The 134,918-nt window shown below is 52.8% G+C and overlaps 1 protein-coding gene and 2 long non-coding RNA genes across 3 annotated transcripts; 2 read left to right on the top strand and 1 right to left on the bottom strand.

Annotated features, from left to right (window-relative positions):
• Nucleotides 1–117: 117 nt before the first annotated feature.
• On the top strand, nt 118–4,526 carry LOC114816537. The gene is made up of 3 exons (XR_003764324.2): nt 118–471; nt 2,012–2,136; nt 4,259–4,526. It is a non-coding gene; the product is annotated as an uncharacterized LOC114816537 (long non-coding RNA).
• A 9,206-nt stretch (nt 4,527–13,732) lies between these two features.
• On the bottom strand, nt 13,733–90,571 carry WNT7B (Wnt family member 7B). The gene is made up of 4 exons (XM_029079047.2): nt 90,424–90,571; nt 42,137–42,363; nt 28,251–28,522; nt 13,733–14,960 (listed from the first exon to the last, which is right to left on the bottom strand). The coding sequence occupies exons 1-4, from the start codon at nt 90,492–90,494 to the stop codon at nt 14,481–14,483; spliced, it is 1,050 nt and encodes a 349-aa protein (XP_028934880.1). The 5' UTR covers nt 90,495–90,571; the 3' UTR covers nt 13,733–14,480.
• On the top strand, nt 75,223–76,808 carry LOC114816572. Its single transcript, XR_003764359.2, has 2 exons — nt 75,223–75,281; nt 76,613–76,808. It is a non-coding gene; the product is annotated as an uncharacterized LOC114816572 (long non-coding RNA).
• Nucleotides 90,572–134,918: the final 44,347 nt, after the last annotated feature.

Here is a 134,918-nt window from a genome sequence, read left to right as displayed (position 1 = left end):
GACTTGGAAGGTGAAGCGGGGCTGGCAGGTGCCCCCTCCCCCACCCTCTATGCCGCCCCCCCCAAGCCTCCCCCCCGGCCTCAGTCCCGTTCTCCTGCCGGGCCCGCCGGCGTTATTCATTAAACCAACAGCGCCGCTGCCCACTGGGCTCCAGAGGCGACCCCTGACCCCAGGCCCTTCCCTCGCCCCCGGCGGCTCCGGGGGCTTCACGGGGAGGGCGTGAAAGAACCCTTTGTGGAGAAGACCGGCCCCGGACGGGGTTGAGACTCGGTTTCCAACCGAGAACGATCGTGCCGGTTAAACATTACTGAGGCTGAGAGTCCGCCGAGGAGGCGGCACGCCTGGGCCGGGCGCCTCTCCCGCCGAGCATCCTGGGAGCGTACGAGGCAGCCACCCAGCACATCACCGCACACCCCACTGAGCTCTGACCGTGCGCCAAGCACTGGGCTGGGCGCCGGGGTGGGTACGCAGGTATGGGTTCAGAATAATTGTCATATTTGTTAAGCTCTCAAGCACTATACTAAAAGCTGCTGTAGATACAGAATGAGCAAGTCAGACTCAGTTCCTGTCCCTCGTGGGGTTCACAGTCTAAGGCGCTGAGAGAATGGGTACTGAATCCCCACTTCACAGGTGAGGAAACCGAGTCCCAGAGAAGTGATGTGAGTTGGCCGAGGTGACCCAGTGGGCGGGCGGTGGGGCCAGAATTAGAACCCACATCCTCTGACTCCGGGCGGACACACAGACAGCAGGCGGGAGCCGCCGGTCCACCGTCAGAGGGCACTGACCGAGGACTTACCGGGCCCCTCAGGGAGCGCGGGGCCCGTCGGGGTCCACGGGAGGGCCCGGGGTGGGCACGGCTGGCACGGGGCGTGACGGGGCCCGGCTCGAACCCGGGGCACGGGACGTAGGGGCGGACGGGCCAACCGGGCCCACGGGAATGTCGACGGAGTGTCGGGGCTTGTTCCCACGTCGGCCAGGTGGCCCGCGAGCCTGCCAGCCTTGGGCGGGCCCCGTTTGCCATCTCCCAGATTCCCCCCAGATAGCAGGGCCGGGGCGGGCCCGGTTGCGCCTCGACCGTGGGAAAGGTGTCCTCCGCTCCAGGCCAGGTGGAGGCCCGGAGCCTGCCCTCCCTAAAAGTGCGGCTGAATCTGGGGAGGAGTGCCTCCGGTCGTTCCATCCATTTGGTGGGGTGAGGGGTCCCGGGCCCATCCGGCCGGAGACCCCGGGGGGGGTTAGCACCGGACAGAAGGGGAGGCCAAATTCGAGAGAGGGGGACGTTTTCCGGGAAGCAACTGACCTTTTCCTGGGATGTACAAGGTCTTCCCTCCTTGCGTCTGGAGGAGAAACTTGGGAAGGATGAGGAGATGGAGGAGGCAGAAGTGAAGAAAGTGGAGGGCACAGCAGACGGGAGGCACGGCAGGCAGGCCAGCGGGGACCGTGTGTGCGGGTGTGTGTAGTGTGTGTATGTGCTTGCTCAGCTGAAAAAGAAGCCTTGCAGAAGCTGCTGGAGGGCTTTGGAGCAATGGTACTTATGGAGACCGTACTGAGCACTCGAGAGAGTGCGGTAGAATTACTGGACATAATCCCCACCCTCAAGGATCTTGTGGTCTAGCAGGGCAGAGGCAGACAGAGAAGCAACCTGGCCTAGCGGTAAAGCCCGGGCCTGGGAGTCAGAGGACCTCTGTTCTAGTCCCGGCTTCGTCACCTGTCTCCTGTGTGACCTTGGGCGGATCCGTCCACTTCGTGCCTCAGTTCCCTCATCTTTAAGATGAGGATTAAGACAGCGAGTTCCGTGTGGAACGTGGAATGTGTTCAACCTGATTAGCTTGTATCCGTCGCAGCGCTTAGTACAGTTCCTGGCACGTGGTAAACGCTTAACCAACACCATTAGGAAAGAAGAAGAAAGCAAGCGTTCAGTCGATACCATTGACTGAAAATCCCCCTCCGGTTGAGTTGACTAGAGACAAGAGAGAGACTCCCCTCAGGGAGTTTTCCTGGTTTTCCTTACCAGCTTCCGTCGTGAGCCGCTCAGAGCCGCTGGATGTTCACTGAAGTTCCTGATCCAGACGAAGTTCCAGGAGCCGCTCAACCTCATCGGTTGGGGCGACGTGGCTTAGCCAACGATGACCCTCGCGGGTGAGGACGGCCGGGTTCCGCGTCGTCGGTCAGTCGGTCGTATTTATTGAGCACTTACCGTGTACAGACCACTGTACTAAATGGTTGGGAGAATACAATAGAACGGTGTAACCAAAACATTCCCTGCCCACAACAAACTTATAGCCTAGAGGGGGAGACGGATGTTAATATAAACGAATAAATGACAGATATGGGCATAAGTGCTGTAGGGCCGGAGGGGATGAACGAAGGGAGCAAGGCAGGGCGGTGCAGATGGGAGTTGAAGCAAAAGAAAAAAGGGCTTAGTCTGGGAAGGCCTCCTGGAGGAGATCTGCCTTCAATAAGACGTTGAAGAGGGGGAGAGTAATTGTCTGCCAAATATGAGGAGGGAGGGTGTTCCAAGCCAGAGACGGGACGTGGGCAAGACGTCAACGGCGAGATGGTAATAATAGTGATAGTAGTATTTTTTAAGCGCTTACTATGTTCCGGGCACTTACGGGATCGAGGTATCGTGACCAGGTTAGCATTAGAGAAGCGAAGTGTGCAGGCTGAGACATAGTAGGAGAGTAGCGAGTTGAGGCAAGAGGGGACAAGGTGACCGAGGGCTTTAAGGCGATGGTGAAGCGTTTCTGTATGATGCGGAGGTAGACGGACAACCACTGAGGTGGGGGAGTGGAGTAACATGGCAGGCAAAAAGCTGCGTGGTCTACAGAGCCCGGACCTGGGAGTCAGAAGGACTCGGGTTCCCATCCCAGCTCTGCCACTTGTCTTCTGTGTCACCTTGGGTAAGTCACTTCACTTCTCTGTGCCCTCACGTTCCCTCATCTGTAAAACGGGGATGAAGACTGTGAGCCCCATTCGGGACCGGGACTGTGTCCAACCCGATTTGCTTGTATCACCCCGGCACGTGGTACAATGCCTGGCACATAGTAAGCACTTCATTATTATTATTATTATTATCTTCCCCGGCGCTTAGAACAGTGCTGGACACGTAGTAAGCCTTTAACAAATACCAATATTATTATTACGATTACGGTGACAGAGCAGAATCTCCCATATGGACCCTGGCGTTCGGTACAGTACTTGGCACACCAAAGCACTGAATCACCATCCCGTGGAGCCGGGGGAGAAAGTTAGAGGGAGACGGGCAGGCCGGGGGCCGTGGGGATGGAGAAGAGGTGGGGGACGAGGGGACGACAGGGATGGGAGCGTGGGCACGGGCGCGGGGAGGCAGCAGCAGGCGCCTGGCACCGAGGCCCCTCTGGGCGCAGGGCCCAGGATGCGCCCATCGATGAGTCTACTGCCTCCGTCGGCCCCACCCGCCGGCCCGCCCGTCCGCCGGATAACATCTGGGCCCGCACCGCGTCCCCTCCGAGCCCTGCGGGCTGACCGCCCCGGTCTGGGAGTGGCTCCCTCTTACGCCTTCGGTTCGTGCCCGGGCACTGCCCGCTGCGATATCCTGGCGGGCAGGCGGGCCGCTGCGCGGTGGTCCCGGTGCCCCCGGGAGGCAGGTGGAGTGGGCAGACAGATTTCCTCCTTCTTCCCACGTGGCATAATAATAATAATAACAACTGTGGTATTTGTCAAGTGTTTACTACGTGCCAGGTACTGTACTAAGCTTTGTGGGGGGATACAAGTTTACCAGATTGGACCCAGTCCCTGTCCTATATGGGGCTCACAGTCTTAATCCCTATTTTATAGATGAGGTAACTGAGGCCCAGAGAAGTGAAGCGACTTGCCCAGGGTCACAGAGCGGACAAGTGGCGGAGCTGGGACTAGAACCCAGGTCCTTCTGACTCCCAGGGCCGTGCTCCAACCACGAGGCCATGCTGTGACATTTATGAAACACTTTCCGTGGGCTCGATGCTGCTGTACATGCAAGGTAATCAGATTCAAGCCCAGCTCTGGGGGATCGCAGTCTAGGAGAGAGGGAGGGAGAGAAGGATCCCTTTTTAGAGATGGAGACGCCGAGTCCCGGAGAGGTTCGATGATTTGCCACACGCCCGAGTCCCGGCTCAGCCCTCGGTCTGCTGTGAGTCGGGCGGGTCTCGTAAACTGTCCGGGCCGTGGTTCCCTCCTCCGTCAAACAGGGGACAACAACACCCGTCCCTCCTTCCCTAAGACCTTCCTGTCCTCCCTCCAGGGCCGGGGCTGAGGATAAAAGAAGACAATCCACGACGACGGTTTGTGGAAGCATCCGGGGACGATGAAGGAGCTGGAGAAGGCCGGATTATTCCTCTGCCACGGGGCTAGATTGGGTCCCCGGTCAGCGATCGGCGGGCCACGGGGGCGGCGGGGGCGGGCAGGCGGTCGGTCCTCCCGTCTCGGATCCCTTTCAGGCAGGGGGCTGGGCCTGGAGCCCAGGATGAGCCACATTCTGGAGGAACCGGGCCCACCCTGGGCAGCGGGAGGGAGGGAACCGGGCGCCCAGGGTGTGAGTTCCCCGGGGAGGGCCGGAGCGGGGCGGGGGGAGGCGGGTGCTTTGTGAGCCCGGGCTGCCCCCCTTCCCAGGCCGGTCTGGTTCCTCCACGGACGCAGGCGGGACAAAGCCCGGTCTCCTGTTCCGCCGTCGGACGTCTGGCGGACGCACAGGCCCCGCTCGGGAAGGTGAAGCTGCCGGTGGGGCGGGGTGGGGCCGGGGGCTGGTTGCGGGGCGGGAGAGGAGGGCAGTGGACGTCTTGGATGAAAGGGAACACCCCCCGCCCCCGGTCCACTCCCCAGTGGACGTCCGCGGCCTGCGTCAAGGGCCTCCGCTTTGACGTCAGGGCTGCGGGAACGGAGGCAGGGGACCGGTCACGCCTTCTCCGCTCCCACGGGTCTACACTCCCTCCCTCCCCCCACCCTCGAGAACCTGGTGGCAGCACTGCCCACACCCCCCGGCCCAGTGGGAAAACTAGTCCAGCCACTAGCCCCCGGGCCCACTCACCCCAATAGACTGGGCTACTACCCCCTTGTAGAAGACCTCTGCAATCAGCGATACGTATCGAGAGCTCACTGTGCGCAAAGCACTCCACTAAGCCCCCGGGAGAGTCCGACAGAACAGCGTCAGTAGACCATTCTCTGTGGGAAGCTGCCGTCGCCTACACTGGCTCTACCGCTTCCCAACCGTGTGACCTCGAGCAAGTCACTTGATTTCTATGTGTGTTTCTAGAAAGGGAGTCTCGTGCGGGCCGGGATGGTGTCTGCCAACTCTACCGTACTGTACTCGCCCAAGTACTGAATATGGTGCTCTGCACACGATAGGCCCTCGGTAAATACCACTGATGGGTGATCGATTTCCTCGTCTATAAAATGGGGATAAAAAACTAGTAGACTGCGAACCCCAAGTGGGACAGGGACTGGGTCCGAATCGATGATTCATTCATTGAGTCAAATTTACTGAGCATTTACTCTGTGCGAAGACAGTACTAACGATCTTGTATGTACCCCGGCGTTTAGTACGGTGCTAGACGCCTATTATGGTCTTAACAAATACCATCATTATTATTATCGTTAAATTTGGAACTTCCACCCGGTCAATCCACTGATCATATTTATCGAGCACTTACTCTGTGCAGAGAGGATACAAGACGGCAGAGCCAGTCGACCCATTCCCTGCCCTTAAGGAGCTCACAGTCTAAACGGGGAGACAGACATTAAAATAAAGAAGTGAATTACGGGTAAGTAAATTCCCAACTGTCAGGAAACATGCCCCAACGTCTAACCTAAATCCAGCCCGCTCCAGTTTCAAAGCCTGCCCACCCAACCTAGGGAGAGGGTAGAGGCCCGTTCCCTGTATCCTAAGGTCTTCAAACCCCCGGCCCGCCCCCGCTGACCCTTTCTGAGAAAGCTCTCGATAAATACTATGGGATGAATGACTGACTCTGGACCAGCTGGTCGAGGAACATCCAGAAGGAGAAGCCCAGAAGGATCCAGTCAAGGCCGCCCCCGCCCTCGGGGAGCCGAGCGTCGAACGTGCCGGCGGTCCGCCCCGCCCGTCCTTCCGCCTCTCGCTCTGTCAGCGGGTCCGGAGGTGGGTGACCCCCCACCCCCCGACCCGGCCCCGACAGCCCGGGGAAAGGCAGGATTTGGGCCTGGGGTAGATTTTCGGACGAGGGCCGGCAGCGGAGGCCTGAGCCCTTGAAACAGAGTGAGGACACGGGAGACGGCGTGGCCTAGAGGAAGGAGCACGGGGTTGGCTCTGCTGTGCGACCTCGGGCGGGGCACTTCACCTCTCTGGACCTCAGTGTCCTCCCCAGCAGAGTGGGGATGGGATCGCTGCTCTCCGTCCCTCTTATTGTCTTTTCTGTTCATTCTCCGTTTGTTTCCTCTTTCCCCGTGTCTCTGCGGCCAAGCCCCTCTTCCCCTCCACATTCTTCGGTCGGAGGCCCCGGGGCTGTGGCTGTTCCATTCTCCACGTGTCTATTTTTTCCCAGTCCTCCACGTGCGAGCCCCTCCCCCCCACCAACCCTCGGGAAGTGAACCCTGCCCGCTCACCCATCCCCCGGATGGGGACCCTGGGAGGGAGAGAGGGGGACAACATATCCATTCCCTCACCGCTCGCCCATCCCCCAAGAAGGGACCCCGGGGAGTCGGGGCGGGGGGGGGGGGGGCGCCAAGGAACCCCGGTGGGGTTTAGGGAGACAGCAGCAGGTCCATCCCCCCGCCGCTCGTCCATCCCTGGAGCAGGGACCCTGTCGGGGGGCGGAGGAGGCAGCAGGCTGGAGGGCGGTCCCCCCCTCTTCCCCAAGCGGGGCCCGGCGGGCGAGGCCTCCCGGGCTCGGATGGGCCGGGTCCGCCGCGCCGGTCACCCGCCGCCACTTCCTCATTCTCCGGGCCTGGAGGAGTCGCGGAGCTCGGGTGTCCGGGAGAAACTCCCAAACCGGTATTTTCTCAGAGCCCGACAGGGGACGACGGCGCGACGCCCGGCCCGCCCGGATCCCGCGCCTCGGCCAGCGCCGGGCGCTCCCCCAGAGACCGAGGGGCACGGGCGGGGGGAGAGCTCAGCTCCGAAGGGAGCGCAGATGTGCCCCTCGTACCCACCCTCCGCCACGTGCCGAGCCTGAAGGGTACCGTCAATCCACCCGTCGGTCACTGAGCCCGTCAATGGGCAGGGATTGTCTCTGTTGCCGAACTGTACATTCTAAGCGCTGAGTACAGTGCTGTGCACGTAGTAAGCGCTCAATAAATACTATTGAATGAATCAGTGGTATTCATTGAGCGCTCACTGTGAGCAGAGCACCGTACTAGTCCCTGAGAAACGGAACTGCTCCCCAAGCTCACTCCAGGCCAGACCTTCCGGCAAACATTTTCTAGTGAGGCGGCACGGCCCACTGCACAGACCATAGGAAGTCAGGAGGCCTGGGTTCTAATCCCGGGTCTGCCACCGGCCCACCGTGTGACTTCGGGCAAGTCGCTTAACTTCTCTGGGCCTCGGTTTCCTCCCCTGTCAAATGGGGATAAGATCCCTGCTCTCTCCCTCCCTCTTAGACTGGCGATTCTTCAGGATCGGAACTGGGTCCCGTCTGTGTAGATCGTGTCTACCCCAGGGCTCCGCGCGGCGCTTGGCACGAAGTGGGCATCGCCCCCTTTTCAGCTGCCATCCCGGCGGACCGGGCAGTTCGTTTTCTGGGGCGACCGGCGAGTCTCGAAGGTCTGGTGAGTGCCCCGGCGGGCCGGCGGGGTACGAGGAAGCGCAAGGAACCGGGACGGGATGGCCCGGGACGAGCCTCGGTGGGCAAACCTGTCTGGCGGCATTGTTTCGGGCCCTGCGGAAGAATGCCGTGCGCTCTCCGGCGGGTGTACTCACCCCGCTGCAGGAGCCCCGGTGCGTGGACCCCAGTGCAAGAACCCTGCCACGTCGTCCCCCACCGTACTGACCCCGCTGCAGGCCCCCCGGTACGTGGGCCAACCCATGATCAGAATAATGACGACGGTACTTGTCAAGGGCTTACTATGTGCCAAGCACCGTTCTAAGCACTGGGGTATCATCAGTTTGGACACGGTCCCCGTCCCGCGTGGGGCTCACGGTCTTAATCCCCGTTTTACAGATGAGGGAACTGAGGCGCGGAGAAGTGAAGCGACTTGCCCGAGGTCACCCAGCGGACAGGTGGCGGAGCCGGGATTGGAACCCACGTCCTCTGACTCCCAAGCCCGGACTCTCGCCACCAGGGCACGTTGCTTCCCACATGACTCCTACCATGTGGACGCCCCATGCCCCGCGTGGGCCCCAGTGCACGATCCCTACCACCCAGGCCCCACTGCAGGAGCTCCGGTGCACGGGTCTCGTTGTTTGGATCCGACTGCATTCGGGCCCCGATGCGTGGTTCTCACCACGTGGGCCCACCCCCGCTGAACGGGCCCCTTTTGCCCAGGCACCGGGATCTGGCCATCCCCCGCTGAGAATGTACCCTAAAAATCACCAATTTCAAAGGATTTGCACCAGGGACACAGGAATGCGGGCTTGGAATGCGCTCTTAAGAGGAGTTCTAATGTATTCTTTTTTTTTTTTTTTTTAATCTTCAAGGAGCTCTACCTGTTTCATTTATTCGTTCGTTTGGGAAAAGCGAGGCGTTAGAAAAGACAGAACTTTCCTTCGGTCTGAGGCGGCGGAACAGACGCCCCAGCCCGGAGGAGTCGATCCTCCTACCCGTGACTGGCCCGATGCCACTCGTGGACATCAGTCGTATTTATTGAGCGCTCACTGTGTGCAGAACCCCGTACTGAGCACTTGGGAGAGTACAACGTTAACAGGGTTGAAAGATACGTTCCCTGCCCACCACGAGCGTCCGGTCTTCCCCGCCCTGCCTGTGCTCACCGGGACACAAGTGCAACGGGCGAGTCGGCGGGCGGGAGCGCAGCACGTGGCGAAACGCGGGTGTGGTCTTTGCCCACGATAGCCAGTTTCGGGCTGAGCCGGGACGAGAAGCCGGGTTTCTGGGCTCCCGGAGCCGGGCTCTCCCCACGGGACGCACGGCGGGGCTCTGACCATTGCAGCGATGCTACCTTGGCTTTGTACCATCAATCAATCAATGGTATTTTTTGAATGCTTACTGTGTGCAGAGCACTGTACTAAGTGTTTGGGAGAGTACGATACAACGGAACTAGCAGACGGTTTCCCCGCCCATAACGAACTTAGAGTCTAGAGGGGGAGACAATCACTGATATGAATAAATAATTTTATAGTACATAATGGGGAGAGGCTGGTTTTATTCTCTCCATTTTACGGACGAGGAAACCGAAGCTCAGAGAGGTTAAGCGATTTACCTAAGGCCACGCAGCAGTCCAGAGTCACAGCTGGGAGGAGAGGCTGGGTCTCCTCACATCCGGATCCATCCTCTCTCCGCTGGACGGCACACGGGGCCGGGGCCGGGAATTGAAATTCCCGCCACGGTGGAGAGAGTCCAGGGCCCGGATCGGGTGATCTGGATTCTAGTGCCGCCTCTGCCTCTGGCCTGCTGTGTGACCTCGGGCGGGTCTCTCAACCTCTCTGAGCCTCCGTTTCCTCTTCAGTAAAATGAGGATATGGTTGTTACCCGTCCTCCCTATTTGCCCAGCCCGGGGCTCTGCATTCCGAAGGCACCCAGCTCACGCTCTGAACATAGTAGGTGTCCAGTAATAATAATGATGATGATGATGATGATGATGATGATGGCATTTGTTAAGCGCTTACTGTATGTCAGGCACTGTTCTAAGCGCCGGGGTAGATATCGGCTAATGAGGCCGGACACGGTCCCTGTCCCGCATGGGGCTCACAGTCTTCATCCCCCATTTGACAGATGAGGGAACTGAGGCCCAGAGAAACGAAGGGACTGGCTCAAGGTCCCACAGCGGACAAGTGGTGGAGCCGGGATTAGAACCCAGGTCCTTCTGACTCCCGGGCCCGGGCTCTATCCATTAGGTCCTGCTGCTTCTCAGTAAAGCGCTGAACCGAGTAGGTGCCCAGTACGGTGCTCTGCAGTGAGAAGGTTAGTGGTAGGGGGCAGCGCGCCCAGGGAGCGCCCAGTACAGCTCCCTGTGCCCAGAAGCCATCCGGTCCGCCTCGCGGACGGCGACGGGCGGGAGAGTGGGCTGGCCCGCGTCGGTCACCTTGCCCTCGCCGGACTGGCGGCGGCCCTCGGAGGGGGCCGGGGTCGGTGGGCTTGGTGGGTCCTTCCTCCCCGGGCGCAGGGGGCGAGCGTCGGAGCGGGAGGAGGCCAGGCCGCCGCCGGACCCCGAGTCGCCCCACCGGCCACTAATCCTCCGTGGGCCGGGGGCCCCGACTCGGCTGCCCCGCGGAGCCCTCCGCCCCCACCCCTCCGCAGGACGGGGACGGCTACATCCGAGCCCGCCCCGCAGCCCCTCGCCGGCAAGGTGCGGTGGATAGAGCCCGGGCCCGGGTGGCAGGAGGTCGTGGGTTCTAAACCCAGCTCCGCCACTCGTCCGCTGCGCGACCTTAGGCAAGTCACTTCACTTCTCTGGGCCTCATTTCCCACCTCTGTAAAATGGGGATCGAGACCGGAAGCCCCATGTGGCACAGGGACTGTGTCCAACCTGTTCGGCTTCTATCTTCCCCAGCGTTCAGTACGGCGCCTGGGGCACAGTAAGCGCTTAACAGATACCACCATTTTTTTTCTCTCCCTGGGCTCCCCTGACCCTCCCCTTCCCTCCAAGATGGAGGTGATTTTCTCCCCCCCACAGCCCACCCCCCATCCCCAGGGCCCCCTCTCCCTCTGCGCGGGGTTGGCGACCCCCACCCTCACCCCCACCCCAGCCTCCGCAACCCCCTGTTCGGGGTGGCGGGGGCGGCCTCGTGGTGGTCACGTCGGCACTGTTCTCCAGCCGGGGCGCGGTCTTTCGCGGGGGTCTCTGACCGGTCCTCTGGGGGGCGGGGTCATTCCCGGGGGCCGCGGGGCTCCTTCTGGGCACGGCCCGGTGCGCAAACAGAGGCGACACGTGTTCCGTCGGTTCGAAGTTCTTTAATAACGTACAGCATTTGGGGCGACCCTGCAGGTCGGGGGTCCCGGGGGGGATGGGGAACTGGGGGCGGGGGGCCGGGGGGCGGTCGCATGTCGTTTCGGAGCCGGCTGACAGGGGCGCTGGATCCGGCCCCCCCCCGCAATCCTCTACCCCCAACGCCGCACTCCGGGCGCTCGTTTGGCGACGCTGCTCTCCGGGCGCTGTCTCCGAAACCCGGAATCACCCTTTCCGGACACCCGTTCGACATTCTCGTTCGCGAGGAAGGACAGGACGTGGAGGATCGCCGTCCCCCTTTTCCCAGGGAGACGGCGTCGGCGTCTTCTAGGTCCTTCCGACTCAGTGTTCTTCACAATAATTTAAAATAGTCTCTAGACATTTAAATGATATACAATAATATAACTTAATGGGATTCCTTAACAAACGCTAGCCTAGGTATTTACAGAGTCTGGTACCTTAGGATTGGGCATCGAGCGCTGGTTGCCCAAAAACTGAGCAGGAAATTCAGTGTATCGGATCATCGGAGCAGGACGGGGGTGCTCACTAGCGCCCCGGGCAGTGGCTCTGCGGGACGGAGACGTACTAGACTCCATTTCCGGTCACGCCCGCCCCATCCCCGTCCTTCCCGAAGGTCAGCATCGGGGGGATGGGAGGCTGGTCTTTCTGTCCCGTGCCTCGTCTCCCCCGCTAGACTGTAAACTCCTCAAGGGCAGAGATTGTGTCTGCTAACTCTGTTGTATTCTCCCAAGTGCTCAGTAAAGTGCTCTGCACACAGTAGGCACTCAGTAGAGTGCTCTACACACAGTGTGTGCTCAGTACAGTGCTCCGCACACAGTAGGCGCTCAATACAGTGCTCTGCCAACAGTAGACTGTACACCTCTCGAGGGTGGGGATCGTATCTACTAATTCTATTGTACTTTCTCAAGCGCTCAGGACAGTGCTCTGCACACGGGAGACTGCAAGTTCCTTGAGGGCGGGGATCGTGCCTATTAACTCTCTTATCCTCTCCCAAGCGCTCAGTACAGTGCTCTGCACAGAGTAGACTCTAAGCTTCTAGAAGGCAGGGAGCACTGTCTACTAACTCCACCGTATCCTCCCAAGAGCTGAGTACAGTGCGCACGGTAGGTGCTCGATAAATACTTGTCCCTGATGGACTGACTCGCTCTCAAATGTCACTGGCTCTTCCTTGTGAAATGCTGCGTCGTAACAATAATAGTTATTATTATGGTACTTGTTAAGCACTTCCTACGTGCCAAGCACTGTTCTAAGCGCTGGAGTGGATACAAGTTAAGTTGGACACAGTCCCCGTCTCCCATGGGGCTCACACTCTTAATCCCCATTTTACAGATGAGGGAACTGAGGGCCAGAGAAGTAAAGTGACTTGTCCGAGGTCACACGGCAGACGAGTGGCCGAGCCGGGATTAGAACCCAGGTCCTTCTGACTCCCGGGCCCCCGCTCGACCCACTAAGCCATGCTGCTTCTCTGAGCCAGCCTGCATCAGGACACACGGTTCCCAGCAGAATGTTATCGGTTTTCCTCCCTCGGGAGAAAGGCCAGGAGTGGCAGGGGGAAGGGGAAGGGGTCGGAGAACAGGGTAGCGGTTTGACGTCGTCCTCGGGGGTGGGAATTCTGATGGGGGCCGAGGGGAGGACGGGTCACGGAGGGCCTCGGCGCGACGGGAGCCATTTTCAGAAGCGGGCGGTCACGCCTCCTGTGACTCTGACTTCCCGCAGCCCGCCCGGGGGGCTGTCGAGGCCAGTGGACCGGTGCAAACGGGGCTTCCGTTCCCGGGTCTTCCTGACCGTTCTGTATGGACTCGGGATGGAGGGGCGAGGCAGGAAAGCTCATGCCGTCGGGCCGGGCTATCTGGGACTGAGAGCGAGGCTCTGGAACAGGCGGGGAGGGAGGAGCGATGCCTCTCCTGACTCCTGGGCCTACGGGAAGTCGGTCGGGACTGGGCGCCCCGGAGGAGCTGGGTGGGGGCCGGGCCTGGGGAATCGCGTACGGGTTCGATCAACCGATCGATTGTATCTATTGAGTGCATACTGCGTGGGGAGCACTGTACTAAGAGAGTACGATATAACAGAGTTGGTAGCCACATTCCTCGCCCGCAACGAGCTTACAGTCTAGAGTCCCGCAGCACCCCGGTGACTGGGAGGATCAAGGGCAGGGACGCCCCACCGTCCTCTCGCTCAAGCACCCGCTCCCAGCGGAGGGGGTCCCAGTCAGACACCTGATGAGTGGGGGCTCCGGAATCAGAGACCATATGGCTTCCTGTCTGAACGCCAAAACGGTCCCGCCGGATCCAGGAATGTGGTTTGGAAGTTGGCAGTTTCCAAGAGGGAAAAAAAATCGGGCCGTGATTAGGGGATGGGATCGGGGGCCCGGGGAAAAAAAAATAATTACGTGCCACGATCGGAGGGAGGGATCCCGGACCCAGGATAAAAACTAGCTGTGATCGGAAGCCCGGACACGTCGGGGCTGAGGGGCGGGGGAGGGGGTGGAACTGGGGTGCGGCCTCTGATCTGGCTCAGTTCGTATCACCCGTTAAGGCCTGTCAGTACTCTGTGAAAACAGACAGATCAGTAGCACTGAAAAACTCGGGGGTAATCGGAGAGAAAGATCATAAAAGTCAGTTCCGATAAGTTTACATTTAGTACGGAATGAAGACGCGGCTACCCGTTAGTGCTTAGAATTCTTTCGGATGGTATTAAACATAAATACTTCCCTTCAGTGTCCATTCGCACAGCTCCAGTGTCACCGGCAGTGACCGCTGGCCTCCTTCACGAGGCTCGCTCGGCCGACAGTGGTGTCTTTCCAAGGTTTCGCCCCTCTCTCCATCCCCCGCGCCGTCCCCGCGCCAACCGGTCTGCTCCCAAACAGTGGTCAAAACCCCCCGGTGTCGTTTTTCTAAACTTCTTCCGCCTCGCCTAGGCAAAAAAATGGCAAAGTCTCAGTTTCCTTTTCTCTCCAAAAAGGCGGTGGGGGCGAGAAGGGAAGGGGAGAGGACCGTTGGGTTTTCCAAACCAAGTACCGGATGGGACTCGTTCACGTGGACTCTCTGATATGTAGGACTTTGACCTCGGGTCAGAAGGTGGGGGCGATGCCCAGGATGCACTGAGAAGAGACAAGCGCCGGGCGGTCGGCGGGGAGGGGGGGAATCTCGGGGCCGGAACGCTCCCCGCCGCCCTCGTGTTCCCCAACGGTAGAGGGTCCCGAGGGCCTACCGGAGGGGGTGTCTCCCCGGGAGCGTGGGGAGGCCGCGGCGGGCAGAGAGAGAGAGAGATAGGGAGGGGGCCGTTCCTCGACTTCCCCCGAGAAAGCTCGTTGTGCAAAATGATGCTCTCGGCGCCGAGCGGGCCTCCCGCCGTCTTGGCCGGCGGCCGGCCGCGCCCCGTCCGACGGAATCCGCCCACGCGGGCGCCCGTCCCTATTTGCAGGTGAACACCTCTGTCCTCTCGCTGCACGTGTTGCATTTGACGAAGCAGCACCAGTGGAACTTGCAGTTGCACTGCCACACCTTGGTGTACTGGTGCGTGTTGTAGCCGCGCCCGCAGCACATCATGTCGCAGCCCTCGGCGTGGGGGGACGTGCGGTTGCAGAGGCGGCCCTGGGTGCCCACGCTCCCCGTGGCGGCGTCCTCCTCGCAGTAGTTGGGCGACTTCTCGATGTAGACCAGGTCGGTCTCCATGGGCTTCTGGTAGCTGCGGATCTGCTTGATCTTGAGGAAGGTGGGTTGCCTCAGCCGGCTGGCCCGCACCACCTCCACCTGGACGGCCGCGTTGTACTTCTCCTTCAGCGCGTAGCCGATCTCGCGGAACTTGGGGAGGGTCGTCCAGCACGTCTTGGTGGTGCAGGACCCCGACACGCCGTGGCATTTGCACTCCAGTTTCATTCGCTCTTCCAGGACCTGGGAGGGCGACAGCGACCGCGCGGGGCCGGGGGTCGGTCGATCGATCGAGCGATCGATCGACGGAGGTCAGCGGGGCTGACCCCGTCGATCCGTCCTTCCCGTAGTCCGTCCGCCCTTCCTTCTTTCCACCCGCCCCTCCTTCTTTCCACCCGCCCCTCCGTCCACGCTTCCGGTCCTCCATCCGCTCGTCTGCCATTCATCCGCCTGCCCGGCCGTCCTTACTTCTTTCCACCCACCCATCCAGCCGCCGTCCATCCACGCATCCGCTCTTCCGTCCGCTCATCCACCCATCTGCCACTCATCCATCCATCCTTCTTTCCTGCCTTCCATCCATCCACTCATCTACCCATCCGTCTGTTCTTTCTTTCTCCCTCCCTCCCTCCCTTCCTCCCTGCCTTCCTTTCTTCCATCATCCGCCTATTCACCCAACCACCCGTCCGCCTATCCGCCCACCCACCCGACCAACCGCCCAGCCATCCGTCCTCCCAAGCACCCATCCAACAATCCATCCACCCACCAGCCACTCTTCTATCCATAATAATTGATGATATTATCAGGGTTATAATAATTGCTGTATTTCTAAAGCTCTTACTGTATTCCAAGCACTGCACTAAGCTTTGGGGATATACAAAGTAATACTTACTCAGCACTTGGTACCAAACTCTGGGCTATACAACACAATCAGATTGAACACAGGGACTTATATTCTAAGAGGTAGAAAGAGCGGGCGGAGAAGCAGCGTGACCTAGTGGATAGAGTACAGGCCTGGGAGTCCGAAGGACCTGGGTTCTAATCCTGGCTCTGATACTTGTCTGCCGTTTGTCCTTGGTCGATTCACTTCACTTCACCGTGCCCCAGGCACCTCATCTGTAAAATGGGGACGATACCTGATTGAGAAGTGGCATTTCCTAGTGAATGGAGCAGGGGCCTGGGAGTCAGAAGGACCCGTATTCTCCGCCACTTGTCTGCTGTGTGACCTTGGACAAGTCACTTCACTTCTCTGTGACTCGATTACCTCATCTGTAAATTGGGCGTGGCTATAGGGGAGAGTCATTAGCTGGCCAGCGGCTGAGGTGACGGACATTCTACCGGGGCTCCCGGTGGCTGTGGAGAATCCTGACCTGCCGCGGCAACCATCACCATGGGAACAGATGGGAACATAAAATTATTACTAATAATAATAATTATGAAAATAGTAATAAGGGTAAATCACATCGCCCCCAAGAGGCCTTCTCTGAGTAAGCCCACAGTTCCCTCGACCACTCTCCCCTCAGCGTCAAACTCTGGACTTGTCAGTGAAACCCTTAAGGATTTTGATACTCACCCCAGCCCCACAGCACTTACGTCCTTACCCTTGTATTAGGTACCATTTCCCCTAGCTGTAATTCCTTTTAATGTCTGTCTCCCCCGTAGACTGTAAGCTCTTTGTGGGCAGGGGGAGTGTCGGCCAACTCACACACTGGACTTTCCCAAGCTTAGTACAGGACTGTGCTCACAGAAAACGCTCCATAAATTCTACTGACTGATTGAGGCGTCCACTGATGGATCTGGACTCTATCGGGAACAGATTGGCTGAAGAATGGAGTGGGTATAGGCAGGCCGGAGACGGGACCGGGGACAGACTGCACGGAGACTAGGCCAGGAACAGACTGGATGGAGTCCCATCCCGTGACAGACCAGATGAGAGCTCGCGACTGGCTCACCGTCAAACAGAAACTCTTCACCGTTGGCTTGAAAGCAGTCGATCCCCTTGCCCCATCCTACCTCACCTCGCTGTTCTCCTACTCCAACCCAACGCACGCACACTTTGCTCCTCTAATGCCAACTTTCTCGCTGTGCCTCAGTCTTGTCTTTTCTTGTCTCTCTGCCCACCCCTCGCCCACCTCCTGCCTCCGGCCTGGGCTGCCCTCCCTCCTCACAGCCGACCGTCTCCTTCCTCGAAGCCTTACTGAAGGCAGATCTCCTCCGAGAAGTCTTCCTTACATCCCTTTTTCCGCTTCTCCCACTCCCTTCTGTCACCCTGACTTGCTCCCTTTATTCATCCCCCCTCTCACCCCGCAGCACTTATGTCCATATCTGTCATTTATTTATTTCTCTTAACTTCCGCATTCCCCTCTAGACTGTAGGCTCATTGTGGACAGGGAATATGTCTGTTTATTTTTCTATTTTACTCTCCCAAGAGCTGAGTACAGTGGTCTACAGAAAGTAAGCTCTCAGTAAATATGTCTGATTGACTGACTGACTCACAGCAGGTGGGCCGGCACGGGGCAGAGAACGTTGCCCCGGCTCAACATCCTGGACATCTCCAAGGGGAGACCAGCCTAGTAGCAGCGTTCCGTCGACGGGCTGATGAAGCACCTGTGCTTATCTCACCGAGGGGGTCCATCGAGACCGGCACGGTCCAATGTTTCCTGTGACTTTGCCCCCACTGGGGGCCAGCCGGCCTTGACCCTGGGGTCACCGCTTCAACACCGCTCTTTTCTGGGGTAGCGAGAACCCGGATCCACACCAGTCGGGCCAGCCGCGCTACTCAGAGCTAATAATTGTGGTATTTGTTAAGCGCTTACTGTGGGCCAGGCACCGAACTAAGCGTCGAGGTGGATACGAACAATTAGGATGGACACAGTCCCTGTCCCACGTGGGGCTCAAGTAAGTGCTTAACAGATACAACAAGGATGGTGATTTTTATTCAGAGTGTTTGGCAAGCTGGTGGAATTTGGGTTGGGGGGGGCTTCTTTGCAAGGCTACAAGTAGCCAATTCGTTCGCAACCCCTACGTGGCCAGGTGGAAGAGCCCGGGCCTGGGTGCCAGAAGGACCTGGGTTCTAATCCTGGCTCCACCACTTGTCTGCACTGTGACCTTGGGCCAGTCACTTAACTTCTCTGTGCTTCAGTTATCTCACCTGTAAAACGGGGATTAAGACCGTGAGCCCCACGTGGAACGGGGACTGTCCATTCAGTCGGTTGTATTTTTACAACTTACTGTACTAAGCACTTGACTTTAACATGATTAGCATGTATCTACCCCAGTGCTTAGTACAGTGCCTGGCACATAGTAAGCTCTTAACAAGTATCACTTGCTCCCCTTATTCATTCCCCACTCCCAGCTCCACAGTACTTTTGTACATATTTGTGATTGATTTATTTATCTATCTATTCTTCATACTAATGTCCATCTCCCACTGTAGACTGTAAGCAAGTTGCGGTCAGGGAATGTGTCCGTTTATTGTTCTATTGTACTCTCCCAAGTACTTAGTACAGTGCACTGCACAAAGTAAGCACTCAGTAAATGCGATTAAATGAATGAATATTTTTTGAAAAAGAAGCTTTGGAAAATACTTCTATGGGTCTCCAAGCAGCTAGAGGTTTGAGGGGGAGTGGGAGTGTGGGTCGGGGGGGTGCTAATTTTCATCTCGATGGACTCTCTGCACAGCCCCACTCCAACTTGGAGTTCCTCAACTTTGACCCGGCATTCACAGAGCGATTCTGGTGTCACTGTCTAAATATAATTTCTCGGGGAGGAAAATAGACCTGACAATAGACAGCCCCAAATTGTGGTTGGACTCGCGCCATTTTCCTCAGCTGGGGTGGTCAGCGGTCGGTCGGCCGGCCGGGCCGCGCGGTGTTTTTCTGGGCGGCGGGCGGCAGGCGGGGGGCCTGAGCTCAGCCAACTGCGCCCCGGGCCCTCCCCGCCAACAGTAGCAGCACCTTCGGCGTCCCCGGCCTCAGGAAATGGTTCCAACGGTTAACCACGGGGTGATGTCAACCCGGACGGGACGGTGTCTTCCGCCCTGATTCATTCGCTGCCCGTCTGCTCCACAGACTCTGTCACTGATCTGTTCAGCTCAGAGCAACTTGGCTTGGGGTGCCGGGGACTGCTGCTCTCTGAGCACTGACTCGTCCCCAAGGGGAGGGCCAACTCTCCAGAGTTCCCGGGGGTGCTGCTCTCTGAGAACAGACCGGGATTCCAAGGGAAGGACGACCTTTCCAGGGTTCTGAGGGATGCTATTGTCTGAGTGCTGACCAGGACCTAGAGAGGAGAGCCACCTCCATCAAGGTTCCCGGAGAGGGCAGATTTTCCAAATGTTTGAGGGTTTCTCTCTGGAAAGCTGCAGACCAAGGTGGGACAGACTGGCTGAATGGAGAATCGAGAGGTGGCCTGGCCTGGTGGAAAGAGCAGGAGCCGGGAATCGGCACACCCGGATCGAGCCCCAGCTCTGCCCCGGCCCGCTGGCCGTGTGACCTAGGACAGGTCACTTCCCCTCTCAGCACCTCGGTTCTCCGCTCTCCCTCCCTTTTAGACTGTGAGCCCCGTTTGGGACAGGGATCGTCAGATTTGATTGTCTCGCATCTACCCCCGGGCTCACTACAGTGCTTAGCGCAGAGTAAGCAATCGGCCTAGCCCAGTGGAAAGACGGGACTGGGAGTGAGAAGACCCCCGTTCGAGGCCCGGCTCTGCCGCTGCCCCCGTACATGACCTTAGGCAAGTCTGCTTACCCTCTCTGGGTCTCGTTTTTTCATCTGTAAGATGGGAGTAAGATGGATTGTGAATCCGGTGTGGGACCAGGGCCATGTCCGATCTCATCTCTGTAGCTACCCCAGTCCTGAGCACAGAGTAAACTCTTACTAAATGCCATCTTTCTTAAGAAGGAAATCACAGGGAGCTGGTTTACAGACTGTGGCTCAGCTCTAGGCCTGAGACGAGGGGTAGCTGCAGAGGTTCGGGGGGCTGGTCTAGGGAATTTTGTGGGGATGAATGGATAGGGGAGCCTCCAGAAAGCACTGAAATGACAAGTGCCAACTTTTTATTGCGGATTGGGGGCAGGAGCGGGCAGGGACTTGGGTGGGGGGCATAACTGAGAGGCAGGGCAAGCTTCAGAGAGCCTCCACTTTGGATCTTTTCAGCCCTGACTGGAAGAGCTCAGGTCGGGTCAGAGAATCCAGCCCAGCACCTACCCTGTCAAACCCTTCCCCTCGGGGCCTGGGCTATCTCACCGTATTTAGGGATGAGAGAGGAGAGATGGGGAGAAAGAGGAGACAGAGACAGAGAGTGGGGAGAGAGAGAGAGAAGAGAGGTAGTGGGGAGAGAGGAGACAGAGAGGGAAAACAAAAGAGAGGTAGAGAAAACACAGAGAGAGAAAGGGGGGGCGGGAGAGGAGATAGGGAAGACAAAGGAGAGAGAGGTAGAGAAGACAGGGAGAAAAGGGAGAAGAGAGGTGATAGAGAGGGAAGAGAGGAAGAGGAGAGAGAGAAGACAGAAAGGGAAAGAGATAGGAGGGGGATACAGAGAGGAGATAGAGAGAGGAGAGATAAAGAAGATACAGACAGAGAGGAGAGAGAAGAGAGAGAGGGAAAGAGGGAGAGAGGAGAGAGATAGAGAGGGAGAGAAAGGAGAGAGAAGACAGAGGAAGAGGGATTGAGATAGAGAAGACAGAGAGAGAGAAAAGAGAGAGAGAGAAAGAAGGAGGGAGGAGAGAGATGGAGAGGGAGAGAAAGGAGAGAGAGAAGACAAAGAGGGATTGAGATAGCGAAGACAGAGAGAGAGGTAAAGAAGACACAAAGAGAGAAAGAAGGACAAAGAGGAGAGAAAGAGGAAGAGAGAAGAGAAAGAGGGAGAGAGGGGAGAGATAAAGGAGTAGAGAAAGGAGAAAGAAGACAGACAAAGAGGGGGAGGAGCGACAGAGAAAGCAGAGAAAGAGGGACAGACAGAGAGAGAGAAGACCGAGAGAAGAAGAGGGACAGAGAGAAGAGAGGGGAGAAGAAAGGGGGGAAGGAGAGAGAGAGGGAAGAAGAAAAGAAAGAGAGAGGAGGAAGGAGGAGACAAAGGAAAGACAGATTAAGTGGGTCTGTCTGGGAAAACTGTCATCTAGTTCCCAAAACAAAGGAAGTCAGTGTCTCATGCGCTATCAGTCACTCTCTATCTACAGAAGATCTAAATTCTCTAGCTCTGTTCACTTTGCTACCCCCAATATTTTGCTACATTTATCTCAAGGAGGCCATTTCTCCAGTGTGGCAAAGAGGAAATGCTGAGGGAGAGGGTGCTCAGAGGGGGTGGCAACTCTCAGGAGAGATAGTAGTGATAAACCCTTGCAGATAGGGCTGTGGCTCCCTCGGGCCTGAGAGGATCCCGTCGGCCCTTACACCCCTCTCTAGACCAGAAGCTCCCCTCTAGACTGTAAGCTTTTTGTGGGCAGGGAGTGTGTCTGTTAGATTGTACTCTCCCAAGGGCTTATTACAGTGCTCTGAACACAGTAAGCACTCAGTAAATACGATCGACTGACTGGAGGGCTCCTCCCTTTGGCCAGCTTCCCAGCGGTCACCGGGCAGCTGCCTGAGAGACTCTGCCGGAGCCCTACCGGCTGTGGGGAGAATACGGAGCGCGGAAGCGCCGTACGCCCTGCCTTCGGGGAGTCGCCACTCTAATGGGGCACCTTTAACCAAGGGAAGCGGTGTGGCCTTGTGAAAAGTGTTCAGGGCTGGGAGTCAGAAGACCTGGCTTCTAATCCCAGCTCCATCACTTTCCCGCTGTGTGACTATGGGCAAGTCACTTCATTTCTCTGGGCCTCGGTTCCCTCATCTGCAAAATGGGGATTCAATACCTAGTCTCCTTCCTACTTAGACTGTGAGTCCCACGTGGTACCCTGTATCTACCAAAATGCTTAGCAAGTTCCTGGCACAGAGTAAACACTTAATAAACACCACAATTATTATTATTATTATAATTGTTATTTTCATGCATTTCGATGTTGTTCACAGTCCTCCTCTCTCTCCATCCCTCTTTAGTTTTTTTTAATAGTATTTGTAAAGTGCTTCAGGGACTGAGTCCAACTTGATCATCTTGTATCTGAACGCTTAAAACAGTGCTTGGTACATAGTAAGCACTTAACAAATACCATAATTATTACCAATTATTAGTAGTAGTAGTAATACGGTGCCTGGCACATAGTAAGAGCTTAACGAACACCACACACACCGAAAAGAGAATATGGATGGACTCCCTTTTTAGCTACCGGCTTTAGATTCTGGGTTCAGAGCAGCACGAGAAACAGCATGGCATAGTGGATAGAGGCCGGGCCCAGGAGTCAGGCAGTCATGGGTTCTAATCCCAGGTCGCCAGTTGTCTGCTGTGTGACCTTGGGCAAGTCATCTTATTGCTCTGGGCCTCAGTTCCCTCATCTGCAAAATGGGGATTAAGACTGGGAGCCCCATGTGGGACAGGGACTCTGTCCAGCCGGATTTGCTAATATCCGCCCCCCCCCCCCCCCAGGACTTAATACGACGCCTGGCACATGGTAAGCGCTTAACAAGCTCTTTGCGGGTCTCGGCTAGGAGTGCGGCCCGGAGAGCACACCTGCGGAGAGAGTTCTGGGAAGGAAACGGTCCCCACGGAAATGTGTCATTCCCGTTGGCGGACCCTGGGAGCGTTGAGTCAGCGCACACACACTTGGGTTGCCCCCAGGAGCGGCACTCGGCCTCGGCTCCCATCTCACGGAGTCGACCCGTCCGTCGGCGGACGGGAACCCGACCAGAAGCTCGGGGGTTTGGCCGGGTCCGAGCCGTGGGCTGACGATGATGGAGCGACCGGGCGATGCCAACGTAAACAGAACCCGGCCCCTCCCGGCCCCTCCCGGACGGTCGGCCGTGACTCAGGGCTGCCGGTCTGAAGCGGGACTATGCCAGGAGCTCCCGGAGGCCACTGGGGGTGGGGGTGGGGCGGGCAGGCCGCTTCCGCGGGCCATGGCCAGGGCCCGGTGCCCAGTCCCCGGGGGTCCTGGTACGGATGGACACCGGAGGAGAGAAGCAGCGTGGCCTAATAGTTAGAGCCCGGGCCTGGGAGTCAGAAGGACCTGGGTTCTAATTCTGCTCTGCCACTTTTCCTGCTGTGTGACCTTGGGCAAGTCACTTCACCTCTCTGGGCCTCAGTAGCCCCACCTGTGCAATGGGGATTAAGACTGTGAGCCCCATGGGGGTCCTGGATTGTGCCCGGCCTGATTAGGTCGCATCCACCCCAGTGTTTAGGACAGTGTCTGGCACGTAGGAAGCCCTTAACAGATACCGTGTAACAAAAGGATGCCTCATCAGAGCTGTCTGGATCCCCAGAGAAGCAGCATAGCCTGATGGAAAGAGCTAGGCCTGTGACACAGGAGATCTGGGTTCTAAACCTGACTCTCCCCATTGTCTGTTGTGCGACCTTGGGCAAGTCACTTCATTTCTCTCGACCTCAGTCTCCTCATCTTGAAACAGGGGATTCAGTGCTGTCCTCTTCCCCTTTTAAACTGTAAACTCATTGTGGGCAGGGCACATGTCCACCAACTCTTCTATATAGTACTTTCCCAAGCACATAATGCAGAGCTCAGTACGCAGGAAGTGCTCAGTAAGTAGGGTCGATGGGTAGATTTATTGATTCAATGGTATCTGTGAAGCACTTACTATGTGCCAGGCACTCTACTAAGCTCTGGGGCAGTTCCAAGCTAATCAGTTGGGACCCAATCCTTGTTCTCCATCGGGCTCACGGTCTTAACCCTCATTTTCCATATGAGATCACTAAGTCCCAGAGAAGTGAAGTGACTTGGCCGAGGTCATCCGTCAGACCAGCGGCAGAGCTGTATTTGTATTTGTATTTGGTATTTGTTAAGCGCTTACTATGTGCCGAGCACTGTTCTAAGCGCTGGGCTGGGATTGGAACTCAGGTCCTTCTGACTCCGAGGCCCCGTGCTGTATCCACGGGGCCTCGCTGCTTCTCCCCAGCTTTCCGGGGCCCAATCTCAAAGGCCACAGCTCCTCCCTTCCGCAAAGCCCCTGGAATCCCACCTCCTCCAGGAAGCCCTAAGTGATAAATTCCCAGCACCCCGAGTCAGAGCAACCCAGCCTTAGTCCTTGGTTGCTCACACCCATCCTCCTCACAGATGTGGATATGTGTAATCAAACCCTGATTCCCCTACTTTGCCTCAACATGTTCACGCTACTCTCTGTCATGTCTTTGTCCTCTCTCCCGCTCCCACCGTGTGCGAATGGAAGCAACACGGCCTAATAGATAGAGCCCTGGCCTGGAAGTCAGAAAGACCTGGGTTCTAATCCCGACTCCACCATTCATCTGCTGCTTGACCTTGAGCAAGTCACTTCACTTCTCTGTGTCTCAATTACTTCACCTGTCAACTGGGGATTAAGACTGTGAGTCCCACGGGGACAGGGACCGTGTCCAACCCGATTAGCCTGTCTCTGTCCCAGCGCTTAGAACAGTGTTTGATACCTAGTAAGCTCTTAACAAGCACCAAAATTATTGTATGGCATGAATCTGCCGATCTGCCCCATTAGACTGTAATCTCTCTGCAGGCAGGGAAAGTGTGTTTTGCTTCCGCTGTGCTTTCCCTTGTAATAGTAGGAACATTTATTGGGTGCCCACTTAATGTGGTGCACTATACTAGGTGCTTGGGAAGCATAAAATGATGCAGTGTCATATTCTCTGCCCACAAGGAGCTTCCACTCTAATGGAGGAGATAAATGTAAAAATATTAATACCTAGTACTCAGTAAGGGACCCTGCACACAATAGTGTCCTGCTCTCAGCACCACACTTTTCACACAGTAGGCACCTAGTACAGTGCTCTGCAGTGCTTACACACTGTAGTCCCTCAGAGCTCTGCAAATTATAGGTGCTCATTAAATACAATCGATGGATTTACTGATGGATTGGTGATTCGAGGGATGTCGCCGCCAACTTGCTTTCTCTTAGGTGTTCAAGCTTGCAGACTCGCTCTTTGGCATTTTAGTATATCTTGCTGCCGACCTCTCGCCCACATCCTGCCTCTGGCCTGAAACGTTCTCCTTCTTCGTGTCTGACAGACAATGACTCTCCCCACCTTCAAAGTCTTCCTAAAGGCACATCTCCTCCAAGAAGCCTTCCCTGACTAAGAAGTCCTTAGTCCTCTTCTCCCACTCCCTTCTGCCTCATCCCGATTTGCTCTCTTTATTCACCTCAGCCCCACAAGCCACTTATGTTCATAGCTGCAACTTCTTTATATATATTAATGTCTGTCTCACCCTCTAGACTATAAGCTCTTGTGGGCAGGGACCGTCTACTGACCGTCGTATTGTTCTATTGTAGTCTCCCAAGTGGTTAGTACAGTGCTCTGCGCACAGAAAGCATTCAAAATATTCGATTGATTGATTGATCTTGACCCGAAGGATCGGCGATTTGGGCCCCTAAGCAGCCAAAGTCAGATTCGTTCCGGAAACTCCAGTCTTGACTCTTGAGCTGGGAAAAGGATCTCTGCCTCTGCTAATGCTCATCATCATCATCATCATCATCATCATCAATGGTAATTATTGAGTTTACTGTGTGCACTAAATGCTGTACTAAACGTTTGGGAGAGTACAATACAACAGAGTCGTCAGATACATTCCCCAACCACAGCGAGCTTACAGTCTAGCGGAAAACGCCGATCCATGACTTCAGTCCTGAAGGGACACTTCATTCAATCGTATTTATGGAGCGCTTACTGTGTGCAGAGCACTGTACTAAGCTTAATCGATAACCAAATCTCACTCCTCTCCCGGGATGCACCCCCAGCTATCCGGCTCCACCTCCGGCTCGCTGTGTGTCCTTGGGCAAGCCGCTCTAACTTTCGGGGCCTCAGCAAGGAGTTGGGAGTTGGGGCCCACATCAGGGAGGGTGAACAAGTCCACAGCCCCCGGCTAAGGGCACACCTCAAGTCCCCAGGAGCCTCTACGTAGCAGCATTAGGAAGGCTATTTGCTGAGCGCCCACTGTGTGCCTGAGCTTTACCTAGTAAGTGAGTTTGAGAAGCATCGCTGTTTATTATTCTTTCATTAAATCTCATTTATTGAGTGCTTACTCTGAGCAAAGCACTGTACTAAGTGCTTGGGAGAGTACAATAGAACGATAAACAGACACATCCCCTGCCCACATGGAAAGAGGATCTGTAAGATGCAAGGAGTCCCTGGAGACTGCCACCCGCCGAGATTGGGGGAGATTGGCTGGATGCCTAAAGTGCTCCTTGGCTAGTCTCACTCTGGGCAGGCGTGTGTGTGTGTGTGTGTGTGTGTGTGTGTTTGTGTGCATGTGGGGGTGAGTGAGCTTGAGTCTGCACATGTGACTGTGTGGGTGTGTGAGGGAGAGTGGGTGTTCATGCATGAATGTATGTGAATGTTCTTGTGTGTTGCGTATATGGGCCACCCCGGCTGCTGTGATGGCACAGGTGAATGCAGCCTCCCTGCTTCCCAGTAATAATAATAATAGCATATGAGGGGTGTGGGTGAGTGTGAATGACACATCTCAGTGTGAGCGTGCCAGTGCGTATGCATATGGATGGGGGGGGTCTGAATGGTGCATTTTAGTGTTTGTGTGAGAGCGTGTGTGGATGTGTGTGTTTGTGGATGTGGGTGAGTGTGAACCGTGCATCTTAGTGTAAGGGCTTTTATGTGAAAGCGGATGTGGGGAATATGATTAGTGCATCTTAGTGTGCGTGTGTTTGCCCGTGTGTGTTTGGGTGCGCGCCCCCGTCGGGAGCGGCAGCATTCCCAGCCGTAGGCCAGGATCCGATCAGGGCCGGGGCCGGGGCCGGGGCTGAGGCTGGGGGCTGCGGGCCGGGGCTGGGGGCCGGGGGCCGGGGCAGGGACTGGAACCGCGGGCTGGGGCCGGGGCAGAGGCCGGGCTGGGACCGCGGGCGGCCGGGGCCTTCGTTTGGGGTCGGAGTGACTAAGTCCCCCCGTCGTGGCCCCTGGATCCCTGGATGACTGACTCACCGTGGAATGTCACAGATTTCTAAACCCAGAATCCGGCCACTGGGGACAAATTCCCATGAACCCCCCCCCCCAACCCCCGCCCCCTCTTCTCTTCTCTCCTCCTCGTCCCTTCCCGCCCTGCTCCTTTTCCCACGGGGGCCGGCCGGGGCCTGCGAGACACAGGGGCCGAAGCTCTTTCCCCAAAAGTCAGCTAATCACCGCTGGCGTGGACTGAGTGTCTGAACTGGGAGTGGAGCACTCGACCATAGACATGATCCCTGCCCTCAAGGTGCAGTCTACCGGGTGCAGAGCACTGTACTTAGCGCTTGAGAGAGGACAGTAGACTTAGTAATCACAATCCCACTTGTCTGCTGTGACCTTGTGCAAGTCACTTCACTTCTCTGTGCCCCAAATTCCTCATCTGTAAAAGGGGGATTGAGACTGTGAGCCCCACAAGGGACAGGGACTGTGTCCAACCCAATTTGCCTGTATCCACCCCAGCGCTCAGAACAGTGCTCAGCACATAGTAAGTGCATAAAAAATACCATAGTTATTATTATTATTATGCACTTGGATCTGTGACCTTTGGACATTTGATATTCACCTCACCCCCAAACCCACAGCACATGTGTACGTATCTTTAAATTCTTTTTTATAAATAACATTTATTCATGTTAATGTCCATCTCCCCCTCTAGACTCATAGCTCTTGATGGGCAGGGAACACATCTGCCAATTCTGTTGCATTGGACTCTCCCAAGCGCTTGGAGCCATGCCTTGCAAATCGTAAGCCCTCAATAAATATCACTGATCGATTAATGGATGGTCCTGAGAGCATCCTGTTGCCACGGAGACAGAATCCTGAGCCAGGTGGGCCCTGGATCTGCTCAGCCAGTGGTGCAGCTCGAGGTCCCCTCCCAGCCCCACGGCACTTATGTCCGCATCTCGAATTTATTTATTTCTATTAATATCTGTCTCCCCTTCTAATAATAATGTTGGTATTTGTTAAACGCTTACTACTTGCCAAGCACTGTTCTAAGCGCTGCGGTAGATACGAGGTAATCAAGTTGTCCCACGTAGGGCTCACAGTCTTCATCTCCATTTTACAGATGAGGTCACTGAGGCACCGAGGAAGTGAAGTGACTTGTCCAAGGTCACACAGCTGACAAGCGGCGGAGCCGGGATTAGAACCCATGATCTCTGACTCCCAAGCCCAGGCTCTTTCCACTGAGCCATGCCGCTTCTAGACGGTGAGCTCGTCGTGGGCAGGAAACGTAACCGTTTATTGTTACATTGTACTCTCCCAAGCGCTTAGTACAGTGCAGTGCACACGGTAAGCACTCAATAAACACAATTTAATGAATTGAACCATCGAGGCAGCTGGTCCCTCTGTGTTCATCCCTGGGGTGTGAACAAATACCCAGAGGGGCTCAGAGGGGCAGGGCGGTGGGTGAGGGCAGAAAACCGATTTTGACTCCTCGCCAGCCCCCCAGACTCCCAGCCGGCAACCCCCGTCCTCCCGGGCCTCCAGGGCCTGGCGGGTTACCTTTCTCCCAGCCTCATTGTTGTGCAGGTTCATCAACCTCCGGGCGTTCTTCTTGATCTCGCGGGCGTCCACGAACCTCCGGGAGAAGTCGATGCCGTAGCGGACGTCGGCCGAGCAGCCTCCCCACTTCCATCCTTCCTCCTGGTTGTAGTAGCCCTGCTTCTCCCGGTCGCAGCCGCAGTTGCTGAGGTTCCCCTGGCTGCAGGCGGCCGTGATGGCGTGGGCCACCCCGGCTGCTGTGATGGCGTAGGTGAACGCAGCCTCCCTGCTCCCTAGTAATAATAATAATAATGGTTACGGTATGTATTAAGTGCCTACTATGTGCCAGGCACTGTACTAAGCGCTGGGATGGATACGGGCAAATCAGGTTGGACACGGTCCCTGTCGCAGGTGGGGCTCACAGTCTCTATCCCCATTTGACAGATGAGGGAACTGAGGCCCGGAGACTGATAATAATAATAATGATGGTGATGGTATTTGTTAAGCGCTTACTATGTGCTAAGCACCGTTCTGAGCCCTGGGGTAAATACAAGGCTATCAGGTTGGATGCAGTCCCTGTCCCACATGAGGCTCACAGTCTTCATCCCCATTTTCCAGATGAGGTAACAGAGGCACAGAGAAGCAAAACGACTTGCCCAAGACCACACGGCGGACACGAGTCAGAGCCGGGACTGGAAGTGAAGTGACTTGCCCGAGGTCACACGGCCAACAAACGGAAGGCGGTCGGGCAGTCCCGACGGTCCATCGGCCCAGGGGGTTCGACTGGTCGAACGGTCCAGCGGGCTGGTCGATCGACCCGTCGGTCGTTCGGGCTATCGGTCCATTGGTCAGTTGGTCGGTCATTCGGTCCGCCGATAGAACAGTTGATCAGTCCTTCGGGCAGTCGGTCAAGCAGGAAGATTCCTATTTCTTTCCCCAAACAACACCGGGAAATAGGAATCTTCCCGCTTGAAAAATCAGGCCCAAAATGTCCATGCTTTCCCTAAATGCCCATGCTTTCTCCTATACTTAGAACATTACTGGAACCCATCATTAAGTCTGAATAACACGTTGTTATTATTATTATGCCTACTATTATTACTAAGAGTAGATCTTCCTTTTCCCCACAAATCCACTGGCACCCCTACAGAAAGTCGTCGTGCTAGGTTTACAGTAGAATGAAGCAGCGTGGCCTAGTGGATAGAGCACAGGTCTGGGGAGTCAGAGGACCTGGGTTCTAATCCCAGCTCCAACACTAGTCTGCTGGGTGACCATGGGCAAGCCACTTCACTTCTCTGGGCCTCAGTTACCTAATATGTAAAATGGGGATTAAGCCTGTGAGTCCCATGTGGGACAGGGCCTGAGTCCAATGCGATTAGTTTGTATCTGCCCTAGCACTTAGAACAGTGCTTAGCACATACCATCATCATCTTCATCATCGCCAATGAAGAGGGCTGAGTATCCCCCTTAGCGCAGCTGCCTCAAGAGGGTAGTTGGTGTTTTTTGGTTGACTTTTTAAAAAATGTTATTCGTTAAGCACTTACTATGTGCCAGGCATTATACTGAGCACTGGAGTAGATATGAGCTAGTCCTGTAGGACACAGTTCATGCCCCACGTGGGGCTCACAGTCCTAATCCTCATTTTACAGATGAAGGCTTAGTACAGTGTCCTGCACACAGTAAGCACTCAATAATTACGACCGATTGATTGATGAGGGAACTGAGGCACGGAGAAGTGAAGCGACTTTACCCGGCTCTCCCTCAGACCCAGCTCGGGCCCAGCCTCCCCGCAGAGCCAGCTTCCTCTCAGACCCAGGCTTCCCTTGGACCCAGCCTTCCTTCGGACCCAGCTCAGGACGGGACTCCCTTCAGATCCTGCTTACCCTCAGACCCGGCCTTCCCTCAGACCCGGCCTTCCCTCAGACTCGGCCTTCCCTCAGACCCAGCATTTGCTCAGAGCCAACCTTCCCTGGGGCCCAGCCTTCCCTCAGACCCGGCTTTCCCTGGGCCCTTGGGCCTGGCCTTCCCTCGGCCCCAGCTCGGGCCTGGGCAACCCTCAGATCCAGCCTTCCCTCAGAGCCGGCCTTCCCTCTGACCTGGCCTTCTCTCCGACCCAGCCTTCTCTCCGATCTGACCTTCCCTCAGATCCTTCCCTCAGATCCAGCCTTCCTTCAGATCTGACCTTCCCTCAGATCCGGGCCTCCCCTCAGACCCAGCCTTCCTTCAGATCCGACCTTTCCTCAGATCCGGCCTTTCCTCAGATCTGGCCTTCCCTCTGACCCCGCCTTACATCATACTCGACCCAGGCCGGATTCTCCTCCAACACCTGTCCCGCCCTGAACGGTGCTGTCACTATCCACACCTTCAAATCACATGAAAACACGAACCAGAGGCCTCCGGCCCTCTCACTCCCACACAGATCCCCTCCCCATCTATCTATGCTCTGACCCAGAGTTGCTAACCTTCCCCCTCCTGGAACCCCCCTCCTCTCCCTTTGTCTCTGCCCATCTTCTCCTGCCCCTCTTTAGCCGAGTTGCCTCCTCCAGGAGGCCTTCTATGATTCCCCCCGAGACTCTTAAGCTTCTTCAGTTGTTATCGATGTCCTCATCCACTCGTATTTATCACCTGTAGCTGATCTGATGCTTCTAGCTGGAACCTGCACTCATCGGCTTGTGTCAGCTCGCCTTCCAATCAGCTCGAGGATTCTTCAAGGGCAGGGGTCAGGTCTGATATTCCTTCAGAGTGACCACCCCCCCCCCCACCAACAGCCTAGCACAACGCTCCGCACACAGAGTAGCTCTTACAGCCTCCTACGTGTAATCGACACCCAATACAGCACTCTGCAAACAACGGCGTTCAGTACAGCACTCCGTACACAGGAGATGCTCAGCGGAACAGGAGCTCGGTACGGTGCTCTGCACATAGCAGGCAACTCGGTACAGTGCTCTGCACACACAGGCATTCGTTACAGTTCTCTGCACACCACAGGCGTTCAGTGCAGTGTCCGACCTGATCGCCTTCTATCTGCCCAGGGTTTAGAACAGTGCTTGGCACGTAGTAAGTAATGACGATGGTCTTTGCTAAGTGCTTATTATGCGTCAGGCACCGTTCTAAGTGCTGCGGTAGATAGGAGCTAATCGGGTTGGAGACGGTCCCACAGGGGTCTCGCAGTCTTAATCCCATTTTACAGATGAGGCAACTGTGGCCCAGAGAAATGGAGTGACTTGCCCAAGGTCACATAGCAGATGAGTGGAGGAGCCAGGATTAGAACCCAGGCCCTTCTGACTCTCAGGCCCTCGCTCTATCCACTAGGCAATGCTGCTTCTTAACAAATACCACCGTTTTTATTATTATTATCATCATTACTATTACCTAGTGTTCTGCACACATCAGGCGCTCAGCACAGCGCTCTGCACATGGTGCCCAGTACCATGGTACGCCCATGGGAACGGTACCAAATTGAACTAATTGAAAATATCCACAGATAACTTTCTGGGCTAGAAAAAGCAAACACCCAAATACCCACCCGTTGGGTAAGGCATGATAAATAAATAAACCAGTATCATTTCACACAACAGTGGATTGCGTAAGGGAGAACGACTCAACTGGGCTCCCTTCTCTTTGGAAAGTCTCACTTTTCAGGGCCACATTATGCTCGTGCGTGTCAATAAATCCCCTCCTTAGGGGAAACGACTTACTCCTTCTAACTCTCTCCCCAAACGAGGATGTGTGGAATTTTCTATTTCTATTTCGCTGTTTGTGCGCCAATTGATATATCAGATTTCTGAACATTGGAATGAAGTCAGTCTGCTAAAATATTGACTCAAAGTGCAGACCACACATTACTGGCCTTTCATCTGAAAATATTTAGCATTTCTCTGCAGATTGTGTTCTGCTAATTCACTGTCATTTGGTGATGTGGGCGAGGGAGAGCTCCCGCCAGAGAGCTCGATTCCCGTGTCCAGAGGGTCACGGGCTGGGGAGGCAGGGTTGCCGGGATCCAACGGGCATCCCGCGTTCTCCTTCCGGAAATACGGAGCGGCCAGAGCGTAAGCCAGGAGACTCGGGGACGCTTCTAGAGGGCAGAGACTGCGGCTACCGACTCTATTGCCCTCTCCCAAGCGCTCGGTACAGTGCGCTTCTCACAGAAGACTGTAAGACAGGGATAATGTCTACCAATTCTGATGTCTCCAGCCAACGACTGGTCAATGAGCTTCTCCGGCGGGTGTCTCTTGGCCACTGGGCACCTCCAGCCAGTGGGTGTCTCTGGCCGATGGGTTTCTCTGGCCAAAGGCTGAGACGGGGCGGTACCTTAATAATAATAGTACTTGTTGAGCGCTTACTATGTGCCAAACACCGTTCTAAGCACTGGGGTAGATACGAGTTAATCAGGTCGGACACAGTCCCTGTCCCCCAAGCCCTCTCAATCCCCATTTTACGGACGAGATCACTGAGGCCCAGAGAAGTGAAGTGACTTGCCCAAGGGCACAGCAGACACGTGGCAGAGCGGGGATTGGCACCTAGGTCCTTCTGACTCCCAGGCTCTATCCACTGGGCCGCGCTGCTTTTCTGACTCCGAAATCAAAATTCTTCGGGACATTTGTATATCTTGCTCCACCTGTTGGAGTGGAAGCTCCATGTAGGCAGGGAACCTATCACTGTGTTACTCTGTACTTCCCAAGTACCTACTACCGAAAAACACACCAAGTAGGCGCTCAGTAAATGCTACACCTATCACAGCTGCACTGTGACGTCAAGGTGACCGATCTCGCTAATGGATGATCCGGCCAGGAAGGGAAGGTTGAGGAAGTGACTTGAGGCTTAAAAAGGGAGAGGTTGTGTCGATCAACTGTATTTTTTATTGAGTGCTTACTATGTGCAGAGCACTGTACTAAGTGCTCGGTGATATTCTGAGCACCTGTGTCCACACTGGTGTCTTCTAGAACCATCATCATAATTATGAGTAGCATTTTCTGAGCCCCTCCTGTGTGCAGAGCCCTGTTCTAAGCTCTTGGAAGAGTAAGGGAGAGTCAGTGGGGATGACCCCTGCTCTGAAGGAGCTTACTGTCTACTGTGCGCAGAGTACTGTACTAAGCGCTCAGTAGAACAGGGACAAGTTAGTCTGCAGGGTCTTTGCTCTCTAGGAGTGATAGTCTACTGTGCGCAGGGCACTGTACTGAGCACTTGGGAGAATATGGTTGAGTTAATAAACACAGTTCCTGCCTTCAAGGAGCTTACAGTCTACTGTGCGCAAAGCACTGTACTGAGTGCTTGAAGGAAACGGTCCAGTTGGTAGACAGGGTACCCGCCCCGAAGGAGCTGAAAGTCTTGACTCTAGACCTGAGGACTCCCCGACTTCTGGCCAATCTCGTTCAGCCCTGCGGGTTTGCACCGTTCAAGTGTGGTGATTAGTCGTAGTGACATTTACTGAATGCCTTCTCGGTGTGTTTTTCTGTACTAGGTGTTTGGGAAGTACAGAGTAACAACGCGGTAAGTTCCCTGCCTACAAGGAGCTTCCACTCCCACGGAAGGAGGCAGACATAAAAAATGTCCCAGAGAATTTTGATTTCAGAGGAGTCAGGAAAGCAGTGTGGCCTACTGGATAGAGCACGCGCCTGGGAGTCGGGAGGACCTGGGTTCTAATCCTCCATTCCGACTCAGAGCAGCCAAGGACTCCCTGACCGGGGGGGCCCCCGTCGTTCCGAGGGGGGAGCGGTGCAGAAAATCATCTGGAAGCCGCGGAGCCTCCGAAGCCCAGAGCTGGGTAGTGTGGCCATGAGGCAGAGCCTCCGACCTGCTCCTCCTCTGCCTAATAATAATAACAATAACCGTGCTATTCGTTAAACTGCGTGCCAGGCACTGGAGTGGATACGATGGGGTTGGTCACAGTCCCTGTCCCCCATTGACAGTCTCGATCCCCACTTTACAGATGAAGTAACTGAGGCCCAGAGAAGCGAAGCGATTTGCCCAAGGTCACAAGCAGACAAGTGACGGAACCGGGACTAGAACCCATGACCTTCTGACTCCCAGGCCCGTGCTCTCTATCAACTCCACCATGCTGTCGGTCTGCTGACTCCCGGGCCCGGCTCTGTCCACTAGACCATGCTGCCTCCCATTTGAAATGCAAATGTCCTTCCTCCCCGCCCCGGCTCCGGTCCCTCGCCCCAAAAACAATTCCCCCACGTGACGCGCTGGATGAGCTCTGTGCTATGCCCAGTCAGGTTCGATTTGGCCACATGATGTGATGCAACTCAGTGTTCCATAGCGTGATGATCCGCACATGCTCCCGCCCCACGGTTAACTTTGAGCACCCCTTGCCCGGCCTCTTCTCCCCACCTCCGGCCCGCGGCAGGGGGTGGAGGTGGGGGGTGGGGGGTGCATGGAGGGTCTCCAGGAGTCTGCAGGAGGTCAGACAATCCATCAATCATATTTATTTAGCTCTTGCTGGGTGCAGAGCACACGGGAGAAATCACTTTCTATGTGTGCTCAGGTGTCCGGAGGACTTGAACCCAGAGCTCTGTCCCGATGAGCTTCTGTCGCCAATGAATCGATCAGTCAGTAAATCTGCGGTGTTCGTGGAGAACTTACTGGGTGCAGAACACCGTATGGCGTGCTTGGGAGAGATAGTGATAATAACAATTAATAATAATTATGGGACTTATTAAATGCTTATTGTGTGCCAAGCACTGTTCTAAGATACAAGTTAATCAGGTTGGACACAGCCTATGTCCCACAAGGAGCTCATGCTCTTATCCCAATTTTACAGATGAGGTAACAGAGGCACAGAAAGGTTAAGTGACTCGCTCAAGGTCACACAGCAAATATATGGCAGTGCCGGGATTAGAACCCAAGTCCTTCTGACTCCCAGGCCCATAGCACCTCTGCTCATATCCTTACGCTCTTCCATTTCCCCTATCTGGAATTCACTTTAATATCTGTAAGCTTCTCTACCAACTCTACTGCAATGTATTGTATTAGAGAAGCAGCGTGGCTCAGTGGAAAGAGCCCGGGCTTGGGAGTCAGAGGTCATGAGTTCGAATTCTGGCTCTGCCACTTGTCAGCTGTGTGACTGTGGGCAAGTCACAACTTCTCTGTGCCTCGGTTACCTCATCTGTAAAATGGGGATTAACTGTGAGCTTCACCTGGGACAACCTGATTACCCCGTATCTACCCCAGTGCTTAGAACAGTGCTCGGCACATAGTGAGCGCTTAACGAATACCAACATTATTATTATTTCCTTAATACAGTGCTCTGCACAGAGTAAGTACTCAATAAATTCCACTGATTAATTGATTGATTGATTGAATGAATGGCACAAGCCACCAGCTCTATCATCCACTCCTCCGCGTAGGTTTGGTCAGTCCATCAATATTGAGCGCTTACTACATGCAGAGCACTGTACTAAGTGCTAGAGAGAGGACAGTATAACAGACTTTTTTTACGGCATGTGTTAAGTGCTTACTGTGTGCCAGACACTGCACTAAGTACTGGGGAAGGTATAAGCTAATCAGGTAGGACACTGTCCATGTCCCACGTGGGACTCAGAGTCCTAATCCCATTTATTAATTGTAATAATAATGATTGTGGTATTTGTTAAGTGCTTACCGTATGCCAGGCACTGTCCTGAACGCTGAGGTAGAGAGAAGGTACTTGGGTTGGACACAGTCCCTGTCCCACCTGGGGCTCACAGTCTTAATCCCCGTAATAATAATAATAATAATAATTGTGGTATATGTTAAGCGCTTACTATGTGCCAGGCACTGTACTAAGCGCTGGGTAGATAGAAGGTAATTGGGTTGGACATAGTCCCTGTCCCACATGGGGCTCATACTCTTAATCCCCATTTTTCAGACTTGCCCAAGGTCACCCAGCAGACAAGCGGAGGAGTGGACATTAGAACCCAGGTCCTCTGACTCCCAGGCCCGTGTTCTGTAGACAGGTTCCCTGCCCACAAGGAGCTTCCAGTCCAGAGGATTCATGTTCCTGCCGTCTGGGGTCCGAGGCCCTTCTTCCTGATGGGAAACTACTTGCTGAGGACCCACTGGAAAAAAATACAGAACAATCCCCAAATCATACAGCACCCTGATCATCAGGGTCGGAAGATCGATGATGATCAAATGCCATCGAGTCCTTTTCGATTCACAGTGACTTTATGGATGTATTTTCCCCAGCACGTCCTCTCTTCTGCCGCAATCTGTAACCTTCCTAATGGTTCTTCCGGTATCGTTGTTAGACTTTCTAGCTTCTGATCTGCCTCCTTCACATTTTTAAAAAGTCCAAACTGCTCCGTACTTCTGTTTCCATTACACCATTTGGACAGAACACGATGGAAGAATGAGAAAACATTCTCCCTCCACACGAGTCTATCCTGATGGAACTCATTGCTCCCACTGGCATCCGTGTGCCACCCTGCTCCTATCGATGCCAGACCGAGATGGAAAAATCTACACCAGTTGCCCTCTAGGGACTCTTTCGGCTGAAGTAATAATAATAATAGTAATAACGTTAGTATTTGTTAAGCGCTTACTATGTGCAGAGCACTGTTCTATGCGCTGGGGTAGTTACAGGGTAATCAGGTTGTCCCATGTGAGGTTCACAGTCTTCATCTCCATTTTACAGACGAGGTAACTGAGGCACAGAGAAGTTAAGTGACTTGCCCACAGTCACACATCTGCCAAGTGGCAGAGTCGGGATTTGCACCCATGACCTCTGACTCCCAAGCCCGGGCTCCTTCCACTGAGCTATGCTGCTTCTCAAGTAAGGAGAGACGTGGCCAGGAAGAGCTTGAAGAGAAAAGGAGTTGTGTTATCAATGGAAAGCAGCGTGGCCTAGTGGACAGAGCACGGGCTTAGGAGTCGGAGGCCCTGGGTTCTACTCCCAGCTCCGCTACAGATCTCCTGTATGACCTTGGGTAAGTCACTTCGCTTCTCTGGGCTTCAGTTCCCTCGCCTGTAAAATGAGAATTAAGACTGTGAGCTCACTCTGTACTAATCAGTCATTCAATCAGTGGCATTTATTGAGCATCTACTTTGTGCAGAGCACGTACTAAGCGCTTGGGAGAGTACATACAATAGAATCAGCAGACTCGTCCCCTGCCCATAATGAGCTTAAAGTCTAGAGGGGAGTTTATCTCAGCACTTAACGGAGAAGCAGGTGGCCTACCAGAAAGAGCACGGGCCAGGGATGCAGAGGTCAAGGGTTCTAATCCCGGCTCTGCCACTTGTCAGCTGTGTGACTTTGGGCAAGTCACTTAACTTCTCTGTGCCTCAGTTACCTCATCTGTAAAATGGGGATTAAGTCTGCGAGCCCCACGTGGGACAACCCGATTACCTATCTACCCCAGCGCTTAGAACAGTGCTTGGAACATAGTAAGCATTAACAAATACCATAATTATTCATTATTATTATTAATACAGTGCCTGGCACGTAATAAGCATTTAATAAATATGCTAGTGGTGATTGTTAGGCCCGTCCTCACCCTCCGACAATGATGTAAGTAATGGTGGTCCATCTGTGTGGTTGTCACTGAGATGACAGCACCCAAACTCTCTCCTCCAGCCCCATTAAAGCTGTCCCAAGCAGTGGAGTCAATAATAATAATGGTGGTAACTTTTAAGCGCTTACTATGTGTTAAGCACTGTTCTGAGCATTGGGTGGATACAAGTTAATTAGGTTGGACACAGTCCCTGTCCCACAAGGGGCTCACAGTCTTCATTCCCATTTTACAGATGAGGTACCTGGGGCCCAGAGAAGTGAAGTGACTTGCCCAAGGTCACAGAGCAGACAAGTGGCAGAGCCGGAATTAGAACCCAGATCCTCCCAGACCCGGGGTCTATCCACCAGGCCGTGCTGCTTCTCAGCAGGCCAGACGGCTATCAGCTTCCGCTGCAGAGAGGTCACAGGAAAATCTGGAGCCGCAACCCAAGTGGAAGAGGTTTGGCTTTGTCGGGAATCCCTCCCCGTGGCACAGATAATAACGATAACGGTAATAATGATAATATCTCTTAAGCACTTACTAAGTGCCAGGCACGGTACCAAGTGCCGGAGGGGAGAGAAGCTAATCGGGTCGGACGCAGTCGCCGTCCCACATGGAGCTCATGGTCTCAATCCCCATTTTCCAGATGAGGCAACCGAGGCCAGTGAAGTGATTCGTCCGAGGCCGTACAGCAGACAGGTGGCGGAGCTGGGATTGGAACAGACGATCTGCGTGGTCCAGGCCGGCCGCCCCCGCGGGAGGGGCGGGAAAGCCCCAGCGGCGGCCGAGACGGCCTCCCTCTGTCCGGTCACCACCGCCCCCTCGGACCACGCTGGCCACCAGAGCTTCCCGGGGGCGGCCGGAGCCGATTAAACATTGATCGGGCTGTGCTCGGCAGGCACGCTTGTTTGGATAGTTCTGCCCATTGATCACCCTCGCCGCTCGGTGGGTCAGGCTGGTGAACCCAGACTCGGGATTTTGGCCTCCAAGGTAGTGGTTCCCCTTTCGTAGCCGAGGTATGTAGTGAGTGCTCACTGGCTGGGGAGTGCCGTACCGAGCGCTTGGGAGAGTACGTAGAGTTAGTAACAATCGTAGTATTTGTTAAGCGCTGGTTACGTGCCAGGCAATATACTAAGCTCTGGGGATACAAGCAAATTGGGTTGGTCGCAGTCTTAATCCCCATTTGACAGGCGAGAAGCCAAGTGACTTGCCCATTGTTACACAGCAGAAAAATGGTCGCCTATCCACCTCTGTATCAGACAAAAACTCCTCACCATTGGCTTTAAAGCACTCCATCACCTCGCCCCCTCCTACCTTAGCTCGCTTCTCTCCTTCGCCAACCCAGCCCACACACTCCGCTCCTCTGGTGCCGCTAACCTTCTCGCCGGGCCTCCGTCTCGCCCGTCTCGCCGCCGACCCCCGGCCCACGTCCTGCCTCTGGCCTGGAACGCCCTCCCTCCTCAAATCCCACAGACAATCACTCTCTCCCCCGCTACAAAGTCTTATTGAGGTCCCATCTCTTTCGAGATGCCTTTCCAGATTTAGCCCCCCTTTTCCTCATCTCCTATTCCCTTCTCTATCACCCTGACTTGCTCCCTTTGCTCTTCTCCCCCCTCCCAGACCCACGGCACTTGGGTCCATATCTGTCATTAATTTTATTTAAATCAATGTCTGTCTCCCCTCTAGACTGTAAGCTCGTTGTGGGGAAGGAATCTGTCTTTTATTATTCTACTGTATTCTCCCAAAGCTCAGTACGGTGTTCTGCACACAGTAGGCACTCAGATACGATGGAATGAGTGAATAAATGAACGAATGCCATTCCCTTAGCCTTAGGAGGCCAGTATGGGGGCCCGTCGGTCGGCTGGGGGCTGGGCGTAGCTGGGGCCGGGCAGGGCCAGGTTGGGGGGCCGGGAGGTGGCGGGTACGGACCCGGGGACATGCTGGGAGCCGTCTCTGAGCCTCCCCGGCCCCGGCTGACTGACTTGGTATTCAGCTCTGGCCGCCGGGGCTCCGCCGGCCCATTGTGCTGTCAAAGCTTCGAGCTCCTGGGCACAGAGCCCCGGGAGTCAGAACAATCCAGGCCGGAGGCATCCAAGAACAGCTCGGCCGCTGCTCTTCCCGGAGCCCACCCCCCGCCCCTGGGGGGCTGCCCCCTCCAAGCTTCCCTCAGCTCACCGAGGCATCTGGCCGTGGGACCCGTTCCGGCCCTGGGTTTGCAGTGGACAGAGGCCGCGGAACAGTTCTAGGGTCTCAGCTCACGGTGGCTCTGGGCGTGGGTCCACCCGAGCGCTGAACTCTCTGTGGAAGATGGGCCGAGGGACCATTCCAGCCCTGAACTCCCAGTGGACACTGGGCCAAGGGACCATTCTGGCCCACAACTCAAAGGAGATGCTGGGCCGTGGGGCTCCTCAGTGGCCACTGACCGTGGGACCGACCGAACCCTGAACTCCCAGCGGACGCTGGGCTGAGGGACTGCGGGCCCGCTGGCCACGGAACTGACCGAGCTCTGGACCCACATTTTCTCATTCGGCGTTCTGGGGCTGGTATGGACGGCTCCACCAGCTCAGGCCTGGGCATGCCTGGTCACTGCCAAAACCATCTTAACTGTCCAGCACAATCAACCAATCAGTGGTATTTATTGAGCACTTACTGTGTGTAGAGTTTTAGACTAAGCGCTTGGGGGAGTCCAATACAGCAGAATTAGCGGACACGATCACCTGCCCAGACTGCCCCCGGAGGAAGGCACCATGCTCTATCTGCCCCCCAACCTTGCCAAGGTCTCATCACTGGGGGCTCTTCAAATGTCACAGATCAGGAGGAAGCGCCCTGCCCGCTCACCTCGAGGTCACACCAAACTTGGAATTATTATTATCATTATTATTATTTATCCATGACCTTTGGACACAAGATATTCACCCCACACAAGATATTCACCCCACCCTCAACCCCACAGCACTTATGTACATATCTTTCAATTATATGTTATAAATGACTTATTTATTCATATTAATGTCTGTCTCCCCCTCTAAACTGTAAGCTAGTGATTGGCAGGAAACATGTCTGCTAATTCTAATGTATTGTATTCTCCCAAGCACTTAGTTCAGTGCTCTGCACATGATAAATGCTCAATAAATACAATTGACTGATTGATTATTATTGTTTTTATATTTGTTAAGCACTTACTACGTGTCAAGCACTGTTCTAAGGGCTGGAGTAAGTACAAGTCAATCAGTTCGGACCAACTCCCTGTCCCACGTGGGGCTCCACGGTCTAAGTAGGAGGGACTAGGATTTAATCTCCATTTTGTCAAAATCCCCTCCCCTGGCTTGTTATGTGACCTTGGGCAAGTCACTTAACTTCTCTGGGCCTCAGTTTCCTCATCGGTAAAATGGGGGTGAGACGCTTGTTCTTCCTGCCCCCTCATCTATGTGACCCATATGTGATAGGGACTAGATCTGACCTATCTTATATCTACCCCAGTGCTTAACACAGGGCTTGGCATATAGTAAATGTTTAACAAACATAGTAAGTGTTTAACACATACCACTATTATTATTCCTAGTCCAGTGTGTGATGCGTACTACAGAATTCTCCCCACGGTAGGTACCCAGCAGGGGCAGGAAGAAATGGGTCAAGGGAGGAGGGGAGGAAGAGGACGAGGAGAAGGAGGAAAAGCAGGAGGAGAAGGAAGAAAAGGAGGAGAAAGAGGAGAAGGAGTTGTACTCTCCCAAGCACTTTGTACAATGCTCTGCACACAGTATGCGCTCAATAAAAAAGCGTCTATTGATTGATAGAGGAGGAGAAAGAGGAGGAGGAGAAGGAAGAAAAAGATGAGAGAGAGAGAGAGCTAATTATCTTGTATTGGATTCCCCCAAGTGCATAGAACAGTGCTGTGCACATATTGATCGCTCAATAAATACCCTTGATTGATTGATTGAGGAGGAGAAGGAGGAGTTGTATCACGCTCTCCCAAGTGCTTAGTACAGTGCACTGCATACAGAAAGTGTTCAATGAAAAGCACTGATTGATGGATTGAGGTTGAGAAGAGGGAGAGAAGGAGAAATCTGAGTTCTGTTGTTCTCACCCAAGTGCTTAGTAGAGTGCCCTGCACACAGAAAGTGCTCAGTAAAAAGCACTGATTGATGGATCGAGTAGGAGAAGACAGAAGAGTCGTATTGTGTTTTCCCAAGTGCTTAGTACAGTGTCCTGTACACAGTTAGTGCTCAGTAAAAAGCACTGATTGATGGATTGAGGAAGAGGAGTACAGAAGAGTTGTCCTATACTCCCCCGAGTGCTTAGTACAGTGCTCAGCACATGACAGGTGTGCAGACTGATGGATTGAGGAAGAGGAGGAGGAGGAGGGGAAGGAGAGGGAGGAAGGTGGGCGGGATGGGGATGGCAGGGAGGGAGGAGAGGAGGCGGTCCCCTTACCGACGCGCAGCTCCTGTCCGAAGACGGTCTTCTCTCCCAGGGCGGAGCAGTTCCAGCGTCCGTAGCGGAACTGGTGCTGGCACTCGTCGACGCCCATCTGCGCCCCTTCCCCGATCACGATGATGGCATCCGGCCGACTCTGGCAGATGGCTCTCTGCCGCGGCGCCAGGCCCGGGATCTTGTTGCAGATGATGTTGGCGCCTAGAGCCACCACAGACGACAGAGCTCTGGGGGAGGGGACGACACAGAGATGGGCAGAAGTGAGCCTGGCACCTGGGGGCCGAGGGGGAGGGGCGGGGAGGCGGCCCAGAGGGCTGAGCGGGACCCCCGAGGGCGCCAATAATCAATCGGATTTATTGAGCACTTACTGTGTGCAGGGAACTGTGCTAAGCGCTTGGGTGAGTCCAATACAACAAGTGACAAACACGTTCCCCGTGCGAGGCAAGCTTACGCTCTAGAGGGGGACGCTGACATTAATATAAAGGAATTAATTATGGATACGGACATAAGTGCTGTGGGGCTGAGGGGACGTAAATAAAGGGAGGAAGTCGGGGCGATGAAGAAGGGAGTGGGAGGAGAGGAAAGAAGGGCTTAATCGGCGAAGGCATCTTGGAGGAGATGGGCCTGCAATAAGGCTTTGAAGCGAGGGAGAATCGTGGTCTGTCGGATATGAGGACGGAGGGGCGGAATTTGGGTGAGGGGTCAGAGGCGCAGTGAGAAGGTTGGCATTGGAGGAGCGAAGTGTGCGGGCTGAGTTGGAGTAGGAGAATAGTGAGGTGAAGTAGAGGGAGCAAGGAGATGGAGGGCTTTAAAGCCGATGGTGAGGAGTTTTTGTCTGATGCGGAGGTGGATGGACAACCACTGGAGGTTCTTGAGGACCCTCAAGAGCTGAGGCCTCACCGGACCCCCAGACCGGTGACGGGGGAGGAGAGGCCCTTCCGACCCACGGCAGAGGGAGACCGGAGGGCCCGGTGATGCCGGGTCGTGATTTTGAGGGGACCGTCCTGACAGTTGAGGAGCTGCCCTGCCACCTTTTCAGCTAACAAACCCAACTTTCAGGATGCTGGGCTGGGGGAGACACTCATGCGTCTCGCCCAACAGGAGGGGAGCGGGACAAGGGAGGTGCGGTGGTCACTTGATATTTGCCGAGCACTCTCCGAGGGCCAAGCGCCGTGCCACCGAGGCAGATCCGAGTCGATCGGATCGGATGTGGTCCTGGCCCCATCCTGGGCTCAAAGTCTGAGCGGGAAGGAGGGCGAGGATCTTATCCCCCTTGTACAGACAAGGAAACCGAGGCCCAGAGAGATTCAGTGACACGCACGAGGTCACACGGCGGGCCGGGGCAGGGCCAGGATTAGAACCCCTGACTCCCAGCCCTGTTCTCTTTCCACCAGGCCACACGACGTAAACGAGTCCATCCCCCTGCATCCAAACTATCCGGGAAGGCACCTCCCCTCAACTAGATTGGAAGCTTATTGAGGGCAGGGAACTTATCTACCAATGCTGTTGTACTGTATTTTCCCAAACACTTAGTACAGTGCTCTGTACACAGTATGCGCTCAGTAAATACTATTGATTGATTGCCTGATCGATGAGATTTCCAGTCTTCCCAGGAAACACATTCCCATGGCTCCGAGCCTGGGGAGAAGCTCTTCCCAGTGTCCAACTTGAATCCTTCCTCCCGCAGTGGAAGGCCGAGGGTCCATTCACACATTTCTCCACTCCCCTCTCGACCAGCCTCCAGGGAGGAGGCGGGAATGACAGAGAAGCCCCGAGCCAATGCCTTGTCCCAAGCCCCTAGCTCACGACAGGACTGTGGGGGTGCGAGGGCAGTGGGGGGCACCAGGCTGGCCCGACCCATAGCCAACGTGGGCCGTTTCTGAGCAATGCAGCGCAGGCTTTTGGTGTTTTTCCACACCGAGTGGAAAAATCAAGGAATTTGGGAAAATACCTCGGCGAATTAGTCCGCCCCACAGCCAGAACCCGATCCTTAAGCCAGCTTCAGCTTACGGTGTCACCCTGCCAAGCCGCCAAACGTGCCGTCCGGGCTGACGCTCCACCCACGATCCCTCGGTCGTTGCCACGCCCTACCCACAACCTGATCTGAGGGTACTCCCCTCACCTCCCAATCGTGGACAATGGAATACCCTGCTGAAATCCACCCCCCACTGCCAGCCTCTGGATGGTGGGCCTTCCCACCGAAAACCCCGCCAGCCTGCAGGTGGTGGCCATCCCCACTGAATGCCCCCAGCCTGTAGATGGTGAGTCGTCCCACTGAAACCCCCCGGTCTGCCGACGGTGGGCCATCCCACTGAAACCCCCCAGCCTGTAGATGGTGAACCATCACATTAAAACCCCCCAGTCTTCAGATATTGGCCATTCCTGAGCCCCTCAGAAGCCTGCAGTTGGTGGTCCATCCTGCTGCCATTTAGAAAGAGTCACTGCAGATGACAGGTCAAAGCTTTGGGACTATGGGAGTTTTGCAGAAGGAGATTACGGTTCTTCGGAAAATCTGTCCCAGACTAAAAGGGAAAATGCTCAGCACTCCAGAGGCCTCAGCCAATCAAGAGAAATGGAGTTGAGTCACTGAAAACACACTGGCTCATCAGTCATCATCATCAGTCTACCTACCGTCATCATCATCAGTCAATCAATCAATGGTACTTACTAAGTGGATACCGCGTGCAAAGCACTGTACTAACTGCTTGGGAGAATATAATATAACAAAGTCGGTAGACACGTTCCCTGTCCGCAGTGAGCCAACAGTCTAGAGGGGGATCATCATCATCAACAGAATTGACCGAGAGCCAACTGTGAACAGAACGCTTTACTGGGTGTCTACTCTGTGCCGGACACTGTACTGGGTGCTCACTATGAGCAGAGCAGCTTGCTGGGTGCTTGACTGCTGTATAAGAGATATATAAGGCACTATCCCTGCCCCTAAGATGTTAAAGATCTAAAGGGAAGACCGGTCCACACACCATTCATTTATTGAGTGCTTACTGTGTGCAGAGCACTGAACTAAGAGCTCGGGAGAATACAATAATAGAGAGTAGGTAGACTCATTCCCTGCCTACAAGGAGCAAAGACCTTGAGGTCTCCTGGAACATCCTCAGTCTGATGTATCAGAGGATCCAACCCCTCCCCCTCTCCACCTGCCTCCCGACCCATCATCTGCTGCATCCTGTCAGAAAGCTGGCTAGTTAGTCAGAGGTGGGAGCTTGGATGAGTCGCTGGCCAAAAGGAGGAAGAACCAGGGATGGAGAGGAGTGAGTCAGGGTGTTGGATGATCCATTCTGGGTCACTGGGGGAGAGACAGGGACTGAGAGGGGAGAGTCAAAGGTGTTGGACGGTCCATGCTGGGTCACTGGGGGAGAGTCAGGAGAGGAGAGTCAGGGGTGTGGGATGGTCCCTGTTAAGTCACTGGGGGAGAGTGAGGAATGGAGAGGAGTGAGTCAGGGATGTGGGATGGTCTCTGGTGGGTCACTGGGGGAGAGTCAGAGAAGAAGAGGGGAGAGTCAAGGTTGTGGGATGGTCTGTGTCGGGTCTTTGGGGGAGAGTCAGAGGTTATGGGTTATCCATGCTGGGTCACTGGAGGAGAGTCAGGGATGGAGAGGAATGAGTTAGGGATGTTGGATGGCCTGGGCTTGGGCACTGGGGAAGAGTTAAGGATGGAGAGGGGTGACCTTCCCAAGGTCACACAGCAGGTAAGTGGTGGAGCCGGGATTAGAACCCAGGTCCCCTGACTCCCAAGTCTGGGCTTTCTCATAATATCGGCAGACTTCCACTTCCCCCAACAGCAATGGTTTCCTGGTCTGGGCAAAGGGGCAAGTAGATATTTGCATGGGTGTTGTCAAATGAAAGCAGCACGGTTTGATTGATTGATTGATGGAGCCCAGAATCCTCATGATGCATAATAATAATAATAATAACGATTGGGGTATTTATTAAGTGCTTATTATGTGCCAGGCTTGTGCTAAGTACTGGGGTAGATACAAAATAATTAAGTTGGACACAGTCCCTGTCCCAATCTTACATATGCGGGAACTGAGGTACAGAGAAGTGAAGTGACTTGCCCAAGCTCACTCAGGAGGAACCCAGGAGGACAAGTGGAGGAGCCAGGATTAAAACCCAGGTCCTTCTGGCTTCCAGGCCAGGGATCTAGCCATTAGGCAACACTGTTCCTGAACCCCCAACCCCATTTCTTGGTTGTCCCGGCCTCCTCGGGGGGCTGAGAATTTGACCCACAGAGAGAAGCCTCCAGCATCCCCTCGGTGAGAAGCACAGGGTGCTGTAAGATCTTTTCCCAGGGGGATCAATATCCTCAGTTATTCTCGCCGTCTCGTCTGTCAGGAGCTAAGGCGCTGCCGGCCGGACCCAGCTTCCCAACCTGCTGTGGCCGCACGGCCTCAGGACGGAGCCCAGGACCTGGGTCCTGGTCCCGGCTGGGCCACCATCCTGCTGGGTGACCACTGGACAGTCACTTTCATTCATTCGTTCTATCGTATTTATTGAGCGCTTACTGTGTTCAGAACACTGTACTAAGCGCTTGGGAGAGTACATTGTAACACCAAGCAGACACATTCCCTGCCCACAGTGAGCTGACAGTGTAGGGGGGAGACAGACATTAATAGAAATAATTAATGACAGCTATGGACATAAGTTCTGTGGGGCTGGGAGGGGGATGAATAAAGGGAGCAAGTCGGGGCAACGCAGAAGGGAGCGGGAGAAGCGGGAAGGAGGGCTTAGTCAGGGAAGGCCTCCTGGAAGAGATATGCCTTCAATAAGGCTTTAAAGATAAGGATTGTCATTGTCAGATTGGAGGAGGGAGGGCATTCCAGGCCAGAGGGAGGCTGTGGACGAGGGGGAGCGGCGAGATAGACGAGATGGAGGCACAGCGAGAAGGTTAGCACTAGAGGAATGAAATGTGTGGGCTGGGTTGGAGTAGGAGAGTAACGAGGTGAGGTGTGTGGAGGGGGGCAGGGGGAACACCTTGGTCTCCTGCACTCTAGAATGAGGATAAGATCCCTGCTTTTCCTCTGTCTCTCGGTGCATGTCCCCCCCTACACCCGGAGGCCCAGGGAATGTATCAGGGCTGATGATCTACCCTGGTGCTCAGCACAGTGCTTGGCATGTATTGAGTGTTTAACTGGACCCCACCCTTCTTGGAAGATGAGTTAACTCTCCAACACTGAGCTGTCCCCAGGAGAGTATGATGGCTTTCTGGGTCTCTGACTGGCTTCCAGGACAGGATTTGGACTCTGTGGAGAATAGCTCCAAAGGGAAAGATTCCATGAGAGGTCAACTAGTCCATCTCCCTGCCTTAGTGCCGGAGTGTCCCAAACGCACCAGGGAGGATGGTGGTCTGTGCCCACCTTAACACCTTCTGGGGATCCCTTAGTGACACCTTCACGACCTACCTAACGTGCTGACAAGAAAACCTGTCTTCTGTCTACTCTAAGTCCTTTCTGCTGCAGTTCAGGCCCAGGCTCTCTCACTCAGCCCTCAGTAGAGAGGGAGATGCGAGGTATTAAATCACCTCTCGGCATCATTTTCTCCAGCCCGAATGCTCCCAACCCAGCTGGCGTTAGAGTCCGGGCCTGGGAGTCAGAGGACCCGGGCTCTAATCCCATCTTTTCCGATTGCTTCCTTGTGTTCTTGGACAAGTCATTTAACTTCTCTGTGCCTCAGTTACCTCAACTGCAAATGAGGATCAAACACCTGCTCTTCCTCCTACTTAGACTGTGAGCTCCACGTGGGACAGGGACTGTGCTCGACCTAATTAACTTGTAGTCATTTATTCATTCAATCATATTTATCGAGCACTTACTGTGTGCAGAGAACCGTAATAAGCACTTGGGAGAGTATAACAGACCAGTAAACAGACACATTCCCTGACCACGACCAGCTTCCCGTCTTCCTTCCCCAGGCCTAGAATAGTGTTGGACACAAAGTAATCGCTTAACAGATGTCATTAAAAAAAGCAATCTTGTTGGCCGATGCTTGAAAAGCCAGGCCAGCTCGTTCCTGGGAAAGACAGATGGAGAGGGCCCACCTAGGAAGCAGGCTTCAGTGACAGAGGCTGCTAAGTCCTCCTGTTTTCATTTTTTCTTTCATTTACCAGCAGCTGCTCTTTATGCAGGGGTGATGGGGGTGGGGGTGGTGATGGTGATGAGGGGGTGGGGGGGCGGGGATGTCTGAGGAGGTGGTGATGGGGATGGGGATGGAGGTGTCCTTTCTGGAGCAGCCCTTAGATGCACTGCACTGTTCTAAGCCCTCGGGAAATACCAGGGAAGCACAGGACATGTTTCCCTCCCCACAGGGAGCTTCCAGATTCATAGGGGAGGCACACGCCGAAATATTCACAACAGGGAGATTTTCCATTCAACAGAGAAAAATATTTTCCACGTGGACTCATTCATTCATTCAATCATATTTATTGAACACTTACTGCGTGCACAGCACCGGACTAATAGCTTGAGAGGGTACAATATAACCATAAACAGATACTTTCCCCTGCCCACAGCGAGTTTACTTATGGTACTTAAGCACTTACTTTGTGCCAAGCACTGTTCTAAGAGCTGGGGTAGATACAAGTTAATCAGGTTGGACCCAGCCCCTGTCCCACAAGGGGCACCCCCTCTTAATCCCATTTTACAGGTCAGGTAACTGAACTAATTTACTGAGCTTAGAGGGTGGCTACAGTGTGAATTGGGAGCTCCCCGGAAAGTTCAGACTAGTCCTAAGGGCTCTCCTCACCAGATATCCCCTTCCCCAAATTCATCCATTCATTCAATCGTATTTATTGAGTGCTTACTGTGTGCAGAGCACTGTATTAAGCGCTTGGGAAAGTACAGTACAACAATAAACAGTGACATTTCCTGCCCACAACGAGCTCACAGTCCAGAGGACGGGCTAAATGGTTGGCCTGTTAACAGTGCTCTGCACACAGTAAGAGCTCAAAAAATAGAGAAGCGGCTTACCGTAGTGGATAGAGTTTGGGCCTGGGAACCAGAAGGTCATGGATTCTAAATCCGGCTCTGTCATATGTCTGCTGGGAAAGTCACTTAATTTCTCAGCATCTCACTTACCTCATATGTAAAATGGGGATTGAGACTGTGAGCTCCAGGTGGGACAGGGACAGTATCTACCCCAGCGCTTAGTACAGTAACTGACACATAATAAGTGCTTAACAAATACCACAATTATTAATAAATATCATTGATTGATGGATGGATTGATAGTAAGCTCACTGTGGGCGGGGATTGTGTCTGCTAACTGTCGTATCGCACTCTACTGAGTGCTTAGTACAGTGCTCTGCTCATAGTAAGTGCTCAGTAGAAACCATTGATTGAATGAGTTCCCTGTCCCACACAGGGCTACCAGTGCAACAAGGAGGGAGAGCGGTGGTCTTATCCCCACTTTACAGATGAGGAAACCGAGGACCAGAGAGGTTGAGTGGCTCATCCGGGGCCACAGAACAGGCCAGATGCATTAGAACCCAGGTCTCCCTCCTGCCAGGTCCCGAGCTCTGCTTCCCCAAGGCTGGAAAGGTTTTTCTGCCGATAATCTCCACCCGACTTCAGGGACATGTCAGGCAACAATTGTGCCAATTGAAGACCTCGATCTTGTCTATCTCATCACCAACTTCTCGCCCACATCCTCCCTCTGGCCTGGAATGCCTTCCCTCCTCGAATCTGAGAGACAATTACTCTCCCGGCCTTCAAAGCTTTATTGAAGGCCCATCTCCTCCAAGAGGCCTTCCCTGATTAAGCCCCATTTTCCTCTTTTTCCACTCCCTTCTGCATCACCCTGACTTGTTCCCTTCTTCATCCCCCCTCCCAGCCCCACACCACTTAAGCCCATATCTATCGTTTATTTCTATTAATGTCTGTCCTATCCCTCTAGACTGTCAGCTCAATGTGGTCAGGGAATGTGTCTGTTTATTGTTCTGTTGTACTCTCCCAAGTGCTCAGTACCGTGCTCTGCACAAAGTAAGTGCCCAGTAAATGCAATTGAATGAATGAATTGAATGAAAGACAGAAGCAGGCCCCGATGTCACCCCAAATGGAGCGGTTTGAATGGCTGACTGGTTTTTTCCAGCCCCAAAACACCGCTCTCTCCCTCTCTAATCTGACACCCGCTCCCCCCCTGCCCCTGCCCCACCCCTTCCCCGCCACAAATAGTCTCCAGAGAAGTCTGCCAACATCTGCCCAATCCCCCACACACACGCCATCCGCCTTCCATCTGCCAGTTCAGCTTCTGTCTCCTCTCCCAGCTCCCTCCCGTCACTCCTTTCGGCCCCGGGGCCCCCCAAGCCGATGAACCAGAGGGAAGCCCCTTGGCATTCGGGAGAAGAGCAGAAACATCACTTTGGGCTGGCCCGTTATTTCTGAGGTTTTCCTCAGCAGAAAAATGTTTCTGACACATAAGCAAGGGCACACATCCCATGGTGACGTCCCTCGGTCTTGCTGTCAACCTGCCGCAGATCTCCATAATGGAAGCTTTTTGATGGCAAGGGCTGGGACTCCTTTAGCCTCTGGTTGCTGAGTTCAAGGGCCCAAATTCAGAGAAGAGAAGTGGCAAGGGGGAGTGGTTATGGTGGTGGAAGTGGTGGAGGTGGAGGGAGAGGTGGTGGAGGTGAGAGTGCTGTTAGTAACGATGACAGTCACGGTACTAACAGATCATGGGTTCTAATCCCAGCCCCACCACTTGTCAGCTGTGTGACTAGGGCAAATCTCTTAACTTCTCTGTGCCTCAGTTACCTCATCTGTAAAATGGGGATTAAGACTGTAAGCCCCACGTGGGACAACTTGATTACCTTGTATCTACCCCAGTGCTTAGAACAGTGTGTGGCACATAGTAAGTGCTTAACAAATACCATCATTATTATTATTATTACTGGTGAGGATGCGGATGTGGTTAATGGGGATGAGGTGGAGATGGGGCTCATGGGGATGGGGAGGAGTTGAGGTTGATGAGGTGTATTGGGGTGGTGAAGTTGGTGGCCACGATGGTGGCGATGTTGAGGGGCCAAGGATGGTTATGGTATTGTTGAGGGCAGGATGAGGCTGATGGGGATGGAGCCGGGGATGGAGACGGGGAAGGAGAGAGGAGCACGGTTTGGCCCAGCCAAGGGCAGTGAGGGCTCTCCAGTCCTCCCAGTTTCCCCTGTTTCCCTGTTTCCGGTACCTCCAGGTGATGTGAGGGAATTAGCGGGGGCTGCTTGACTTTTCAATCTACTCCACCGGCCTCCCCATCCTTGAAATCTGCAACCTTGGCATTACCTTGATTCCCTCCCCATCCCACATTCAGCCTGCCAACAAACCCTACCACTCTTTCCCCCTCCACAACATCTCCAGCATCAGCCCTTTCATCTTCACCCTATGGAGCCACCACAGTTGGTCCAGGCTCCTGTGGGATCTGGGTTTGACGATTGCATCAGCCTCTTTGCGGATCAACCTGCCTTCAGCCTCTCCCTCTCCAATCCATACTTCACTAAAGTGCCTAGATGATCTCTGCTAAATTGTCATCTGCACTCAACTCTCCGCTCCTCAAAAACCTTCGATGGTCGCATGGTCCCCTCTGCGTTGAGACCACTGGCCTCCAGGCTCTCCCAAAACTATCTCCACTCCCTTTTCCCAGCGGACCCCAACTCACACTCTCCTCTCCTCCCAGAAAATGTGTCGATGGATTGAGGGAGAAGACAGGGCAAGGCCACACAGGACTCAGCCCCAATTTGGGTCCCAGTATCAAACGGGGGCAGGACAGGAGAGGGACTCTCTCAAGCCACGGGAAGGCCCTCCGGACAAAGTTCCAAAGGTCACGGTTCACCCTAAATCCGGCCCACCTGAAGGTTCTGCCTGGAGGTCTCCCAGGTCTCCCAGGTCTGCCTGGAGGTCTCCTTTCTAGACGGTGAGCCTGTTGTTGGGCAGGGATTGTCTCTATCTGTTGCCAAATTGTACTTTCCAAGTGCTTAGTACAGTGCTCTGCACAAAGTAAGTGCTCAATAAATACGATTGAATGAATGATGAGGAAGTCTATCCACGGGGTGGAGGGGCTTGGCGGCCATTGGAGAGGGCAGGGGGTGGGCCGCTCCCTCCCTCCTTCAGAGAGAGACCCAGGCCCAGCTCCCATCCCCACCCCCATCTCAGACCCACTGGGCTTCAGGGCTCTGACTGATTGGCATCTCATAATCTCGTTTGATTTTCCAGGCCAGTGTTCCCTGGCCTCGCCGTTTTACGGTCTTCAGTGTTCTCAGGTACAGAGCACAGTGTCCATCGGCCGGTCATTATCTGCCTCACATAGCTGACATTTTTCTCTCAGAACCCCGCAGCTTCAATCTGACACCATGCCCCTCTGGCATTACAATAAATGGGGCAACGAGCCTGAAGGAAATCCGAGGCGCATCGCCTCTCCCTCTTTCTGTTGTCGTTTTGTTGAGGTGGTGCCCTTATTGTGTTTTGCTGGTGTCATGTGGTGGTGTTGTGGTGGTGTCTTGTCGTTGTGTTAACTTAACCAGGGGCCCCAGGTTTGGCGCTTGAGCTCAGAATGGGGTTTGCTGTGGGCAGACGGTGAACCCGAACCGTGGAGCGGGTACTGGGTGCCCGCATTCCTGGGACTAGGGATGAGGAGGGGAGAGCACAGAGGGGAAGCCCCGAGGAAGCGGAGATGGAGGGAGAGGAGGACGAGAAGGGGGAGGAGTCGATGTAGATCAGGAGGGAGTCAAGCTGGCTGTTTAGTGGGTGTGCGGGCCTAAGTAGTAATAATAATAGTATTTGATAAGCGCTTACAATGCCCCAGGGACTATACTCAGCACTGGGGTGGATACAAGCAAATCTGGTTGGACACAATCCATATCATAGTCTTAGTCCCCATTTTGCAGATGAGGTAACTGAGGCTCAGAGACATTAAGTGACTTGCAGACAAGCGGCAGAGCCGGGATTAGAGCCCAGGTACTTCTGCCTCCCAAGCCCGGGCTCTGTCCACTAGGCCACGCTGAACCCAAGCTGCGAGGCGGAGACCGTTCTCCAAGACCAGCGGCCGCTTCCATTGTCTCACGTCTAAGGCCACCGTCTTCTAGGCCGCCTCCCAATCTTCCCGTCCCCGCTGACCTCCTCGGGCCACAGACAGCCTCCTCGCCAGATCGTAGCGTGCAGGGCCGGTCCGCCCCAGGCCACGGCTCCCAGCTCCCGGCCGGGCCTACCGTGGTTCTGTGACATTTTCCCGATCGACTTTGCTGTTGCCAGCTCTCTGGTAGAGAAGCCCACAGATCCTCCACCCTTTCCCGAGCCAGCCTTAATAGCTGGATACAATTACAGCCTGTGCTATCGCTGTGGCAATTTGGCTAATTAGGGTATTTATGCAATAAGGCACGACAAATCACCTCGGGAAAGCACAATACCCGCTTGAAAATTAATTAGAGGCTGGGGAAACTTCTGGAACTCTATGAAACACCTAATTTTCCCCTATTGCAGCACACTGGAGCCTTAATCTCTCGGCACTTTGCTTCACCAGTCGATTACATGTTCAGCTATTTCGCCTTGATGTTTCTGTAGGGCTTCCTGCCTTTTCCCTGTCCTTCCTCTGGCTTCCACTCTCTATAAATAGTTTTCTGCCTCCCTCAGTAGAGTGGAAATTCCTTGAGGGCAGGGAACATTTCTTCCTACTGCTATTAGCTCCTAAATTTTCACAGATAGCTCTGAAAGCGTACCCTAAATCATCATCACTGTTCCTATTTTTTCTAAGCGCTTACTATGTCAGGCACTGTACTAAGCGCTGGGTAAATACAAGCTAATCAGGTTGGACACAGTCCCTGCCCCACATAGACCTACAAGAGCTCTCCCCTGACTAAATCCTCCTTTCCTCTTCTCCCACTCCTTTCTAAGTTGCCCTGACTTGTTTCTTTCATTCATCTCTGCCCCTCAGCCCCACAACACTTCTGTCCATATCTGTCATTTATTTATGTTAATGTCTGTCTCCCTTTCTAGACTGTAAGCTCACTGTGGGCTGGGAATGTATCCGTTCACTGTTCTATTGTACTCTCCCAAGCGATTAGTACAATGTTTTGCACGCAGTACATGCTCAGTTAATATAATTGAATGACTGAATGAAAGTAGGGCTCACAGTCTGAAGCCCCATTTTACAAATGAGGGAACTGACGCACGAAGAAGTTAAATGCTCTGTGCAAGGTCATGCAGCAGACAAGTGGCAGAGCCGTGAATGCAAAGTTCCACCCACCAGGACTGACCTGTCTATGTTCAAACTGTCCTCCCGTTTTCCCCCCGTATGGGGGAGAGAATCACCTGTTGGGGACACCGAAGTGCCATTTCCAAACCAAGTTGCTGGCAAACCATCTGCTCCTCCCTGCCCCGGCCCAGATCTCCCTCCCACCTTCACCGTTCTGGGCTCCAATTGTGTTTGGAGCACTGTACTGGGCTCATACCACTGAATCCTGCCAATTCTTCCCAATAATAATAAAAATAATGACAGCAACAATGGTACTTGTTAAGCACTTAGTATGTGCCAAGTACTGTTCCAAGAGCTAGGGTAGATGCCAGTTAATTAGGTTGGACACAGTCCCTGTCCCACATTGGGCTCACATTCTTCATCCATATTTTTTACAGGTGAAGTAACTGAGGCACAGAGAAATTAAGCTACTTGCCCAAGTTCACACAGCAGACAAGTGACGGAGCTGAGATAAGAACCCAGGTGCTGCGGACTCTCAGTCCCGGGCTCTGCCAACTAGGCAATGCTGCTCCTCCAAATCATCTCCTAGACTGGCTGCTTCTTCTCCCCTAAAACATCCCCACACCGATCCGAGCGTTGCTGTTCAATAATTTGACTCCGATACTAGCCTCCTCACGGGTGTTCCCACCTCCCTCTTCCCCGTGGATATGCCATGATGCTGCCGAGAGCAACAGTGCTCAATTCACATCTCACGGCCCTCCAATGGAGACCTCACCAGCTTCCTCCCCACGAGCTCATTGTGGGCAGGGAATGTGTCTACTTATTGTTCTAGTGTCCTCTCCCTAATGCTTAGTACAGCGCTTTGCACACAGTAAGCACTCAATAAATACGATTGAATGAATCAATCAATCAATCAAAAAATAAAATCCCCTGATCAATGGGTTTAAGTCTCCCTCATCTTGGGCTCCCTTCACTCACTCCCCCACAATGCACGATATTCCATCTTCCTGTCTGCACCTCACTCTCCTCTTACCCCCAGCTCTGGCCTCTGGTTGAGTCATTTCTCCAGCCTGGAACTCCCTACTCCTCAAATCCGAGAGACCCCACATATCACCTCTGAAGCCCCCCTAAAACTCCATCTCCTCCAACAAGCCTTTCCTTTTGCATTCCTATGTCATACCTCTAAATGTCATGCTTAGTACTGTACTAAATGCTAGGAGGAGACTACGGGTGGGAATTAGACAATTTTTTTAATGGCATTTGTTAAGCGCTTACTATGTGCCAGGCGCTATACTAATCTCTGGGGTAGATACGAGCTAAATAGATTGGACAAAGTCCATGTCCCCTACGGGGCTCACGATTTTAATCCCTCTTTTACAGACGAGGTCACTGAGGTTCAGAGAAGCTAAGTGACTTGCCCAAGGTCACACAGCAGACAAGTGGCAGAGGTGGAATTAGAACTCGGGTCCTTCCAACTCCCAGGCCCATGCTCTATCCAGTAGACCACACTGCTTCTCTGTTAGATACTAGACAATCAGCGTAAGTTCCTGCCTTAAGTCACTGGTGAAAGAGCAGGGATCTCAACCCCATTTTACAGAATGAAGAAACCGAGGCACAGACAGGCTAACTAACTTGACCCAGATCACACAATACACTGGTGGCAATGCCGGGAATAGAACCCGGGTGTCTTGGCTCGCCAGATCCAAGCTCTTCCCACTAAACCATGTTGCCTCTCTGTACTAGCTGTAGCCTCTCAGCACTTAATACAGTGCCTAACACTCAGTAGATGCTCCATCAATACCATCGATCAATTTGGGCATCCCTAGAAACCAGCCAATTGGCAGGAGCTTATACTGATTAGCTGGTAAAATAATAATAATTATGGTATTTGTTAAGCTTTCACTAAGTGCCAAGCACTGTTCTAAACACTAGGATAGCTACAAGGCAATTAGGTTGGACACAACCCCTGTCGCACATGGGGCTCCCAGTCTTAATCTCCATTTTACAGATGAGGTAACTGAGGCACAGAGAAAGTTAAGTGACTTACCCGAGGTCACACCACAGACAAGTGGCGGAGTTGGGATTAAAACCCATGTCCTCTGACTCCCAAGTCTGTGGTTTTGCCACTAGGCCATGCTGCTTCCCACCAGTATCTACTCAGCACTTAAAACAGTGCCAGGCATGTAGTAAGCACTTAACAAATACTATAAAAAAAGATCAGCACTTGGCATATAATATGCACTTAATGAATGCCGTTACTATAATTATTACAGAAGTATTGTTCCCTGATGGGGTCACTGGGGGAAGAGTCAAGCTCCTAGAGGGTGGAGACATGGCAGGAGGGGGGTCCCTGGCTGAATGCACACCCATATGTATATACACACACACACACGCACATACACGTGTGCAGACATTTCACTTTCCCCCACCTCTGCCCCACTCCTCCCTCCCCACAGTTCACCCTTCCCAGAGCACAGGCAACAAGAAATTATTCCAAACCCATAAAAATAGTGATGGGTCACTGGACTGGAGATCAAACGCTTTCGGCAAATCAAGTCGAGATAAAAATCTGCTTCTCGTGAAACAAATGAAAACCCTTAATAGACACGGACGCTTGTCCCCGTGCCCTGAAGGTAGCCAAACTTGACTCCTCGTGAACTCTCGTGAGAGAGAGCAAGAGAAAGAGACAGAGACAGAGGGACAGAGAGAGAGCAGCTTCCCAGAACCAGGAATCCCGAGGTCTCTGGGACTGACCCCTTCTCCCACCCCCTGGAATGCCTTCCCTGCACTTCAATCATATTTATTCAGGGCTTACGGTGTGCAGAGCACTGTGCTAAGCGCTTGGGAGAATACATCACAATAGAGTTGGTTGGCATGTTCCCCGGCCCCCAACGAGCTCCCAGTCTAGAGGACGGCTCTTCCGCAACAAGTCTCCTTCCTCGACTCCGTCCAGTCCCAGCTGGAAAACCTCCTCCTCAGGAAGTCCTTCCAGGTCTACCAACCAGCTGCCAGAGTCTCACCTGGGACTCCGGTTGTCCCCGCCCCTCTGAACCCATCTGTGGCCTCCTTTGTGGATCAATGGCACTAATTCATTGATTGATGGATGGATTGATGGGCAAGTCTGCAGGCTTCCCAAGCTTGAGGAACTGGTACTTCAGCTTCCTTGATTTTTTTTTTCTCATGGTATTTGTTAAGCTCTTACTATGTGCCAGGCACTGTACTAAGCTCTGGTGTAGATACACAAGTTCTAATTTTGGCTCCGCCACATGTCTGCTGTGTGACCTTGGGCGAGTCACTCACTTCTCTGGGCCTCAGTTACCTCATCTGTAAAATGGGGATTGAGACTGTGAACCCCACATGAGAGAGGGACTGTGTCCTACCTGAATGCTTGTACTACCCCAGCACTTAGTACAGTGCTTGGCAGAGAATAAATACTTAAAATACCACAATTATCATTATTATTATTATTATTATTACAAGCTCATACGGTTGGACACAGTCCTTGTCATTCATTCATTCATGCATTCATTCATTCATTCATTCAATAGTATTTATTGAGCGCTTACTATGTGCAGAGCACTGTACTAAGCGCTTGGAATGTACAAATTGGTAACAGAGACAGTCCCTGCCATCTGATGGGCTTACAGTCTAATCGGGGGAACAGTCTAATCGGGGGAACAGTCCCACTTGGGGCTCACAATCTTAATTCCCATTTTACAGATGAGGAAACTAAGGCCCAGAGAGACTAAGTGACTTGCCCAAGGTCATACAGCACACAAGTGGCGGAACCCATGTCCTTCTGCTACCCACGACTGGGCTCTAGCCACTAGGCCATGCTGCTTCTCGAACACTGACTGGAAGGGGCGGGGGTGGGGGCGGGTGGGCCTGGAGGGGCTTCCTTCCCTTGTCCCCAACACCTCTCCCAGCCCTCCGGGGTGGGTTGCTGAGCCTTTAGTTGACATTTGTTGCTGTGCCCTGTAGATTGATTGATTGATAGATTGATTGAAAGGTAGGAGAAAGTCCATCCTCAGCCAAGAGCCCTTAATCCATCATTCAATCAATCAATGATATTTACTGGGCACTTAGTCTTTGCAGAGCATTCTACTAAGCACTTGGGAAAGTAATAATAATAATGTTGGTATTTGTTAAGCGCTTACTATGTGCCGAGCACTGTTCTAAGCGCTGGGGTAGACATAGGGGAATCAAGTTGTCCCACATGGGGCTCACAGTCTTAATCCCCATTTTACAGATGAGGGAACTGAGGCACAGAGAAGTTAAGTGACTTGCCCACAGTCACACAGCCGACAAGTGGCAGAGCTGGGATTCGAACTCATGAGCCCTGACTCCAAAGCCCATGCTCTTTCCACTGAGCCACGCTGCTTCTCTAACAGCAGAAAGTACAAAGTACAAAACAACAGGTGGGATAGACTTGATCCCCGCTCACCAGGAGCTTAGAGTCTGCAGAGACAGAAATTAAACTAGATGAGGGAACTAGGCACTAATTTATTTATGTATACACACACACACTCATATATGTCTATACATATATGATTGTCCATCCTTAACAACCATGTTAGTGTTTATTCATGCCTACTAGGTGCCAAGTACAGTGCTAAGCACTGGGGTAAGTAGAAGACCAACAGAACAGAACCAGACCCTGTCTCACACAGAGCAGACAGTTTAAGTGAGAGGGAGAACAGGTATCTTATTTCCATTTTACAGATGAGGAAACTGAGGGGCAGAGTGGCTCAGTGCAGGTGAAGAGCAAAGCCAAGGTCTCGTGGCTTCCAGTCCTACAATTTAGGGCGACCAGGCTGACAACTCCTGGGCTGGCCAGAGAAAGAGATGCAGAGAGAGAGATAGAGAAGCAAGTTCCTAGGGGATCCTGTCTCCTCTCCCAGATCCGATCAGGCATCCCAAAGTCCCAGACGATCTGGAATAAAGGTTCAAGCCCATGTCCGGGGGTGCTCGGAGCAAACCGCCCACGAGGCTTAGTCACTCTCCTCTGCCCAGCTGAGAATCGCTCCTTCTAGGTCCGGGGAATCGTCTCGGCGGGGAGTGATAAAGGCGTGAGTCACTCTCAGAGAGTCTGAGTCCCCGAGGCTGGGGACAGATACCGAGTCCCTTTCATGACACAGGGCTTGGTTAAAGTTCGGCCTGAAGGGGCTGGGGGCTCCCGGGGTTAAGGGTCAGTCAATTCATTCATTCATTTCATTGTATTTATTGAGCGCTTACGGGGTGCAAAGCACTGTACTAAGTGCTTAATTTAGCCAGGAATGCCCACGGAGCCCCCCTCTGTCCAGAGCCCCATGGTGACTGGAGTCCCATGGTGACTGGAGTTCCATGGTGACCAGAGCCCCAGAGCAACAAGAGCCCCAAGATGACCAAAGCCACATGGTGACCCAACCCCAAAATGACCAGAACCACATGATGACCAGAGTCCCATGGCGACCAGAGCCGCATGATGACCAGAGCCCCAAGATGGCTAGAGCGCCATGCCGATCACAGCCCCATGATGACCAAAGCCCCGTGATGGCCAGAGCCCCGTGATCACCAGAGTCCCATTATGACCAGAGCCCCTCGGTGACCAGGGCCCCATGATGCCCTGAGCCCCATGGTGACTGGAGTCCCAAGACAACCAAAGCCCCGTTGGAGAGCAGAATGTGACCAGAGTCCATGGCTACCAGAGCCTCACGACAACCAAAGCTCCATGACAACCAGAGTCCTATGGCAACCAGAGCCTCATGGCAACCAGAGCCCCAAGGTGACCCCAACACCATAGCAACCAGAGCCCTGCTCTAGGCACAGTGGCCCATTGAACACAGCCAGAGGTCATGAGAAGTGTTGAGCCAGCCACCACTAAAGCTGTGCTCACCCCATCTCCCCTTCAATGGGGTCTCCCCAAACCATCAGTGTGGAGAATAGAAAGCAAGAAGACACCCAAGCAGCTGCTCTCTGTTGAGTCAGGGGGAAAACCGTCATCAGGGAGGACAGCTACCTCACCTCGCTACTCTCAACCCAGCCCACACTTCACTCCTCTAATGTTAACCTTCTCACTGGACTTTGATCTCGTCTATCTCACCGTCCACCTCTCGCCCACATTCTGCCTCTGGCCTGGAACGCCCTCCCTCCTCACATCGGACAGACAATTATTCTCCCCCTCTTCAAAACCTTCTTGAAGGCCCATCTCCTCCAAGAGGCCTTCCCTGACTAGACTTTCCTTTTCTCTTCTCCCACTCTCTTCTGTGTCACCCTGACTTGCTCCCTTTATCCATCCCCCCTCCCAGCCCCACTGCACTTATGTCCATATCTGCCATTTATTTATTTCTATTACTGTCTGTCTCCCTCTTTAGACTGTAAGCTCATTGTGGGCAGGGAATGTGTTTGTTGTCTATTGTACTCTCCCAAGTGCTTAGTACAGTGCTCTGCACACGGTAAGTGCTCAACAAATAGGTTTAACTGACTGAATGTCTCGCTGTTGAGACCCGACAAAGCTAAACTCTGACGACAAGGCTCCGGACTGCTGGAAGCCCACAGCGGTAGCCAGTCCAGCCTGGCGTGTGGCTATCAGAAATGGGGTGACGGTCTGAGAACAGAAGTTTTGGAAAGGGGAGCCAGGGCCTGTGGGTAACAGACGTGAAGCGGGGCAAACTCTCTGGGCCCTGTCTGTGGCTCTCACTGATCAACTTGTCCTTGAACTTACTGAAATCATCTCAGAATCAGCAACCTTATCTTCAAAGTCAAAAGAAACATTGTGCACCAAGAAGAGACAAGATAAAGTGTGTGGCTGCCTGGACAGGCCAACGTGCAGCCCACAGTCCTGGCCTCACTATGCACACTTGTGCACCACCTCCCACACACTCACACAAACACACACATGTCACACACATCACACAGACCACACACTCACATCCTTACTACGCTGTCATGTTTGCTGTTTGCAACACCTGGAGTTGTTGGCAGTTTTGCTTCCTCATCTCCCAATCATTCATTCATTCATTTGTATTTATTGAGCACTTACTGTGTGCAGAGCACTGTACTAAGCGTTTGGAATGTACAATTCGACATTCCTCTGTGCATTCTCAATAATTGTGGTATTTGTTAAGATCTTACTATATGAGGGATAACTAGTGGCTAGAGAACAGGCCTGGGAGTCAGAAGGATCTGGGTTCTAATCCCGGCTCTGCCATTTGACTGTCGCATGACCTTGGGCAAGTCACTTCGCTTCACTTCAGTTCCCCCATCTATAAAATGGGGATTACGACCGTGATCTACCCCAGCGCTTAAAACAGTGCCTGGCACATAGTAAGGGCTTAACAAACACCACGATCATCACCACCCGGTGTCCGCCGGCCGGGAAAAGGGAGCCCACCGTCAGTCTCCGAGGTCTGATGCTCTGCTCGCCCAGAGCAGCCTCACTGTCGGGGGGAGCATGTGCGGGGAATGGATGACAGGAGACCCAAACAGTTGTTGGGTGCCCAACTGAGATGGGGTGTCCCAAAACTCAGGGGGACAGAGGAGTCAGAGAAGCAGCATGGCCTAGGAGAAGGTGCTCCTGCCTGGGAGACAGAGGACCTGGGTTCTAAACCCAGCTCTGCTACCTTCCTGCTGGGTGACCTTGGGCAAATTACTTCACTTCTCTGTGTTTCAGTCTCCTCATCTGTACAATGGGGATTCATTACCTGTCCAGCCTGATTATTTGTATACACTACATACTTACTAATAATAATTGTGGCATTTGTTAAGCGAGTCCTATATGCCAGGCACTGTACCAAGTGCTGGGGTAGATACAAGGTAATCGAGTTGGACACAGTCCCGGTCCCATGTAGGGCTCACAGTTCTAATCCCCATTTTACAGATGAGATAACTGAGGCCCAGAGAAGTGAAGGTCACACAGAGGACAAGTAGCAGAGCTGGGATTAGAACCCAGATCCTTCTGACTCCCAGGCCCATTTTTCTATCCACTAGGCCACGCTGCTTCTCCGCAGGGGTAGGTGAGGGTTGGTCCTGGGTACAGAACCACCTCCAGACACATAAAATGATGCTGCCTCTTTGGATGCCCGCCTAAGCCCCGCCCATCAGGCCTCCCCCTTCTCCAGGGCCCGGCCCCTCCATCCGAACCCCCCCCCCCACCTCTGCCACCCTCAGGGGCCCCACACAGCGCTCAGGGCGGCACCCCGTGTTCCTGCACACCTGGGGCGGCTTCCCAATTAACACCCACCGGTTGGCCCGCCCCCCCACCCCCTCCTCCCTACCGCAAACCACATCTGTCCAATTAAATGCTCCAGCTGCCGGCCCCCCACGCCCCCCCAGTCCCAAGCCCGCTCTCTGTTCCGGCTTGCCCCCACCTCGGGCCCCAGATGGGACCCACCCCCGCCATGACCGCGACCCCCCGTGCCGCCGTGACCCCCAGGAGAACAATGACGGGGCAGCGATTCCCCCCCACCCCCGTGCTTGGGGGAGGGGTGAGTTCTGGGGCACTGTAGGGGGACCCCTTTCCAGATCCCACCACCCTCCCCCACTTCGCTGCGGGGCCCAAGCACGCGCTCAGTCGATCCATCGATCGATGGTCGGAGTCAGAGTACATATCTGTGAAGGAATCAGCCCTAGAGATAATGTTGGTATTTGTTAAGCGCTTACTATGTGCCGAGCACTGTTCTAAGCGCTGGGGTAGACATAGGGGAATCAGGTTGTCCCACGTGGGGCTCACAGTCTTCATCCCCATTTTACAGATGAGGGAACTGAGGCACCGAGAAGTTAAGTGACTTGCCCACAGTCACACAGCCGACAAGTGGCAGAGCTGGGATTCGAACTCATGAGCCCTGACTCCAAAGCCCACGCTCTTTCCACTGAGCCACGCTGCTTCTCTAGAGAGAGTCGGGGGGGTTGGTTCCTGAGGGATGCCCTCTCCCCTCCATAACCTCCCTCTCCATCCTTCTCCCCACTCTGCACCCTCTGTCTCAGCCCATTCCCCTGTGGTACCCAAGGGTAATAATAATTATAATAATTGTAGTATTTGTTAAGCATTTACTCTGTGCCACCTATCTGTACTAAGCGTTGGGGCAGATACGTGATAACTGGATTGGACATAGTCCCTGTCCCACATAGGACTCACAGTCTTAATCCCCATTTTTCAGATACGGTAACTGAGGCCCAGAGAAGTCAAGTAATTTGCCCAAGGTCACACAGCAGAAAAGTGGAAGAGGCGGGATTAGAACTCAGGTCCTCTGACTCCCAGACCCGTGCTCTTTCCACTAGGCCACGCTGCTTCAGCCCTTGTGGTCAGCCACGGGCGCTCGTTGGGCCGTCTTTCGGAGGACCAAGCCCTGCCGGCAGCGCTGAGGTCGGCTGTGAGGAAACTAAAGGTTGCCAAGGGAGGTTGTGAAATCCCCCTCCGCCGGAGGTCCCGAAAACAGGAGAACTTCCCAACCGCCCAGGTGGGCTGGGCGGGGTCCCGCCTGGAGGCAGGGGAGTAGACTTGATGACCTCCTGCTCCCGCCCCTCCCGGGGCCCCTGCCATCCTAACCATCCTGATCCTGCCTGCCCTCGGGTGGGGAGGAGGGGGGACGGCCGCCGATCGGGGAGCGTTCCTCGGGCCTGCAAGCAACCTTGCAGACAAGTCCCCCAGTTCACCAGCCTGCCTGGCCCAAGCCATCCCCGCCCTGGGCCGGCAGCCGCTTGCGAGGCTGAAGGCTCAGCCCCGTCCCTCCAAAGCCCGGAGGGGCCTCTTGGGCCTCCCTGGAAGAGCCCCCTCGTCCGCAGGCATGGGAGGGAGGTTGTTGAGAGCGATCCAGCCGGATGGCAGGAAGGGAGCCAGAACTGCTGTTTGGCTCCCGGCTGCTCCGTACGGAACCTCGCCCGCTGCCAACAGGAAAATGTTCCTCGCTCTCTGCCAGGCGCCGGCTCGGGCCCGTGGCGGGTCACTAGCAAACGGAGGCGGGAACGAGCGCTCGCCCGTCGGCCCCTTCCCCTCCCGCTTTTTACCTCCCTGCAGAAGGCCCAGAAGGACCTTACAGTCCTCTAGACTGTTAGCTCACTGTGGGCGGGGTATGTGTCTCTTTGTGGTACTGTACTCTCCCAAGCACTTAATACAGTGCTCTACACACAGTAAGCGCTCAGTAAATGTGATTGAATGATTGAATGTGTCCATTTATTATTAATAATAATAATAATAATCGTGGCATTTGTTAAGCGCTTACTATGTGCCAGGTGTGGTACTAAGCACTGGGGTGGATACAAGCTAAACTGAGTTGGACAGAGTTCCTGTCCCACATGGGGCTCACAGTCTCCATCCCCATTTCACAGATTAGGTAACTGAGGCCCAAAGAAGTGAAGAGACTTGCCCCAGCACACACAGCAGACAAGTTGTGGAGCTGGGATTAGTACCCATGACCTTCTGACTCGCAGCCTCGGGCTCTACCCGCTACGCCATGCTGCTTCCTATTATAGTTATATTGTACTCTCCCAAGTGCTCAATACAGTGCTCTGGACAGGGTAAGTGCTCAGTAAAAACGATTGATTGAATGAATGAATGAATGAATGAATGACCCTTTGCTCCTCCCGGCAAGGGAGACCCAGGAGTCCCTGGCCCCTCCTAGGGCCACCACAGGGCTCGGTGGCCACCTTTAGGGGCAGTCGCCAGGCCCGTGCTGACTCATGGGGATGAGATTCCAGCCCCGCCCGCCTCCTCTTTGCCAAACCTTGTCATCCTCCCGTCCTCAGAGCCTCCTCCCCCGGGGAGGCCTCCTCTGCTCCGTCTCCCCTGCCTTCCTGGTCGCGCCCTCCCCTCGGCCGCCTCAGCACTCCCGCGTTCACCTGATCGTTCGAGATCTCCCTGTACGCTCACGCTTTTTATCGCTGGTATCTAGACTCTGACTCATTTACCTGTTGAGGATTTGACGACTTGGCCCTGCTTCCCTCCTCCATTAGGCTTAGTGGGAGGGACTGTTTTAGGTTCCCCAGGCATCCATTTGGCGCCCAGTACAGCGCCCCGTGCCTGGGTGGGGGGAGGGGCCGGTGACAGCACCCCGTGCCCAGGGGTGCCCAAGACGACCCCCTGCACCCAGGAACAGCCCAATCATTGCTGGTGGTGATGCAGGTTTAGCAATAGCTGTGGCCCAACCCCTGATGTGGGCGACTGAACTTACAACCTCTCAGCTTAAGTGGCAGAAAGAAGGATTTAAGTCAGATCCAGGGATTCCCCGAGGGATCGAGACATGTCACACACTGGAATGAGGGCCCACCCGAGGCCGTGGACCCTCCTCTAGAAGACCTGTAGGAACAGGAGAGTCTCGTCTCTCCTGAATGGGCCGGGCAGGGCCCTGCCCCGAGGCAGGGGGCTGGACCTGGTGACCTCCCTCCCACCCCACAACTCCCTGACTGACTCTTCCCCAGCCTTCCCGGATTCCCAAAGCACCCAGCTCCCTTCTCGGGGAACCTCCCGGGAGCGGGCGGCCCGGGAGAGGAGATTGTGGTGAAGACTGCCATCCGTTGCCGGCCGGGGAGACCAGGAGAGAACCGGCCCGCTTCTCCCCACGTGCCCACGGTCGACCCCAGAACGCCCACGGGCGCGATTTACATCTGCCGGGAGCCCTCCGCCTCTGTGCCAGCAAGGCTCGGGCTGAGAGACGCATCAAAGGGCCGACGCCAAACCCCAGGGAGGCCCGGCTGAACCGGCATCCAGGCCCGAACTTGAATGGGGGCCAGACCAGCCTGGGAGGAATTAAAGTTGGAGGCCGAGAAGGCAGAGAGAGAGGGTTCCAGAGACGCTCACCCCATTTAGAGCGCTCTGCTCCCGAGAGGGGTGTTTTCGCCGCTGAGGATATTTAGGGGTCAAGTTACTCTCCTGCAAATGCCGTCTGGCAGCACGCAGCGCGTCGTGGTCACGAAGAGAACCCACCCTGGGCCCGCTGCCAGTGCTTCCGAGGGCATTTCCGGGGCTGGCAGGGGGAAGGAGAGGGATAGAGGGAGGAGGGGGCTTTTCCTCTGTTTCTAGGGTCAGACATCCAGAGATTGCATTAGGAGAGACAGTTTGGCCTGGGGAAAGAGCCCAGGATTCGGAGACAGGAAACCCAGTCTGCTGTGTGACCTTGGACCGATCTCTTTACCTCTCTGGGCCCCATTTTCCTCACCTGCTAAATAGGGAGAATAGGCAACGTGACCGTAGTGGAGAGAGCCTGGGAGTGGGAGTCAGGACACCCGGGTTTGAATCGCAGCTCCTCCCCCTGGTCTGGTGGGCTGTGTGATCTTGGACCAGTCTCTTAACCTCTCTGGGCCTCAGTTTCCTCAGCTGGAAAATGGGGAGGATAATGCCCGTCCTCTCCCTGGGACATGGCGAAGACAAAAATTTGATCACTGAAGGGAACATCCCAGCAGTTAAGGTGCGTGGGTGAAAGGCAGGGACAGTGACTCTGAGCCCGTAGCCCGCCCCACCCAGCCCCGGGAGCGAGAGAGGCGAGGCAGGCGATCTACTTTGGAGGATGCGGATATTCTCTCAAGATCCCTCCCACCTCTCCTCCCACTTGTCTCTCCTCCCTGACCCAGTTAGCACAGCCGACTGGGAGACCGAAATCCCAGTTCACCCCACCCCTCTGCTAAAACGCTCCTGGATCAGTCCTCTGGCCCCTCCAGTCGGGATCCTGTCTCTAGCAATGGGATGTTCGGCAGGAACCCCGCCTACCGATCACTGAGCTGTGCCCTGTGACGTCCCCTCGTGACCTACCTGCTGACCACTGCCCGGTTCCTCCAGAGTCACCAGTGAGACTGCTGGAACAGGTGTAGCCATTACACGCCTTCTGTTGGACCACTGGCCACTGCCCAGCAGGACACCACGCCCATCTTGGGGGCCGGGAGGATCGAATGGGTCAACGGCAGCCACTGCCGCCCGGAAGGGCCGGGGGGGGAAGCGGGGCGTGGCCGCCGGGCAGACAAACCCAGAGAAAGTACCCCAGGTAGAAGCAACGGGGCTTACTGGATAGAGCACGGGCCTGGGAGTCAGAAGAACCTGGGTTCTGATTCTGGCTCTGCCACTTGTCTGTTGCGTGACCTTGGGCAAGTCATTTCACTTTTCTGGACCTCAGTTACCTCATCCATAAAATGGGGATTAAGATTGTGAGTCCCATGGGATAGGGACTGTATCCAACCTGATTAACTCATATCTAGCCCAGGGCTTAAAATAGTGCTTGGCACACAGTAAGTGCTTAACAAGTACCGTCATTATTATTGTTATTATTACTAGGCCCAACGCCACTTGACTCGCTCAGTCTTCAGTCCTCAGTTTTTTACAGATTTTACTAAGCATTTACTACATGCCCAGCACTGTGCTGAGGTCCAGGCTCCGTACAAGGTCATCAGAACGGACACATCCAGGTAGCACCTGGGTTCCCAGTCTAAGAGGGAGGGAGATACCCATTTATCAGAGGAGGATACTGAGACCCAGAAAAGTGTCCAGGGAAAGAGCTGGGACTGAAATCTGTGCCTCCTGACTTCCGGTCCTGGGCTCATTCCTCTAGGCAACACTGCCTCTTCTCACCCTCAGACCTCCAGCTACTCAGCCCCTTGAATTGGCTTTCAATAGAGACCCAGTTCCCAGGAGGTCGGTAATTATTATAATAACAATAATTGTGATATTTGTTAAGTGCCAAATGTACTAAGTGCTGGGCTGGATATAAGGTAATCAGGTTGGAAGTAATCCTCGTCCCCCATGGGGCTCACAATCTTAAATCCTATCTTACGGATTAGGAAATCGAGGCTCACAGAAGTAAAGTGACTTGACCAAGATCACACGGCAGATACATGGCAAAGCCGGGATTAGAACCCAAGTCCTCTGACTCCCAGCCCCATGCTCTTTCCACTAGGCCATGCTGCTTCAGTGACCCAATGGCCTTTTTCCCACACTTCCAGAGGGAAAGTCTGATCCCAGAGGGAAAGGGAGAAGTTGGCAGAAGCAGATCAGGGGAAATCCAGCACAACTGGTGACCCTCTAGACCAGCTGTCCTGTGGCTTTCGAGTCACCCGCCCCGTCCCTCTGGGGGCTGGGCATCCACATCACAAAAAACCACCGCCACAAATGGGGGCCTTGGCGGTCACCACGCTCGGTCCCGTCCCCCCGCTCCTCCCGCCTCTCCCGCCCCCATCTGTCCATCCGCCCGCCCGTCCCTCCAACCTCTGCGGTCGTGTGCGTCAGCTCCGGGGCCGAGGCTCTGCCAGATGGGTCACAAGTGGCTCCCACCACCTCTGGCTGCCCCTGGGCATCACCTGGGTGTCAGGAAGTTGGGAGGACTGGCTGCGGGGTGGGGGAGGCGGGCGGGGGGCGCTCTGGAGAAATAGGGTCGTAGAATGAATGAGAAACCAGGCTTCACATGGAGGAGAAATGAAACATAGTCGGTTCACCTCTTTCTTAAAGTCGTCGGAGACTAGCAGGGTGAGCAGTGTCACACATACACCCACACACGCATGCATATACACAAATACATACCCCCACCTCTTCCTACTACACCCCCAGACTTTGAGAGTGTCCACTAGAGGAAAAAGCCTTATAGCTTTAAGTGGAGAAAACTGGGGATTCAGGGAGAAGGGGAAAGAATCTCAAAAGGACTCCAGGGTGCCAGGGTAAGGGGGGTGGGCAATACACAGGCCTGGGCCTTGCTGCTTTTTCCAGCCCCGAAAAAATTCTGGATGCCATCCACCTAACCCTCCAGACTACACCTCTTCCCATCTCCAAAGTCTCAATCAATCAATCTCAAAAAACCCCAGCTCCTCCAGGAGACCATTCTGGATTCATTTCTGAGACTTCGCATCAATCCAACAGCGGCCCTCAGCACTTAAATAGGTAGATATACGTAATGATCCTTCAATTATTTATTCAGCTATTTCATCCTGATGAGTCAGGCTACTCTACTGCCTGTATTGTTCAGTTCCTTGCTCCCAGTGTTTGCAAATAAATCTGAATCTGCACCTTCCCCCACCTTAAAAGGCAAGCTTCCTGAGGGCAGGAATCATGTATCCTGCTCCTGCCAGATTCCCCAAGTGCGGAGTTCAGGACCCCGCATGCAGTAGACACTCAACACATTCCATGGATTAATCGATTGATCAGTCTGCCAGGAGCAGCTGAAATCCATTTGGGATTAGAGTCTGACTGTGTTTGTTGGTTCTGTCATGCCCATCCCACATCAAATCCTCAGAAGACCAGAAACACCCGCCACCACAAAAGCATTCGGAACATTTTGACTCATAGAGAAAAGTCCTATGCCTCTTCAACCTCTTCCTTCTCTTCCTCCTTTCCCTCCTCCTCTTCCATTCATTCATTCATTCGTTCATATTTATTAAGCATTTACTGTGTGCAGAGCACTGTACTAAGCCCTTGGAAAGTACAGTTGGACAACAGAAAGAGACAATCCCTACCCAACAACGGGCTCACCGTCTAGAAGGGGGAGACAGACAACAAAACAAAACAAGTACATGGGCATCAGTAGCATCAAGCTAAATAGAATTATAGATATACACAAGAATTATAGAGCTCCTCCTCTTCCCATCTTATAACACCTCCTCTTCCTCCTGTGCCTTCTCCTTTCCCTTCTCCTTCTCCTCTTCTCTCTCCACCTCTCCAACTCCTCTTACCCTCTCACCTTTTCCTTTTCCTCCTCCTCCTCCAGCTCCTCCTTTTTCCCTCTTCTAACTCCTCCTCTTCATCCCATTCCTCCTCTTCTTTCTACTTCTCCTCCTCCTCTTCTCCTTCCACCTTCTCCATCTCCTCCTCTTCCCCTTTCCATCCTTTCCTCCTCCTCCTCCTTTTCCTCCTCCTTTTTCTCCTCCTCCTCCTTTTCCTCCTCCTCTTTCTCTATCTCCTCCTCCTCTTCTTCCTCCTCCTCCAGCATGATGAGCCCGTCGCCTCCCTCCCCTTCCCTGACTAGGTGTTCCAGGCTGGGTCAGGAAGAACAGTGGGAGGCTGCCAACAGAGGTTGGAAGGCTGAGCAGGGTAAGGGGGCTATCCAGTAGAGTGCCACACAGGGAAGCTGCTCAGTCCCGAGAGCTGTGCCAACTTGCCCTTGTGGTGCTCACCGTCACAATTCCCATTTTACAGATGAGGTAACTGAGGCACAGAGAAGTGAAGTGATTTGCCCAAAGTCACACAGCAGACACGTAGCAGAACCAGGATTATATTGCACTGAATGCCTACTCGGGGCATAGCATTCCCTGATCCTCGGCTTTCTCATCTGAAAATGGGGATGGAATCCCTGTTCTCCTTCCTGCTTAGACCGTGAGCCCTGTGTGAGGCAGAAACCATGTCCAACCTGATCATCTGGTAGCCACCCCAGTGCTTAGCACAGGACTTGGTAAATAGTGCCTACCAGTCAATTGATCAATCAGTGATATTTATTGAGCACTTACTGTGGGCAGAGCACTGTACTAGGTGCTCGGGAAATGTAATACACCAAAGTTGGTGGACACAAACTCACTCTCCTTACAAGAAGTTTACAGTCTGCAGGGGAGACAGACATTAAAATGCAAGAGAAATAGGGGAAATAGAATATTTACATGAATATTGTGATGCTGAGGTGAGTATCGAAGTGCTTAAGGGGTGCAGGGCCAAATTCATAGTCCATGCAGGAGGAGTCTTGGAGAAGATGTGATTTTAGGACAGTTTTTAAGGTGGGGAGAGTGTTGGATGGCCAATATGAAGGAGGAAGGAGTTTCAGGTCAGAGGAAGGACATTAGCAAAGGAGTCAGTGGTGAGATAGATGAAATCGAGGCACAGTGACTAGCTTAGTATTAGAGGAGTGGATTGTGCAGATTGGGTTGTAGTAAATCAGGGAGGTAAGACAGGAGGAAGTGAGCGTATCGATGACCTTAAAGTCAATGGTAAGGAGCTTCTATCTGACGCAGAAGTGGATGGGTAGTGACTGGAGATTTTTGAGGAGCCAGGAGATGTGGACAGAACAGTTTTCTAGAAAAATGATCCAGGCAGCAGAGTCAAGTGTGGACTGGGAGAGAGGAGAGACAGGATGCAAGGTCAGCAAAGAGGCTGAAGCAATAATCAGTGATGTGCCTTGACAACACCTTAACCACCTGAAAGTGGAGAGAATTTCCCTGCCCCACAGGACACTGAGTGAGGTTCAAGAATTGAATCAGCTCTAGCAGGGATTCCCACCCCCATCCCTCAACAAAGATTCCATCTCCATCGGTCGTCTGCTCCAAAATACCGAACTAGAAAGCGTTTCCCCACCATGTTCCCGGTGAACACCTAAGCAGCACACGCTCCCTAGCAAAGCCCCCATAGGGGGTTAAGGGACCCAATACGATTGAATGAATTGAATGAATGAATTGTCCCCATTCACTCTCTCCTGGGCTCTCCAGGAGACTCATATCGTGGACCACATCATCCTGGTGTAGAACAATGGTCCAGCCAGCCCAGTGGTCTGTCTCCATGGCAACAGGTTGCTTGGAGCAAGCACATGATATTTGTCCTACTGGACTCCTGTCCTTCTGGTTAGAGAGGTACTATCCAACACCCATAACTCTCCATCCCTGACTGTCCCCCAGTGACCCAGCACTGGCCATCCAGCCCCCCTGACTCTCCCCCCAGAAACCTAGTGCAGACCATCCAATACCCCTGATTCGCCCCGCTGCATCCCTCACTCTCTCCCAGTGACCTAGCACGATCTACTCAATAACCCTGCCTCTCTCTTCCCCATCCCTGATTCTCTCCCAGTGACCCACGTGAGCCATCCAGTACTCCTGCTTCTCTCCTCTCCACCCCGACTGTCTCCAGTGACCCAGCGCGGACCATCCAACATCTCTGACTCTCCCTTCTCCACCTCGGACTCCTCTCAGTGACCCAGCATGGATCATCCATGTATCTAGCCAAATCTTTCTCTCTCCCTCCTATTTCTTCTGTCTCTCCAACTCTTGCTGCTTTAGAGGCTTTTTTTTCATTGTTTATAGGATCTCAGTTTGGAATAACAATTCTCTGGAGTGTAGCCTGTAGCCCCTGAGTACAACCAAGACAAATCAATAGAGAGAACAGCTAGGGCTGATTCTGTCCCTGAGCCCTTAACTCAGCCCTACAAACAATTCCAAGCCTCTGACAGCCTGCAGAGGTTCTCCTGAGCCCACAGAATGTCTCTCTACACCGATATCTCCCCACCAATCTCCCCTGCCTCCATCTCTTTCCCTAGGATGTCTGTTATATTGTACTCTCCCAACTGCTTAGCACAGTGCTCTGCATACAGTAAGTGTTCAGTAATTAGGATTGACTGACTAGAGACTTTCCCTGTGGGAAAGGTACTCGACCCCACCCTTTCCCTGATACCCCCAGATTCCTGTGAAACGTGAAGGGCAGTGGGCCGTGGACAGTGATGGGAGCAAAACAGTGTGGGAGCAAGGTGCTGTCCGATAGCAGGATGTGACCCCATCCTCCCGTCCTCTTCCCCCTTCCACGTCCTCGCCCTTCTCCCTCCAAATTCTGAGAGGAAAGACTCTGGACTATAATCTCATTGTGGGCAGGGAACGTATCTACCAACTCTGCTGGGTTGTACTCTCCCAAGCACATAGTACAGAGCTCTGCACCCAGTAAGTCCTCAACAAATACCACTGAATGACCGATAGAGAGACCCGTCAATGAAACAGCATGGTCTAGTGGATAGATTTGGGGCCTGGGAGTCAGAAGGATATGGGTTCTAATCCTGGCTCCAACACTTGTCTTCCGTGTTACTTTGAGCAAGTCACTTCACTTCTCTGTGCCTCAGCTACCTCATCTGTAAAAATGGGGATCGAGACAGGGAGTCCCATGTGGGAGAGGGACTGTGCCCAACCTGATTATTTTGTATCTAGCCCAGCCCTTAGTACAGTGCCTGGAGCATAGTAAGTATTCAACAAATACCACAATTGTTACTATTATTAGAACCGAGAGGCATAGCAGTGCGCCCAACTTCTTTCAGGCCTATTGTCTATTGGGCCCTCCACCTGATCCACCTGATTTTTCCCGGTGGGCTTGGACCTGAGCCTCGTTTCCTGGCCACCCTCACGCCTCACCCCCAGAATCCCGGAACCCGGAGTCACAATGAAGGCCACCGTCGGGCTCAGCGGCGCTCTCCCCTCCCCTCCCAGCCGCCCGTGAATCTCCCTGCCCCCAAAGTTTCCTCCGAGTCTTCCCCTTGTGCTTGCCACCTGACCCTCCCCCTGGGGGCAGCACACCCCACAGCCTTTGGCTCAAAAAGACCCTCCTTTGGGGGGGCCCATCCCAGGAAGACAAATGGTGTTTTTGTCTCCTTGCTGGCCCTGGCTGGTAGGCCTTCCATCACAATGACTCTTTCATCAGGTCGAGAGCCGGGTGCGGGTTTCATCTGACACAGGAGAACCACGGCGTCTCACGGCCCCCAGCTCCCGATGGGACCCTTCTTGGAGATTAGAAGCAGCGAGGGCTAGTGGATAGAGCACAGGCCTGGGAGTCAGAAGGACCTGGGTTCTAATCCCCGCTCTGCCACTTGTCAGCTGGGGGACCTTGGGCAAGTCGCTTCACTTCTCCGGGCCTCTGTTAAATCATCTGTCAAATGGGGATTAAGACTGAGCCCAATGTGGAACATGGACTGTGTTCAACCTAATTAGCTTGTATCTACCCCAGTGCTTAGAAGAGTGCCAGGCACATAGTAAGTGTGTAACAAATACCATAGGAAAAAAAATCATCCAGGGGACAGCTGAGGTGGGGCCTCCGGGTGTTTTTAGAAAAAGAGACCCATGTCCTGCGATTTATTCATTTCCAGTTAGACCACCCAAGCCTTCCCTGACTTGACCCCAATGTCTCCGGTTGTCCTTTAATGCCTGGAAAGCCCCACAGAATTCTGGGATTTGTAGTTCGGCCTCCACAGAATACAGACTGATTTGAACTCCACAGTGCTCTCTCTCCCAGTACTTCCACGTTCACCCACTAAAAAGAAGAAGAGAGATTAACTAGGCCAACACCCTGGATTGCAATCCAAAATAATCTGGTCAACCTGCCCCAAATCACACTCAAGCCAAAAACTCCTGCTCACTATTAATGCTCAGATGACTTTGTCCAGGCTGGACTTTTTTTTTTAATGGTATTTGTTAAGCGCTTGCTATTTCCCAGCACAGTGCTGAGCGCTGGGGGAGATAAAAGGTAGTCAGGCTGGACACGGTCTCTGCCCAGTATGGGGCTCACCATCTGAATCTGTTTTACAGATGAGGTAACTGAGGCACAGAGAAGTGAGGTGACTTGTCACAGGACACACAGCAGATAAGTGATGGAGTCAGGATTAGAAGTCAGGTCCAACTGACTCCCAGGTCCATGCTGTATCTATTAGGCCATGCCGTTTGTCCTTATCATGCCCAGCCTAGATCCCACAGCATTCTGGGAAGTACCAAACAACTCCTTGGGGTGGATGACTCTAATCCTACTCCGTCTCCCTCCCCGCCCCACAAACATTTCCCAGCCTTGGGGAGAAAGTCAGTCAATCAATCGATCAACGGTATTTATTGAGCGCTTACTGTGTGCAGAGCACTGTACTAAGAGCTTGGGAGAGTACAATGCAATAGAGTTAGCAACCATGTCCCCTGCCCACAATGAGCTTACAGTCTACAAGACGAGGTTAGTCTAGAGGAGCAGGGAGGCCGGATAATGGGGGCAGGAGATTGGACTGGTTGGACCGAAGTTTGCCCGAGGTCATGGTCATCAGACCAAGAACTGGGTCAGAACCAACAAACTGGGCCCTTGGGGAGTTACGCCCCCGCAACCCCCGGGAACACTCCCTCCTCCCCCTCTCCAGAGTTAAAATTTCTAAAAAGAAGGGGTGGCTCTGCTCCCTGCCTCCCACTCCCCCACCGGAGCTTTAAGAAAACAAATCAATGAAACACTGATGGAAAACTCTTTTTCTCCTTCCAGCTATCAGACAGCACCGGGCTTGCTGCTTCTCTATGAGCAGGCCCCGTCCTGTTTCAGGTGAGCCAGCCTGCTCTCTTATTGACTGATTGATTGCACTGCTTTCCTTCTTCGCATTTCCCCCAAAAGGAGAACATGTCGCCCACCCGGCCGGAGCCCCCCCGGGGCTGCAGGAACAGCGGGAAGGAGGTGGAGGGTACAGACAGGAGGGGTGCAGGAATGGGCAGGACGGCAGGATGGGGACAAGGTATTTCTGAGGGCTCAGAGCTAACTGAATTGCTGGAATCAGCACCCCTGACCCCCTCCTTCTTCTCCTCTGTTTCCGCCCCCCCTCCCTCCTCCTCCTCCTCCCTCTCCTTCTTCTCCATCCTAATTCTCTTCCTCCTTCTCATCTTCCTCCTCTTCTTTTCTCATTTTCTCTTCCTCCTCTTCCTCTCTCTCACCCTCCTGCTCCTCTTCCATCCCTCTTCCTGCTCCTCTCCCATCCCTCTTCCTCCTCCTCCTATTCCATTCCCTTTTCTCCTCCTCCTTTTCCACCCCCTTTTCTCCTCCTCTTTCTCTTCTCCTTTTCTTCTTTCTCTTTTCCCTCTTCCTCCTCCTCCATTTCCTCATTCCCTTCCTTTTCCTCCTCATCCTTGGTGGGTAGCAGTGGGGGTTGGGGGATGGGGGGAGGGACCCATGTCGGGGTCTAGGAACCCATTCATGTCCCTCACGAGGAACAATGAAGACATGGCTTACCCCATGGAGCCCAGTTTGTAGAGCTGGAGACACACCGTTGGGGGACAGAGAGGTCAGGGAGGTCAGTGGGAAATAGCCACCTTTTGCTCCCTGGCCAGGGCCCAGGACAGGGGGTTTTGCGGGGGGAGGAGGGGTTCTCCATTCTCTAACCAGAACTGTTCTGAGACCCACGAGATTGAAGGCAAACCAGAGGGGCCAGGACCCCCAAGATGAAACCATTTTCTAGCTAATCAACCCTCTACACACACACACACACACACACACACACACACTCACTCATGCACATATCCACACATCCATCCCTCCCATTGTTCCCACTGACCCTAATATGAATCAGGCAGGAAACTCCTCATTTACATACAGACACACACGCATGCACACGCATGCACACACGCGCACGCGCACACACACACACACATGTGTCCATAGCCTTAGCTAACAAGATTTGCCAAGCAAGAAGGGCCTGGGGGAAGGGGATCAGGAAAGGTGAGGGAGGGAGGGAAGAGACGCTCAGTTGGAAGAATTTGGGAGGATAAAATAGGGTGATGTATACGAATGTACTATAAGAATTAAAGTTATCATTATCCTTGTTATTGTTTTAGCAATCTCTATTCCCCTCAGCCACCTCTGCCTGTTCATGTGCTTACTGCCAGGGGATGGACTAAATGACCTCCTGACGACCTTTCACTCTGTTACGGCACTCGGTGAAGAGGGCAGAATCTGACTCACCTACCAATCAAGCAAGGTTGGTTGACAGCGGGGCTGGCAGAAGGGGGTTGAGGGGAGAGAAAACAGCAGCTTCAGCCACTTCAGCCACTCCCTCCCCATTAAAGACCCCATCTCTGGAAAGTCCCATTCAGGGTGGTCAAATTAGGGCCTCAGGCCATCCAATCATCTGATTCATTGTGTGCCTTCGGGCGAGTCAGTTAACTTCTCTGAGCCTGCGCTCCCAAGCTCCGGTCCCCCCTCCGTTGGGGTGGTTGGGGGGTCATAGACCACGTGTGGCCACGGAAGAGATTTGAACTCATCGCCTTCCGGAGGTGATAATAGAAGGTAGGATCTTTAGGCAAATGGAAGAGCAGAAGACCGTGTTTGGACACGCCGACGCCGCTAGCCAGAGTCAGCAGGCGCGGCTTGGCAGAGCGGGGAGGGAACCGTCTTTGTGAAGTGACGCCTCGGCCCGAGACAGCTGGTGTCTGTCGCTGCACAATCGTCACCAAGGTTACGGATCTGTCTTGACGGGGGTCCACGGGGAGCTGGTGGGAACGGGTTCTCTCAGGATCACAGAAAGAATGAAAAAGTTTCCTCTGGACTCTGCCTCTCCCATTACATCGTAGCAAGAAGTAGCATGGGCTAGCGGATAGAGCACGGGCCTGACATTTAGAAGGACCCGGGTTCTAATCCCAGATCCGCCATTTGTCGGCTCGGGGACCTTGGACAAGTCACCTAAAATACTCTTGGCCTCGGTTACCTCATCTGTAAAACAGGGATGAACACTCTGCACCCGATGCGGGACACGGACTGCGTCCAATTTGATCAACTTGTATCTACCCCAGTGCTTGGAACAGTGCCTGGTACATAGTAAATGCTTAACAAATATCATTATTATTATTATTATTATCGTAGGCTCCACGAGGACAGGGAACTTATATTGTGCTTCTGATGTGTTCTCCCTTGTGCTCAGTGGAGTGCTCTCCACTCAGTAGGTACCCAGGACAGCACTTAAAACACACAGTACACTGCTCTGCAAGCAGGAAGGACTCAGGACAGTGCTCTATACACTTTAAGTACCCAGTTCAGGCTCCGCATATAGTAGGCACTCACTACAGTGCTCTGCACACAGTCCAGTCCAGCGCTCTACAATCAATAGGAGCTCAGTACAGTGCCCTGTCCACAGCCGGCACCAAGTATAATGCTCTTCACGGAGTAGGTACTCAGACAGTGCTCTAAACGTAGTAGAGTCTCAGTAGAGTGCTTTGACCCAGTAGGCACCCAGCACAATGCTCTGCAAAAGATAGGCAACTTACTGGGCTCTACATACAGTAAGAATTCGGTACAATCAATCGAGGGTATTTATTGAGCGCTTACTATGTGCAGAACACTGCTCTAAGTGCTTGGGAGAGTAGAGCGTATAGTAGATAGTCAATAAATACCATTGATTGACTGCACCCTTCCCAATATCCCTCTTCACTTCCTTCTCTCTCTCTTCCTTGAATAAACACATTCACGCTAACTCCTGAGGAAACCTAGATCAGAGTAAACACGTCCATCCTAACTCCTAAAGAAAATGTGCTCACAGCTACTCGCTTAAATCAAACTAAATGCATTCACACTAACTCTTAAAGAACCTTATAGTCAGCTCCTCACCTAAATCAGACTAAATAGTCACACTAACGCCTAAGGAAACATGCCCAATCTTTCCTCGATCAACTCCCGTCCCTGGAAGCTGAGGTGGGTAGAAAAGAATGCTGAATCTAACGTAATGATAAGAACCGTGTGATTTCGTACAGGGCCATCAATCAATCGACCAATCACTGGCACTTTTTGAGCGCTTACTATGGGGGGAGCACTGTACTAAGCTCTTGGGAGAGTACAATTCAACAGAATTAGCAGATACATCCCCTGCCCATAACGAGCCTACAGTCCGGAGGGGAAGACAGGCATTAATATAAATAATGTATTTGATCTGTTTTTGCTCACCCACCCTCCCCATAAAATAGAAAGCTGGTGATTACCATCCCCACTGCACAGATGCAGCATGGCCCCGTGAATAGAGTTCGGGCCTAGGAATCAGAAGGACCTGGGTTCTAATCCCCGCTCCACCACTTGTCTGCTCTGTGACCTTGGGCAAGTCACTTAGCTTCTGCAGACTTCATTTCTCTCATTTGTAAAAGCGGGGATTAAGACTGTGAGGCCCATTTGGGACAGGGATTGGGTCCAACTTGATTACCTTGTATCTACTCCAGCGCTTAGTACAGTGCCTGGCACATAGTAAACCCTCAATAAATGCCACTCTTATTATGAGGAAACTGAGGACCAGAGAGGTTAAGTGATTTGCCCAAGGAGTCCAGCAACAGAGCTGGGATGAGAAGCCACTTTTTTTTTTTTACCAAGACCCAAGCTACTCCTGCTAGGCAACACTGCCTGCCCTTTCTGGACCCCTTCTCCCCCCATTATCCCCCACCAGCCACTCCTAACCTCTGACACGCCCAAGGCTTCAGGCTGGGCTGGGGATGTCTCCTTATATTGGCCCCCAGTGCCCTGTCCTCCTGGGAAAGGAGGAGTCCCGGAGGGAGCCATTAATCCCCATTGCTGGCTCCCAGGCGATCCATCCTGAATACAGATTACCCCGGACGGGGAGGAAAATAACTGTAACTGTCTGGAAGAGAAAGGAAGAGTACAAAGGCCCAGAATGGCGCCTAAGAGTTTCCCGGGGTGGGAGTGAGCTAGACAACACACTAGGCCAGACTCGATCCCCTCTTGCTGGGGGAAGGGGCCACGGGCTCCCCCGCTCCTCGGGCGACATGAGGGGTCTGAGCTGCCTGGTGCCAACAAGATTAGATTTTTCACCCACCCAGACCCGCTCTGCTTACTGGGCTGAGGATGATCGGTGGAAAATGAGTCTGGGGGTTGCAGGCTCCCGGAGCTTGGCCGATATCTGGACCGGAGGAGCGGGTGGGGAAGCCTGCGGATTGCTTTCCGAGAGAACGGGACTACCCGGGACTCGGGGGGGATTCGCCAGGGCCGGCCACACGGAGAACGATGAGGGTCCCACTCAACCCGACTTCTCGGCTTGGGGGTAGAGTTGTTGTCTCCGCCCCGGCTGCCGGGGCCTCTCTGGGCCTCCCTGACCCCGGGTTTCCGGACAGACCCGAGAGCTTCCGAGTGGAGCCGGAGAGACCCCAGAGTTTCCAAAGGGGGGTGGTGGGTGGCTCCCATATTGGGGCTTTGGGACCCACTAGCTCTCTGAAGCCAACCTGCATCTCCCCAAGCCCATCCTGTGCCCTCACAGAGCCCCTTCCCTTCTTGCCCCTCCAGCCTCACCCCTCCTTGCTCCCTCAGCCTCGCCCCTTCTTTCCCCCATCCTCGCCTCTTCTTGTCCCTCCAGCCTCACCTCTTCTTTTCCCTGCAGCCTCACCCCTCCTTGCTCCCCGGCCTCACTCCTTCTTGCCCTTCCAGCTTCACCCCTTCTTCCCCCATCCTCATCCCTTCTTCCCCTAGTTTTACCCCTTCTTGCCCTCCCAGCCTCACCCGTACTTGTCCCTCCATATTCACTCCTTCTTGTCCCTCCAGCCTCACCCCTTCTTGCCCCCCAGCCTCACTCCTTCTTCCTCCACCCCCTACAGCCTCACCCCAAATAAAAATTTGGCAGCTTTCCCCACATTCCTCGTTGCTCCCTGAGTGTCACACTGAAAAACTTTAGTCGGCGGGAGGAGGGAGGGGTGGTGCGGGTGCTCTCCAAGCCAACTATGGTGTGGGGGGAAGAGCTACCGACCAGCATGTCTTGCACCTGCCCCCTCCCCCTGAAGGGCGCCTTTCCCTCTGCCTTTTAGGGGGTCGAGCAACATCTCACTTCTCCGCCCCCTTCGGGTCTGGTTCACCCTATGAAGACTGGTTGCCCCTCCCCCATCCCGCAAACCTTGTCCAAGTTCCCGAGATGGCACGGGAAGTTGGCAATTCAAACGCGCTTTCCCTCCAGCTTCTCCACCAGACACGGCTGCTGCACCACCCCTCTGCACCTCCACGCATGGCGTGGTAGCTAGAGCACGGGCCCGGGAGTCAGAAGGTCACGGGTTCTAATCCTGGTTCTGCCACTTGTCTTGCTTGGGCAAGTCACTTCACTTCCCTGGGCCTCCGTTCCCTCATCTGTAAATTGGGGGTTGAGACTGTCAGCCCCATGTGGGACAGGGACTGTGTCCAACCTGATTTGCCAGTATCTACCCCGGCGCTTAGCACAGTGCCAGGCACATAGTAAGCGCTTAAGAAATACCATCATCTTCATCACTCCCGTTGCTGTCTCCCTTCTCTTCCAAAGTCCCCCAGCCTCCTCTCACCCACTTGGGGGTGGGGGAGTGAGGGAGGGGAGCGCAGCACGGTCGGGAGGGCACTTGGGGAACTATGCACACTCTCCCATCCCGCCCGGGGCAGCATCCAGAGAGCCGCGGGAGAGGTGAGATGCATTCGATCTTTCAATCATATTTATTATTAATAATAATAATAATAATAATATTGGTATCCGTTAAGCGCTTACTATGGGCCAAGCACTGTTCTAAACTCTGGGGTAGATACAAGGTCATCAGGTTGTCCCACGTGGGGCGCACAGTCTTCATTTTACAGATCAGGTAACTGAGGCACAGAGTAGTCGAGTGACTTGCCCAAGGTCACAGAGCTGACAAGTGGCAGAGTCGGGATTAGAACCCACGACTTCTGACTCCCGTGCCCGTGGTTTCCATTAAGCCGCACGCTTCCTGCGTGCGGAGCCCTGTACTGATCGCTTGGAAATCTGGGCGGTGCGGAGGGGAGGAGCGGGGCAGGAGGAGCCCATCCCGGCTTCGAGCGTCGCCCCTTCCCGCCCGGGCGGCCGCGGAGGACCAGAGAGGGTGCGATGCTTGCCGAGGCGGCCCAGCCCGGGAGGGGGGCGGGACGGGGGGCGCTGCCTTCCGCGCTCGGCCCCGCCGCACCCCGGCCCCTCCCCGCCCCTTCCCTTCCCTGGCACTGCCCCTCCCCAGCGTGGGCTGGGCAGGATTAGTATGGAGCTGCGGAGCCTCCCGCCCGGGCCTTGTAATTATGTCACACAGCAAGGAGGCCGCAGGCCGCGCGGCATCTGGCCTGTGGTCTCCAACTTTTGTCTCAAGATTTCGGGCTAATTATAGGCAGAAAACTCGGTGGCAGGGTAATTTCCGCGGGTTCTGCCGGCCGGGTTCCTATTAGGGGACGGGGGTGGGGCGGGGGGCGGGGGGCTGGCCCGGGGGCGGGGGGGGAGCCAGCCAAGTCCGTCCGGTCCCCCCGGCCCCGGCCCGGGCATGTGCGTTTCATTAGGGTCGGAGGGCGGAGCTCGGGGGCCCGGTGGGCAGTGCCAGGGCGCTCCAACCCGTCCCTCGAGCCCCCCGCCCCCCCATCCTCCACCCTGCCCCCCCTCCATCCCGTCCACGCTCACCCGAGACCCGCCCAAACCCACTCTACCTGCGGGGACTCCCACGCAGCCCCACGGACGTTCAGCGAAGACACGGGTCCGCAGCCACTCGTGCCCCCGGGGTCACGCGGACACCCGGGTGAGCTCAGACAGACCCCTCTCCTCTCCTCTCCTCTCCTCTCCCCGAGGCTCGGGGCTCCTCCGGCTGGGCTTCCCTCCCTGCCGACCCTCTAGGTCGCCGCTATGTCGACGACATGACCCCCCCCCGGGACCCTCGCCCGACCTCCTAAGGGCACATGGGACCCTCGGAATAAGGCCGCCCGCGCTCCCACCCGTTCCCGTGCACACCCTCAAAGCGCACGAGCACCTACATGAACACGCATTGCACGCGTGCCCTCCGGACACCTCCCTCCGCCCCACTCTGATATAGACGCCCTCCCGGGGGCCCTCGTACACACACGCGCGCGCGCGCACACACACACACACGGACACGCACACACACGGCCCCATTCATTCGTTCATTCATTCACTTGCCTTTGTTGAGCGCTTACTGTGTGCAGAGCACTGCACTCAGCGCTTGGCAAGTACAATTCCGCAATAAAGAGAGAGACCATCCCCGCCCGCACCGGGCTTACGGTCCTAGAGGGGGGCGGACGGACATCGAAACCAGTCAACGGGCCTCCGTCTAAATAAAGAGAATTGTAGATGGGGACGTGCACATCCAAACGAGGCGAGGGGCAACGCTGTGAACGAGTAGAATTATAGAGCGAGATAGACACATCAACACAAGTCAGCAGGCATCGATAGAAAGACCCACCCCCACCCACCTCCGCCCGCACACGGGCCCACGCGTGCGCCCCGCCCGTCCACCTGGGCATCCGCGCCCTCCCCCGCGACCCCCCGCCAGTGGGCAAGAGCTGGCCCGTGCCCTCCCGAATATGCCCGGCTACGGGAGGAGCCGGGGGCGGGGAGGTGGGGGGGGGAGCGTCGTGGACGCCCCCCCACGCCCACCCCCCCCGACCCAGGCCCGGGCGGGTCCCCGGGAGGGGGAGCCCGGGCCTCCCACGTGCCTCCTCCCCGCCCCGCACCCTCGCAGGCGCCCGCCGGCTTGGCAGGAGGGCGGGCGGGCTGGCGAGGGTGGCCCCCTCGTCCGTCAGGCACTTACAGGTAGCTGCCGCTGGTGAGGAGGAGGAGGAGGAGGAGGAGGAAGAGCGGGGGGAGGCGGGACGTCGGCGGGGCGCTGCGGGAGGGCAGTAAGGTCATGGCTGAGCGCGGGGCGCACGGGGCGCCCGGGGCGCCCGGGGAGGGGCGCGGGGGGCGTCTCCTCGGGGGCCCCCCGGCCGCGCCCCTGGCCGGAGCGGGGGAGCCGGCAGACGGAGGGGGTCCCCCGGGACCCCTGGCCGCTCCCGGGGCCGGCCTAGAGGCCCGAGGCCCGGGCCGGAGCCCGCTGGCCCCCCGCGCCGCCGCCCTGAGCGCCCAGCGCCGCCTCCGTGCCCCCGGCCGTGCCCTCGGTCGTGCCCGTGGCCGCCGCCCCCCGCCGCGGGCTCCGGCCGCTCATAGCTCAGCGGGGCCGCCCGGTCAGCCGCTTCCCCGGGGAGAGAGGGGGCGGGAGGGACCGGCCGGACGGACAGACAGACAGACAGGAGCACGGACGGGAGGGTGGACGGGCGGGTGGACGGGCGGGCCGGGATGGGTGTGAGGCTCTCCCCTCCCGCCCTGCCTCCCGCCCCCTCCCCTCCCCTCTCCCTGACTCAGGGACCGCACCGCACCGCACGGACCCTGCCCCCTCCTCCCCCTCGGGGGGCTTTTTAAGGGGCCAGAAGGGACCATCCGGCCCGTCCGGTCAGTGGGCATCCCCCCGGCCTCCGGGCCCGCCCCCTCCCCCTTCGGCAGAGGAGGTGGGGGAGCTGGGGGCTGGAGGGGGTGGGGCGGGACCCCCACATCTGGGGAAACAGATGCGTCGCTAGAACCCCCCCCCCCCTTAACGTCCACCTTGGGGCTGAGACCTTTGGAGAAGGACAGTTGAAGTCCACTCTCTCGTCCTCTTCCTCGTGATAATGATAGCATCTGTTAAGCGCTTACTGTGTGCTAAGCACTGCTCCTGTCGTCCAGTCGAGTGGGCCAGGGATTGGGCGGGGTCTCACTTTGCCTGCTCTGTGCCCTTGGGGGAGGGGGCAGACCCTTACACCCCGCCCCGCACCCCCCACCCCCACCCGGCAGACAGACAGTCATCCCATTTCCTTCCTGATTTCACTCATTCATTCAGTTCAGTAGTATTTATTGAGCGCTTACTGTGTGCAGAGAACTGTACTAAGTGCTTGGGAAAGTACAGCACAGCAATAAAGAGCGACAACCCCTGCCCACTACGAGCTCACAGTCTGGGGGTGTGGGGGGAGAAAGACATCAATACAAGTAAGCAGACATCGATATAAATAAATAAAATGACAGATATGTACAGAGGTGGTGAGGGGAGGGGAGAGGGGGGAAGAGCAAAGGGAGAGAGTCGGGGTGACGCAGAAGGGAGGGGGAGATGAGGAAAAGTGGGACTTTTCCTTCCTTTCTTCGTTTTCCCAGCCCAAGTCCCCACATCGACCCTCCGCCCTTTTTCTCTGCACTTGGGATCCCCAAGGCGGCGGGAGCTGATGTGACCAGATTGGGGCAGAGCCCCTTCCCGCCTAATCGATCAATCGTATTTACTGGGCGCTTACTGTGTGCAGGGCACTGTACTAAGCGCTTGGAAAGTACAATCCAGCAACAAAGAGAGATGATTCCTGCTCACAACGGGTTCACGGTCTTAGAGCTGGGGAGAAAGACATCGGTACCAAGGGGATGCAGGAAGGATGAGGATAATGGGGTCCCCGTGAAACCAGCCCCCACCCCTCGCCAGCGGGGCTGCGAGCACGAGAAGCGTTAGAGAAGCAGAATGGATTATTGGATAGAGCACGGGCCTGGGAGTCAGAGGACCTGGGTTCTAATCCCCGCTCTGCCACTTGTCTGCTGTGTAACCTTGGGCGAGCCACATAATTTCTCTGGGCCTCAGTGACCTCAACTGTAAAATGGGGATTAAGACTGTGAACCCCACGTGGGACAACCTGATTACCTTTTATCTACTCCAGGGCTTAGAACAGTGTTTGGCACAGAGTAAGCGCTTAACAAATACCATTATCGTTGTTCCCCAGAGCCTTCGACGGGAGCCTAGCCTTTCCGACAGGCCAGGCCCCGCAGGACCAGACAGGCGCCTTATAGGGGAATAAGAGCAACGCCATCCCCGCCATCCCCCACATCGCATCCTAATCTACAATGGTCATTCCCGCCTCCCATCACCAGCACCAGGATTTTACCTGGAGTCAGAGAACTCTGGAGACCCGATCCATAACCAGGAGATTTGCGATTGTAAAGAAGGACTGGACGGCGGTGGGAAGGAAGAGGGAAAAAAAGAAAGAGGAGAGAAAGAGAGAGAAGGAGGAAGAAGAAACGGGAGAAAGGAAGAGGAGAAAGAGGAGAATCGATCCGTAGTATTTACTGAATGCCTACGGAGTAGGGAGGAGGAGGAAGAGAAGCAACCACAACCACAACGACCACAACAGCAACAAGAACACAGGGGGGAAGCCACGCTTTGGACGATGCCCCCGGGGGGGGAGGGGGGAGAGAAGGGCCAGGCACAGGTGCCCCTACCCGAACGGACTCTCCGGATCCTTCTCACCTGCCCTTTGAAGCAACACGGAGCAGTGGATAGAGCACAGGCCTGGGAGTCAGAAGATCTTGGGTTCTAATCCCGGCTCTGCCACTTGTCTGCTGTGTGACCTTGGGCAAGTCCCATCACTTCCCTGGGCCTCAGTTACCTCATCTGTAAAATGGGGGTGAAGACTGTGAGCCCCACGTGGGACAGGGACCGTGTCCAGTCCGTTTTGCTTGTATCCACCCCAGCGCTTAGTACAGAGCCTGGCACATAGAAAGCGCTTAACAAATACCATGATAATAATAATAATGAAGGCCCAACGCTATCGGATGGCACAAGCCAAGTAATTATCCACCGATTTTGCTTCACGAAGACCTACGCTCTGGCCCACTGACGAATGGGAAGAAGGAATGGGATCGATTCGACGGCAGTTGTGTCGTCCTCTCCCAAGGGCTTAATACAGTGCTCCGTACCCACTAGGCGCTCAGTAAATACCACTGATTGATTGATGCTGCCCCTGGAGGCCTGGGTTGGGGGTGGAGGGTGGGGGGAGGGGGGGGAGTCTCATTTACCCGGATCGACTTCTGCAGAAGTTGACCCAGCTTGTAGAAGGGAGGGATTGTAGTCGGGAGAAAAAGGAGTGTTATAGTGCGGGTGAGAGGCCGGCGCCAGAGGGTGGCATCTTCAGATCCAGACGAAAGGGCTCCCTCTCGCTCAATCGGATTCATCGTGCGCTCCGCACCCCCCTTTCCCTAGCTCAAAGGCATAGCCGCCTCCTCGCACGCCCCACGAAATTAAAACGAGGAAGCTGGGGCACCGAGCGATGAGGACTGCGGAAGAAATTATTCGGATAATTAAGGCAGTCCCCCCCCCGAAATATCCCAGCCCAAATCTTCTGCGATTTAGGGGCTGTGTTAGACAATTTGTATACGTGTATGTGTGTTTCACCGTGGTGGGGAAACGAGTACACATGCATACGTGTACCTGAATATATATATATATACGTTTACGTGTGTATGTGCAGGCATGGCAGGTGTAATTGTGCATCTGCAGGTATATTTATCTATGTCCAGATATAATAATGATGGTATTTGTTAAGCGCTTACTATGTGCCGAACACTGCTCTAAGGGCTGGGGTAGGTACAAAGTAATCAGGTTGTCCCACGTGGTACTCACAGTCTTAATCCTCATTTTACAGATGAGGTCACTGAGGCTCGGGAAGTGAAGTGGCTTGACCAAGGTCACACAGCAGACAAGTGGCGGAGCGGGGATTAGAACCCACGTCCTCTGACTCTCAAGCCTGTGCTCTATCCACGAGGCCACACTGCTTCTCTAGATGCGTATATATCTGCGCATCTGTCCGTGTACGCCCCCCTCCTCTTCCCGCCTGGTCCTCCCTTTTCCCTCCTCCCTCCTCATCCTCGCTTCTCCCTCTTCGCCCCTCGTCCCTCCTCGGACGAGATGACCACTGTCCTGCCCCGATTCGGCCCGTCGGATCTCCCTCCACGCCCCGGACCGGCTTCAGATCCCGCAGTCGCGGCTGGAGTAGACCCCCACCCCCAGCCCACTGCTCCCCGGACCCCCAGCCCAGGCCCGGACCGGGGCTAATCGCCCACCTTCTCGGGGCCGGGGGTCCGAGGGTCACCGCGCCGGCTTGAAAGCACAGATGGAGAGCGAGCTGGGAGGGGGAGTTTTCCTCCCTCCCCTGCAGGGCCGGGGCAAGCCCGAGCAACACACACACTCACACGCACACACGCACAACACACACACACATTATATATATATATAGACACACATTCACACTACATAAACGCGCACGCACATCCACCACACACCGCGATCCCCCTCAAACGCATACTCACAAACTGAGGCAGACACGCACACGTTCACTCACACCAACACACACCTACACACTCGGCCGCAGCTGAGGAAGAGCTGCCGTCTCAACTGGATTTGGGGGGGTCCGGGGGGTTCCAGTTGGAGAGGTGGGACTGTCCAGAGCTGCTTCCAAGGGAAGCAACGGGGCCTAGTGGATAGAGCCCGGGCCTGGGAGTCAGAAGGACTTGGGTTCTAATCCCGCCTCCGCCACATGTCTGCTGGCTGACCTTGGGCAAGTCATTTCAGTTCTCCTTGCCTCACTGATCTCATCTGTACCGTAGAGGTTAAGACTCTGAGCCCCATGTGGGACAGGGACTGAGTCCAACCTGATTTACCTGTATCTAAGTCAGTCGTCCCCGGCGCATAGTAAGCGTTTAACAAATACCATGAAAAAGAGTCGAAGGTGAGATGGAGATTGGGGCATTAGCTTCCACCCCGGATTCGGGGACCCCCCTCCCCCCGTCGGGTCTGCCCTCTGTTGAAGGTTCTCCTTCCTCCCCCACCCCCGAGTCTTCTCAGGGCAGAGAGTGGGGGGTCCACGGAAGAAGAAATGCACATGTCCTTTCCTTGGGAAGCAGGGTCGCCAGGGACCGGGTCATTCATTCATTCAATCGTGTTTACTGGGCGCTTACTGTTTGCAAAGCACTCTGCTAAGCGCTTGAAAGAATATGCTCTTTCTCTCAGCGTGGCTTAGTGGAAAGAGCAAGGGCTTGGGAGTCAGAGGTCGTGGGTTCTAAACCCGGCTCCGCCACATCAGCTGGGTGACTCTCTGTGCCTCAGTGACCTCATCTGTAAAATGGGGATTAAAAGTGTGAGCCCCACCTGATTACCTTGTATCTGCCCCAACGCTTAGACCAGTGCTTGGCACATAGTAAGTGCTTAACAAATGCCATCACTACTAATAAAGAGACACATTCCCGGCCCACAACGAGCTCACAGTCTGGGCCACAGCCAGGCTCCTCCTCACAAACACACAAGCCCGTAGCTTTTCGGTGGGGGAACCGCCCCGATTGGGGTCCCTCCCCACACTTAGGTGGACCCTCGGGGACCCCCATGCCGAGTCCAAAGGCGCCCCCAAGCATCTCCTGCCTCTTCCCATCCCGCCCCCTCACGGAGCTCACAGATCTGGTATTACGGTCCTGATTTTTATTTTATTTTTTTTCGCGAACGGCATGGCCCAGCACCTCCGCTCCCGTGGCCTCCCAACCGGCCAGCTGGGGAGATATGGATACCCCACCCTGTCTTTAAAGCGGGAGAAAGGCGGGACCAGAGAGGGTAAGCGATTTCCCGAAGGCCACCCAGCTTCTCGGGGGTGAGGGGGAGCTGGTGATTCTCATCCCCGATCTCTCCCCGGGGCTCCGCCCTCCCCCCCCAGGACTGTCTGATCCGGGGGGTGCCTCCCTGAGTGGGGGGGGGGTCGGGTGTGGGGAGCGCGGCCCGCGGGTGGCATCCCTTCTTCCCCACGGATGGCACCCCGACTTCCCCACGGGTGGCACCAGTCCCCCCACGGATGGCACCAGTCCCCCCACGGATGGCACCCCGTCTTCCCCACGGGTGCCATGCCCGAGGATGGGGCATGTCCCCCTGGGAAGCTGTTCGGGTCCGGCCTTCGGGATCTCTCCTGCCCAGATGGGTCCCCTGGCGAGGAAGAGGCCGGCGCTCGACAGGTAGGGACTCGGCCGGGCTCAGGAATGTGGAAATACGACTCGCCTGGGCCAGCGCGCCCGGGGAACGGGGCGCAGGCACCGAGAGGGGGAGAGGACGACGACGAAGACGACGATGACCAGGAGGAGGAGGAGGAGGAGGCTATGATGACACCTAGCCGGCCCCCCAGCCCCAGCCCCCCAGCCCCCTGCCTCCTGCCCCCCGCCCCCCAGCCCCGGCCGGTCCTGCCGTCGGGGCGGGCGGGGCCGGGGTGGGTCGGGGGGTGGGTCGGGGGGTGGGGTGGGGGTGGGGTGTCCGTCCTGGCCGGCGGCGGCGGCGGCGGCGGCGGGGTGGACGCTGCGTCCCGCCTGGAGCTCCGGGGCCCGGGGAGGGGGCTGCCGGCCCCCCGGCACATCCCCCGAGCCCGACCGACCGGGCTCCAAGGTGATGGTAGGGACACCCGGACACTTCAGGTCTGAGCTCACACACACTCACAAACACACGCACGTTCACACACATATATGCACACGCTCGCACACTCATTCACGCGCACACTCATTCACACTGGCACACAGGCACACGCACATTCACACACTCATCCACACAGGCACGTTCACAAACACATATACACACTCGCACACTCAGTCGGACGCTCTCACTCTCATCCACACAGACTCACACACTCATTCACACACGCGCACACACAAACGCGGATCCCGGGGCAGGTCAGAACCAGAGATTTTTCTTTTCTTTATCCTTCCTTCTCTCTCCCCCTCCCTTCTCCCTCCTCCCCCCTTTTCAGCACTCCCATTGTCCGCCCCCTCCCCCGGGTCTCCGGCTAGGGAGGGCGGCCCAGCAGTAGGTCTGAGAGGGTCAGACCCTCCCTCCATCCCCAAATAGTCCCGTGACCCTCCCCCTCTACCTCCCTATAACGCGGGCTGCAGCTGACATGCCCATGCCACCGGCGCGGTCCCAGCCTCGGGGTGGGGGGCGGGGAGGGGATGAACCCAAGTGTGCTCGTGTGTGTCTGTGTGTGTTTGTCCCAGTTTTCCCCCTTCCTGGTTCCTCCACCGGCGGACCCCTGCCCACCCCCCTCCCCCGCCCCTCCCCCGGTCCCCACGGTTACTCACCCCAGTTTGACATAGATGACTCCAAAGCAGAGAAACACGTAGAAAACCCACTCGCGAGAGTTTCTGTGCATGATCTAGACAGTGGGCTAAGCCATAAACTCTGGGACCAGAAAGAGGAAACCGGGGTGGAAGGGCTGGGGGGGCCACGGTTGGGGGTGGGGATGGGGCGGGGGGTTGGGGGGGGTCTCCTCCACTTAAATCCCCAGGAGAGCCCCCCGACAGCCGTCCGGCCCCTGGGCTCCGGCTGCGACCATCCTGGATCCCGCGCTCCCCCGGGGGAGAGGGGACGGGGTTGGGAAGGGGAAATACACACACAAAATCAATCTATAAGGCAATCGATCTATAAGTCGCAAATAAATAAATAAATAGATGCCCGCCGGGGAGGCGCGGTGGGGGAAGGGAAAGAGCCCCGCGGCCCAGAGGGGAGGTCTGGGTTGGTGGGGAGGGGGCGGCCAGGCTCCAAGCCCCCCCCGGCCCTTGGGAGACCCCCGTCCCAAGCAGTCCTCCTCGGCTCCTTCTCATTCACCAGCTGAGAAAGAGCCGGCGCAGCCAGCCCGGTGCGCTCTCCCGGGCCCTGGCCTTCCCCCAGGGAAAATCCACCTATCTTGCAATCTGAAATTTCAGGTAGGAGGCTCGCTCGCTCTCACGCTCTCTCGCTCTGTCTCTCTCTCTCTCTCCTGCTCTGTCTCTCTCTCTCTCTCTTTCTCCCTCCCTCTCTCTTCCCCCTCCCCTCTTCCCTCCCCTCTTCCCCCCCTCCACTCAGTCCCTCTCTCTCCCCGTGACACAAACCCACTCTATTAAACCCCATTCTTTTCTTTCCCTCTTGGTCTCGTTGCCAAAGGGGCTAAGGATGGGGGAGGGCCTGGGGGGCGGGGGGAGGGCTTCTGTCTGGTGGGAAAAGGCGGGGGGCGACCCGGGGGGGAGGGGGTGGGGACGGCCGGACTAGTCGTGATGCCGGACACCTGCTAGACGACACCACCCCCCCAACCTCCCACCCCCACCCCGGCCAGCCCCCAGGGGCTTTGGACAGGGGAAGATGGCGAGGCCGGGAAAGGGGTGGGGGGGTCCTCGCAGGGAGTGACGGCGGGACCCTCAAGGCGCCCCCTCCTCCAAACTCTTCTTTGTTTCCTTGACCCCCACACCCAACCGGGTCTCCCACCCCGGGGACCGGTCTCTGGAAGATTAAAGGGGGGTAAGGGGAGCGACCACAGGGGAAGAGCAACTGGACAAGCACTTCCCCCCTCCCCACATCTGGGTGCGCCCCCCACCCCCTTCCCCACACCATGGTCTAGAGGGAAAGCCTGGTCTGGAGACCCCTGCAAGAGCAGAATTTCGAGAGGGGCCCTGGGGAGACCCCTGGAGACCCCCCGGACCCTTCTTGGAGAGAGCTCAGAAAGGGCCGGCAGATAACCCTTCTGCAGGCCTGTCTGGGGGCAGGGGGCTGGGCTGGGACTCCACAAAAAAAAAAATTAAAAATCCCCTGGGGCCCTAAAACACACGCGCACGCACACACACACACAGAGAGTATACACTTTATCCACTTTATCCACCGTATACGGTGCACGCGGCTTTAACACATAATCACATCGAATGCCTGGTTTAGAATGTAATGTACCCCCTCCCCCCCCCATTCAGAATACACAGTAGGCGTTGTCTACACCGTGCGTAAGACTCATGCCTAGTTTACAGCACACTTCGCATGCCCAGTATGCAGTGTGTGCCTCCTGTACAACATTTAGGACGTGTTGCATGCATAGGATATCAATCAAAGGCATTTCCCGAGCGTTTTCTTTGTACAGAGCACTGGACTAAGCGCTAAGGAGAGTACGGTCCGGCAGAGATGGTAGAGACGTTCCCTGCCCACAGGATAAATATTCCAAAGCAGGTGGGCAAAGGGTGTGGAGTGTCACCTAGCAACAGCTCTGCCTACTGCAAACTTCCCTTCCCTCCTTGAACCAACACAGTGCTGTAGACTGTAAGTCCGTTGTGGGCAGGGAACTTGGCTACCACCTCTGTTATACCGTACTCTCCCAAGCGCTTAGCACAGTGCTCTGCACACAGGAAGCCCTCAATAAATATCATGGATTGATCGACGGATTGATAGACTGTAAGGTCGTTGTGGGCAGGGGGACATGTCTGCCCATTCCGTCGTACTGTCCTCTACCAAATGCTTCGCACACAGTAGGTGCTCGAAGAATACGATTGATTGAATAAAACCTATCTCCCACCCATAGATGCCAAGATTGCCAAATTCCCCGTGCTGGTGCCCTTTTTCCTCCCTCGGGTTTCTTCCCCGCGAGGGGGCAAGAGTTTGGGGGGCTCTCCCGGCTCTGCCCCTAGCTGGCTGGGTGACCTCGGGCTAGCTCCTCAACCTCTCTGAGCCACCTGGGCCCATCAGCCCCTCCGGTCCCCTGGTCCGCAGGCAAAGCGAGAACGCTGCGCTAGCGTTTGCGCCTCGTGGGAGACTAGCCCGGGTTTAGAGGAGCCCCACAGAGCGCAAAAGAGCGCCCAAGCCCCCAGCCTGGTCCACCGCCTTCCTCCCCCGTATCTGTTAAGCTCTTACTATGTGCCAAGCGCTGTACTAAGCGCTGGGGTAGACGCAAGATAATCAGATTGGGCCCAGCCCACGCGGGCCTCACACTCTTCATCCCTATTTTTCAGACGAGGTAACCGAGGCACGGTGAAGTGAAGTGACTTGCTCCAGGTCGCCCAGCAGACGTGTGGTGGAGCGGGATTAGAACCCAGGTCCTTCCGACTCCCAGGCCCTTGATCTATAATAATAATAATAATAATGTTGGCATTTGTTAAGCGCTTACTATGTGCCGAGCACTGTTCAAAGCGCTGGGGTAGACACAGGGGAATCAGGTTGTCCCAGGTGGGACTCACACTTTTAATCCCCATTTTACAGATGAGGTAACTGAGGCCCCGAGAAGTTAAGTGACTTGCCCAAAGTCACACAGCTGACATTAGGCCTCCCCCTCCCCCTGCCTCCTGTACCCTATTGAGTGTTTATGGTCCGAAGAGTCTCAGCAAGCGATCCCCCCTTCCCCCGCCCCAGATTCCCCACTCTCCATATGCTCCATCCGACTCCCAAACCAAGACCCCCGTTAGGCCCCCTCCCCCACCTCTTTAGACTTCACCCTTCCTCCTCCTCCTCCTCCTCTTCCACCCAGGCCTGAGAAGAAGGTCCAAATTTGGGGGAAGGGGGTCTCAGAGGAGGGGACTTGGCGTCTCTGACCCCTTCTTTCCTTCCTCCCTCCCTCCCGCGCTCTCCATCTCTGCAGAGACGCCCCCGCTCTCAGGGAAGGCTGAGGAGGAGGGGAAACTCGGGTCCCTTCCTCCCTTGGGCAGAAAGTGTTAACAAGTTTTCTGGAATAACCAGGGTGGGGAGGGTGGAATCGAGCGTTTTAGCGGGCTGTGTCAGGAGCAGAGACGGTGGCAGGTGAGAGCCGGGGAAGTGCCGATCCCCGCGCCCGCTTCCCATCGGGTCCAGCCCCCGGGCTGTCTCTCCTCCGGGCCGGGTCTCCTGGGTTCCCCGACCCCCGCCACCCGCCCGATTTTCCGCCGCGCCGAGGTCGCCCCTCTGCGGCCGCGCCGGGTACTGCCGGGACGCTGCTGCGGAGCGACACTGCCACCTGCCGGACGAATGCGGGACGAGCCGTCAGCCTGCGCCGCCTTCCTTTTCCCCTTCCTTTCTCCCTTCCCTTCCTCCTTCCCTTCTCCCTTCCCTTCCCCCTTCCCTTTCCCTTTTCCTACCCTTCCCCTTCTCTTTCCCTTTCCCTTTCCCTTCCCTTCCCCTTCCCTCTTCCCTTTCCCTTCCCTTCCCCTTCCCTCTTCCCTTTCCCTTCCCCCTTCCCTTTCCCTGCTTTTCCCCTTTCCTTTTCTTTTCCCTTCTCCTTCCCTTTCCCTTTCCTTTCCCTTCCCCTTCTCTTTCCCTTCCCCTTTCCCTTCCCCCTTCCCTTTCTCTTTCCCTTTCCCCTTCCCTTTCCCTTGCCCCTTCCCTTCCCCTTTCCCTTCCCCCTTCCCTTTCCCTTTCCCTTGCCTCTTCCCTTCCCCCTTTCCCTTCCCTTTCCCTTCCCCCTTTCCCTTTCCCTTCCCTTTCCCTTTCCCTTTCCCTTGTCCCTTCCCTTCCCTCTTTCCCTTCCCCCTTTCCTTCCCCCTTCCTGCCCCCTCCTGCTTCCGAACAAGCAGCAGAGGAGGAGCAAGGCAACACTCCGACACCCCCAACCCTTCCTCCCTTGTTTTCCTTGCACAACTCCCCCATACACACACACACGTGCGCACATACAACAGACCCACACACTTCTGCACTTGCATTTTCTCCTGCATTCTCAAACTGCGCCCAGCATGGGGGGAGGGGTCGTGGACGAGGGGTGAACTTGGCTCTTTTTTATTCTTTAAAAATCCAAATCAAAGAAGAGAGGGCAATTGCTCCAACGTATGCTTATACATATCATACAGACAAACAGCTCCACATCTAGGTATACTCTCTGGTGCACATGTAGGTTCATACCTGCATGCACGGACACAGATATACATACAGGTATACACGCACACACACAGAGATACCAATACATAGAAGCAGCATGGCCAAGTGGAAAGAGCACAGGCTTGGGAGTCAGAGGACCTGGGTTCTAATCCCAGCTCTGTCGGCTGTGTCACTTGACTTCTCCGTGCCTATTGCCTCATCTGTAAATCCCACTCCCTCCTATTTAGACAGTGAGCCCCATGTGGGACAGGGACTGTGTCCAAACTGATTACCTTGTATCTGCCCCAGCGCTTAGTACGATGCTTGGCACATGGGAAGCACTTAACAAGTCCACAGGTTTACAAACGAGGAATAATAATCTTAACTGTAACATTTTGTTAAGCGTTTACTATGTGCCTAGCGCTGTACTGAGCACTGGGATAGACGCAAGATCATCAGTTCCCAGTTGAGGCTCACTGTCTAAGTATGAGGGAGAGCAGGTACTGGATCACCATTTTGCCGATGAGGGAACTACAGCACAGAGAAGTGAAGTGATTTGCCCAAGGTCACACAGCAGACAAGGGGCAGAGGTGGGATTAGAACCCAGGTCCTCAGACTCCCAGACTTGCGCTCTTTCCACTAGGCCATGCTGCGTCCCCTCCCGGCACATATATAGGAGCACAGGTGTTCACATCCACATCCCCTGAGTCAGCCACGGACAGATGTCAGTCTTGGCAGCCCCACCCGCCCCCTCCCCCAGCCTGGGACCTCAGGTCAGTTTGTCTTGGAGCTACGGGGCCTGGAACAGTCTCTGTTTCCTGATCAGAGGGCGGCGAGTAGAAGACTGTGAGATTTAGAGTCTGGGACGGGACACAATTAATCTCCCATCCCGGCCCCGGCTTCATTCATTCATTCATCCATTCAATAGTATTTACTGAGTGCTTACTGTGTGCAGAGCACTGCACTTAGTGTTTGGGAGAGTACAATAGAAACAACAAACAGACACATTCCCTGCCCATAGTGATCTTAGCGTCTAGAGGTTGAGCTTACCCAGAGGACACTTTACTGTTTCCTTCCCCACCCCCCACCAAAAGATGTTTTTTCCTCTTTGGAATGGGGCTGAGGGGTTCCCCACCAGGAGCACCCGCAGCCCCGCGGATCTCACTGACCACCAGACGGCTTTGTGATGCCACACAACCACACCAGAACATGTCTATCAACTCTGTTATACCGGACTCTCCCAAGCGCTCAGTATAGTGCTCTTGCATACAGTAAGCAATTAACAAATACCAATGATCGACTATGGGGCTGAGGGAGAGGTGAATAAAGGATACAGATCCAAGTTCAAGGATGATACAGAAGGGAGTGGGAGAAGAGGAAATGAGGGCTTAGTCGGTGAGTAATAACTGTAGAATTTGTTGAGCGCTTACTATGTTCCAGGCACTGTTCTAAGGACTGGAGTGGGTACATGCAAATCAGATCAGACAGTCTTTGTCCCACATGGGGATCACAGTCTTAATCCCTGTTTAACAGATGAGGAAACTGAGGTACAGAGTGGTGAAGTGACTTGCCTAACGTCACACTGCAGACAAGTGGTGGTTTCAGGATTTGAACCCAGGTCTTTCTGACTCCCAGGCCCATGCTCCATCCACTAGGCTACACTATATCTCTTTAGGAGCCTCTTGGGGAAGGCTCCAAAACCAGATCGAAAAGACACAAACCCCTCAGGCTCCCACCGCCCTGCTTCCTACGGGGGCCCCCTCCCCTTGGACAAGCCCTTCCTTCCCAGATCCCCCCATGTCTGACCAGGGTCCATACTCCTGCTCTCCCTGCTGCTTCCAGACTTGCCATGATCTGGCCTCGTGGTCTCCAAATACCCTCAGTGGACTTTATCAATTGATGATATTTACTGAGCGCTTACTGTGTGCAGAACACTGTGCTAAACTTCATGCTCTGAAACCTGCTTCACAGTAATAATTATGGTATTTCTTAAGCACTTACTATGTGTCAGACACTGTACTAACAGCTAGGGTAGATACAGTCCAACATGGCCTAGTGGAAAGAGTCTTATTCCTCATCTACTTTTAAGGGAAACGGCTTGACCTAGTGGAGAGATCCTGGGTTTGGGAGTCAGAGGGCCTGAGTTCTAATCCCAGCCCTGCCACTTCTCTTCTGTGTGACCTTGGTCAAGTCATTTCACTTCTTCATGCCTCAGTTTCCGTATCTGTAAAATGGAGATTTAATGCCTGTTTTCCCTTTTACTTAGGCTGTGAGCCCCATGAGGGTCAGAGACTGTGTCTGATCTGATTAACTTATATTTACCACAGTGTTTGATGCATAGTAAGTGTTCAATAAATACCATTAAAAAATATGGGAAGACAGCACACTCTCCCAACCCCTCACCCTCAATGTCTGTCCTCTCCCCCCTCCAAGACCATCTTTGTTTCCAGACAGGATGGTGGTGGAGTGAGTGGGGGTTAGGGGAGAGGATGAAGAGTAGAATCACCAGCGGTCTCCCCCGGGCACCCCAGGACATGAGCTGTCAATCATATATACGCCCCTGCCAATCAGGAGTCACGCATGAGGAAGCTCCCGGTATCCACTGTCCCTCCCGTAGCCTGTGAGCCCCATGAGGGACAGTGACTGCATTAACTTGGATCCATTCCAGTGCTTAGTACGGGGCTTTTTTCTAATGGTATTTTTAAAACACAATGTACACAGCTCCGTACTAAGCACTGGGGTAAATACCAGATAATGAGGTCGGACACCATCCCTGTTTCACACAAAACTCACAGTCTTCATCTCCATTTTCCAGATGAGTTAACTGAGGCCCAGAGAAGTGAAGAGACTTGCCCAAGGTCACACAGCAGACAAGTGACAGAAATAGGATTAGAATCCAGGTCCTTCTGACTCCCAGGCCAGTGCTCTATCCACTAGCTCTATCCATACTGCTTCTTATGTGCCTGGCACATAATTAGTTCTTAACAAATACCATAATAATTGGGATCTACTGCCTGGGCTCCACTAACCCAACCTTGCATCGGCCGGCAAACGGGGTTCAGAAACAGCCCTAATTTTTCCTTGGGGGACCCTTGAGACCAGCGAGGATGGAATTTTGACCTTTAAGGAGGACGAGGCCCTGAAGGCTTCCAACAACTGCCATCAGATAACACTCCAGCCCTGGCGGGCATTCCGGCAGAGATCTTAAGAAATCATAAACCCGATGTTCCTTGCAATTTCTCCTTGAAAGATTAGGACAGCCAGGCTGCCTTCCAGACGCTGCCTGGTACCTTGATTCTCAAGCAGAAGACTCCAGAGGCCCTCTCTGTCTCTACCATCGTGGTGACGGTCCGGGAGAATCATGGCAGAGATCGATCGATTAATCAGTGGGTATTTATTGAGCGCTTACTCTGTGCAGTGCATTATACTAAGGGCTTGGGAGAGTACATTACAACAGAATTAGCAAACACATTCCCTGTCCATAAAGAGCTTACATTGTAGAGAGGAGCTTACAGTCTACAGGTGACATTTATTGAGCAACTTCTGGGTGCAGTGCACTGGACTCAGTGTTCGGGTGTCCGGGAGAAAGATCTCCCACCAGATAATCAGGTCAGATTTGTTCCCTGTTCCACCAGGAGTTGGCTGTCTAAGTGGGAAGACGGCAGATACTGAATCTACATTTTACGGATAAGGAAATCGAACCATTAAGAAGTTAAATGACTACCAACTACCACCTCCGGCCCTGATCACTCTCCCTCACTGCAGCCTCGCATTTCCTCCTGCCTTCAAGACATCTCTATTTGGATGTCCTCCGGTCTCCTCACCCTTAACATGTCCAAAACGGAACTCCTTATCTTCCCACCGATAACCCTGTCCTCCCTCTCGCTTTCCCATCACTGTAGACGGCACCACCATCCTTCCGGTCTCACAGGCCTGTAACCTGGGTGTTATCTTTGACTCTTCTCTCTCTTTCAACCCACATAGTCAATCCACCACCAAATCCTGTCGGTCCCACCTTTCACAACATCGTTAAAATCTGCCCTTTCCTCTCCATCCAAACTGCTTCCACATTAATCCAATCACTCATCCTGCCCCACCTGGATTATTGCATCAGCCTCCTTGCTGATCTCCCAGCCTTCTCTCTCTCCCCACTCTAATCCATACTTCACTCTGCTGCTTGGATCATTTATCTACAGAACCATTCAGGACACGTTTCCCCACTCCTCAGGAAACTCCAGTAGTTGCCCATCCACCTCATCATCAGAGAAAAACTCCTCACCATTAGCTTTAAAGCCCTCCATGCCCTTGCCCCCTCCTACCTCACCTTCCTACTCTCCTACTCCAATCCAGCCTGCACACTTCTTTCCACTCATACTAACCTTCTCATTGTACTTCGATCCCATCTATCTCACCACCGACCTCTCGTCCACATCCCACTTCTGGCCTGGAATTCCCTCCCTCCTCACATTCGCAGATAATGACTCTCCCCAACTTCCAAGCCATATTAAGGGCACCTCTCCAAGAGACCTTCCCTGACTGAGCCCCCCTTTCCTCTTCTCCCACTCCCTTCTGCGTCACCCTGACTTGCTCTCTTTATTCATCCCCCCTCCCAGCTCCACTACACTTATGACACGTGGCTCAGTGGAAAGAGCCCGGGCTTGGGAGTCAGAGGTCGTGGGTTCTAATCTCGGCTCCGCCACTTGTCTGCTGTGTGACCTTGGGTAAGTCGCTTAATTTCTCCGTGCCTCCGTTCCCGCATCTGTAAAATGGGGGTCAGACTGTGAGGCTCACGTGGGACAACCTGGTTACCCCAGCACTTAGAACAGTGCTTGGCACATAGTAAGTGCTTTACAAATACCAACATTATTATCTGTCATTTATCTCTATTAATGTCTGCCTCCCCACCCCCTAGACTGTAAGCTCATTGTGGGCAGGGAATATGTCTGTTTATTGTTGCATTGTTCTCTTCCAAGCTCTTAGTACAGTGCTCTGCACACAGTAAGCGCTCAATAGATATGATTGAATGAATGAGTGAAGAGATCTACACATGTATATTTTTATGACCACGAGAAGGAACCCTTTGTCTGGAGAGTTACTGCAATGAAACCCCTGCCCCTCCTGCTTTCTGGTTCCAAATGGGACAGGACCCTGGAATCCAGGCCCCTGCCCACCTCGCTGAGCCCTGCAAGAGTTTCCACTCCGGCCAAATGTGCTCCCCCAAGGGAGTCTTCATCTCAGGGGGACAGATGGCTCCCATTTCCAGCTAGTTCGTAGAAGGAGGGGTTGAAAACTCTGTGCGATTGTGTGTGCACTGTTTGCACATTGCTCAATAAGAGTCCCGAATCCTGAAAAACTTGGATCGGAAACAGGCAGGGAACTCCGGGATAAAGATGGTCAGTTACTTGACCACAAGGTAGTAGTCTTTTTCTTTCTTCTCTAGGGCGTGGTAGTCAGAAGTCGTGGGTTCTAATCTTGACTCCACCACTTATCAGCTGTGTAACTTTGGGCAAGTCACTTGACTTCTCTGGGCCTCAGTGACCTCATCTGTAAAGTGGAGGTTAAGATTGGGAGCCCCATGTGGGACAACCTGATTACCTCGTATCTACTAGAACGCTCAGTACAGTGCTTGGTACATAGTGAGCGCTTAACAAATACCATCATCATTATTATTATTATTATCTCTCTCTCCCATTAATCAGTCTATCACTTTGTTTAATCAACTGTATTTATCGAATGCTTACTCCATGCTCTATGATTACTCTATGCACTGTGCTGAGCACTGTACTGAGAGCTTGGGAGACCACAGTATAACACATATAAATCCCCATTGTGTGCAGAGCACTGGATTTGTGAGAGTAGGTGAAAGTAAATCCCAGGATAATACTAATTACAGTATTTATTTAGCCCCAGGCACTGTACTAAGCACTGGGGTAGATACAAGGTAATCAGGGTGGACACCGTCCCTGTCCTACATGGGGCTCACAGCACAAATAAGAGTAGGATTTAGTCCTCATTTGACAGATAAGGTAACTGAGGCATAGAGAAGTTAAGTGACTTGTCCAAGATCACACAGCAGACAAGTGATGGAGCAGGGATTAGAACTCAAGTCCTCTGAGTCCTAGGCCTATCCTCTTTCCACCATGCTGCACTGCTTCCCAGGATCACTACCCTCAAGGATTTTAAACTCCAGTTGAGGAGACAGGCAAACACAAATTATCCATGTTTAAAATCAGCGTAGCCTAATGGGAAAGAGCCCAGGAACTGGGAGTCAGGAGACCTGGGCTTGTAACTCCACTGTATGTCCTTGAACAAATCACTTCATTTCTCTGGGCCTCAGTTTCCTTATCTGTAAAATGGGGATTCAATACCTGTTCTCCCTCCTTTTGAGACCTGATCCCCATGTGGGACAGGATCTGCGTGAAGCAAAGACACAAAACAATAACAGTGGCATTTGTTAAGAACTTTCTTCAGGCCAAGCACTGTTCTAAGCTCTGGGGAAGAGAAAAGATAATCAGGTCAGACACAGTTCCCCTCTAACGCAGCGCTCACAGTTTAAGTGCCTGGAGGAAAAAGCAATGAATCCCCATTTTACAGATGAAATAACTGAAGCACAGACAAGTAAAGTCACTTACCCAAGGTCACATAGCAGACAAGAAGTGGAACTGGGATTAGAATCCAGGTCCCCTGTCTTCAAGACTTGGGCTCTTTCCATTAGACCAGGCTGCTCCTCTAGGCCACGCTGTTCCTTTTAAGTTCATTCAATCGTATTTATTAAAAGTGTTTACTGTGTGCAAAGCACTGAACTAAGTGCTGAAGTGCTTACTACATGCCAAAACACTGTACTGAGCACTGGTGTAGATACAAGAGCTCATTACAGTGTTTGGCACATAGTAAGTACATAACAAATACCACAATTATTGTTGATTGCCTTGCTTCTTTTGTGTATTCTCTAGTCAATACTGTGGCCTTTTTTAAGTGCTCACAATGTGCCTGGCACCGTATTAAGCGCTGGGGTAGATTCATGATAATCAAGCTGGACACAGTCCATGTCACACAGCCTTAAAATAAGGTAACTGAGGCCCAAAGAAGTGAAGTGACTTGCCCAAGGTCACCCAGCAGGCAAGTGGTGGAGCTGGGATTAGAATCCAGGTCCTTCTGAGTCCCAGGCCCATGCTCTAGCCACTTGGCCATGCTGCTTCCCCATTGCCCTAAAAATTTTTATTACTATATTTATTTTGTTAATGAGGTGTACATTCCCTTGATTCTATTTATCGTGATTATGTTGTCTTGTTTTTGTTCGTCTCTCTCCCCCGATTAGACTGTGATCCCGTCACCGGGCAGGGATTGTCTCTATCTGTTGCCGAATTGTACATTCCAAGCGCTTAGTACAGTGCTCTGCACATAGTAAGCGCTCGATAAATACTACTGAATGAATGAGTGAATGAATGAATCCCCAAGAGAACCGGGAGCCAATCCTCATTTTACAGTCAAGGATAATACCAAGGTAACGGGCTTGGGAAACAGGAAGGATGTTGGTGCTGTCTACAGTGATGGGAAAGTCAGGGGAAGGGCAGGGTTTGGGTGGGAAGATAAGGAGTTCTGATTCTGATATGTTCAGTTTAAGGTGACAGCAGGATATCCAAATAGAGACGTCTTGAAGGCAGGAGGAAATGAAAGACTGCAGAGAAGGAGAGAGATGAGGGCTTGAGATGTAGATTTGGGAATCATCTACATAGAGGTGGTAGTTAAAGCCATGGGAGCGAATGAGTTCTCCAAGGGAGCAGGTGGATGGAGATGGAGAGAATAGAAGGGGATCCAGAACTGAACCTCGAGGGACCCCCACAGTTACGGGTTGGGAGGCAGAGGAGGAGCCCATGAAAGAGATTGAGAAGGAACAGCCAGAGAGCTAGGAGGAGAACCAGGAGAAGACAGTGTCAGTGAAGCCGAGGATGAATAATATTTCCAGGAGGAGGGGATGGTCCACAGTGTCCAAGGCAGCTGAGAGGTCAAGGAGGATTAGGATGGAGTAGAGGTCAGTGGATTCCCCTGGGATGTCCAGCGACCTTTGATTCTACAGCTTTCTCCCCAATCTTCCAACCTAGAAGAAAAGCATCACGGCTTAGTGAATACAGCAAGGGCCTAGGAGTCAGAAGGACCTGGGTTCTAATCCCAGCTCCACCACATGTCTGCAGTGTGACCTGGGCAAGTTACTTCACTTCTCTGGGCCTCAGTTACCTCATCTGTAAAATGGGGATGAAGACTGTGAGTCCTGTGCGGGACAGGGACTGTGTCCAACCCGATCAGCTTGTATCTACCCCATTGCTTACAGTGCTTGGCATCTGCCAGACAATTACTCTCTTCTCCTTCAAAGCCTTACTGAAGGCACATCTCCTCCAAGAGGTCTTCCCAGACTAAACCCCACTTTTCCTCAGCTCCCACTCTTTTCTGCATCGCCCTGACTTACTCCCTTTGCTCTTCCCCCCTCTCCCAGCTCCATAGCACTTATGAACATATCTCTCATTTTATTTATTTATATTAATGTCTGTTTATTTGTACTGATGTCTGTCTCTCCCCCCCCCACACAGTGAGTTCACTGCGAGCAGGGATCGTCACTCTGTATTATTGCATTGTACTTTCCCAAGCGCTTAATATAGAGCAGTGGAGTGGCATAGCGGAAAGGACACAGGCTTGGGAGTCAGAGGATGTGAGTTCTAATCCCACCTCTGCCAGTTGTCTGTGTGACTTTGGGCAAGTCACTTCACTTCTCTGTGCCTCAGTTACCTCTTCTGTAAAATGGGGATTAAAAGGGTGAGCCCCATGTGGGACTACCTCATTACTCTGTATCTACCCCGTGCTTAGAGCAGTGCTTGGTACGTAGTAAGTGCTTTAAAAACCCATAATTATTACTATTATTATTACACTATGCTCTGCCCACAGTAAGCTCTTATTCAGTAGTATTTATTGAGTGCTTACTATGTGCACAGCACTGTACTAAGTGCTTGGAATGTACAAATAATAAATATGATTCAATGAATGGCACACAGTAAGCGCTTAACAAGTACCGTAATAATTATTAAAAGACAAACCTTCTGGATTAGCACAGTGCTCTGCACACGGGAAGGGCTCCATAAAGAGAAGCAGCGTGGCTCAGTGGAAAGAGACCGGGCTTGGGAGTCAGAGGTCATGGGTTCGAATCCCGACTGTGCCACTTGTCAGCTGTGTGACTGTGGGCAAGTCACTTAACTTCTCTGTGCCTTAGTTATCTCATCTGGAAAATGGGGATGGAGACTGGGAGCCTCAAGTGGGACAACCTGATGACCCTTTATCTCCCCCAGCGCTTAGAACAGTGCTCTGCACATCGTAAGCGCTTAACAAATACTAACATTATTATTATTATTATTGTTAAATACCACTGATCGATTGACTGATTGATTAATCGGAGGTAGGGGGCGCGGGAGGGGAGTGACGTTAAACCCCCAGTAGGTGTCGCTGTCGGCCTCCGTGGGCGCCGCCCGCTCGGAAGCGCAAGGCCGATGTCGGCCGCGGCCACCAGAGGGCGCCGCTTCCCGGAGCAAAGACGCCCACAGGCTCCGATCCGGGCGTTGGTAAATGACAATCACCATCATCAATCAATAGCATTTATCGAACGCTTACAGTGTGCACAACACTATACTAAACGCTTGGGAGAGTACAGTGCAACAGAGTTGGGAGGCACATTCCCGGCTTTGCCACTTGTCAGCTGTGTGACTGTGGGCAAGTCACTTAACTTCTCTGTGTCTGTTACCTCATCTGTAAAATGGGGATGAAGACTGTGAGCCTCAGGTGGGACAACCTGATTACCCTGTATCTACCCCAGCGCTTAGAACAGTGCTCTGCACATAGTAAACGCTTAACAAATACCAACATTATTATTATTCCCTGCCCACAAGCGTTTACTATGTGCCAAGCACCGATATAATAATAATGATAATAATTGTGGTATTTGTTGAGCACTTACTATGTGCCAGGCGCTGTACTATGCGCTGGGGTGGATCCTAGCAAATCGGGTTGGACACAGCCCCTGTCCCACGTGGGGCTCACAATCTCGATCCCCATTTTACAGATGAGGTAAATGAGGCCCAGAGCAGTCAAGTAGTAGTGATGTTATTTGTTAAGCACTGCCAAGCACTGTTCTAAGCGCTGGGGTAGATACAAGGTAATCACGTTGTCCCACGGGGGGCTCACAGTCTTCATCCCCATTTTACAGATGAGGTCACTGAAGCCCAGAAAAGTCAAGTGACTTCCCCAAGGTCACACAGCAGACAAGTGGAGGTGCCGGGATTAGAAACCATGACTTTCTGTCTCCCAGGCCCGTGCTCTATCCACTATACCATGCTGCTTCTCATGCTGCTTATATCCACCCCAGCTCTTAGTACAGTGTGTGGCACTTAGCAAGTGCTTAACAAATACCCTGGTTATTATTACACTATGACAATATAATAGTCACATTCCCTGCCCATAACGAGCGTGCAGGCCCTGTCCCCCCAGGGGCTGCCAGGCCAGAGAAGCAGTGTGGCTCAGTGGAAAGAGTCCGGGCTTGGGAGTCAGAGGTCATGGGTTCAAATCCCGGCTCCGCCGCTTGTCAGCTGTGTGACTGTGGGCAAGTCACTTAACTTCTCTGTGCCTCAGTTACCTCATCTGTAAAATGGGATTCAAACTGTGAGCCCCACGTGGGACAACCCGATCACCTTGTATCCCCCCAGCACTTAGAACAGTGCTTTGCGCATAGTAAGCGCTTAACAAATACCACCATTATTAAATGTGGACAATCTAAATATCTTTGTCATTCAAGGTCTCTCCCTCTCTGTGTCTCTTGCTGTCAGTCATTCAAACAATTAATGGTATTTATTAAATAATAATAATAATAATAATAATGTTGGTATTTGTTAAGCGCTTACTATGTGCCGAGCACTGTTCTAAGCGCTGGGGTAGACATAGGGGAATCAGGTTGTCCCACGTGGGGCTCACAGTCTTGATCCCCATTTTACAGATGAGGGAACTGAGGCACAGAGAAGTTAAGTGACTTGCCCACAGTCACACAGCCGACAAGTGGCAGAGCTGGGATTCGAACTCGTGAGCCCTGACTCTAAAGCCCATGCTCTTTCCACTGAGCCACGCTGCTTCTCCAAGCACTTAAGCACTTACTATGTGCAGAGCACTGTACTAAGCGCTTAGGAGAGTATAATACAACAGAATTAAAAGACACATTTTCTGTCCAATCGAGCTTACAGTCTTTCCATCTCCCATTTGCTTTTTCCATCCCTCACTCCCTCTCTCGCTTCCTCTCACTTTCTCATCTTTTCTCACAGTGTCTCTGTCCCTTTCTAGGGAGGCAGTGTGGCTCAGTGGAAAGAGCATAGGATTGGGACTCTGAATTGTACTTTCCAAGCCTTTAGTAGAGTGCTCTGCACACGGTATAATTCGTTCAATAAATACGTTCCAATGAATGAATGAAAGAGAGCTGAGTTCTAGGTCTGCCTGTCAGTCCTATTTTATGATCTTGAGGAAGCCAACTTCTCTAGGCCTCAGTTTCCTCATCTGTTCTCCCTCCCTCTAAGACTGTGAACCCTGGTTGGAAAAGGGATGTGTAATCTGATTCTACCTAGCCCAGCACTGAGCGCGGTGCTTTGGCAGTTATTAAGCACTTAATAATCAAGCAGTGGTAATTATTGAGTGCTTACTGTTAGCAAAGGACTGGAATAAGCATTTGGGAGAGTACATTGTAACAGAATTGGTAGACACATATTCTGTCCTCAACGAGCTCACGGTCTAGAGTCTGCCGTTATTAATAATAATCAAATTCAGGGAGCCGCTGAAGAGAAGAAATCAGAAGGAAATTTGCCCTGCTAGAACCCCTATGTAGAAACTTGAGAGAAGCAAACAGAAACCTCAGAACAAAAGGGGTCTTTGTTCTGCCCACGCTGCTCCTGTTTCCAAAGTGAAAATGTTTCTTATAAAACGTTCGGACGTCGATTCGGAGGGAGAACGAATCTCACGGGCTCATCTATCCCACACGCTCTCCGTACCATTGATCGGAGGTCGGAAAATTGAACTTTAACGTTTAATATTCATTTCTCCTCTTTCCATCGTGTTCATCTTCAGCAGCTGAAGCAATATTTTCAAATCACACAGGCTCCCAGCTGGCTGTCGGTTCGCTACCTTGGGGCAAAGCCAAAACATCGTGCAGAATAATGGTTGTCAACACAGGGTGGGGAGAGGGGTTGGAAGGTTGGAAGGAGAGACTCTTTAGCCCTTTATGCAAATCACAGGGGCACTGAGTCCAAACCCTTTTCATATTCTAATGATTTTTCCCCCCATTAAAAACTGATCTGTGGAATGGGTTGGGTGTTCCCAGTCTTTGGAACTCATAGAGAAGCAGCATGAGAAGCAGCGTGGCCTAGCGGAAGAAGCCCGGGCCTGGGAGTCAGAGGATCTGGGTTCTAATCCCGGCTCCGCCACTTGTCTGCTGTGTGACCATAGGCAAGTCACTACACTTCTCTGGGCCTTAGTTCCCTCATCTGTAAAATGGGGAATAAGCCTTTGAGCCCCACATGGGAATACCTGATCACCTTGTATTCCCCCCAGCGCTTAGAAGGGTGCTTTGCACATAGTAAGTGCTTAACAAATACCATTATTATTATTATTGTTATCTACTCCAAGGCTTAGTGCCCTGCACACAGTAAACTCTTAACAGATACCATTTTACTATTATTATTATTATCATTATTCTCTGTGCCTCGGTTCCCTCATCTGTAAAATGGGGATTAAGACTGTGAGTCCTTTGTGGGCCAGGGCCAGTATCCTAACCAATTAGCTTGTATCTCTTCCAGCGCTTAGTACAGTACCTGGCACATGGTAAGTGCTTAACAGCCACCACAGTTATTATTATAACGTTTCCTTCTGTGTGCGTTGAAGCAGTGCGGGCTAGTCGAAGAGCACATTGATGATGTCCCTCCTCTCTCTCTCTCACACATAAACACACACATACCCCACGATCAGATTCACCCCCACAGTTTTGTACATACATGATCCTGCTCATCCAACATGTGCACCCAAGGGCACGCGTCTTCCCCCGCACTCCCCATGTCCTGCGGCTGGAACAAACGAGTGCGGCTCTGGTCAAGGGGTCGGGGATAATCGACTGGTCCAACCCAGCACTTAGTACAGTGCCTGGCACATAGTAAGCCCTTAACAAATCTCGGATTGTCCAGAGTCTTCGGGGGTACTGCTCCTTGGCATTGCACAACAGGGGGAACCAAGGGGCCTAGCCTGGACCTGGGGTTGGGCCGTGGGAACCTGCCCCCATGCATCCTCGAATGCACCTGATGGCGCTCCCCCTCCCACACGCACAATTCCCCCACCCCCAAACCATTCATTCCTTCATTCAGCGGTATTTACTGAGCGTTTACTGTGTGCAGAGCACTGTTCTAAGCTCTTGGGAGAGTACAATTCAACAATAAACAGGCACATTACCTGTGGCCAGTGAACCCACTTCCTGCACAGGAGACCCAGGGAGAGTGCACGCACATACACTTACATGCATCATGATTTCTAATCCCTCTGCTGTGACCTTGGACAAGTCATTTCACTTCTCTGGGCTTCAGTTACCTCATCTGTAAAATGGAGATTGAGACTGTGAGCCCCACGTGGGTCAAGGACTGTGTCCACTCTAAGCTCTCCGTGGGCAGCGGATGTGCCTGTTTATTGTTGTATTGTACTCTCCTGAGTGCTTAGTACAGTGTTCTGCACACAATAAGTGCTCAATAAATCTGACTGAATGGAAAAAATGCCACAATTATTGTTATTATGTGCACATTCATGTCTACATGTGCACGGCAGGCAGACGGTCTGCTACAGCTCAACGGCCTCCTGAACAGCCTGAGTCCGTCTACCACACTCCACCAACTGGCCAGCTACCAATCAATCAATCAATCGATCAGATTTATTGAGCATTTAGTATGTACAGAGCACTGTACTATGCACTTGGGAGACTACAGTACAACAGAATTAGCAGAAACATTCCCTGTCCATAACGACGTTATAGACCAGAGCGGGAGACTAATCCAGCCATTCCCTGGTACTGACTGAGCACTGGAGTGCTGAGCGCTGTGCTGAGCACCACATGAGCAAGAACTCCTCCAGGAGATATTGGTGATGATGATCGTGGTATTTGTTAAGCACTTGCTATGTGTCAGGCACTGTTGTAAGTGCTGGGTTAGATACAAGTAGTGTGAAGAAGCAGCATGGCTCAGTGGAAAGAGCCCGGGTTTGGGAGTTAGAGGTCATGGGTTCTAATGCCGGCTCCGCCCCTTATCAGCTCTGTGACTTTGGGCAAGTCACTTAACTTCTCTGTGCCTCAGTTCCCTCATCTGACTGTGAGTCCCCTGTGGGACAACCTGATTATCTTGTATCTCCCCCAGTGCTTAGAACAGTGCTTGGCATATAGTAAATGCTTATCAAAGACTATCATTATTATTATAAGGTAATCAGGTTGGACACCGTTCAACAGGAAACCGATGGGCACAAGCAATTTACAAAGAAAGAAAGGAGGCAGTGGGTGGGGAGACTGGAAACCGATAATTAGGGGTTTTTGAATGAGGGAGGGAGACCCTGGAGTCAGAGCAGACTGTTCCCAAGACCATCTGGCCATTTTTTTTATGGAATTGGTTAAGCTCTTACTATGTGCCAAGCTCTGCACTTAGGGCGTGGGTAGATACAAACTAATCAGGTTGGACACATCCCTGTCAGTCAGTCGGTCAATCATTCATATTTACCGAGTACTTATTGTGTGCAGAGCACTGTACTAAGTGCTTGGGAGAGTATAATATAACAGTATAACAGACATTCCCTGTCCACAACAAGCTTACAGTCTAGAGGGAGAGACAGACATTAATATCAATAAATAATGACAAGGGGCTCACAGTCTCAATCCCCATTTTTTACAGATAAGATCACTGAGGCACAGAGAAGTGAGGTGACTTGCCCAAGATCACAAGCCAGACAAGAAGCCGAGCCGGGTTAGACATCTGATTCCCAGGCCCGTGCTCTATCCTCTAGGTTATGCTGCTTTTAAGTCGTGTATATGGGGAAAAGCGAGAGAGGCTGGAGACAGGGAGGTCAGAGAGGAGGCTGTTTCCATAATCCAGATGGGTGGTGATAGTAATTGTGGGATTGTGGGATTTGTTAAGAGGTTACTATGTGCCAGGCACTGTTCTGAGCACTGAGGTAGATCCAAGGTAATCGAGTCAGACACATACCTGTCCTACAGAGGGCTTAGTCTTTATCCCCATTTGATAGATGAGGGAACTGAGGCCCAGAGAAGTGATGTGACTTGCCCAAGGTCACACAGCAGACAAGTGGTGGAACTCAGGTACTTCCGACTCCCAGACCTGTTCTCTACCCACTAGGCTACAGTTTGGACCACAGAGGCAGCCTAAAGGAGGAGGGGGGAGGGAAGAAATCCTGGAAATACTGTGGAGGAAAAGCCAACAGGATGTAGTGAGATGGAATATGGATTAGCCCGAGGGTTGGGGGCTTGTGGGACAAAGGGTGGTGTTGCTGTCTGGGATGGAAAGAGATGGCATGCTGAGAAAGGAAGATGAGGAATTCTGATGTTTGAGAAGGCAGAGGGACATCCGTGTAGACGAGTCTGGAGGTGAGAGGAGATGCAGGTGACAGACGGTCACGTCAACCCATCGGTGGTATTTATTTAGTGCTTAGAACAGTGTTTGGCATATAGTAAGTCTTAAATACCATCATTTTTATTATTGAGCGTTTTCTTGGTGCAGACCACCAAGAGAGTCCAATACAATAGAGTTATTAGACATGTACCCTGCCCTCGAGGAGTCTAACAGGGGAAGACAGTAGAAAAATCAATCCAGGGTATCTGTTGAGCGCTTACTATGTGCCAGGCCCTGAACTAAGTTCTGGGACAGATAAAAGCTAATCAGGCTGGACACAATCCCTGTCCTACCTGGGGCTCATTAGCTTTTATCTGCATTCTACAGATAAGGTAACAGAAACAGAGAAATGAAGTGACTTGCACAAGGTCACACAGCAGACAGGTGTCAGAGCCAGGATTAGAACCCAGGTCCTTGTGACTCCCAAGCCCAGGCTCTAACCATTAGGCCACGCCGAAACTCTGCGGTCCCGGCAGCTTTGGCGTGACGGCCCGGTCAATGGGAACAGGTTTCCATTTATGGGCTCTGAGCAAGTGAAATCGCTATGTAGTATTCATTCATTCATTCATTCATTCATTCATTCAATCGGATTTATTGAGAGCTTACTGTGTGCAGAGCACTGTACTGAGCACTGGGGAGAGTGCGATACAACAATAAACGGACACATTCTGTTGGTGTGACGGTGTTGCGCGTGTTGCGATTCCCGAGTTCCAGGCTCTAATTCTGGCAGGCCGGGAGCGGGCAGGCGCTGGTCTCCCCGTCTGAGCCAGAGAACCAAACCGCTTCCTCTGAACTCTTCCCCTTTCCCAGCGGCGGGACGGGGCCCCTGGGACCGTGAGGCTTGGACATTTCCTCCCAAGCTTTGGAAACCTCTTGCTCCCTCTTCTTTCTTTTCTCTCCTCAGCCCTGGGGAGCTTCGCTGAGGGAGTGGGGGCCCGAGGGGCAGAGTTTGGTCTAGAGAAGCAGCGTGGCCCAGTGGATAGAGCCTGGGCCTGGGAGTCGGAAGGACCTGGGTTCTAATCTGGGTCCACCTCTTCTCTGCCATGTGACCTTGGGCAAGTCACTTCACTTCTCTGGGCCTCGGTTACCCCATCTGTAGCATGGAGATTAAGACTGTGAACCCACTGTGGGACAGGGACTGTGTCCAACCCAATATATTTGTGATAATAATAATGGTCATATTTGTTAAGAGCTTACTATGTGCCGAGCATCGTTCTAAGCGCTGGGGTAGATACAAGGTCATCAGGTCATCCCACAGGGGGCTCACAGTCTTAATGCCCATTTTACAGATGAGGTAACTGAGGCACAGAGGAGTCAAGTGACTTGCCCAAAGTCACACAGCTGATCAGTGGCAGAGCTGGGATTAGAACCCATGACTTCTGACTCCCAAGCTGTGCTCATTCTACTAAGCCACACTGCTTCTTGTTTCCATCCCAGCGCTTAGTACAGTGCCTAGCATAGAGTAAGCACTTAACAAATACCACAATTATTATCACAGTAATAATAATAATGATGGCATTTGTTAAGGGCTTACTATGTGCCCAGCACTGTTCTAAGCACTGGGGTAGATACAAGGTAATCAGGTTGTCCTCAGATAAGAGCTCATTATCATCTCATTATACAGAGGAGGAAACTGAGGCAAGGAGAAATGAAGTGAAGTGACTTGCCCAAGGTCACACAGGAGACAGGTGGTGGAGCTGGGATTAGAACCTAGGTACCTTAGCGTGGCGCAGTGGAAAGAGCACGGGCTTTGGAGTCAGGGCTCATGAGTTCAAATCCCAGCTCTGCCACTTGTCAGCTGTGTGACTGTGGGCAAGTCACTTAACTTCTCTGTGCCTCAGTTCCCTCATCTGTAAAATGGGGATTAAGACTGTGAGCCCCACGTGGGACAACCTGATTCCCCTGTGTTTACCTCAGCGCTTAGAACAGTGCTCTGCACATAGTAAGCGCTTAACAAATACCAACATTATTATTATTATTATTATTATTATTATTATTATTAACTCTCAGGCCTTGGGTCTTTCCACTACACCATGTAGGAGCCAGGATATCAACCTACGTAGCTCCAGATATGTTAATACATGAAGCCCAGGCCTGGGAGTCTAACCCCACCTCTGCTTTATTATTATTATTAGTTGTTGTAGTATTGTCATTATTATTATGAATGCCATTGTTATTATTATCATTAATATCAGTATTAGCATCAAATTAATGCCACTTATAATTAATGCTCTCATTATTTTTATCATGATGATGATGATGATGGTATTTGTTGAGTGCTTACTAGGTGCCAGGCACTGTTCTAAACACCAGGGTGGGTGCAAGATAATCGGGTTGGACATAGTCCCTGTTCCACACAGGGCTCATGGTCTTAATCCCCATTTAGCAGATGAGGGAACCGAGGCACAGAGAAGTTAAGTGACTTGCCCACGGTCACATGGCAGAAAAGTGGCAGAGCCGGGATTAGAACCCATGACCTTCTAACTCTCAAGCCCGTGCTCCAGCCACTTTAATTGTTAATAATAATGCAAACAGTATTTGTTAAACACTACGTGCCAAGTATCATATTAAATTCTGGAGCATATACAAGATATATTTATTGGTATTAATGTCTGTCTCCCCCTCTAGACCGTAAGCTTGTCGTGGGACGGGAATGCGTCTAACAATTCTGTTATATTGTATTCTCCCAAGCACTTAGTACAGTTCTCTGCACACAGTAAGTGCTCAATAAATAGCATTGATTGTTTGAAGATAATCAAGTCCCACATGGGGCTCACAGTCTAAGTAGGAGGGAGAGCAGGTACTGAATCCCCATTTTGCAGGTGAGGGAAGGACTTGGGTGTGTTTCACAAATATCATTATTATTGTTGTTATTATTATTATTAACAATAATAATAATTGTTTAATTGGAAAGATTGGAATTGGGAGACAGGAATCCTGGATTCTGATCCAGCTCTACCTTTAGCTTTGAACAAGTCACTTAACTTCTCTGGGCCTTGATTTCCACCTCTGTCAGCTGGGAGTAAATACCACTACTGTATCCCTCTTACACTGTGAACCCATGCGGGCCGTACTGTGTCAGATCTGATTATCTTGCATCTACGCCAAAGTTTAGCATACCACTTGGCAGGACAGGTCCTGTGTAGTATCCAAAAACAATCTCGGAAAATGGCAGGGGGTGGGGGTAAAGGGTCACCCCTAACTTCTCCCCATTCGATCATAATAATAATAACAGTGGTATTTGTTAAGCGCTTACCATGTGTCAGGCACTGTATTAACCGCTGGGGTGGATACAAGCAAATTGGGTTGGGCACAGTCCCTGTCCCACGAGGGGCTCACAGTCTCAATCCCCATTTTCCGGATGAGGTAACTGAGGCGGGATGGAGGCAGTGGGATGGCCCTTCGGGGAGGGTGGGTATTTGGCTTTCGCCTGTGCAGAGGGAAAACCGGCACTGGTCCAAACCCCAGAGTGATCTTTGCCCCTGGAAGTTCTGCTCCTCTCATCAAGGATGCACCTGGACGAAGCCATGTTCTCCGTGAGGATTGCCTGGAGTCTGACGTATGTGTGTGTGTGTGTGTGTATTTGTGTATATGCATGTCCCGGTTGACCTCCTTAAATTCCGCTCATTGTGGGAGCTCGTTGCCATCAGCGAGTAAGTTTGCTAATTCTGTTGTATTGTTCACTCCCAAGCGCTTAGTACAGTGTTCTGCTCTTAGTAAGCACTCAATAAATACCACCGGTTGATTGATTGAGAGTGCCTTACACCTTGTGTGACTGGGAAGCAGAGAAGGCAGAGTCACCTTGAAGCATGTCATACTCTATGCTATGGGTCAGTGAAGTTAACCTAAAAAAATACATTCAGTCTTGAGGTTCTTTGTTGAAACAAAATGGTTTAATGTGGCAATAATAATAATAATAATAACACTTGTTAAGCACCTACTCTGTGCCAAGCACTGTACTAAGCACTGGAGTAGATTCAAGTAATCAGGACAGACATAATCCCGATCCACACGGAGCTCATAGTCTAAGTAGGAGGGAGAATGGGTATTGAATCCCCATTTTACAGATAAGGAAACTGAGAAATAGTGAAGTAACTTGCCCCAGATCACTCAGCAGACAAGGCAGAGCCTGGATTAGAAGCCAGGTCCTAAATACCAACCCCTATTCCAGGTTGAAGATTTAAATGACAAAACTCTTGAAAATATGGGAACCTACAATGCTTCCGTGACTTCCCACTAGAATGGAAGCTCTCTGTGGGAAGAGAATGTTTCTATGACCATGTTGTGAGAAAACAAGGCGAGGTGGATTGAGCCCGGGCCTGGGAGTCAGAAGATCGTGTGTGTGTATGTGTTTGTGTGGATGTGTGTGTGTGTCAGTCAGTCAGTCATTTGTGTTTATTGAGCACTCACTGTGGGCAGAGCACTGTACTAAGTGCTTGGGAAAGGACAATACAACAATAAAATGGACACGTTCACAAACTTACAGTCTACAAGGGGAGGCAGACATGAATATCAATAAATAAAATTACAGATCTGGACCTAAGTGCTGTGGGGCTGGGAGGGGGGAAGAATAAAGAGAGCAAGTCAGGGCGACACAGAAGGGAGTGGAAGAAAAGGAAAAGAAGGCTTAGTCGGGGAAGCCTTCTTGAAGAAGTGCCTTCAATAAGGTGCTGAAGAGGGGAAGAGTGATTGTCTGTCAGATATGAAGAGGGAGGGTGTTCCAGGCCAGAGGCAGGACGTGGGCGAGAAGTTGGCAGCAGATAGGCGAGATGGAGGTACAGTGAGAAGGTTAGCACTAGAGGAGTGACTAGTGCAGCCTGGGTTGGAGTAGGAGAGCAGCGAGGTGAGGTAAGAGGGGATAAAGTGATTGAAGGCTTTAAAGCTGATGTGAGGAGTTTCTGTTTGATGTGTGCGTGTGTGTGTGTGGTTTCAGCGGCAACGGACATGGAAGCGAGGGTTTGCCTTATAATAATATTGGTATTTGTTTAGCGCTTACTATGTGCAGAGCACTGTTCTAAGCACTGGGGTAGATACAGGGTAATCAGATTGTCCCACATGAGGCTCAGAGTCTTAATCCCCATTTTACAGATGAGGTAACTGAGGCCCAGAGAAGTGAAGTGACTTGCCCACAGTCACACAGCTGACAAGTGGCAGAGCCGGGATTCGAACCCATGACCTCTGACTCCCAAGCCCGGGCTCTTTCCACAGAGCCACACTGCTTCCCTAATCACTTTTCCAAATAAAAAGATTTTTTGTTAATAAGGTATTTGCTGAGGGCTTACTATGTGCCAGACACCATACTAAACACTGGGGTAAAAGCACAGATGTTTGTCCAAACACTGGTTACTCCTCAGAGCTAAATGCACACTAGTTTCCATTAGTAGTATTAGTAACAATGATATTATAGGCTTGCCAGGAACAAAGCGTTGTGCTAAGCGCTACAGAAAACACAGGGTAATCAGATCGGGTAGAAGCCCCACAAAGAAGGAGGTGGAGAGCAGGGGTCTTATCTCCATTTCACAGATGAGGAAACTGAGGGCCAGAGGATGTAAGTCACTTTCCCGAGGCCGCACGGCAGGCCGGGATCAGGGCTGGGTCTTGGACCCAGGTCACCCGCCTCCCAGCCCCATGCTTTTTCCTCTAGGCCTTGTTTTTAATAATCCTCATTTGTTTCGACAAAACTCCAGGGAGGGCTCAGCACAGGGATGGGGGGAGGGGGCGGATTGCCCGTGACGCCCCTCTCCCGCTCCCCCCGGTTGAGCGTGGAAAGTCCTAGGGACCCTCCAGTCAGGAAGCCCCCCTGCTTGGTAGGGGGCGGGGTGGGGGAGAGCCACCGTTTTTTTCCAGTCCCAAGGCTGGAACGGACCAAGTCCCCGCTGAGGCCCTGAGCTCCTCGGGTTAATAAACAAAGAGCGAGAAGGGTTCAGATGAGGACAGGCCCATTTTTTTTTTTTCCTGTTTGTTAAGTTCTTCCTGTGTAAATCATTCCGGGGGAAACCAGGCCCTGAGCTCCACCGCCTCACATCCTGGCCCGTTGCCTCCTCACTGTTTTATGGTGTCTTGCGGTGGCGGAGAGCTCGGATCCAAGGGAGAGAGGAGGAAAGAGGGAGCCAGGTCCTTTAAGGATACGGTCAGTGGGCCCCTCTCCAGCCTCTGCCACGTCCGAGGACCTGTTCGAGACGGGCCCGTTTTGGGGGGTCGGGTCCTCTGGAGGACCCCCAGGCCCGGGACCCAAGGAATTGACTTTCTGGGAAGATGGGGTGTGGTCTTCTTTGGTGGGAAGGGAAAGGAGGAGGGCTCCAGAACAGCCATCCCCTCCACAGAGCCCCCAGGGAGATTTTTGCTAAGTTGAATGATTACTGTCCTGGAAGCGCTGGCTAGAAGTTAAGCTCTGCACCTAAGCAGCGTGGTGTAGGGGAAAGAGCACAGGCCTGGAGTCAGAAGGACATGGGTTCTAATCCCAGCTCCGCCACTAGTCTGCTGTGTGAGCTTGGACAACTCACTTTACTTCTCTGGGCCTCAGTTCCCTCATCTGTAAAATGGAGATTGAGACTGTGAGTCCCACATGGGACACGGACTGTGTCCAACCCGATTTGCTTGCATCCATCCATCCCAGTGCTTAGTACAGTGCCTGGCACATAGTAGGTGCTTAACAAATACTGCAGTTATCATCATTATTAATAATAATGAGCATTGGGGTAGACCCAAGATAATCATATCAGATACAACTCCCGACCCCATTTGGCTGTAGAAGCAGCATAGTCTAGTGGAAAAAGCCCGGGCCTGGGGTTAGATGACTTGGGTTCTCACGCCGTCTCTGCCACTTGTCTGCAGTACAGCCTTCTTTGGGTCTCAGTTCCCTCATCTGCAAAATGGGGATTCGATACCTATTCTCCCTCCTACTTAGCAAGGTCCTTTTGACTGCCAGGCCCAGGGTCTAGCCACTAAGCCACATTGCTTCAGACATATCAGACACAGTCCCGGTTCCTCAAGGGGCTCAAGGTCTAAGGGGGAGGGGGAGCAGGGGTCTTATCCCCATTTTTCACGAGGAGGAAAGTGAGGTTCAGTGACTTATACAAGGTCACCCGTTGGGCCATTGCCATCTTGAGACTGCATTATTCTTTCATGGCTGGCTTTTCCCCTGCCTTTGAGGCAGAGATGGAAGATCAGAGGGAGGAAAGCTGGCTCTGACCACTAGAAGAAACCAAACCGGTATCGCCTCACCCCTGGCCCAGCTTGGCCTTCCTGCAGGACGTTGAGGAGGAAGTGAGGGCCTGGTAGTTGGTGGAAAGAGCAAAGGTCTGGTGGGGCCGGAGACTCGGATTCCAGTCCCAGCTCTGACCTCTCCTGCTGTATAACCAGGGCAATAACAATAATAATGATAGTAATAACAATAATTGTGGCATTTTTAAGCATTTATTATGTGCCAGACACTGTTCTAAGCACCTGAATAGATGCAGAATCATCGGGATGGACACAGTCCCTGTCCTATGTAGAGCTCATAGTTTTAATTCCCATTTTACAGAGGAAGGAACTGAGGCACAGCAAAGCATTTACTATGTGCCAGGCACTGTACTAAGCTCTGGGATGGATACAAGCAAATCAGATTGAACACAATGCCTGTCCCTCATGGGGCTCACGGTCTCAGTCTCCATTTTACAGATGAGGTAACTGAAGCACAGAGATGGGAAGGGATTTGCCCAAGGCCACATAGCGGACAAGTGGCAGGGCCAGGATTAGAATTCATGTCCTTCTGACTCCCAGGCCCATTAAACTGTGATTCCTGTGCAGAACAAGGAATGTGTCTGATAGGATTGAATAACACTTAGCACAGTTCTTTCACACACAGTAAGCGCCAAGTAAATATCAATCAATAGTATTTGAGCACTTGCTGATTACAGATCACTGTACTGAGTGCTAGGGAGAGCACAACAGAGTTAGTAGACCTGTTTCCTGCCCTCTAGAAGCTTACACTCTACTGTTTGTAGAACACAGTGTTATTCATTAATTGTCAGATTTATTGAGCACTTACTTTGTGCAAAGCACTGTACTAAGCGCTTGGGAGAGTAGAGTACAACAAATAGAGACATTCGCTGCCCACAAGGAACTCACTGTACACTTGGGAGACAACAATGGTTAATTGATCAATGATATTTATTGAGTCTTACTGTATGCAGAGCACTGTACTACTAAGCCCTTGGGAGAGGAAGACACATTCTCTGCCCTCAGGGAGCTTGCAGTCTAGAGGGGGATGCATTAATACATTAATGTATTAAAAAAATAATTTATTCATTCAGTTATATCTAATGAGCTCTTACTGTGTGCAGAGCACTTTACTAAGCATTTGGAAGAGTACAATATAACAATAAACAGACACATTCCCTGCCCACAAGGAGCTTACAGTCTAGAGGGGGAGACAGATACTAATAGAAATAAATAAATGACAGATTTGGACAGAAGTGCTGTGGGACTGGGAGCGGGGGGATGAATGAAGGGAGCGAATCAGGTCAATGCAGAAAGGAACGGGAGAAGAGGAAAGGAAGGCTTAGTCAAGGTAGGCCTCTTGGAAGAGATGTTCCTTCAATATGGTTTTGAAGAAGGAGAGAGTAATTATTGGATATGAGGAGGAAGGGCCTTCCAGACCAGTGGTAGGAGATGGGTGAGAGGTCAGCAGAGAGAGAGATAAGATTGAGAGACAATGAGAAGGTTGGCATTAGCGGGACAAGGTGTGCGGGCTGGGTTGGAGTAGGAGAGTATGAGTGCTGTAGAAGGGGGCAAGGGGATCGAATCCTTTAAAGCCGATGGTGAGGAGTTTCTGTTTCATGAGGAGGTGGATGAGCAACCACTGCAGGTTCTCGAGGAGTGGGGAAACACGGATGAGGGTGTAAGTGCTGTGGGCTTGGGGGTGGTGAATAAAGGGTGTACAACCAAGTGTCAGAGTGAAGCAGAAGAGAATAGGAGAAGAGGAAATGAGTGGCAGAAGTCAAGTTGAACTGTGCTCACAAGGAGTTTACAGTCTAGAGGGTGAGACAGGCATTAACGTGAACAAATAAATAACGGACAAGGACATAAGTGCTGTGGGGCTTAGGGTGGGGTGAATAAAGGGTGCCCATCCAAATGCAAGGGTGACACAGAAAGGAGTGGGAGAAGAGGAAATGAGGGGCAGAAGTAGACCTGATCCCTGCCCTCCCAGAGTTTCCAGTCTAGCAGGGGAACCAGAATTGCAGATAGGAGGAAGTCCATTTCGCCCCACACTGCCCCCACAGTGTTCACACACCAGGGGGTTAAAAATCACATACTGCAGGTTGTCTAGAGGAAACAGAATTGGAAACACTGGAAAACCTTACATCTTCCATTCCCCCTCCAGACCCTACCACCTCACACGCCGCAGGACCCCAGCGGAAAGTAAACATGGAAGCCAAGTGTAAACTGCTGCTTGGAGTAGTTCTGGGAGGGTGGTCTTAACGGAACAGGTTTAGACCAAAGCTGCAGGGAGGCCTCTCTTCATTCATTCATGAATTGTATTTATTGAATGCTTACTGGGTGCAGAGTACTATACTAAGCACTTGGGAGAGGACAGTTTTACAATAAACAGACCAACTCCCTGCCTCTCCGTTGCCATCGCCTAACTGTTCACGGGGCTGGGACTCAGACGGAGAAAACTTCACTTTGAAATGATAAGAGAGAGGGAGAGACAGAGACAGACAGAAATAGCGAGAGACAGAGGCAGGCAGAGAGAGACAAACAGAGGCAGAGAGAGACAGAGAGTGTGTCGGAGGTGGGTGGGCGTGAGTGAATATTCTTTCAGTATTGAAATGATCGATCTTGGTGGATTATTTGATGGTATCTGGGGTGAGTTGTCAGTCAGGATGCTTAGAGCTTCAATCTTTATTCCCTTGAGACCGTAAGCTTGTTGTGGGCAGGGAAAGTGACTACCAACTCTGTTATACTGTACCAATCAATCAATTCCAAGCACTTAGTACAGTGCTCTGCACATAGTAAGCCCTCAATAAATACTATTGAATGAATGAATGAACGAGCCTTTACTATGTGCAGAGCACTGTACTAAGCACTTGGGAAAGTACAATACAACAGAGTTAGCAGACATATTGGAGAAGCAGCATGGCTCAGTGGAAAGAGCATGGGCTTTGGAGTCAGGGCTCATGAGTTCGAATCCCAGCTCTGCCACTTGTCGGCTGTGTGATTGTGGGCAAGTCACTTAACTTCTCTGTGCCTCAGTTCCCTCATCTGTAAAATGGGGATTAAGACTGTGAGCCCCACGTGGGACAACCTGATTCCCCTATGTCTACCCCAGCGCTTAGAACAGTGCTCGGCACATAGTAAGCGCTTAACAAATACTAACATTATTATTATATTCCCTGCCCGTAAGGGGCTTTAGAGTCTGTAATATAATAATAATAATAATAATGGTATTTGTTAAGCTCTATGCATCAAGCACTGTTCTAAGCTCTGTGGTAGATACAAGCTAATCAGGTTGGACGTAGATCCTGTCTCACATGCGGCTCACAGTTTTAATCCCCATTTGACAGATGTGGTAACTGAGGCACAGAGAAGTCAAATGGCTTGCACAGGGTCACACTGCAGATAAGTGGAGGAGCCGGGATGACAACTCAGCTCCTTCTGAGTCCCAGGCCCAGGTTTTATCCAGTAGGCCATGCTGCTTCCTATATTCTCCTATACTTCCTGTACTTTCCCAAGATTCCAACCCGACTTGCTTGTATCCACCCCCCCTGCTTACTACGGTACCTGGTACATTGTAAGCGCTTAACAAATTCTACAGTTATTATTATTAGGTACTTAGTACAGTGCTCTGCAGGCGGTAAGTGCTCAATAACTACCACTGATTAATCGTGAGAAGAGAAAAGGCTATGGTGTGATTTGGGGTATTAAGCAGTTGAGGCCATTTTCCTGAAAGGCGTCTCTAAAGCACCCGGTTCCTATCCCGAGGCTCCTTAGTCCCTTTCTCTCCACGCTGACAGGAGCATCAGCCTGCGCCTCGGGTCCGGGAGAGTGGACGTGGGCTCGGGCCTTCTCCCGCCGGGGAGCCCAGCCAGCGTGGCGTCCGACGTGGCCCTTGTCATGAATATTCATCCTGCCACCGTTGCCGGGGGAACCCTGCGTTTACACAGCTGGCGTGAGTTACTGTGTGTTTTCTCATGTCCCCGTAGCATTTTTCCATGCGTGTCAGCGGTTTCGGGCCATGTGCTCTGAATTTGCCGGGAGGCTCATCTCCCGCTCTGTGTTCCCGGCCTGTCTCCTCCCCTTCCACTGGGCCCCGCCCTCCCACGCCCTGTGACCCCTCTTTTGTATCCACTAGGCCATGGAAAGCAGCATGGCCCAGTGGATAGAGCATAGGCCTGGGAGTCAGAAGGACCTGGGTTGTAATCCCACCTCCATCATTCATCTGCTGTGTGACCCTGGGCAAGTCACTTCACTTCTCAGTTCCCTCTTCTGTAAAACAGAGATGAAGACTGTGAGCCCCATATGGCACAGGGACTGTGTGCCAGGCACCGTGCTAAATACTGGGGTGGATACAAGTGAATCAGGTTGGACAGAGTCTTTGTCCCACATGGAGGTCACAGTCTTAATCCCCATTTTACAGATAAGGAAATTGAGGTCCAGACAAGTGAAGTGACTTACCCAAGGTCACACAACAGACAAATGGCGGAGCCAGGACTAGAACCCATGACCTCCTGACTCCCAGGTCCGTGCTTTACCCACTGAGCCATGCTCCTTCTCATTTAGGTTTAGGTGGACACTCATGCTTCAGCAGACATGTAGTTAAGTAAGCACCCTTTTTTTTAATGGTATTTGTTAAACGCTTACTATGTGTCAGGCACTATACTAAATACTGGGGTAGATACAAGCTTATCAGGTTGAACACAGTCCCCGTCCCACATGGGGTTCATTTGATAGATGAGGTAACTGGAGGCCCAGAGAAATGAAGTGACTTGCCCAGGGTCACACAGCAGGCAAGTGGCAGAGCCGCGATTAGAACCCAGATCCTCTGACTCCCAGGCCTCTGTTCTTTCCACTAGGCCAGACTACTTCTCAGACTGGAAGCTCTAGCCTGGAAGCTTGTTGTGGACAGGGAACATGTCTACCAACTCTGTTATATTGGACTCTTCAGTGAGGTTTCCATAAATATCATTGATTGATTGATTGATTGATAGGAGGGGTTCAGACCACGAATGAGGTGAGCACAGACAATCCTATTGGTCATGGTGGGGAAGCCTTGGCACCTGCCCCCCAGTTCCCACAGACAGGCTTTTCCAAAGGCTCCCCCAATGGTTAAACCTGCCCCGGGGACCCTCCATGGAACACACCTACCAAACTCTGTTTGAGTGGACCCTTACAAACGCTTAGTCCAGAGCTCTGCGTACAGTGAATGCGCAATAAATACCATTGATTGATTGATCGATTAAGGGGTGGGGTTCGGGAGGGGTATCTCGGCCTCCCATTCGGACCCTCGGAGATTCATTTTGATTGTTTTTTTTTTAAACTCAGTTTTCCTAATCACCTCCAGCTGCCCCAACTCTATGTACAGCTTGGCGATAAATCTATCAGCGACATCTTCCCACACTCTCCTCCCCCTGTCTTCACCGTCTGCTGCAGAGATTCGGGAAGGAATGGGGGGAGGGGGTCAGGAAGTGGGGGGGGTCTAGTCGATGGGGGAGGGGACTATCCTCTGGTTGCTACAAACCCTATAGGGCCAGGCTGGCACTGCCATGGGCCTCGATAAGGTAATAATAATAACAATAATCATGGTACTTGTTAAGCGCTTATTATATGTCAAGCACTGTTCTAGGCACTGGGGTAGATACTCTAGGCTGTAAGCTTGCTGTGGGCAGGGAATGTGTCTTTTTATTGTTGTACTCTCCCAAGCTCTTAGTACAGTGCTCTGCACAGAGTAAGCGCTTGATAAATACAACTGAATGAATAAATGAAGGTAATCAGATTGGGCAAAGTTCCTGGCCCACATGGGGCTAACACTTTTAACCCCCATTTTACAGATGAGAGAACTGAGGCCCAAAGAAGTAAAGTAACTTGCCCAAGGTCACACTGCAGACATGTGGAGGAACCGGGATTAGAATCCAGGTCCTTCTGACTCCCTGGCCCGTGCTCTATCCACTAAGTCATGCTGCTTCTCCAAAGTCATCTTGGGGGTCCAGGGAGGAGGCCACGTCCCGTCCATGGCTTCTGCTGTGTGGACCCTGAGGTGGGAGGGTGCAGGGAAGGAACCGTGAACCAAGATGGGATTCTGGCCTCCTGGTTCTTGCCTTCTACTAGCTCTTTTGTATTGTGCTCTCCCAAAAGCTCAGTATACTGCTGTGCACACAGTAGACTAAAGCATTTGGAGGGCAAGGACTATGTCTACTAGCTCTCCTGTACTCTCCAAGAGCTCAGTACAGTGCTCGGCACCCAGTAGATTATAAACACCTTGAGGGCTGGTCTCAAGTCTACTACTTATCTTGTACTGCACTATGTAGACAAAGGCACCTGATATTTTGATGCCTGTCTCCCCCCCTTCTAGACTGTGAACCCGTTGCAGGCAGGGATTGTCTATTTGTTGCTGAATTGCACTTTCCAAGCTCTTAGTACAGTGCTCTGCACACAATAAGCGCTCAATAAATACAATTGAATGACTGAATGGAATACTATTAATTGATACAGCGCTGCTCGCAAATTCTGAATACTGGATTAACCCTTCCCTCCCTGCCATCGGGAGGAAGCGGTGGAATTCCACCGAAGAGAACAAGGGGAACTGAGAGTCAATCTAGTTTACTGCCTTTTCTTTTCTTTTTTTCCGATTAGCAATTAGCCACCAGGGTGGCAATTTTGTGATTTTTCTGTAGTGACTTACTGACACAAAGGGGATGTCAAAACAGAGAGGGGGAATCGGATTAGGCTTGTGTCTCCGAGAAAAGGCCGGTTTATTTGAAGTTAAAGTAATTAGGGGCTCACACAACACTGCACACACAAAAAAAAAATAACAAAAGGGATGTTAGGCATAATCACAGAGTGAGACTCGGGGAAGAGAAAAGGAGACAGCGTTCCCCAAAGCTCAGCATCGATGGAGATGGGAGAAACGGGGCCTAGTGGATAGAACTCTGGCCTGGGAGCCAGAAGGACCTGGGTTCTAATCCCGGCTCCGCCACTTGTCTGCTTCGTGACCTTGGGAAAGTCACTTCACTTCTCCGGGCTGCAGTTCCCTCATCTGCAAAATGGGGATCGAATGTGGGGCAGAGACTCTGTCCAACCTGATTAGCTTGTATCCACCCTAGTGCTTAGTACAGTGCCAGGCAAATAGTAAGCACTTAACAAATACCACTTTTTTTATGATTGTTATTGATCTTATTTTGGACAGGGAAGTAAATGTCATTTACCCACTTTGGGTGTCTTGGGATAGCTGGGCAGGAGCAGGACTGGGGCTATTTCCTAGTGAAAAAGTGAACCCTGGGCACCCCTGGCAGAGCTTCAGGCCTGGCAGATGTTTGGAGCAGGTGATCTGGGGGATTGGAGGGGAGAAGGAACCAGCCCCCAGACCCTTGGTTGCTCTGAGTGACCTTGGACAAGTCCCTGGACCTCTCTGGGCCTCAGTATCCCCATCCACAAAATGGGAACAAGAGTCCTCATGGTTCAACTGATACAAATTCAGAGTCATCCTAGGCTCTGTCCTCCTTGGTCCAAAACCTCCCAGAAATCTTGGATGAGCAAGGCCCAGCCTTAAGTGAGGGGGCAGGGGCACTTCTCTGGGCCTCGGTTTCCTTGTCTGTAAAATAGGCAAAGATCAGTGGTCTCCCTCCCTCTTAGATTGCAAACCCCGTGAGGATCAAGCAGTCTCAGATCTGAGTAGTTTGGAAGTAAATCCATGTTCGATCTCTATATGCCTCCCTAGCATTCATGTATGTTAATATTAATGTCCATTTATCTACTTGGACTTACTCCGATATCGTGGGCAGGGAGTGTATATTCCTTCTATTGTACTTTCCCAAGCATTCAGTAGAGTGTACTGCACTGTCAGTCAGTCAAACGTACCTACTGAACCCTTACTGTGTGCAGAGCACTGTATTAAGTGCTTGGATGAATACAACAGTAAACAGACATATTCCCGGCCCACAGTGAGATTAGAGGCTAGAGGAGGAGATAAACATTAATATAAATAAATTACACAATTGATACTATTGCTATTATTGTACGTTAGTGTACTCTCCCAAGAACATAGGAAGTGTTCAGTAAATAACATTGATTGAATGATCAAAACTGCTATCGACCCCAGTGCAGAGTGTTTGGCACATAGTAAACACTTAATAAGGACCATTCATTGATTGATTGATACTGTTCTTTGCCCCAGCCCAGAGCGCAGTGCTCAGCATGTAGTAAGCTCTTAATAAAGACATAAGTGACTCCCATTTGAAGAGGAAATTTCGATTTGTTTTTTGAAAACACACTTCGGTGCGGTGGGGGGGGGGGGGGTAGGACTCACGGTGTGTGACAGGAGGATTCTTGGTGACAAGAGGATTGTCTTGTCAGAGCTGGAGTTTTGTTTTTACAGAACTTCGGTTTAAGCTTCGAGGCATTAGTGCTGTGAAAGCCAATCTCCTTATCAATGGGGTCCCGTTCATGAAGGGAAAGTGGTCTTTAACCTCGAGGCCTTGAAACCCTCACTGGGATTAGCAAGGTGAAACCTGACTCAAAGAAGACTTTATCCAGAGAGGTGCAAAGTATTTCCCAGAAGCCCCACTGAGGCAGGAGAGTAGTAGTAGTTTAAGCACTTAGTACAGTGCCAATCGCTTAGTACAGTGCTCTGAGTGACAAGCAGCATGGTCTAGTGAAAAGAGCCCAGGCCTGGGAGTCAGAAGGACCTGGGTTCTAATCCTGGCTCTGACACTTGTCAAAAAACTCCTCAAAAATCTCCAGTGGTTGCCCATCCACCTCTGCGTCAAACAAAAACTTCTCACCAGTGGCTTTAAAGCCCTTAATCACCTTGCCCTCTGCTACCTCACCTCACTACTCTCCTACTCCAACCCTGCCCACACACTTCGCTCCACTAATGCCAACCTTCTAACTGTGGCTCGATCTCGCGTAATTCACCGCCAACCCCTCGCCCACATCCTGCCTCTGGCCTAGAACACCCTCCCTCTTCAAATCCCACAGACAATTACTCTCCCCACCTTCATCTTCTCCAGGAGACCTTCCCAGACTAAGTCTCCCTTTCCTCTTCTCCCCCTCCCAGCTGCATCACCTTGACTTGTTCCCTTCATTCCTCCCCCCTTTCCAGCCCCACAGCACTTATGTACATATCTCTAATTTATTTATTTCATATTAATGTTTCTGTCTCCCCCTCTAGACAGGAAGCTCATTGTGAGCAGGGAATGTGTCTGTTTATTGTTGTATCTCACTCTGCCAAGCACTTAGCACAACGCTCTGCACACATTAAGCACTCAATAAATATGCTTGAATGAATGAATCAATGTGCCAGGCACCATACTAAACACTGGGGTAGATACAAAATAATCAGGCTAGACCAAGTCCCTCTATCACAGTCTTAATCCCAACTTTACAGATGAGGAAACTGAATCACAGTGAAGCGACTTTCTGAAGGTCACACAGAAGATAAGTGGCACAGTGGGAATTAGAACCCAGGCCCTCTGACTCCTAGGCTTGGGCTCTTTCCACTAAGCCACACTGCTTCTCATTCCTGCAGGGACACAGATATCTGCCCTGGGAGGTGGTAGGGCACCTGATTAAACTGATGTCCTGAACAGAGAGGTGTCAAAAGCAGGCTTTGGTGGCATGCAGTTCTATAGTCTGATGGATTGGTTGACTCTAAACTGCAAGCTCCTTGTGGGCAGGGAACATGTCTACCAACTCTGGGTCTTTTTTTGGGCGAGGAAGTTTATGGTACTTGTTAAACGCTTACTTTGTACTAGGCACTGAACTAAGGGCTGGGGTACATAGGTACAAGATAACCAGGTTGGACACAGTCTCTGTTACTTATGGGGGGGGGGGGGTAAAGTTCAATCTCCATTTTACAGGTGAGGTAACTGAGGCCCAGCGAAGTGAAGTGACCTGCCCCAGGTCACACAGCAGACAAGTGACAGAGTAAGAATTAGAATCTAGGTCCTTCTGACTCCCAGGCCGGTGCTCTATCCACTAGGTCACGCTGCTTCTCCAGTTCTGTTATATTGTTCTCTCCCAAGTGCTTGGTACAGTGTCTCTACATATCTGTGTATATCTGTAATTTATTTATTTATCTACCTATTTGTTTATTTATATTAATATCTGTCCTCTGGACTGTGAGCTTGTTATGAGCAGGAATGTGGCTGTTGTTATATTGTACTCTCCCGAGTGCATAGTACAGGGCTTTGCACACAGTAAGCGCTCAATAAATACGATCTGATGACTGAATGAATGCTCTGCACACAATAAGAGCTTAATAAATGCCGTTGATTGAAGCACTTAATAATAACAATAATGTGGGTATTTGTTAAGCGGTTACTATGCGCAGAGCACTATTCTAAGCACTGGGGTAGATGCGGCGAAATCAGATTGCCCCACGAGAGGTTCACAGTCTTCATCCCCATTTTACAGATGAGGGAACTGAAGCCCATAGAAGTAAAGTGACTTGCCCACAGTCAAACAGTTGACAAGTGGCAGAACCGGGATTCAAACCCATGACCTCTGTCGCCCAAGCCCGTGCTTTTAGTAGTGCTCTGCACACAGTAAGCCCTCCATAAATGCCATTGATTCAAACAGTGCTCTCTGCACATGGCAAGCCCTCAATAATCCCAGCTCTGCCACTTGTCAGCTGTGTGACTGTGGGCAAGTCACTTAACTTCTCTGTGCCTCAGTGACCTCATCTGTCAAATGGGGATGAAGAGTGTGAGCCTCACGGGGGACAACCTGATGACCCTGTGTCTACCCCAGCGCTTAGAACAGTGCTCTGCACATAGTAAGCGCTTAACAAATACCAATATTATTGTTATTATTAATAAATACTATTGATTGATTGATTGATTGCAGTGAGCCAGGGGTGTCTGTGGGTGGGGGGAATTCCAGGCGGGTGCGGAGAGCCGCTACGGCCAGCAGGTGGCAGCAGAGGGGAAAGTTAGCCCAGCCGAGAGCATTCCCCCCTCCCGCCCCCGCGACCCCAGATTTTTTGTATTTTTCCCCAGATTTTTAAATTTTTTTTCCTGGTTTTCTCAGCGTTTACTACGTCCCAGGCACTCTACTGAGCTATGGCAGTGCATACAAGATAATAGAGTTGAACACAGTCCGGGTCCCCCGTGGGATTCACTGTAAATCAGAGGGAGTAGGATTTAATCCCTGTTTTACGGATGTGGAAACTGAGGCCCAAGAAAGTGAAGTGACCTGCCCAAGTTTAGTGGAAAGAGCGCAGGCCTGGGATTCAGAAGACGGGGGTTCTAATCCTGGCTCCGCCACCTGTCTGCAGTGTGACCTTGGGTAAGCCACTCTACTTCTCTGGGCCTCAGTTACCTGTAAAATGGGGAGTAAGAGTGTGAGCCCCATGTGGGTTAAGAATTTGTGTCCATCTGATTACCTTGTATCTACCCCAGTGCTTAGAACAGTGCTTGACACAAAGTGAGTGCTTAACAAATATCACAATTATTACTATTATTATTGAAGAGCAGACAAGTGGAAAAGCCAGGATAATAATAATAATACTTGTGGTATTTGTTAAGTGCTTACAGTGTGCCAGGCATTGTACTAAGAGCTGGGGTGGATACGAGCAAATCGGGTTGTACACAATCCTCAATCCCCATGTTACAGATGAGGTAATTGAGGCACAGAGAATGAGAACCCAAGTCCTCTGACTCCCAGGCCCAGCTTCCTTCCACTGGGCCATGCTGCTTCTCAACCTTGGCTTCACTGGCTACCCTTGATCCTCTTTTTTACTGGTCCTAAAATCGCAGAGGAGAGTATTTGGGCTTAAGGTGGCCATGTGCCCAGTATCCTACTGGACAGTCCAGTTCTAGCTGGTCTAACTTTTGGGAGCTTGCCTCCTCCTACCTCACTTCACTACTCTCCTACTACAGCCCAGCCCGCAGACTCCACTCCTCTAGCGCCAGTTTATTTGCCCCGATCTTGTCTATCTCACCCCTGACCCCTTTCCCACATCCTCCCCTAGCCTGGAACTCCCTCTCCCTCCATATACGCACCAGTCTCCCCACTTTCAAAGCATTATTAAGGTCACATCTCCTCCAGGAGGCCTTCCCTGACTGGGCCCTCTTCCCCAACTCCCTCTCCCTTCTGTGCCATATATGCATTTGGATCTGTATTCTTTTGGGCACTTGATATTCACCCTACCCTCAGTCCCTTGGTGCTTATGGACATATCTGTGAGTTATTCATTTATATTAATACCTGTCTCCCCCTCTAGTTTGTAAACTCAGTTTGAGGGGGTCATTTATGATATTTGTTATGCACTATCTGTCAATCACTGTACTAAGCAGCGTGGCTCACTGGAAAGAGCACGGGCTTTCGAGTCAGAGGTCATGGGTTCGAACCCCGGCTCTGCCACTTGTCAGCTGTGTGACTTTGGGCAAGTCACTTAACTTCTCGGTGCCTCAGTTACCTCATCTGTAAAATGGGGATTAAGACCGTGAGCCCCAAGTGGGACAACCTGATCCCCCTGTGTCTACCCCAGCGCTTAGAATGGTGCTCGGCACATAGTAAGCGCTTAACAAATACCAACATTATTATTATTAAGCACTGAGATAGTCACAAGTTAATCGAGTTGGAGGCAGTCCATGTCCCACACGGGACTCACAGTCTTATTTCCTATTTTACAGATGAGGGAACTGAGGCCCCAAGAAGTGAAGCAACTCGCCCTAGTTCCCAACGACAAGCAGTTGGCTGAGCCAGGATCAGAACCCAGGTCCTTCTGACTCCAGGCCCAGGGTCTCTCCACCAGACCACGCAGCTTCTTCTTGATGGCCTGATGGATTGAGGTTATCCCTCTCGAGGAGTGGGCCGAGGGGGCAGAGATGGAGAACGTCTTGGGGGATTGCTATTGGAATCAGGTTGGACACTGACCACCCGAAGCCCGGATGAGGGGAGTCGGGTGGTTTCCATTAAGCTTGGCAGGAAATGGGCTTGAGCACTTCTTGTCAAGCCTCACAACCTTTACTGCTTCAAGAAGGGAAGCTGTAATGAAAGCTTAACACAGCTCATTACCCCCACATGCCATAAAGACCAGGGCCACTTCACTAATCCCAGGGGGACAAGGGCCACTGGGGGAGGGGCGGGAGGGAAGGGAGGTTGTTTTGTTTTTTATGGTATTTGTTAAGCACTTACTATGTGCCAGACACTGTACTAAGCACTGGAGTAGAGACAAACTAATCAGGTTGGAAACAGTCCCAAGAGTCCCATCGTTTTACAGATGAGGAAACTGAGGCCCAGAGAAGTGAAGTGACTTGCTCAAGATGTTAAGCGCTTACTATGTGCCAGGCACTGTATTGAGTCACATTTATTGAGTGCTTTCTGTGTGCAGACTACAATATGACAAAAAAACATTATAACAAATATAACGAAAAACATAGTGTTTACTATGGGGGACTGAGCTCCTCATCCCCCTCTACTCCCTCTGCCATCCCCCCTTTACCTCTCCGCAGCTAAAGCCTCATTTTCCCCTTTTCCCTCTGCTCCTCCACCTCTCCCTTCCCATCCCCACAGCACTGTACTTGTCCGCTCAACTGTATATATTTTCGTTACCCTATTTATTTTGTTAATGAATTGTACATCGCCTTGATTCTATTTAGTTGCCATTGTTTTTACGAGATGTTCTTCCCCTTGACGCTGTTTAGTGCCATTGTTCTTGTCTGTCCGTCTCCCCCGATTAGACTGTAAGCCCGTCAAACGGCAGGGACCGTCTCTATCTGTTGCCGACTTGTTCATCCCAAGCGCTTAGTACAGTGCTCTGCACATAGTAAGCGCTCAATAAATACTATTGAATGAATACTAAATATCCTCATTATATTAAATCAAGGTGTCATAAACACACTCATACTCTGAGGTTCTTGGAGGGTGCTCATGGAATTCATTCATTCATTCATTCATTCATTCAATAGTATTTATTGAGCGCTTACTATGTGCAGAGCACTGTATTAAGCGCTTGGAATGTACAAGTCGGCAACAGATAGAGACAGTCCCTGCTCTTTGACAGGCTTACAGTCTAATTGGGGGAGGCAGAGTTGGTAAGGTTGTCTTTTGGGGGAACACATGATGACCCCTACCCTCTGCTCGGTAGCTGAGGTTCATTCATTCATTCAAATCATATTTATTGAGCGCTTACTTTGTGCAGAGCACTGTACTAAGCACTTGGGAGAGTACAATAGGAGAATGAACAGACACAGTCCCTGTCCACAATGAGGTTACAGTCTAGAGGGGGAGACAAACAGGTACATAAGTGCTGTGGGGCTGGGACTGGGGATGAACAAAGGGAGTATTTTAGGGTGAAGCAGAAGGGAGCGGGAGAAGAGGAAAGGAGGGTTTAGTCAGGGAAGGCCTCTTAGAGAAGATGTGCCTTCAATAAGGCTTTGAAGGAATAAAGAGTCATTGTCTGGTGGATTTGAGGAGGGAGGGCACTCCAGGCCAGAGGCAGGAGGTGGGTGATGGGTCAATAGCAAGATAGATGAGATTGAGGTACAGTGAGTAGTTTGGCATTAGAGGAGCCAAGTATGTGGGCTGAGTGGTAGTAGGAGAGTAGTGAGGTGAGGTAGAAGGGGACAGTAAATGAGGGATTTTAAAGCCAATGGTGAGGAGTTTATCCCCATTCCCCAGGCCCCATGCCAAGGAGGTTGGCCTAATCCCTGATCCAATAGCTAATGTTTTATCGGGTGCCTTCTGCAGGCTAGATGCTGTACTCAATTCTTGAAAGAAGACAACAGAGGCAAGACCTAGACTCCTTGCTCTCAGATAGCTTGCACTTTGGAAGACCAGTCGATCAATTTATCAGTGGTATTTACTGAGCATTTTCTGTGAGCAGAGCTCTGTATTAATCGCTTGAGGGAGCATGATACAACAGAGTTAGCAGATATGTTCTCTGCCCGCAACGATCCAGGATCCAGGACCTCAAGAAGAAGATCAGGCAATTCGAAGATCACTTTGAGGAAGAGAGGAAATGCAGCCTACCCTGACGTCCTCTGCTGAACTCGTCTCTAGACTGTAAGCTCATCGTGGACAGGGAATGTGTCTGTTTATTGTTATATTGGACTCCCCCAAGCGTTCAGTATAGTTCTGTACACACAGTAAGTGCTCGATAAATAGAATTGACTGACTGACTGATCCACAGGCTGGCCAAGGGTTGGAAGCAGCTGAAAGGCGGGTGGACAGACGAACACTGGAGTGTGGCCTAGTGGATAGAGCCTGGGCCTGGGCATCCGGGGACCTGGGTTCTGACTCCACGTCGGCCACTTGTCTTCCAGGGTTAGAAGCCAGGTCCACTGACTCCTGGGCCCTGGGTTTTTTCCATGAGACCACGCTGTATTTGAAATCCTATCTGCCCTTCCTGATGAGAGACACCTTCATCATCGTCGTCATCATCATCATCATCACTGTTCATTCCTCTCAGCCTTGAGTAGGACTCTTTGAGCCTTCCTTTTTTATCTTGTTTGCCCAAAGAAAAACGAATTCTTGCCCTCTCACGATTCTCACTATTGGAACCTCGGCAAACGTTTCGGTTCTTTTCGCTTCTGAAAGGCCATCGCAGCTCCATCTGAGTTTTCTTTCCAGAGGCTCCTTGGGAAGAGCTTTCTCAAAGTAATGGCAAAGTAACATCGCCCACGCTTGTCCTGTCTGCAGTTTGACTGGCCATCCTATAGCGAAGGAGCTCATTAAATCATTTTAGGGACTGCCAAAGCACTCTGAAGTGAGGTGACCAGAGGGGAGAAAGCGGAGATAATTGCCTGACAGAATGACTTCACGTTTGTTGACTTTGTCGTTTGGTGTTGCTTTTTTGTTGGATTTTAATTACGAATATAATTGATGACGTTTCTTTGTTTTTCCAGAGAAGCTCTTGAAATCTATATTAGGAACTGGAGTGACCAGCTTCTCTGTCCCCCAGGAGTCCCCTACTCTGATGTTCAAGCTCCATTAGGGTGGAAGAGGGGAGACCCTGAGCAGCTCCTGGGTTAAGAATTAGCCCTGAACATTAGAAAATGTCTTTTTCTATCCTGTTTCACTTGGGTAGCGTCGAAATGCCAAACCACCGCCCACCCCTAGCACTTCTACCCACGTGCTACTCCCCTGCCCACCTACATGCTGAGTTCATGGAAGAGAGAAGCAGTGTGGCCCAGTGGTCAGAACACCAGCCTGGGAGTCAGAGGACCTGGATTCTAATCCTGTCTCTGTCACTTGTCTACTATGTGACCTTGGGAAAGTCACTTCACTTCTCTGTGCCTCTATTACCTCATCTGTAAAATGGGGATTTAGACTGTGAGCCCCCATGTGGGACAGGGACTGTGTCTAACCCTATTTGCGTTTATACAGCCCAGCGCTTAGTACATTGCCTGGAACATAGCAAGCACTTAACAAATGTCACAGTTATTATTATTATGTTGGGGCAATTTTTTTTAATGATTCTTGTTAAGCGCTTATTATGTGCCAAGCACTGTACTAAGAGCAAGGGTAGATTCAAGATAATCAGGTTGGTCACAGTCCCTGTCCCACAAGGGACTCACAGGCAAAACGGGAGACAGGGAGGATTGAATTCCCATTTTAAAGATGAGGCAGCTGTGTCACAGAAACTTAAGTGACTTGCCCTTCTTCCTCAAAATTTCAAACCTCTGGCATCCACCATCCTGAGGCTCAGTTGAGCAATCAAATTCTATCTAAGCACAGAAGCAGGGTGCAGATTGGTGGGGGGCTGGGTGGGGAGGGGGTAGATATTTTGCCCGAGACCCTAGCTTTGGGACAGATGTAGTTCATCTGTCTCGCCTCCGACCTCTCGCCCACATCCTGCCTCTGGCCTGGGACGCCCTCCCTCCTCATATCCAACAGACGATCACTCTCCCTTATTTCAAAGTCTTATCGAAGGCCCATCTCCTCCAAGAGGCCTTCCCTAACTAAGCTTTCCTTTTCTCTTCTCCCACTTCCTTCTTTGTCACCCTGACTTGCTCATTTTATTCATCCCCCCTCCCAGCCCTACAGCATTTATGTCCATATCTGTCATTTATTTATTTATATTCACGTCTCCCCCTCTAGAGTGTAAACTCGCTGTGGGCAGGGAATGTGTCTGTTTATTGTCCCATTGTACTCTCCCAA

Source organism: Ornithorhynchus anatinus, chromosome 14 (genome assembly GCF_004115215.2).
Source record: "Ornithorhynchus anatinus isolate Pmale09 chromosome 14, mOrnAna1.pri.v4, whole genome shotgun sequence".
Classification (NCBI taxonomy): Eukaryota; Metazoa; Chordata; class Mammalia; order Monotremata; family Ornithorhynchidae; genus Ornithorhynchus; species Ornithorhynchus anatinus.
This window is presented reverse-complemented; position numbering and strand designations above follow the sequence as displayed.

Coding starts and splice junctions, on each gene's coding strand:
- WNT7B (XM_029079047.2), bottom strand. CDS start 90,494: ATGCACAGAAACTCTCGCGAGTGGGTTTTCTACGTGTTTCTCTGCTTT. Junction 28,523..42,136: donor CGGACAGGAGCTGCGCGTCG/GTAAGGGGACCG, acceptor TATTATTACTAG/GGAGCAGGGAGGCTGCGTTC. Junction 14,961..28,250: donor ACAATGAGGCTGGGAGAAAG/GTAACCCGCCAG, acceptor TCGCCCTCCCAG/GTCCTGGAAGAGCGAATGAA.